The sequence below is a fragment of the Pinus tabuliformis genome, chromosome X, assembly GCF_031772625.1.
Source record: "Pinus tabuliformis cultivar Carrire ecotype Pingquan chromosome X, CPIR1, whole genome shotgun sequence".
NCBI lineage: Eukaryota > Viridiplantae > Streptophyta > Pinopsida > Pinales > Pinaceae > Pinus > Pinus tabuliformis.
Genome location: NC_142308.1, coordinates 1318915846 through 1319037877, shown reverse-complemented (window position 1 = coordinate 1319037877; position 122032 = coordinate 1318915846). Strand labels below are relative to the sequence as shown.

Sequence of the window (122032 nt, the reverse complement as noted above, 5' to 3'; positions counted from 1 at the left end):
TCAATATTTTACATTAATGAAATGAAGTATTATTTCTATTGCATCTCTGTATTTATGGTTATTTCTATACTTTATTGCATTCCCATTTAAATCTGGATTAGTGGTATCAGAGCAGTCTGTTTTTGTCTCTTCTTTTCTTTGCATGTCCCCAATGAGGTCGGGATATAAGGAGTTAGGGCTTGAACTAGTTGAACCTTTGCAAGAACAGCCTCGCAAATCCCAATGGCCTCCATGGCAGATGAAAAGAGAGACAAAGGGGTAGGATATCCTATCAAAATCTTGCTCAAAGAAGCCCTCGAGTGACAAAGGAACGTGATGATTGAAAACTTTGCTCAGATCATTTAGTGGCAACCTAGAGGCAATGCATCGGCTTCCAACAGCTACTCTGGAAACACCACACCCTTTAAGGAACAAGTTACTTTTGAAATCCCCATACTCGAGGGTCAGATAGATGTAGATGCTATAGATTAAATCTACTAGAAGGGTATTTTTTTGTTCATGATTTTTACAATCGGGAAAGGATTATTTTCGCTCTTCTCAAAGTAGCCCCCCATGTCAAGGACTAGTGGGAAAACTATTGTGAACAGAAGGATGAAAATACAGGCTCGCTATTTTCAGCTGCATCGAGTTAGAATTCATTATGGGATGCCATCAAGGATCAGTACTACCTTGTCGAAAGCTATGAGGACAAATACACAAAGTGGACCATGCTACGGTAGGGTAGGGACCAAGATGTGCTAGAGTTCAGAAACATATTTCATACCCTTCGTACATAGTTGGGTATCAAGGATTTTGAGCTGCATTTGGTACTCAAATACCATGGCTGCCTACGCATGTATATCTAGGAAGAGATGGAGTTCCTGGATATCTCCTTTCCCGAGAAGGCATACCGATACGCTGTCAAGATCGAGCAGAAGTTTAAACAGAAGAAGTGAGACTTTGGATCTGCAAATCCAAAGACCAGAGGACAAATCCAAGGCAGGGTGACCCAAGACAACCATCGGAGCCGCAATAAAATAACAACACTACGAAGTCAAAGAAGGACACTAGAAAGTGGTGTGAGCTCCAGAAGAGCCCGACTCACAACACAAGTGAGTGTTGGACCAAGCAGTCGCTGGTGGTCGAGTTGAAGGCTTTAGAATCAGATGCATGTTTCGACCCTAAGTCAAAATCCGACAAGGGGAATGGCAAGGGAAGTAGATCATTCATGTGGAGCCCAACGTCACTATTGCCACAACCAAGGTCCAGAAGAATGAGCCCAAAGATGCAGAGGAGTGGGAGCAACATTTCCACTCATAAATTTTGGTGAAGGGTTCGCAGCTACAAGTCATTATTGATAGTGGGAGCCAAAAAAAACTCATTTCAGAAGAGGTCGTGAAGCGGTTGGGCCTACCGATTACACCACACTTGCAGTTGTATAGGGTCAGATGGCTTCACCGAGGACACGATCTCCGAGTTCACCACCAATGCTGCCTTCCCTACAACATCGAACAATTCACAGATGAGGTACCATGTGATGTTTCACCTCTAGATGTTTGTGATGTATTATTAGGCTAGCCATACTTGTGGAGGTGACATGTTGTGTATGAGTCAAGGCCTTGTGCTATCATTATTTCTTTGTGTAATTCATTATAGACAATGTTCCACCAAGACTCCAAGACAGGGACACGCAGATGCAGGGAGACACACAAGGGGGACATGTGGGAGTACCCTAAAATTTTATTGAAATTTAGGGGGGACAAGGGGACGTCGAGGTATATAATTTTTTTCCTTTTTAATATATATATTTCAAATTCATATTCAATAATGAAAGCATAAATAGAACGATACATACATAATTGAATTAAATAATGAAATACATTGATCCATACTCATCGTTCTTTCTAATGACATATTGTGCGTGTCAAACAGTGATCATATGCCAAAGTTACGACCCCAGGAAATTGATGTACCAATTTACCCAAACGGGGCCCACAGTTTGGCGTTTCATCTACTAGGGTTAGGTTTTTGGATGTTTAGGGTTTTCCATTGTTTCTAAACAATAAATAGGCCTTCAAGCCTCATTGTAACACAGTTCAGAGGCATGTAGCCATCACATCTCTTCTCAGAGATAAGCTACCATCGCCCTAGCTAGTTTATTTCCATTTCTATTTGTAATCATATTTCAATATTTTACATTAATGAAATGAAGTATTATTTCTACTACATCTTTGTATTTATGGTTATTTCTATATTTTATTGTGTTCCTGTTTAAATCCGGATCACAAATGCCTCTAAACCTCCCCTTAGTTGATAAGCCTTCCAATCTAAATCCAACAGCATAAGTGTATCTTTTCTAAACCTCCTCATCCTTCTATCCTCTAGTCAATTTATAGGCCAAGACGAACAATTTTGAAATCCAAAAGAGAAGGATGAGATCCTCTAAATGGGGGATTAGGGTTTCTTGATGAAAGGGAATTAGCTCCATGATATGAGGGATATGGCTCGAATATATATGACCTAGAAGATTTCATTTGGGATATATTCGACCAAAAATTCTTTTGGAATTATATTTTTATTTTTACTTTTCTATGATTTACCTCCGCGGTCTATAGTAGAAGACAGAGCACAATTCTACACAATTATGAGCGATAAAACTTGCAACTGCGCAGAAACATACTAGGAAAGCGCGCAGGTGACAGTTAACAAGTCATAAACCCATTTTAACCAAAATTCACAACTTACTCAAAGGTTTTTTTATTGTTTGAATTCTAAAGGAGTGTAATGGAACATGTTTATGGATGGCGAGAGATCCATTTTAGCGGCCAAGTATTATGGTGACAAATGACTTGTAATATAAATAGTGATGCTTGTAACATATGTACTAGATCAACTCGAAAATACATTGCAAATGTACTGAGGCATTGTAATCCATTCAAGCCATAAATGAAGACATTCAAGAAACCAAAAAACCTAACCAAAGAAGCTGCAGGAACAAAATAAGGGCATGTAGGCCTGCCACAAAAAACCCCAAAATGGAGGATAATCATAAGTCCAAAAGGAGCCATGAAAAGCATAAGTGTTCGAAGAAAACACCAAGAAGGTAAAAACCCCACAACAAAATATAATACTTGTGCACTGGCCGCCCAGGTAGCCATCAATACCAAAAATAGGGTTGCATAGTATTTGGGGTAGAAAATCTTGAGGAACCCCAGATGCCCAGGTGAGGCCTAAGATAGGGCATAATATGTTGATTCGAATGGGCCACAACACTCCATGGAAATACTAGAGAAGGAAACCCCATGCACAATAGAATGCCCGAATCTACTGGAAACAAAGAAATGGTCAAAGTAAATCCCATATGAATACATCAATAACCAACACAACCCAATGACCCAAGACACCCTTGCAAGGAGAACCCCCTATTGTGTGTATCTCCCACTAGAGAAGCAGAGTTTGTATCACTTCTCCACAATGAAGGACAATAATTATTACCACCTCGGCCTTCAAATGCTCTATTATCAACCAATATTGACCCCCAATTTTTCCTGTCTTCGAGCTCCATGCCAGACCCCGCAACTAACCCCACAACTGACCCCACAATCTCTAGTATCTTTGACATATCCAAATCTACAACTAAATCCACATCCTTTAATGACTCTCCATTGAAAATTTCTCCCCAAGCCTCCATTCCAAATATTTGTCAAATGCTAGAAACACTCAATGCTCACAGAAAACCCTTGAAGTCTTCAGTAAGTCAAACCCTCGGTGCTTGTAGAAAAACCTCCCAGTTGTGACATGGAGTGTAAAATGTGTGCCTCTCTATTAGATGCACAACTAAAACCCATTACTTCATTACCTACATCAACTACACTTATCCTTAAATTTGTCATTTAGATGTTTATAAAATATATATATGTAGATGTACATGCAAGGCTCAGAAAGAGTAATGTTGGTTACATTTTCTTTTATGATAATTAAGAGTTGGAAAGATTCGTTGGTACTTTTTCTTCTAATTTAATTAGAGCTGTGTAAGAGTGTTGTTGAAGTTTTTTTTGGTTTTTATGTTTTCATTTTTTTGAATATGTTGTGTGATTTAATTTTTAATTTTGAGATATTTAGCTATTTTATTTTTTTAGTAAATTGTTATTTCGTAATTGAATTTAAAATATTTTTTAATTGATCCAAATCTTATAATGTTCCTTTCTATGTGGTGAGGTTAAACTAGAGAAAGGAACGGTTTTTCAGGGCTTGGGAACTTTCTTTTTCAGACCGAAGCTTAGGAAGGGCTTGTTTTAAGAGATCGATCAACCTTACCACCATTTTAGGAGCCAAGATTTGGAATCGATGGATGGAGGGAAACGAAGACTTATGGAAGCAAATCTACCTTGGAAAATATTGAAGACACGTTTCAATACAATCTCTCATTGGAACAATTTTTAAACGAGAAGTATCATATATTTGGAATTTAGCAAAACGGGGCCTGCACATAATCTAGTAACATTGCTTCTAGGAAATTCGAGACAGTAAAATTTCCCTATTCTAATATGACTTATGGAAAAAACTACCGAACCTCCAATATCAGAATGATTTAAACACTCTTTGACTTAATATGATCACTTAGGGCTTGCATAAAGATAGAGATTATTGGGATAATCCCAACTCGCTCTCTGAATGGAGGCAATGGTTGAATCTAGAGGACTAGCATCCGAAACGTAGTGAGAAAATCTAGACACAATTCTAGTATAAGCTCCCAGAAAGGCTCATCTTAAGATCCACTTAGGCTAACAAACATGGAGATGTGGGTTCAGTTGTACCTTCTCCATTAGAGAATCCTACAACCTGGAATGAAGGTTCAAAGAGATCCCAATTGCCTCCAATTTTGGCCAAAAATATCACAATTCCTATGGTTCCTAGTATAAAGAAAAAAACCAACGTGGGATAATATATAAAAGCATAATTATATGAGACCCTCTAGATGTTCCTTCTTCCTCGCATCTCAAAATGCGAAACAATTAATGCATGCTTCTATACTAGTTATCCATTGAAAGCAGTGGAGAGAAGTATGAGAAAAAAATGATCCGTGGAGCATCCCTCAAACCATCTACAATAGGAGGACACAAGTTTTTCATATCCCCATTCTATATATGATCTGGATTTTACCATTAGGCTTTCTTCTTTGGGCTACCTTGAAAGAAAGGAGCAACTACATATTTCACAATAACTCTCTTTCGCAAGATAATCTAAAATAACGACATATTTCACAATAACTCTCTTTTGCAAGATAATCTAACAAATTTTAGAGGGAACAAATTTTATAACATTTTATGCCAATAGATGCCGGATGCCTACAATGTTGGAATCCAGAGGCACAGCAATTAATTAAAAAACACACAGCAGAATATCAAGCACATAAGAGACAATCTTTTGCGTGGTTCACCCAACCAATCTGGGCTACGTCCACCAAACATAGGCATCAGGAATTTATTATTCAAATCAGGAGATTACATCATGAAAGCCTCACAAAACCCTCACACTCACAGCAAACCATCTGAATGGTTGCTTGTTATATAGCATAGAGAATCTAACAGCCTCATAACTCCCTCACATCAAATATAGGAGGCATTAACTCCCTCCCAACAACCTGGAGCTAATCTAGGAACTGAATCCCTATTGTTGTCATCAGCTGAGATTTTTTCCTATTTTGCTACAAACAGAAAATCTCAACAATCTCCACCTTGACAAAAATTCGTCTGATGCCCTGTTATTATTATTTTATCTTTTCTGCAAGCCAAGAGAAGCCAAACACCAGCGTAGCTTCTCCAACAAAACTGGTTTCGTGAACATGTCTGCACAGTTCTCCTTTGTATGCACCTTTTCAAGAGAAACTCCCCTTTCAGTGATAACCTGTCTTACAAAATGATATTTGATTGGAATATGCTTTGATTTACTATGATAGGCCGGATTCTTAGCCAAATGTATTGCACTTTGACTGTCACAAAGTAACCTGATGTTATCCTGTAGCCTACCAAACTCACCAAGCAAACCTTTCAACCAAACCGCCTCTTTGCAAGCATGAGAAGCAGCAATGTATTCTGCTTCAGTAGTAGACAAAGCAAAAATGTTCTGTAGCTTTGACATCCAGCTAATAGCTCCACCTGCAAGAGTAAAGATGTAGCCTGAAGTTGACCTTCTCTTATCCAAGTCACCTGCAAAATCGGAATCAACATATCCGCAAACAAATTCACTACTCCTATTGTAAGAAATACAATAACTACTTGTGCCTCTCAAGTACCGAAGCACCCATTTCACTGTTGACCAGTGTTCTTTACCTGGATTTGCCATGTACCTGCTGACAACCCCAACTGCATGAGAAATATCTGGTCGCATACACACCATCGCATACATCAAACATCCTACTACATTGGCATACGAAATTTGAGACATATAATCCTTTTCTTCATCTGTATTAGGACATAAACTCGAAGAAAGCTTAAAATGGGAAGCTAAAGGGACTGACACAGGCTTCACATTATTCATACCAAACCTCAAAAGTATTTTCTCAACATACTTCTGTTGTGATAGCCACAGCTTACCATTACTCCTGTCTCTGAAAATCTCCATGGCCAAAATCTGTCTTGCCGCTCCTAGATCTTTCATATCAAACATCCTTGCCATCTGAGTCTTCAACCTGTTGATTTCTTCAATGCTTTTACTTGCTAAAAGCATATCATCAACATATAACACTAAGATAATGAACATGCCATTATTTAACTGCTTAAAATAAACACAATGATCATATTCACTTCTTACATATTTCTAACTCAACATGAAAGAATCAAACTTCTTATACCGCTGCCGAGGCGACTGCTTCAGGCCATATAATGACTTCTTGAGCCTGCAGACAAATTTCGCATTGCGATGCTGAACAAACCCTTCCGGTTGTTCCATATATATTTCCTCATCTAAATCACCATGTAGAAATGCAGCCTTAACATCTAACTGCTGCAACTCCAAATCAATCAAAGCCACTAATGCTAACACAATTCTAATTGAAACAATTTTAACCACTGGTGAAAATATCTCATGAAAGTCTATGCCAGCTTTCTGAGAAAACCCTTTTGCAACCAGTCTCTCTTTGTACCTGTCTTCCGTATCATTCACACCCCATTTCAGCTTGAACACCCACTTGCATCCCACAGTTTTCCTGCCTTTGGGAAGTTCAACCAGATCCCACGTACCATTCTTACCTAAGGCCATCATTTCTTCCTTCATGGTTGCTTTCCATTTGTCACTATTTGAACCTTCTACAGCTTCCTGATAACACAAAGGTTCATCATCATTAGCGATCAAAGCAACTGAAGTAACACGATCATCATACCTTCTCGGAAGGCATTTGATCCTTGTAGACCTCCTTAAGAATGTTTTTGGTGCTTCCACAATTGGCTATCTATCAACTGCAGGAATTTCTTCATGATCGCCATCTGAGACCTGTTGATGTCCTCCATCTGAACCCTGTTCATAATCTGATTCTGAAACCTGTTCATGACTAGAATCTGAACTTTGGTCTTTATGACTATCATTAGAAATGCTGTCAAACTGAATATGCTGGAAATCAGATACATCATCCTGTTTCAATCTTCTATCTACATATAACTGTACAAGAGAGGATTCATTAAACTTTACATCTTTGTTGATGATGATTTTGCGGGTAGTAGGATCCCACAATCTAAATCCCTTTTTTCCATCACCATACCCAACAAAGATATACCTTTTCGATTTCGGATCTAATTTAGTTCGCTGATGTTTAGGCACTAGAGCATATTCATCACAGCCAAACACTCTGAGTTTAGAATAGTCACAAGGGTGTCCTGTCCATACCTCTTGCGGAACCTTGCAGCCTATTGCCGTTGATGGAGATCGGTTTATCACATAACAAGCTGTTGCCACTGCTTCCGTCCACAACTCCTTTTGCAACCCAACGTTACTCAGCATACACCTTGCTCTCTCTAGAAGAGTCATGTTCATGCGTTCAGCAACTCCATTCTGCTGAGGAGTATAAACCGTGGTCTTATGTCTTTCGATCCCTGCATCCTTACAATAGCTGTCAAACTCCTTTGAGGAAAACTCACCACCATTGTCAGTTCTTAAACATTTTATAGTTCTACCAGTGCTGTTTTCTACCAATGCTCTAAACTGCTTGAAAACTGTAAAAACATCAGACTTCTTTTTCAACATGTAGACCCACACTTTCCGAGAAAAGTCATCAATAAACGACACAAAATACGACGAGCCACCATACGACGCTGTAGGGGCTGGACCCCAAACATCTGAATGAATATAATCAAGTATCCCTTTACTAGTATGTTTGCCTGTTTTAAACTTTTGTTTACTTTGTTTACCAAACAGACAATGTTTACAGAAATCCAATTTTCCAGATCTTAGATTAGGAAGTAACTTTCGGTCAGCCAAAATTTTCATTCCTCTTTCACTCATATGCCCCAATATTTGATTCCATAAGTGAATGGAACTACTGTCATGTTCAGACACAGACACATGATCTGACCCAGTTCTACCTTCTAACTGAAATAGATTTCCTACTTTCTTAGCTTTCATAACTAGTAAGATGCCTTTGTAAATTTTCATAACTCCACCTTGAATTACAGTTTTATATCCATTCGTATCCAGTGCTCCTAATGAAATTAGATTTTTTCTTAGATCTGGTACATGTCTCACATCAGTTAATATTTTGGTTGTGCCATCAAACATTTGTAGTTGTACACTTCCTATTCCAACAATACTTCAAGTGACATCATTACCCATGTACACAACTCCATCATCAACTGATTTATATGTTTTAAACCAATCTTTATGAATACACATGTGGTTAGATGCCCCGAAATCTAACAACCAACGTTGATCATGTTTTGAAATATTAACTGACAATACCTCATCACTCATACCTGAACCAGATACTGAACCTGTATCTGTGGTGTTGGCTTCCTTCTTTTCTGTCGAAGAACCTTCTTTAGCAGCCTGCTTTCGCTTCCAGCAATCCTTTTTCAGATGTCCAGCCTTGCCACAATGCCAGCACTTCACCTTTGGCTTCTTTCCTTTGGATTTTGAACGAGAGTCGCTATGCTTTCCCCCGGAGTGTCTCTCTCGTGAGCGACCTCTGGCCATCATTACCTCTGATGTAGAGTTGTCTGCATTCGACCTCTTCCTTGTCTCCTCAGCCAACAAGGCTCCAACAACATCGTCAAACTCAAGGATATCTGATGTACTAAAGCTTATGGAAGTAACAAAGTGATCCCAGGATTCGGGCAATGAACATAATAAAGTTATCGCCTTATCCTCTGAATCAAATTTCACATCTAAACTGTCTAATTGCACCAATAAGGTATTAAAAACATTCAGGTGATCAGCAATTGAGGTACCTTCTTTCATCCGCAAACCGTAAAGCTGCCGCTTCAGGAGAATCCGATTTGTCAAAGACTTCGTCATATAGAGCTTCTCAAGCTTCGTCCACAGGCCTGCGGCGGTTTTCTCTGACACAATGTTGAACAGAACATCGTCCGCCAGACATAACCGAATTGCGCTCAGATCTCTATCGTCCATCTCATCCCAATCATCCTCCGTCATGGAAGGAGGCCTTTTGTTTTTCCCCAACAGTGCTTTCGCCACACCTTGTTGAACCAGCAGATCGTGCATCTTCACCTTCCAGATCTCAAAATTATTCTTGCCATTAAATTTCTCAATTTCAAACCGGGCACTTTGAGTTTTCGCCATTTGTATCAACAAAAAAACACAGTAATCTCCAAATATCCAACCAGCAATTTAAAAAATTGCCTATGCCTTTACAAAAAAAAACTGCCCTTTGCACTTTAAAAAAAAAACTTTCTTTGTACTTGTGCAAATTCCACCCTATAAAAAACAAAATACATACACTTCTTGTTTTTTATTTGCACCAATAAACCAATCTTTTATTTACGGTTTTGTTATTTACTGTTTCGCAGAGAATTGCAAGGGCCGCCCACTAAAGTACTCAGAGTTCGAATTTATGAATGCTGTCACTGCGTTTTTTAAAAAACCGACTCAACTTGTTTTACGCTGCCATTCCCTACGACAGAGACTATTCAATTAATTTCACTTTAAACTGCGCTTTAAACATTCCCACTGCGTTTTAAATATGAATCTACGCCGTGTTTGAATATATATCAACGCAGGTTATGGTTTTCAATACATATACTTACCTCCACGTTGTTTACATTAAGAATCCACGCAGCAAACACCAGATCTCCACGCAGGTGTTTATAAATCCACCTCCCATGCAGCAAACTCATAATTCACACACAGAAACTCATAATTCCTGCCGTTTTCTAGATTTACCAGTCATATACCTATGCCAAGGCAAAAGAAAAATACCACAAAATCGAAACATGTATTGATCTTCGTAGCCATTTCGTTGACATGCAGACCAACAATAAAGTTATTCCAATCACGTTAATCGACTTGGGTGCCACCCTTAATATTATTATGTCGAAAACCATGAAAGCCTAATGACTCTCTCGCCTTAATGAAACCCCATCGTATAAGTTCCTAAAAGGGTTCTCTTGGATCTTAACGTGTTCACCATTACTAGGTATCCACAATACAATCAAGTAAATGACTCAACGCATGCCAAACATCGTCCATGCTCAATCCATAATTTTTGTTTTCAACGCAGGTTTGTTAAACAAAAAACAAAGTAAAAAATACCTCCACTGTGCCGATCGACCGAGGCTGAAACCTTTACTCGTCTCAATTCCTCGATAACCTGCTGCAACTCTAACCAGGTATATCAGTGCGTTGCTCCTCACCACGCCAGGGCTGCCCAGCAAACGCACTAGCATTCACCTCAGCGGCTGCTCCTCACCACGTACAACAAACGTACCAGCATTCAATTATGCGCCCAATTCCAGCACGCAGGTCTGGGCTCTGATACCAATTGTTGGAATCCAGAGGCACAACAATTAATTAAAAAACACACAGCAGAATATCAAGCACATAAGAGACAATATTTTACGTGGTTCACCCAACCAATCTGGGCTATGTCCACCAAACATAGGCATTAGGAATTTATTATTCAAATCAGGAGATTACATCATGAAAGCCTCAGAAAACTCTCACACTCACAGCAAACCATCCGAATGGTTGCCTGTTATATATCATAGAGAATCTAATAGCCTCATAACTCCCTCACATCAAATATAGGAGGCATTAACTCCCTCCCAACAACCTGGAGCTAATCTAGGAAATGAATCCCTATTGTTGTCATCAGCTGAGATTTTTCCTATTTTGCTACAAACAGAAAATCTCAACATACAACTCTGTATAGGGGGAATGTATAGGTGTTAGATGTTAGATTTTATATAAATATTTTTTAAATTCTATTTTTCTATACTGTAATTTTGTTTTTATTAATAAAAATACGAACCAAAAAATTCATAATATACATATCACATCAAAATATATAACCTTTAAATTATACTTATAATTTAAAATCTATTTTACCATATAAATTAAAATAATGATTCCACAATCATATTTAAATTTAATTAATAAACACTTAAACATTTAATTTAATACTTACAATATAACAAGATTTTTAATCATAAATATTCCACCACATTTTACCATGATATTATGAATTTCTAGGTTTTGCTACAATACCATGGGCCAATTCCACGGCTTTATCAATATCACATGCCCAAAAACAACAACTCATTCCAAAAACAAAATATTTTATAAATATTTAAGTTTATAACATTTTTGAAATTAAAACTTAATACTTACAATATAACAAGATTCCTAACCATGTAGATTCACTCTCAATTTGCCATGCATAGTATTAACTTGTAAATAAGTTTTGTAACAATATCATGGACCAGTACATGGCTTATTTTATAATATTTTTGCAGCGCTCTATAGCCTAGTAAACATTTTGACTCAGTAAATAAAATAAAATAAAAATATCCCTATGTTAAAAGGAAAATTATAGGTTATTATTTTTGCATCAATTTTTTTGTTGGGTAGTTAAAGTAAATATGAAATAAAAATAAACTTATATTAAAATAATAGCATTTTTTGAGCTAGATCCCTCTTGGTGCTTGATCCCTCTTGGTGTTTAAAAGATCTGAGTTAAGATGGATCTACGCTAGTTTATATTAAATCTAAAAGGAAAAGTATATGGGGAAGATTTTATAGTGGTGTACATTTACATGTCGAATCAATTAAAAAATAATAAAATGTTAAAAGTGTTGAAAATTGCAACCATAATAAAGAAAATTCTAATTTAATTTGTCCTTAAATTATATTAGGAATAAAATTGTAATTCCATAACTCATGACAACTTCTATTATTTAAATAAGTTAATTTGACTTAGTTGGCTTAGTTAATTCAAGTCTTGGTTGAGTTTATTTTGAGTTGTAATTAATTAAATGAGTTCAACTGAGTTAAAGCCAGTTAAACTAGTTCCAAATGTTGAAGGAACTAGTGAGAGGTCTAGTAGTGTGGTGTTTCCCGCAATCAAGTGTGGTACAAGTACAATGTGGTGTTTCTTGAAGTGCAATGTGGCCTTGTTTGAAGTACATTTTGGTGTTGCCTATGCTGCCTAAAGTACAGTGGGGTTCTTCCTGAAGTGCAGTGTAGTGTTGCATGAAGTGCAGTGCGGTATTAGCTACAGTGGAATGTGGTGCTCCGTGGAGTGGTCAACCAGTTAAATGAAGATTCACTCATAATTAACTGATGCATGTTATATAAAAGAAAGACACACTTGAGATTGATTTAAGGGAAAATGTAGTATCAGTTGTATATATATCCAAATTTTAAAGATGGTGCATGCAATAAGAGGAATAGCCCAAAGGAACATGGAAGAATATTCCTATTAAATAGGGGCGTAATTCCTTATTGATTAGTGAAAGGTAATAAGAGCTTGGAAGGCTAGGTAATTGGTTAAGTATTGGTCAAGGCTTGCATGGGAAGCAACGAGACAAATAGAGATACTACAAAGGTTTCTCATGTTCGTGGATGAAGTGCAATGTAGTGTTGCCTAAAGTGTAGTGTGGTGTTACTTGCAGTGAAGTGTGGTTCTCCCTGCAGTGATCAACAAGTTAAATGATGATTCACTCATAATTAACTCACCTTATATCAAAGAAAGACCCAGTTGAGATTGGACTTCAGGGAAAATGTACTATTAGTTGTATAATTATCCAAACTCACTCATAATTAACTCAAGCATGTTAGATCAAAAAAGGACCCAGTTGAGATTGGAGTTAAGGGAAAATCTACTATGAGTTGTATAATTATCCAAATTGTAAAGATGGTGCATGCAGTGAGAGGAAGAGCCCATAGGAACATGGATGAAAATTCCTATTAAATAAGGGCCTAATTCCTCATTGATTAGTGAAAGGAAATAAGAGCTTGGATGGCTAGTAAATTGGCTAAGTATTAGCGAAGGCTTGCATAGGAAGCAACATGATAGATATAGATACTTAAGAGGTTGCTTAGGATTGAGAAAAGAATTATAAACTTCGCATATTTTCTGACTAATGCAATATATAAATAACAAAGGTTTTTATCATTTTGTAATGTGTTTCTCTTTTATTCTTTGTGATTTCCTGATCATTTAATTGTTACCACTGATGAGTAGAGTAGTTTCAACTATTTTCTTTAGCAACTCACATAAGCACTTTGAATCTACAAGGAATTTCTGCAAAAAAACCACTTAAAAAATCTAATAATAATAGTATCAGTAAAACATTTTGACATTGACAAATTACATACAACTAAAACTAAAAAAAAATAAAATATAATTTTAATTATAAGTAATAATAAATCCAACATAAATCTTCCATATATTTTTTTTCTTAGATTTATTTTTAAAAATATAATTAAAACAAATGCTAAGTAGTAGGTAGTACCTGTTGCTTAGCTTAATAATAGCTAAATTGAAGTGTGGACTGCTGACAAGTGTAAAACACATTTCACATATAAATTGCAAGCTGAATAAAGTAGTAGGAGTGAAACATAGAGGCTAATGGAGATGTCGAGTCCGTAGGGACGATTCACAATGTGTGCGGTGGGGAAGGAAAACTTTCTTGTTTTCCATAAAGTTTAAAAATTTGATTGAATATGTGGTTATTCGAGTAGTTCTCATGAATATTAAGTTACTGAAGGGTTAAATTATATGTAAACTATATGTAGAGCATTAATGCTCACAAGAATTTTTTTATATAAACAATCTTTTATAGATTTTTAAATGACTGATTTAAAATTTTATATAGTTAAATAAATTTTATAGAAATTTAATTTTATATAAACCATTATTTAAATAATAAAGCTAAAATTAGATTGAAAATTTGGTTATTGGAGTAGTTCTCATGAATATTAGATTACTTAAAGATTAAAATAGAGTTAGCTAGATTATTTTATATTCATGAAATTTTATGTAAATAATTAGCAAAATATTAAGGTTTACAAGAAAAAATTTATAATCTTTTATAATTTTTTAAATGACATTGAAAATTTTATATAGTTAAATATTTTTTTTAATAGAAACTTAATTTTATATAGTCCATTATTGAAATAATAAATCTAAAAATGAAGTAAATGGAATGAAACTTAACTTTATATAAACTTATATATGACTTTGATATAATAATTAAAAAAATTTAAGTTTTGAAATACAATCTTACTTAAAAGAAATACACTCAATTTACATAAATGTGGTTGTGTCATAAATTACTAAAAAATAGATTCTTTGTAAACCCTCCATGCATTTTAAATAAAAAAAATTCTATATTTCTCTATTCAAACTAATATTGGAAAGTAACAGTCATATACATTCCCCTTTGTAACTTTTACCTTTTTAAAGAGCTAGCTAGTGCAAAATGAGGAAGGGAAAAATGAAACTTTCCCTAAAATTAAAAAGGCAAAATCCAACTTCAACTATAAATATGTAATGATTACATAATAAAAATGTAACCAATCAAAGTTAAAATAAATAATATTAAAAAATAATAAAATCTAATTTGTAATGTTAAACTATAAATATCATGTAAATATTTTTAGTTTAAACATAAATAATGACTATTCTAACCAAAAAAATTAAATACTTAATTGTAAAAAGTTCGAAAGCAATAAACATAATTACATTTCGTTATAAAATCAAAAAGTAAAACATGAAATTATAATGAAAAAAAGAACTCAAACATTTAGCTTCATGACATAAAATTTAAGATATCCTACACATAAAACAACTATATCATTTAGCTTCATGGCATGACATCTCTCGTGCACCTAAAACAACTATTTCGAAAATAAAATTCATCTAGTCTCAATTTGGAGTCCACAACTCATTTAAGAGATAAGAGATTCTTGGAAGAATGAGCGAATTGGGAAGCATTGGAGCACGTCTCTAGTGAGCTAGGGTTGCACAATATAGTGGTCTCAATGACTGCAGTCCCACAACACGTTCTCTTAGCCTCTGTAGTAATGAACCCACTCATAAACATTAAAACTAAAACACAACTAATTCAGTTACATCACCAATACAATTACCAGAACTGCAATAGTGATTCTAGTCTCACAACAAGCTCTCCTAACCTCCGCAGAACTGCAATAGTGACTCCAGTCTCATAGCAAGCTCTCCTGGCCTATGCAAACCTTGTAGTAATGAACCCACTCATAAACATTAAAACTCAAGCACAACCAATACAACTACATCACCAATACAATTACAATTGTGCTCTTACTGAAGGATGCTGAACGAAGTTATATAATGATGTATAATGGTCAAATACTACAATTTTCATCCCTCGTAGGGTTTTTTCGATGTTGTTTAATGTAGCTTTCAAGAGATTGTTATAGTCTTGAGAATTGTGTTAATCTTGTGATTAAAATAAATTTTCATTGTGGCCAAATAGAGTGATCGCATCTGGAAGCCACGCTAATGAAGGAAGCTTAGTCACACTACCTTTGTGAGCCCTTAACTAATACAACCTCTAAGAAAGATAATCAACAATTCCAACTTTATTAATCAACAATTATGGTGTCACAAAACAACAGTGGAAAATAATAAAAAATTTAATCTATAAATCATTGTTAAGGGAGTAATGTAGTTTTAACATAATGGGCCATATTTATGTCCATTGCATTAAAATGTAATTTGATTGCATATTTCTAAATATTTTGAAAATCCAGACATGGACATGAATGAAATATTCTATGGAATTTTTAAATTAGTCTGAAATTTGCAAAAGATGTAAATATGTTTTTCTGTCCAAATTTGTTGACACCTAATCCTCATGATTGGGTAAATTTATGTAAATAATTAAATTAGGAATGTGAACAGTCATCAAGAGATGAACTGAAGAGTCACACCCTATTGTATATAACAAAGACATACCTTATGGAATAATAAGAATCAGTTTTTCTGCGTAATGGAGTTACTGCCTCGCCTGACATGGTATCAGAGCCAACTCCATTTTTAGCTCTCATGCTCCTTGTAACTCCTCTGTCTATCTTCCATATTCCTTTTACTTGCCTCTCTGTCAGCTAGAAGGTGTCTGTCCATGAATTTTTGTTGTTTTGTCAAATTCCATTTATAGAACCTGCGCCCTGCTCTTCTGAAGCATTGTCTTGTCCAGCGCTGTCCATACTGTCCTGTCCAGCGCTATCCATACTGTCCTTAAAGAAGCATTGTACGTTAAAATTTTTGTGAATGGTCTGAAAATTGAACACTGTTTATACCCTTCAATGTTGTTCATTCCATTGAACGTTGTCTATTGAATTCTAGCCGCCCTTACTCTGTTACACCCCTGGCCGTCTGTCAGTGTGCGTTATTTTCCAACCTACAATGGTTAGTCTTTTTGTTTGTGCGTTTCAGTTGTTTCCATCCGGACATGCATTTCATATTTTTCTAATATGTGTTTCTTCATATTTATTTATCAAGGCTCTCAATCTGCTATGATGGTTTTTCCTGTGCGCATTTCATTGCTAGCGCACCATTAAGTTGCAAATCACGCCATCATCACACCATTAGTCTCTAGTTTTCACAGTCATTTTCGGCGCTGGATTTCCATCTACGTTGATTTTTTTATGGATTGTCAATTGAAGGTTGTAAACTTGAGTGAGCGAATCTGGAGAAGGACCGCAGAGAGTTCTGTTCCAGTTAGAGGAGACTACCACCATAACTGGAGACCATCACTAGAGGAAGGTAGTTTGAGGAGCCTCGCCCTTCCCTTGCCGCATGCAGACATCCCTTGGCCGCTACCATACACATGGATGCATGGGTTACATGAACAGCAAGCGGACTTGTTTCTGACTGTTCAAATATTCTTTCATATAATTGAATGCTATTGTAATATTTGAATGTTGGTCATGGTATATCCTTTCAAATAATTAAACGCTAGCCTGACGTGGCCTAATATCCTTTCAAATAGTTGAAATCATACATTTGAACGATGACAACAAATTTGTAGCAAAATATTTGGTGGAGGCAGAATGTCCATGATGAGTTGAGCCCTTTTAAAAGAGGTCGTATACTGCGTATGCATTGAATTTTTTTATTGGTAGCCATGTACATTTTGAAAGACATTTTCTCTCTGTGTATTGAAGTTGTGATGGCAGTGATTCAATGGGTACATGAAAACCTTATGTTAGAAGTTTTAGTGGACAATAATACCATTTGAGAATGCCCTTTTGAGTACATTTTTACTGTATATTGGCAGAAGTATTCTATTCTATCAGCAAAAGTTTTTTTTGTATAGAATGCATTCAATCATATCCATGGTAGGAATAGTTCTCACTGGAAAGGAGAACTATCCTGAATGGTCCAGGATGATAAAACACATCCTCATCTTCAATGAGTTGTGGAAAGGAGTGTGTGTCAGAGAAGGAGACAATGACCCAGTACAGCCTACCTCAGACAAAGAGCTCGTCATTTGGGAAAACAAGAACATCAAAGCTTATGCATTAATCGCAGCATCTGTAAATGAAGAGGTGAATCACCATATTTCCTCATATTCAACTGCCTTTGAAGATTTACAAAAGCTAAAAGAACTCTATGACTCACATTCTGCACTTGAAGGCATTCAACTCATGATTAAACTCTTCACTCTTGAACTGCAAAATAATGATCCTCTTGCTCTTGCATCTGAAGTAAAGTCTATAATGCATAATATAAAATCCACTAAGGTTGAATTGGATATTCCTCTTATTTCTTTTCTCAAGGCACTTTATCCTACTTACTCCAATTATCTTGAGTCATTGCAAGCAAATGGAAATCTCAAAGATATAACCTTTGACTCTCTTGTGAAAATGTTTGTTGAAAGAGAGAAAGCTTTTGGAAAGAAGACAACCCATGAATCTTCTGAAGAGACTGTGTGCCTTGCTCATAAGGAAAAGCATCCTGCTCAAGATTCTACAAGAGGAAGAGGTGGACAAAGAGGAAGAGGAAGATATTTCAGAGGTAGGGGGGCAGAAACTCTCAAGGAGAAAAGGCAGATTTGCACTGCATTCGCTGTAAAAGAAATGGATCACATGATGCGTCTACATGCAAGCTACCATGGGACAAAATTGAGCAGAAAAGAAACCAACAGAAAGGTAAAAATGATGATACAGAAAAAGGTAAAGCACCTAAATCCGCTCACTATGTTGAGGCACAATGTAACATTGGAGTAAATGAAGATTTGTTTAATTCTTCACTTGCTTCATGGAAAAATGATTGTTTGCTTGATTCAGGAGCAACCTGCCACATGACCTATAGAAAAGATTTTTTTGAAGATTTCACTGACAATGTTGATGGAGCAGTATACTTTGCAGATCAATCAAAAATCAAGCCATTAGGGCTTGGCACAATCAGGCTTAAACTGCCTGGCCTTCCAAACTTTCTTCTAGATCATGTTCTATATCTCCCACAGCTCAAGAGAAACTTTTTGTCCTTGGTCCACATCCGCCAACAAGGTCACTCCATTCATATGTTTGATGGAAAGCTTGAGGTAAGAAAAACATTTGACCACTCACTTGTCATGAGGGGAATCAAAGAAGAAAGGCTTCTCAAACTGCAAGGAACATATGCTCATGCACAACATTTCTCATACAATTCTCATCATGAAGAAGGTACACTTCCATCAAGTTTATTATGGCATGCTAGATTTGGACATTTGAACTATGACAATCTCTGCTTATTAAAGAAAAATGGTGTTGTTGGTTTGCCTACAATTCCTAGAAAACTTAAGCAATGTGATGCTTGCATTCTAGGAAAGCATAGCAAACAGTCTTTTCATGATTCACATTCAAGAGCACATAGGAAACTTGAACTCATTCATTCAGATTTATGTGGTCCAATGCCTATTTCTTCTGCAAATGGAAATAAATATATCATGACGTTTATTGATGACTACACGAGAAGGTGCTGGGTTTATTTATTGAAGAACAAATATGATGCTTTTCAAACATTCAAGAATTTTCATAAATGGATTGAAAATGATACACAATATCATATTGGGTCTATTCACACTGATAATGGAAAAGAATACACATCAAATGAATTTGAAAACTATCTTCGCCAACATGGGATCAAACATCAAACAAATGTGCCTTATAATCCCCAACAAAATGGTGTAGCTGAAAGAATGAATAGAACAATCTTGAATATGGCACGATCCATGCTTTTCTTCAAAAATGTAAAGATAATGTTTTGGGTTGATGTTGTTCTATGTGCTACATATATAAAGAATAGATGTCCATCTAATGCTATAAGAAACAAGACTCCTTATGAATCGTGGTATGGATATGTTCCTTCGGTAAAACATCTCAGGGTCTTTGGTTCCACCTGTGATGCTTTGATACCAAAGGTACATAGAAACAAACTTGGTGCTAGAAGTCGTAAGTGTATCTTCCTAGGGTATTCAAACACCTCCAAAGCATACCACCTCTATGATGAAGGAAATAAAAATTTTGTTGTATCTAGAGATGTAATTTTTCTTGAATCATCCAAAAATAACAATGTTGTTGAGCGGCAACTTAATCGCTTGGATAGATTCGCAAAAAAAAAAATCATTTCAAGAATTTGATAATCAGATTCTTCATATTGAATGGGGGATTCCTATACTAGATCAACATGTGGAATCTTCTTCTGAAGAACACTCTCCCCTGCATGAAACTCCAACAACCGATGATTCTTTAAGTGATGTAATTGATAGAATTGGGAGACTCAATCTTGATTTAGTCTCAACTCAATCAACAGAGCAGCCTGGACCATCTCAGAAAGGTCCCCCAAAGTGGCTGACGAAGACACTTGAAAGTTTTCATCTTGATGAAATTGGAAAAACAGGAACCAAAAATTCAAACCGACAAAATGGAGGTGATGTAGATGACTCTAATTCACCTGTTGATATGGATGTTTCTTATGATTGTGAATTGAACTTGTCTACAAATTTTGAACCAACTTCCTTCAAAGAAGCTGCTTCTCATGATGAATGGAAAGAAGCAATGCAAAAGGAGTATGATGCCCTCATAAAGAACGACACTTGGAAGCTGGTTGATCCTCCATTTGGAACCAAACCAATTGGTTGCAAGTGGGTCTACAAGAACAAGTATAAAGCTGATGGCTCACTTGACAAGCACAAAACTAGGCTTGTGGCAAAAGGTTTTGCACAGGAGGAAGGGGTCAATTATGAGGAGTCTTTTTTCCCCACAGCAAAATGGGCCACCATCCGGACACTCTTTGCACTAGCAGCTCAGAACAGTTGGAAGGTCCATCAAATGGATGTAAAAACTGCTTTCTTGAATGGAGATCTAAAAGAGAATGTTTTTATGTCCCAGCCTGAAGGATTTGCTGTGAAAGGACATGAACATAAAGTATGCAAACTTGTGAAGTCCTTGTATGGCCTCAAACAAGCACCACGAGCCTGGTATGAAAAAATAACTGAGCATCTTCTGAAACTCAATTTCAATCATTTTGATGTTGATGATGCAACTTTATTTGTCAGGAAAGTTGGCAAAACAGTTGTATATCTTGTGATATATGTAGATGATCTTTTAATGACAGGGAACAATGAAAGTTACATTGCATCCATAAAGAAGGAATTGGGGAAAAGTTTTGAAATGACTGATTTGGGCTATGTTCATTACTATCTTGGCATTGAAGTAACCCAACATCCAAAGTCCATATTTCTTTCTCAAAAGAAATACATTGGAGATTTGTTGAATAGGTTTGGCATGACAGAGCGCAATCCTCTTACTACTCCAATGGAACAAAACTTAAAGCTCACATCTATTGAAGGAAAGGAATTTGAGGATGCAACAAATTATAGACAACTTGTAGTAAGTCTCAACTACCTAACTACTACCAGACCAGACATTTCATTTGCTGTTGGAATCCTCTCTAGGTTTACGCAAAAGCCTTGTGAGAGACATTGGTTTGCTGTGAAAAGAGTTCTAAAGTACTTGAAGGGAACTCAAGACTTTGGAATCAACTACACACAGGTGGATGACATCAGCTTGATCGGATACTCTGATTCAGATTTCGATGGAGACGAAGAAACTGGGGTATCCACTTCAGGATATGCTATGAGTCTTGGATCAGGAGTTGTCTCCTGGAGATCACGCAAACAATTAGTTCCAGCAGATTCCACAACAGAAGCAGAATACGTGGCAGCAGCTGAAGCAACAAAAGAAATTGTGTGGCTCAGGAAAATTCTTGAAGATTTGCAGGTAAAAAAAGTACAATCAACTCCACTCATGATTGACAACACCTCTGCAATAAAGTTGGCCAAGAACCCAAAGTTCCATGATCAAACAAAGCACATCAATACTAAATATCATCTGATCCGACATCATGTTGAGGCCAAAACAATCCATCTCTGTCATTGTTCCACAAATGAGCAAATTGCAGACATCTTCACCAAAGCACTTGGAAGAGAAAAGCTTGAAAGATTCAGAACGATGGTTGGACTCACCAACATCCCTTCAGATTAAGTGGGGGAATGTTGACACCTAATCCTCATGATTGGGTGAATTTATGTAAATAATTAAACTAGGAATGTGAACAGTCATCAGGAGATGAACTGAACAATCACACCCTATTGTATATAACAAAGACATAGCTTATGGAATAATAAGAATCAGTTTTTCTGCCTAATGGAGTTACTGCCTAATGGAGTTACTGCCAGGCCCGACAAAATTAAATTCCAAAATACTCTAGAATTTGTAATGGCTGTCATCATTTTGTTCACTGCAGTTTTGGAAATGAAGGAAATTAGCAATGACATTTGGAACTGTAATAGATATTTATAATTTAGATTTCTAAAATATTTTGACGTCTATAATAGCTAACACGCCACCCTTATGTCAATTTCATGATATGTTTAAAAAGTGTTGAATTCTAAGCTATCCTTTTGATGATTGTAGATTTCACTAAAATATACAATGCACTAGATGGTCATCTTTTGTTGACTAAAAATTATAAAATATATATATAAAACGTGTATGACATTAGCTAAATAAACCGTGGTTAAAGTGTGGAAATGTTATATTTTCCATCTCAATCAAATACTAGCAGATAATTTGCTTGCGAATCAATGGTCTTTACCTCAATTAATAGAGGTTGCGGAGACAAAATTTGAAAACACAAATCTTCTTGATAATATTCAAACGAGCAACCGAAAAAACATTTATAAATCACATATCTAAATGCACAAAAAAGGGGAGTTCATTTTCCTGCCTAAGTAAAAAACACTTTTTCAAAGCGAACTGCATCATAAGCTCAGGACTTATGTAGTAATTATGTACGAAATCGATGGCATCAACACTGACAACGTAAAGAGATTTCAACACAATGGAAGAAAAATTGGCTTTGTTCACAGATCTCTCCAATTTTGATTGGTACTATCGAAAATATTGTAACTGTTGCATCCTGGATATCGCGTACTGCAAAACACAAATATGAGCAGCAGACTTTTAAAAATAAAAGGTCAAAATTGAAATAACATGTTAATGGGTTTAGTTTGGAGTTTCTTGTTTTTGGTTTTTTTTTTTTGAAATAAAAGATAAAAAGAACTTATAAATGAGAACTTAGTTCATTGAAATTATCAAAACATTATTATTTTTTTGCTAACGTGGTTGTGATCTTGGATAAGCACATATTTTTTGTTCAATTTTCAAGCAGGAAACTTTTTTCTTTTTTTTGAAAGGGGGAGAACGAGGTCTCCTGAAGAAGTTGTATTAGGCCCAATATACAATATACATTATGTACAACCATCATATCACAATTAAATCCATATACAAGCTCAATTAATACATCATTGGCTGCTGCGCAGCGCATCAATATGGGGCTCGAACGCGGACCGGGTGCGAGAAAGTCGACATCCCCGGCCGCGAGACCATGCACTCGAGTGCAAACTTTTTTCTTTATTGAGAATTAGCCATTGCAAAATCTAAATGTAATGAAAACAAAAATAATAGGAAAAATTAAATAAAAATGTTTTAAAAAAAAATAATAACTAGAAAAATGGAAGTTATTAAATAGTCCATTTATACCTCAACTAATTACTTAAAAAATAAATAAATTTAAATAATAATAAAAAATAACAAAAAAATGTTTTTCCAATACTAAATTATGGATAAATCGTACAATTTTTTAGTCATAGAAGTTGCCTCTTAGTTTAAATATAATTTAATTAAACTGAGAAACAATAAACACATAAATAAAACAACTTATTGTTGAAAATCATCATGAAAAAATAGGAAATATGATTAACTAATATTGTTTATATTAACATATATACACTTTAATATATGTTTATTATATATATACTTTTTTGTAATTAAATTTATTAAAATATGTTTTTAATATAATAATAACTCATTGAGAAAAAATTATGGAGTTGTCTTTAGTGTGACTTTTTGGACTTTCAGGGGTGCAATGGAAAATTTTGAGGTGAAATCTTAATTTATGTTATTTAAACTGCTTTTTTGAGTGTATATATGGATTCACCACCGTGAAAAACACGCTTAGGGCACTTCAATTGTGCAAGTATTACCCATCAAGGTTGTGATTTCAATAAATTGTTGCCGGATTTAAGAGAAATTAGCCCTCACCGGAAAAGCTTCCAAAAGGTCGCACTAAAGACAACTCCAAAAATTAAAAGTCATGAAAATGGAGATAATAATGAAAATAAGAAAATTAAATAAAAAGGAAATAAAATTAAAATGAAAAAGTAGTAACTAACAAAAATGGAAATTACCAAACAATAATAAGGCCTCAACAAATCACCTTATAAATAAATAGTTTTAAACAATAAAATAAATAACAAAAATTGAAGCTCTAACAATACTGCTTTTTTGCCCTGAAAATCATGGAAATTCTGGTCATACTTTAATAAAATCCTGGAGGAATTTTTCTAAATCCAAGTTATAACTATCAAACTTCAATATTTTGGGTGTCCTATAAGTTTTTGGTAGTGCTGATTCCATTTCCACCATTTAAAACTTGATTCAAGTAGACCACTCCAAAATTTAAATTATAATAAAATTAAAATAACATATTTATAAATTATTTTGATATTGAAATTAATTATAGTTTTTAGGTATATGTTATTGATAGTCATAATATTGACCAATAAAAAATTTATTTACAACTTAATAATATACATAATAAAATAATATGAATATTATAATTAATTTTATTATATTAATATTTTATATATTTTTTAATTAAATTTAAATATAATTAAAAAATCATCATTTTAGAGTTTTATACATTTCACTTTTAAATTTAAATTAAAAAATATTATAAAATAAAATAAAAATAAAACATTTAAAAAATATTTTAAATTAAACCTATTTTACTTTTGCCGTAACAACTACACATATTCCTCGGCCTGGAGTATGCCGTAAAACTGCTTCTGCTTGGCTAAGAGCTCGTCTTCCTCGGACGTAAGGAAACAGGTTAACGGCCCAAGACCCAGAGGCATCTGGCAGGAGTGAAAGCCTGCTCCCTTACGGACCACCAGCGGGTTATTACAGGTGGCGTGGTTTTCCTTGATAACAGTGATGAGTCAAACCGACATTCGCGGATAGCAGCCAGAGATGGTTGTCCTCACTGTTGGTTTGACACCTGAGTTTGATAGGTTTTGCCACCTTCGGAAAAAAAAACAACTACACATATTCCCTATAGTGAACTGTAGAAATAGATTGTTCCACAAGTCACCTAGTCACCTTAACCAGTACCCCAACCCAACCCAACCCCGGACGACTACAACTAACGCTGAGTTAAAAACTCAATAAGTTAAGTTCGCAGTTAGACTTTGGGTATAACATTTTCTTAAACTGGAGTCAAGATATAAATAACCCCTCGTTAACAAACGAAGTAGGGCGACGGTCCGAGTCAAACCGCGGGTACTGTACTGAATACCAAAGAGCCAACTCTCTCCTCGTCATAAATAATTGCCATCCAGCGTCCTTTCAATTTTTCTTTAATTCTATCTCTCATGGCCCAGGTTGCCCGATCGAACACCCTCCCGAAATCCGCAAAAGCGTAGACACAGCCCTATGGGTTCTTTATATTTTCCGCTCCTCTCCTAATTCAACCACAACGCAAAAGATTTTCCGTAATTTCTGACCTCTATTAGTTCCAGTTGAGTTTTCCCATCATTTATAGAGCTTTTAGCCTCTTTGAGTTGGCTCCAACAACATCTGGTGTGCAGGAGTTCGGCTGCTTGAATTTCTTTTTAAGGTTTTCATAAAGAGGGTATAATAGGGATCACATAGTTTTGATCAATTGCGGGAAGATGACCTTTCACGGCTTCGAATCGGGCCGCCGCTTTGCCGTAAGGATAGACGCCATAAATGGGAAGCAAAACCCATCTCAGGCCATGGTTGTTGGCTCTTCCCCTGCTGTTTCGATGTTTCACAGGCTTGTCAATAACCTCGGAACGCCTAAGGATACTCCAGAACAGTTGGAAATTCAATATTGAAAAGAATGATTTAATCTGCCTGCATTAACGAACAAGGTGCATAAAGGGGTTGTTGGCATTGATTGCTGCCAAGTAGGTTGGTTTTTTTTGTTTGAAGTACATCTATCTGAAGGGATCATATCTGGTTGGTTTATTAGCCAATCTCTTCGCATATTGTTGGGTTTATTAGTAAATCTTAATTTTTAGGATAGGTGGGAAGGTATCCTATTTTGTTGGTTTATTAGCAAATCTTAATTTTTAGGATATGTAGGAAGCTATCATATTTTGTTGGTTTATTAGTAAATCTTAATTCTTAGGGCATGGAGAAAAGGATCATATTTTGTTGGTTTATTAGCAAATAGGTTCACATATTACTGGCTTATTAGCAAATCTAGGGTATCGATGAAAATTAACCTAATAATTTGGTAATCTCTAATGTGTGAAAAGCTTTAGTGATAAGAACATGACCAATATGCCAATTAGTTTTTATTCAGTGTATATCATTTTTTTTTTTGGTGTTTCCTGATTAACTTCCATTAATATATTAAATAAACTGGTTTGGTTGAGTGTTTTAATGTAAAGGCTTTCGCATGCATTGGCTTGCATGTTGCCCTAATGATGCCAAACTCCTAACAGATATGGAGATTAGATCGGATCGGCATTGCTAAGGTTAAATTAATGTATTCTTCCTCAAGCTTTTGCCTCGATTTTAATAGATTATGGTCCTGCCTCTATTCTCTGTTTCCAGTTCCCAAATCTATTTACTCAGCTATCCCATTCGTGTTTTAGGGCATCTGCATGTGTTGGTTGATGTAATAGCCTGTAGAGATATGAAAAGTGACAATTGTCTGAAAGGCGTTACTGCATTATCTCTAAATTGATGCAATATTTACCGCAATGTCATATTGATGCAATATATTGCATGGGTTGGGTCGGGTTACCTTCTGCCAAATATTTGACAATCATATTCGTTATTAATGAAGTTAGAAAATTTGTTCTGTTGTCTCTACTCACACGGCCCAAATCTATTTTTCCTTGTCTATACGAGGGATTTGCTTAACCAACATTTTGAAACATTTCCTCAAGTTATGTTTTGAAACATTTCCTTAAGTTATGTTTTTCATCCCTACCTGCCTTAATCTCACAGGTATGGTCACTATCAGTCCTTTCTCAATTACTTCCAAGTTTTCTTCTATCATCCTAATGTGCACAGCTCGTGGTTGTGAGGACAACTTGGTTTCTTTTAGCTTCACTAAAGTCCTGTTTTACCATTAGGAAGCCCACCTTTAAGCTCGATTCCACGGTTTACCTTTCACTTAAATGACAATAAAAGGTAATTATTATAACCATATTTCTATAATTCTACCATCAACAAACAAGTTTCTGAAACTGTTTCAGAGGTCCTTTCATCTATTCTAAAATCTACTGAGCACTTCCTGTGAGTAAACAAGCATGGAAGCCAGCTACTTAGGCATTTTTGTAATAAGTTATTTTCACAGACCAAACTATATGTTCACCTTCAATTAGTTATTCTCAGGTATAGTTTTCAAATTTGTTGTATAGTTGTTACAATTTTCATGTGTTCTAGAGCTACCATAATCGATTACTAGCTTCCTTTCAAGCAACCTTGTTATGAACTTATGTTTTGCAAGAATAAGACTAGGAAACACATTGGACAGCTAGTAAAGGACACATCACATCTGCTAAACTCAAAGCTGCCAGTGAAACTAATCAGCATACAGAAGTCAGTGTAAGCGTCATATGTTAGTCAAAAACTAATTTCATTATCAAATGCAGAGAATGACTCTTTAATTCCACTGGTTTGACAGTATATTTTCACTAATTCTATTAATTCTGGCTTTAAATGAAAACTTGTAATAATCATTTTATATAAAACCCTTATCCAAGTGCTGCACTTTCTATGACATTGTCCTTTTTATATTTTCTCTTTCTTCTGGCAAATACAATTGATAGTATGAAGTCTTATCAACAATTTTTTTTTTATTTGCATTTAAAATTTTCCGAATCTATGCATAATAGTGTTGGTTTGAAATTCTACCCATTATCCATAATAGTGTTGGTTTGAAATTCTACCCATTATCCATAATAGTGTTGGTTAGAAATTCTATCCATTTTTCATAATTTCTTTTTGATGTCATTTTCATTTCCCAGGGTTGCTTTCTCTCAGTTTCATTTTGTATTTATCATCTGATTTATATCTTGAAAAATAGCACTATATTGTTTTTGAACGGTACACAGAGACCTAAATATCAATCCTTATGTACTCGTTGATTATATCGATTTCTATTTGGACATTTTGGATTTTAACATAATTGTGCAAAATACATATATAATTTTCCTAGTGGTTTACTTCCCTCTTTCTCTGCCTTCCAAACATATCTATATTCCTTATAGATTATGTCTTGTTTGTTAAATCAGTTATAGAAATATATCACTTAAAGTTTATGATAAATTGTAGGATAGGCCTTCTAAACATATCGATATTCCTTATAGATTGTGTCTTGTTTGTTAAATAAGTTATAGAAATATATCACTTAAAGTTTATATTAAATTATAGGATAAGAAGAAGATAGAAAATGCAAAACTCACAAAAGATTTACAAGTTGTTCTAAAGGAGTTTCAGCAAGCCCAACGGCTTGCCGTTGAACTTGAGAATAACAACAGCTTATACATCTTTTGTTCCCCAAGCGGGTTTTCCTTCACGGCGATTATGAACTGTACTAGAGTTGGTTTCTCCATGTAGTCTAATGTTGTTTCTTAATTTCCTACATTGTATATGCTGTTAGCAACGTCATGACATGCTCCTTTTTGAAATCGATACATCGTTTCTTGGTTTAGCTTTTCCATAATTATGCTAATTTGAAATTTTCTGTCGACAAAGGAAATTTTATAGTGTGAATAATTTTCAAGCATCGGGTTTTTCTTATTGTATATGCTAAAGCATTTAATTGTTTCTTAACTTTTCTTTTGCGGGGACTTTTTTTGCAGCTGTGTTGCGAGTGAGCTAGATTTAATTACGAACAAAACTCAGTAGCGGCAGGTTCTTCTCATAGAATTTAGGAGGTAGTTAGAAGTCGTATTCTTTAACATCAATGCTTCTTTCTAGACTTCCTTTTTGAAATCGATACGTTGTTTCTTGGTTTACCTTTTCCATAATACTTTCAAGCATCGGGTTTTTCTTATTGTATATGCTTCTTCTTTTAATTGTTTCCTAATTTGTCTCGTACTTCTGGTTGGCTTGGAGAACATTACAATCTTTCTAGTTTGTAACAGTTGAAAACAATGTCCCATTTATCTCAAGTAGCTTGATTAAGATATAAGAGAATTATTTTTATCAATAAAATTTTTGACTTGGAAAACCAAAGAATGAACACACCATTTCATCGATGGCAGGATAAAACTAAACAATTCAAACTATTAAGAATTTAATTTAAATATGAAAAGGTGAATTATATTTTGAAATAAAATAAGGAAATATCAACTAATGTGAATTAATTGTAAATGTGATAATCGATTAATTATATTACCAACTTAAATAAATTTTGATTTCTAATCATTTATCTAAAATAAAGAGAGATGTGATAATAAGTTTATAGGTGCAAAAACAGTTTAAATGCCAAACATAGTCTTCAACTGTCTTCGAATATCCAATCCTCCTCTTCTTTAATTTGTCATTGGCATCTGAAAAATGTCATGTAGAGTGCACACAATCAACATTGAATAGGGTTTTATAGAACATTTTATTTCTATAATTGAGTTAACAAAAAGTTTGAATTACCTCACTCGGTTCAACTAATGGATCCAAGAATTGAACATTATCCATTTTGTATTTTTCTTTGCCTCCACAAATATACTATATAATGTATTTGTTATAATTATTTTGTTTCTTGAATGGTGTGTTGATGTTCAACTATCCAAAAGCTGATGTTTACAACATCTAAATCTATTTCATTTACAATCTCGAAAGGGTTTATTAGTGAATTAGACTCAATGATATCAAATGGAATTATAAGTGCATCATGCAGTGATGCTCGAAATATATATAAGAATAATTTGACTAATAATTTAACATTTGGATAATCTTGTGACCTCCATTTAAACACTTTAGGGGCTTCTATACATAATTGAACTTCCACTTTTCTACTAAAAAGTTTTGAAAATATTTAATAATGTTTGAATTTTTCATGAATTTCATCACATTGATCTGCCAACTTCATTGTCTCAAATTTAACTTTCATGAATTTTAGAAATTTTAGAGTAGGTTTGAAATCACTTTCTGAAATTATCTCTTTTAGATCATTTAAATATATTCTCTTCAATGCAAGTAATTAAACATTGAGTCTATCATATAATATTTTATTAGACTTTTGACATCTTTGTTGCAAATAAATAAGTATAAATGATGTTTTTTTACATCTCACACAACGGTATTATAAAACTTTGGTGATTGATTATAAAAGATTTGTGCAACTCTTTATATCAAATTTAGCTAAACTTTCATAATTAACAATCTTATCCATTGAATTATTTATTTGATTCTTCAATCAACTTTGTTCTAAATTTAGACCAGATTTTATTGAAACATCAAATAATGATTCACTAGATATAATAAAGAATACAATATTTAAGTTGCATAACTAAGAGAGCTTCACTAAATATGGTATAAATAGTTGCACAATTTTTTTAGAACGTATTACTAAACTTCTAAAATATCATTGTGTAAGATGTAAAAAACATCATCTATAATTATTTATTTGCAAAAAAGAAGTAAAAGTTTGGATAAAATTCCAGATTATCAACTCAATCACTAATTCCTTTTTTTGAGGAGAGTATATTTAATGAGCTGGAAGAGGGCATTGCAAAAGGTGATTTCCAACCTACTGTAATAATTCAAAAATCTAGGAAAATTGAGTTTGAGATGACAAAGCTTGGAGTTCAATGCGATAAAATTCATGAAAACTTAAGTGTTGTTATTTATTTTCAATTTTTTACAGTAGAAATGTTGATGTTCAAATATGTATAGAAGTTCCAAAAGTGGTTAAATAGAGTTCATACGATGATTTAAATGTTAATGTATTTGTCAAATTATTCCTAATGAAATTTCAACCATCATTACTAGGTGGACTTCTAATTCCATTTGATATCATTGAGTCTGATTCATTAATTAAATCTTTCAAGATTGTAAATTAAAGAAATTTAGTTGCTGAAAACATCAGCTTTTAGATAGTTAACGGTTAAAAAAACATTCAAGCAATGAATTAAGTTATAACAACTCTAATATATAGTGTATTTGTGGTGGAGAAGAAAAATTATGAAATACATAATGCTCGATTTTTGGATCTATTAGTTGAACCCAATGAGACGATTCAATTTTTTGTCAAATAATCTTTGAAAATAAAGTGTTTTATAAAACTCCACTTGTTGATTGTGTGCACTTTGAATGACATTTCTTAAGTGGCAATGAGAGATTAAGGAAAATGAGGATTGAATATTCCAAGATAGTTGAAGACAAGGTACAAAATTTTATTTTGACACCTATAAACTTATTGTCATGTCTATTTTAGATAAATGATTAAACATCATGATTTATTTAAGTTAATAATCTAAATAATATACTATCATGTTTACAATTAATTAGTGTATTTCCTTATATTATTTCGAGATATAATTCATATTTTCATATCTACATTCAATTCTTACTAGTTTGCATTTTTATTTTTCTCAGACCAATGATTAAATGTTGTGCTCCTTTTTCAACTATCCAAGTTCATATTTTGGTGATAATAAGATCCTCTTATATCTTGATCAAGCTACTTGGGATAAATGGGACATTACTTTCAATTGTTATAAACTAGCAAAATTGCAATTTTATCATAGCCAATCTAAATTAGAAAAGTACATGACAAATAGTATACATAGTTTGATAGTTTATTCTCTTTGCCCCCTTAGGGACTAACGACATAACCAATTTCCTCAGCAACAAATGAATTACTTGATAGAACTGTTTTTCTTTTTGTTCCACCTAAGCATCCAACAAATGTCATAAAATAAAAAATTACTGTAATAAATTGAAAACCAACTAAAAATATTATATTGAATGGTTACAAATTGTAAAATTAATGATGAGAAATTGAGTTGTATGACTCTTACGACATCCAATATTCTAGAGCATTGTGAAATTAGTGATATTTCATTTTCCAACATCTAATCAATGAATTGAATTGATTTACAATGAGAAATGAAGCTCAATAAATAATACAACTGTATTTACAGAAACAACAAGTTTCTACTAAGAAATAGAAATAACAAGTTTCTAATAAGAAACTACTAATAAGATCACAGAAATACATAAATGAGCATTAAACACTAAAATAGCATTATTCTAATACCCTCCCTTAATGCTCAATCTATTTACAACACCTATATACCCTCTGAATCTTACAAACTTATCAAGACCAAGGGGCTTGGTGACGATGTCTGTTGGCTGCTCCGTTGTGGCAACATACAGTAACTGAATGGATTTGTCTTCAACAAGCTATCAAATGTAGTGACAATGGGTTTCCACATGCTTTGTTAGTTCATGGAAGATTGGATTCTTGATGAGTTTAACCACTCCCTGATTATCACAGAATAGGGTAGTAGGACCTGCCTGGGAAACATGCATATCCACAAGCATACGTCGAAGCCACACTACCTCACAAGATGCCTTAACTACTCCCCGATACACTACTTCTGTTGAGGAGAGAGCCACTGCCTGTTGCTTCTTATTAGTCCATGTGACAGCACCAAATCCCAGGCTGAACACATACTAGCTGTAGATTTATGGTCATCAAACGAACTTGGCCAGTCAGAATCTGTGTAACCATTGAGTGTAGGATCTGAAATCCAAGTGTAAAGAAGTCCATGATCAGGAGTGCCACTCACATACCGCACAACACACTTCGCTGCTAGCCAATGATCAGCCTTAGGAGCTGTCATGAAGCATGAAATGTAGCTCACTGCAAAACTGATATTAGGTCTAGTGGCAGTAAGGTAGATGAGGTTGCCCACTAATTGCCTAAATAAAGATTCATCCACAAGTGGTGAGGATAACTGAGCTGAAAGTTTGATCCCTAGTTCCATAGGAGTCGTGGCAGGCTTGTAATCCTACATTCTGAACTTGTTGACAAGACTTCTGGCATACTTGGACTGAGAGAGAAGGATGTTGTTCTCAGTCTGCTAGACTTCAATCCCAAAACAGTAATCAAGAAGTACCAAATATGTCATATCAAAAGTGCTGCACAAATCTTGTTTGATACCATGGATCAAATGTGCTAAATTGCCAGTAATGATAAGGTCATCCACATAGACAACCAGAAACAGAATATCATCACCAGTATGCTTGATATACATGTTTGCATCAGATGGACTTCGCTCAAAGCCATGATCTATTAGGTACTTATCAATTTTCATGTACCAAGCCCGAGGGGTTTGTTTTAGACCATAGAGTGCTTTGACTAATCTACAGACTTTCTGTTCTTGACTGGCAACCTTGAATCTTGGATTCTGTTTCATGTAGCCTTCTTCCTGTGAGTCACCATTTAGAAAAGCACTCTTTACATCCATCGGATGGACTTTCCAACCTAACTAAGTAGCTAAGGCAAGGATGAGCCGTATGGTACTCATATTTCCTGTAGGAGCAAAGGTCTCCTCATAGTTTATGCCTTCCTTTTGTGAGAACCCTCAAGAAACGAGGCAAGCCTTATACTTGTCTAGGGTTATGTTAGCTTTGTATTTCACTTTATACACCCATTTGCAGCTAATGGGCTTCTTCCCTACAGGAAGATCATAAAGGGTCCAAGTGTGATTCTTTTAAAGACTCTAGAATTCAGCTTCCATAGCTTGTTCGCACTCAGATATACCCTTAACCTCTGAATAGGTTTGAGGCTCAAAAACACTGTGTAGGTTAGCCATTAGAGGAAAATTTACTATAGGTTGTTGTTTTCTCTTATTTTTGGAAGTTCTACCTTCAAGGAGCTCATTATCACGGAGATCACCAATAGTTTTAGCCCACCATTTAGGCCAGAGAGTAGAAGAAACAATATCTGGAGTAGGTGGAGGAGGCTCAGGAGCAACAGGAACAATGAGAGGTGGATTATTTTCTGGAGGGAACTCAGGTAGTGCATCATAAAATACTAATGTTGCATCATCCCGCCCATCAGGTGGACCTAACAGAAGAAGAACATTATGAGATTGATCCTTAGAACACTGCTCAAAAGGAGGAGATTAAAAGAACCTTCTGTCTGCATCAATTACTACGTCCTGACTGAAGATAAGATGATCAGTGTCTATAACAATCAACTTGTGGGCCTTTTGGTGATCACTATACCCTATCATCATGAGTTTCTAGCTTTTGGAATCCAACTCAGAGTGCTTAGCAGCTGGAATCCAAACATATGCAACCAAGCCAAACACTTTGAGGTGACTGATCTTAGGCTTACGGCCAAACCAAACCTCTTCTGGAGTCTTCCCCTTAACAGCCTGAGTAGTTGATTGGTTAAGAAGATAGACAACGGTAAACACTACTTCAACCCAAAATTTGTTCAGAACACTCTTGTGTTGTAACATGGAATGAGCCATTTCAACAATTGTACAGTTGCGACGTTCGACAACACTATTCTGCTGAGGAGTGTAGGGTGTAGTTAATTGGCGTTTGATGCCATGGGTATCACAGAAGTTGGAGAAAGTAGAAGAACAAGATTCCCCCCCCATTATCTGTCCTAAGAGTTATGCTATTACAGCCAGACTCTTTTTCAACTAAGGACTTAAACTTCTGAAAGATACTAAATACATCAGATTTATGTTTTAGAAAGTACACCCACATCTTTCTACTGAAATCATCTACAATAAGCAAAAAATATTTGCAACCAGTAACTGAAGATGTATTCATAGGACCTGAAATATCAACATGAATTAACTAGAGTACCTTAGACGCGTGCCAAGATTCTCCATCCTTGATGAAGACTGATGTTGCTTGCCAGCTTGACAGGTGCCGCACACTCCCAAATGCTGAGTTTGAATATTGGGTAACCTTGAAACAAGTCCCTCCTGAGATAGCTGAGAGAGATACTGAATGTTTAGATGCCCATATCTATGATGCCATAGAGTGCTGATGGGAGAAACATGAGCTGCTAGAGCCACTTCTGGAGAATCACCAGTGTCAAGAATCTTGTATAGGCCATGATCCTCTAGGCCAACAACAACCATAAGACAAGTTTCCCTGTTAATAATGGAGCACTTGTGTGCACTGAACACCACATCGATCTGAGGAGAGTTCCTCATAATCTGGCTGATAGACAGCAGATTAAGTTCCATACTAGGAACATAGTACAAATTCAGGAAGATGAGTGTGTGCCCATCAAACTGGATTGGAACTGTACCTCTGCCAACCAATGTGTACTCCTCACCTCCACCTAATACCATGAAATCACTGAAAGATGAGAAGCCAGTAAACCAGTCACACCTGTGAGAGAAATGACATGATGCACTAGAGTCAATGTACCAATTAGAAGAAGGGGCATGATTTGAGGACCTGTTAGCCATAAAGGCATAAAAGGAATATTCCTTCTGCTCGGAGTGTTCTGCAACATTCGCTTTCTAATGAGACCCTCCCTACTTCTTCTGTTCAGAAGCAATCCTCTGTCGACAATCTTTCTTCATGTCACCGAACTTGTGACAGTAATTACACTTGCACTTTTTTCTCAATATAGCAGACTAGCAATGTGTGGATTATAAGACCACATTTTGTCACAACAGGAGCCTTTGGAGGAAGAAGCACTAGGCCTATAATGCCCATGGCCTGCACAACACTTGCAATGATGAACTTGCAAACAGACCTGACTGCCATACCAATTAACCAAATATTGAGATCCTAGTAGTTGTGCATACAAAACCATACAATTGGCAAGCTTGCTGAAACAACAAATATGAAATAAGATGATAGGTTCTTCTTGATGAAAAACCGCAATATATAAAAACCATCAATAATTGGCGCGAGCAAGAACTTGAGTGGTATGCTGATGAAAATCGACCCGGTTGAAGCCACCAAAATTAACAAGCCAGTAAATGCAGCGAAGCCAAAAGAATCGTTAACTAGACCAATCCCATAACCTCCTGCTGGCAATGCTCCTCCTAGCATGATAATTGTCACCAGCACATAGTTCCAGGGAGGGCAACGTGCAAATATCGCCCGAAGGAGTAAAAGATAACCCTGATTTCCAGACACACAATCAAAACCAATAGTGCAATTGCACCATTAATGATCTAAATCTGCTGAAGCAAAGCAGGATCCTTTGAAATGTACCACAATGCGGCAAAAGCCGACGCATATAATTGAAACAACAGGGGCACAAAAAAAAGCAGGAAGAGGTCACAGACAGTGGCCATGGAAGAAAAAATGATGGAATGATGAGATCTGATGTAAAGCAACAGAGGCAAAAACAACAGAGTTAGGGTATGAAAGATAAAATGTGAACATCATTGAAAATGAAGGAGATGTAGCTCATAGGTGAGGCCTGCACCTGGAGACTACACTCAGAACAGAGAGATCACTCTCATACACTCTATTATTCATGAATGAAAGATTACATCATTTAAGTACAACACTAGGAATTAGGAAGTTGCAGCCAAACCCCTAAACTCTAGGAAATAATCCTAAACTAGGGAGATATGTTACAACTATGTAACCATTTTCTCCATTAATACAAAATAATATAATTATTTTCAACTTCCCCCCCTTAATGGAGAAAGGGTTGTCCTGGACTCCTAGCATCCTTCTAAACAATTCAAATTTCACATGTGCAAGAGGCTTTGTAAAAATATCATCCATGTTGTCACAAGTTTTACAATATTCAACAATAATTTCTTTTGACTGTATCTTCTCTCTGACAAAATGGAACTGAGTGTCTATATGTTTGGTGTTTTTGTGAAACACTGGATTATATGTCAATTTAATGGTACTCTGGTTGTCTCTTTTCCTGCATCATTGAGAAGCCTTCTCAACCAGATCGCTTCACACGTCGCTGCACACAATGCTTGATACTCAGCTTCACACGAAGACAAAGCTACAATACTCTGCTTCTTGCTGCTCCATGCTATGACCCCGGATCCTATGCTGAATGCGTAACCTTTGATAGACCTTCAATCATCCAAGTTACCTGCCCAGTCTGAATCTGAAAAACCTGCTAGAATAACATCAGATGCATCAGTGTATAAAATGCCATAGTTAACAGTACCACAAAGATACCTCAACACACGTTTTGCTACTACCCAGTGACTTTCAAGTGGTTTTGACATGAATTGGCTCAAGACACTAACAGAGTATGCTAAGTCAGGTCTGGTTGTTGTAAGATATATCAAGCTTCCAACCAGTTGTCTGTACATTGTAGCATCAGCCTCTTTAGTGCCATCGTCACTGCTCAACTTCAGATTCTGCTGCAAAGGTGTCGCTGCTGATCTACACTGATCCATACCAAACTTTTCCAATAGATTTCTGGCATACTTCCCTTGGGTAAGAAAAGTTTGCCCAGTATCTCTAGATACTTCTAATCCTAGACAGTAATGAAGTCTTTCAAGTTCTTTCATCTCAAAAACTTGTGACATAAGCCTTTTGATTCCTCTGATTAAATCATCTGCATCTCCTGTTATAATCATGTCATCTACATACAAAGAAATCAGAATAATCTACCCCTGCTTATTGTACTTGGTATACAAATTTGGGTCATTCAAACTTCTATGGAAGCCATACTCTAAAAAGAAATAATCAACCTTTTCGTACCAAGACCTGGGTGCTTGCTTTAAGCCATATAAAGCTTTTTTCAATCTACAAAAAAGATGTTCCTGCCCCTACTTTACAAACCCTTCTGGCTGTACTAAGTAAATTTCCTCCTTTAATTCACCATTTAAAAATGCAGATTTGACATCAAGCTCGTGTAGCTCCCAATTATATTTAGTAGCTAAAGCAATAAGCATTCTTATTGTATTTAACTTTGCTACAGGTGCAAAAGTATCATCAAAATCTATACCTTCCTGCTGTGAATATCCTTTTGCAGCCAACCTAGCTTTTAATTTCTCTATACTTCCATCTGCATTCATTTCTGGTTTAAACAGCCATTTACATCCTATGGGTGTTTTATTCTTAGGTAGTTCAACTAAATCCCAAGTGTCATTTCTAAGAATTCATTCCATGTCTTCATTCATTTCAGCTCTCCACTCCTTAAATTGACTAGCTTCTTCGTAATTAGTGGGCTCTACAATGTTCAAAACATTTGACATCAAAGCATAGTCTCTCAAATTTAATAGTTTTTGAGTCTTCCTACCAGATCTCCTTTGTAGGGGACTTACCTCAAATGTGTTTTCTTCAGCTCTAAATGGGCTTGCTTTATCACCTTCTTCCTGTTCTTCTTTTTGCTCTTCTTTTTGCTCCTGCTCTCTTTCATCCTCGCTATTTTCATCCATCAACAATGGAATGTGCCAATCATCACCAATGTCATCTTTCCATTCCTGTACCTATTCATGGAACACTACATCCCTGCTTGCAAATATCTTATGAGTCTCAGGATTGAACAATTTATATGCTTTAAATTCTGTGCCATAACCAACAAAGATGCATTTCACAGCTTTAGGATCTAATTTCTTCCTATCAGCTTTAGGTATATGGGTAAATTCTTTTGACCCAAATACTCTTAGATGATTTACTACTGGTTTGAATCCATATAGAGCTTCAAAAGGAGTTTTGAAGCTAAGATACCTCGTAGGACTTCTATTCAAGTATACAGCAGTATTAATAGCTTCTGCCCAAAAACTATTAGATAGATCCTTACCTTGTAACATGCTCCTTGCGCACTCCACTATTTCTGTTTTTGCGTTCTGCAACTCCATTTTGCTGTGGTGTGTGTGGCACTGTAAACTACTGAACAATCCCGTGAGATTTGCAAAATTTCATGAATTCCCCTAGCTTGTATTCTCCCCCTTGATCAGACCGGAGAATTTTTATACTCTTACCAAATTGTTTTTCCACCAAGGTTTTAAATTCTCTAAAGCACTGGAAAGTCTGACTTTTCTTACTCAGAAAATAAACCCATGAGTATCTAGTGCAGTCATCAGTGAATAGGAAAAAATAATACGCTCTACCTAGTGACCTTATCTGCATAGGTCTGCATATATCAGTGTGCACTAGTTCTAAAATATTTGTTTCCTTCCACCTATCATGCACAGGACACTGTTCTCTATGCATTTTACCTAAGGCACATCCATCACAATTTAACTAAATATTACGAAAGATAAGGAGCCCCTCAACCATACCTTTTCTCTGCAATAGCATGAGGTCCTGCAAATTCATGTGACCGAATCTCTGATGCCAGAGTTGTTCGGTTGTCGATCCTGCTGCAACCATGGCTCGCTTTGATATACTCTTCACATCTAGTCTATATAGGCTTCCAACACGCACGCTTGTTGCAACTATTTCTTCCCTGCAATCCTTTATCACACAATGAAAGAACTCAACTTGCTTATCTTGATCAGTTGTCATGGATACAGATATCAGATTTTTCTTAATTCCAGGTACATATAAAACATTTTGAAGATAACTAATTTTTCCATTTGGTAACTTGACTAGAGTAACCCCATAACCTTTAATCTCATATCCACTATCATATCCTAAATAGATTTTTGATCCGTATGTACTTTCTTGAAGACTATCAAAAGATTACTTTTTACCTGTCATGTGAGAGGATGCTCCAGAATCAACATACCATATATCTTCCTCATCAGATGCTGAAAAGGCATGGTCGACTATGAACAGTCGAAATTCATGACTAAAATCTTTATCTTCTTCAACATCTTCTTCAATAAAGTATCCTCTATGCTTTGCCCGCTTCCTCTTTGCATCATTAGCCTGCTTCTTAAAGCATACATTTTGCACATGGCCCTTCTTTCAAGAATAATAACATTTCTTTACAGAATTATTTGCAATCATACATTTATGTGGACTCTTCTGCAATGTTCCTTCTTTTTGCTACGATTGTTGCTATGGCTTCTTCCCTCTTAATGATCGTCGTTTTGCCATCAGCACAAGATCATCACTCTGGGGGTTCAAGTTCTGCCGCCCCTCCTCCTCTTACAGCAAGATCCCTGTCAGATCGTCAAATGTGGGCACTTTCTCCCTTGCCGCCAATCTAGTGATGAACATTTGAAATTCATCTCGCATCCCATTTAGTGTGATTGAGACAAGATCAGAGTCAGACACTGCCTCTCCGATGTTTCCCAATGCATCTTTCACATCTTTGATTTGCGCAAAAAATGTAGTAGTAGTCTCATTTTCGTTCATCCTCATCGAAAATAGCTTGCTTTTAAGTGCCATAACTTGGCTTGTGTTCTGGGTCTGATACAGATTTTTAAAGGTCGTCCAGATCTCTGCGGGTGTTTTACAATCTCTGATGTGCGGAATAACGTTGTCCTTCACAGACATTTTCAGTAAAAATTTCACCTTGTTCTCTCGCTTATCCCAGTCTTGCTCCTGCGTCCTCGCATTCACCCGCTGCTCATCACTTGTAACTATGGACCAAGCATTCACACCTTCAAGCAAGGTCTGGATCTTAAACTTCCAGTTCGTGAAGTTAGATCCATCGAGTTTGCCAGACTCGTGGAGTTAAGATTCCATCTTATTACTCATTCTGATGAGATTTAAAAATGAATCTACCCAATAGTAACAAAAATCGATACCTTTCAAATCAATCTGTCACCGATTTGCTGATCTCGTGATCTACTCACTGATTCAGATCCGGCAATATCTGACAACTCAGCAAAATCAATCCCGCTCCGATGAGGAAATCCGTCATTTTTCAATACAGCCGAAAAATCGATCTGATCAAAACTGATCCGATTTGCCTCTCCCGGATAGATCTGTAACTTCTCCGATCTACACCTTCGCAAATCACCAAACAAAGATGAGGCTTCCCGCAGATCTCCTTGAAGGTGGATTGGCGCGTTCCAGAGCGGATTGGCGTGTCCCCGAGCGAAAAAACAACGCCTGAATAAAATCGATTAGAGTAAAATTTCCTGGTGTGAGAGATCCAGGATATTCCACGCCAATCTAGTATTTTGGCGCTTTGGTGCGACTAATGGATGAACAGAAGTGCCAAAAACCCTTCCTAGCACTGCTGTCAGGGAGAAAATCGCACCAATCTCCTTCTATTCAGAAAAAATAAAAAACATCTGTATCTGAGCCAGGTGTTCTACAGTCCACCTGCTCAATTGAGCACCAAGCTCTCGTGTACACGCGGCCACAGAGGCACCTCAAACCATATAGGAAATTCTGCCACAAGGCAAGCTGGCCACAAAGGCACTTCAGTCACAAGAGGTGATACAAGATCAAGCTCACCCAATCTGAGCTCTGATACCAAGATAAAATGTGAACAAAATTGAAAATGGAGGAGATGTAGCTCACAGGTGAGGCCTGCACCTGGAGACTACGCTCAGAACAGAGAGATCACTCTCATACACTCTATTATTCATGAATGAAAGATTACATCATTTAAGTACAACACCGAGAATTAGGAAGTTGCAAGCAAACCCCTAAACTCTAGGAACTAATCCTAAACTAGGGAGATACGTTACAACTATGTAACCATTTTCTCCATTAATGCAAAATAATATAATTATTTTCAACTATGAAGTGTGCATTTGAGTGGACCAAGAATCAGGGCTTTGTCCGCAAGCTGACCGCCTTATCATTTTTTGGCCTTGGTCATGAAAGATGACTGGTGTGGTAGAGAATACAGCTAGTAGAAGAGGTATAGAATCGTCATAAAATAATAGGGCGCATGATCCATTCCCACGGCCACCACGGCCCCCCACATCTAGATTACTGACACTGTGAATGGAATACAGGTGAACAAGAGCCACTCTAGCGTTACGACTATGGATGGATTCTCGAGTTGGAGCCACTAGAATTGAAGCGAAGCCCACACACCTATCAGAAAATTCGCCTCACAACACACGAGCATGACAAGTATGTACATCATCCAGGAATCTATGGCATAGAGAACCCCTGAGCATGAACGCCAACTGTGAGACTAGTAGGGTCGACTAGATGCCGAAGAAGGCGCCTTGCTTGAGCTGCAAGGAGTCGAGGATGTAGGAGACCAAAAGCCCGACCGTCAAAGTCGCCATTACTAGAATATCGCCCATTTCTACCAGGAGGGTTGTGCAGGGACCTAGGGCAATGGTGATTCAGGCATTGTGGGCAAAGGAGGCCAATGGGGAGAAGTGTTGCTGACCAGTTGAGTAACCATAGAAAATTCCTTCATTGTTGTCTCATATTTCAGCCAGATGGGTCTGCAAGCTTGCAGCCCCAAATTCCTCGGAATATCTTCCAATTGGGCTGTAAATCCAATAAATCAAACTGTCTCCAACGAACCTGCAAACAGATTGCTTCAAATTTGCCTTAGGGAATGCCAAACTACCTCAGGAAATTCCCTCTGAAGTTGCCCAGATGGTTCTGGGAAAACTAGTATTCCTAAAGAATGCTAGCTCTCTAGGTGTGGCAGCTACCCTAGCAACAATAGTTTAAAGAAATTCAATGACTTCTTCTATGTGTAATAGGTAGGAGAAAGATAATGGAACCAACTTGGAACTTCTGCTTGATCCCTTGCTTGATCCCTTGCTTGATCTCTCTCCCCTTTGACAGATGCTGCAACTCCTCTCTGTACTTAACATGCTTGGAGAGTACCTGCACAAGTACAACAAGAACTATCAAAGCATCATGATCTATTATAACATAAACATTACAGAATCATATATATAAAGAACAAACGATAGCATTCACAAATGATAACATTCACAATTGCACAATCATATGGAAGAAAACTTGAAGAGCTTTATTGATAGAAGGGAGAATTACAACCCAGTTGTCTGATCCAACATCATCCTCCCAGCTTCAATCCTTCTTCACCTCATTAAATAGCAAGATCACTCCAACAAGAATACAATGCTCTCTCCTCACTTACAAAATATCAACACTTCCTTACAATTGAACACATTTCAGCCCCAAATCTCTTGGATGAGGGATCCATTTATAGATGTGTGCAAGGGTGTGAGTCATCCATGGGGTTTGATTAGTGTCATTCCACTTGTTAGAATTGGTTCCGTAAGAGAAGGGATAACAGATGGCTTTAGATCCCTTATTCATCCTTGGGCGAATTCAGAGAGGCAAGTGGCACAGGAGAAGCTTCTGGAAGATTCCATGAGCATCCACTTAGCAAACTATCCTAGAAATTTGTCCACCCTCACCCATCGCAACCTTAGAGATGTAATTCTAATAGTTTGTGGGCCCTGTTGGGGTTATCTGGGCAACTAACTTCTTGGGGTCATAACTTGGTCATATTATCTCTGTTTGGTGTGTACGATACCTTTCTAGAAAGGTCTCTCTGAGTACTACATGTTTTTCCATACTCCCCTCCCTATGGTTATGGGCATACAGAGGACATAAAAAAAATGTCCTTTATGGGGTCAAAACTGCTCCATAATTTTAGGACCTGAAAAAATGCTAAAAATAATAAATGTTGAAATAAAGAAGGAAACAAATGAAGTTGACTTGAGGTATAGGTGGGATAGGTGGATGGAAACCAATAACTACCAAGATGATTCCTCCCCCCATAGAAAGAAATGGTCACCATTGCATGTAGAGCCTCCATGAGGTGAGGAGATTTCTATTGAAATTGGTCCCTAGAGAGCCACTTGCCTTAGTGTAGGAGTTGGCCAACTTTGACAACCCGATATAGTTGGATATTTTGCTAGCAAGTGTTCTTGACCTGTATGTCCATAATCCAACTAGCTGTGGCTTGTTCCATGTAGTCTAGGTTTAACTCTGTTGGTGTAAGTTGTTCTACAATGTCTAATGTGTCCAACAATGGTGGGAAGTATGGTCGAAGGTGGTCCACATTGAACACTAGGTGTTGGCCAAGAAATGGGGGAATGTTGAGCTCAAAGGCATTGTCTCCCAAAACCTTGGTAATGGTGTAAGGACCATATCAGAGTGCTTGGAGCTTCCGATGGGCTCTGGTAAAGCATTTTATCTGTAAATGCAAGCAAACTTTTTCGCCCACTTGAAACTTGTGTGGCACCCGATGTTGATCATGTCAGTACTTGCACTTGGCATTTGACTTCTCTAGGATGTCATGAACCAACTGGAAGATGTGTTGGATGCACTCAATAAATATGGTCACTTTATCAGCCTCGAATAGTACATGTGTGGATTATGTCTGTATGGTCGCATGAGGCATGGCAACATCAATTAGACAAAATGGTTAAAATCCTAGACCCACTTGAAAGGGACTATGACCAGTTGAGCTATGGAGAGATCTATTATAACTATGTTGCACATTTGGAAGACTCTCATACCAAGTTCGAGGATTCTTGGAGTTGTATATGTGGAGTATGTGCACTATCATCCTATTGAAAAACTTCATCTGGAGATTAGTCTCGGGGTGGAAGTCAGTCAATTTGGTGAGCTTGATGCCTAACAGTGCCCAGAGGCTTGACCGAAATTTGCTCAGGAGCTTGCTATCCTGATATGATATAATGATCTGTGGGATCCCAAAATGTACTCATACACTTTCAATGAAGAGTTTGGCAATGTCCTCTACTGTGACACTCTTATTGAAAGCTGCCAATATAGCCATCTTAGAAGATATGTCCATGACCACAAGTACATAGTCATTACCATGCTTGGTATAAGGGAGGCCATACATATAGTCCATGGGCATGGATTCACATGGCTAGCTGGAAGTAGGCAAAGGAGTGTACAAGCCTTTCTTCTTGATGATTGGGTTGGTGATGGTGCAGGCAGTGCTGGATCTGATATATTTCCCAACATCTTGTGACCAACTATAGTGCGCCTCCCAAATCATCTTGTTACACTCACTTGAAGGAACATAATGTGTAGGAATTCCCATTGTAGATCAACAAATTATGCAATATACTAAAATACAATACAAGATCTACTTCTACAACACTCTGCGGAAGCTTAATCGAATTGAGAAAGATCAAGATAACAAATATAACGAAGAATGAGAAATCAAACACACATAACACAAAAGAAATAACCCAGGGAAAGCCTCAGCCTAAAACCCCAATCTCTGTATTATCACACAAGTGGAAATCTTGCTCAAGTTACAAAAAGAATTAGATCTCAAGCTATCTTTCTCTCTCTATATTCAAACAATATTGCTCATAGACAGTCAAAGGCTCTCACAACCTTCTCCTCTACCAAGCCTCCTATTTCCTTGCACAGTTTTTCTTGGGGTCCAGTGCTTCCACTTATGTGAATTCCCACCTCACACAGCTCACTTGGCTCAGACATAACTGCAAAAACCTGAAGGAGATAAATCCTTCTACATGGATGAGTTTCATTTATAGGAAAAATTCATCCAACTGATAGTAAATTTTCCCTCCTCTGATCTCAACTAGGTCTTTGACTGAATTGACATGCATGAGTTATTTATGAGAGAATATTTAGCTATATGGAGAGCAGCAGTTACATGCATACAAGCATTAACTAACTAAACTCACAATTAGTTCAACAAACTATTTCAACTAATCTAACTGGACTTGACTTAGTTAACTGAGCTAACTAATTACAACTCAATATTACAACTCATCCTTATCTCTCTAATTGATAGATAAATTCCTCAATTAGTGGAGAAACTATTGCATGTCCCCACATAGACTTCATGTTTGATTTTATACAACTAATTAACTCAAGATGAATTAATTAATTATTTTACAAATAGCTGCTAAGATCAAATTTGAATATTACTTCTCAGTTTTAGTTCAGGGACTAACTAAAATTGGAATCTAACCCGAAATTCTATTTTTAGGACTTCCATTTTTCATTCCTTGTTGCTATGTCCATCACTGGTACCTGAATTGCTATTTATAGCAATGCTATTTTTAGCACTTCTATTTTTAGCATTTCTTGTTGCTATTTTCAACACTCCCTCTCAACAAGAAAGGCATTCAACTCGAACCCAATCCTAAACTTTTGGAATTTTCTGCATGCAACACCTCTCCCAAGTGTTATTGCTCCAACAACTCTAGAAATAAAAAAAACTCCCAATTGACCTCCCTGTTGGGCTAGAAACATCCTCTGATGCTGAAACTTTCTCTGATGCTAACAAGTGCTCCCTCTATGACCTTTGAGTTGCTGCAACACTCCATGCATCTCGCATTATTGCACACCTCACTATGCCATCCTACACTGGTGCAACACTCTTGTGGCTCTCGCATTGTTGCAGCCTGTTGGCTTTGCACTGTCTTGGGATTCCTGCACTGTAGCTCTCTCTACCGCTTCATCTGCATCTGCCTCTACCCACTCAGCCAATCCTGCTACTCCTCGTTGGGGCTCCTGTAGCAAGGTCTAATCAAAGAGGTTGGGTACCTCAATGATCGTGCCCCTATTCCAACCTTCTTGGGACTATCAGCTGGGGGTATGGATGCTTGTGATCCCTCTTCCCACTTGGCTTGAAATTCACCCCTACTAGAGGTCTTTGCATGACTAGATACCTCCACTTGGTCTCCTCTTGGCTTCTCTATTTGTGGCTACTCCACAACCTCCTGAAGCTGCTTCACCAATTGTGGCTCCTTCACAATTGTTTGAGACTTCTTCTGGCGCTGCATGTTGAGAGGTAATTTACTCTCCCTCTCAACCACCAAGTCTCCAACATTTTCCTTGCTACTCAAGGCTTTGCATACATCTTGAACCTCAAGATCATACAAGTTTTTGGCTAGCACATTAGTGTGTTTCATCTTTCTCGCTGTCACAAATTTTCTAGAAAAAGAGTTGATTTTAAATCAACAATATCTCCCTCATCTGAAATCTGATTCAAATGATTTTTTTTTTAATTTGGGTATTTTTTTCCAAGGAATCTAGATCTGCTATTTTTTCTGAAAATTTTGCTCAAAATTTTCAGATTTTCTCTGCAAACTTCCGGCCCAAATTATTTTACTTCGAATTCTTTTCTTCGTATACCGTTCACAACTCTGATCACCTTTGGTCCGATACCATGTAGAATTTCCTATATAGATCAGCTAGCTCCAATACCATGTAGAAATCTCTACAAATCAACCTAGGTCTGATACCATGTATAAATTCCCATTGTAGATCAAGAGATTATGCAATATACTAAAACACAATACAAGATCTACTTCTACAACATTTTGCGGAAGCTTAATCGAATTGAGCAAGATCAAGAGAACACATATAACTAAGAATGAGAAATCAAACACACATAACATAGAAGAAATAACCCGGGAAAAGCCTCAACCTAAAGCCCTAATCTCTGTATTATCATACAAGTGAAAATCTTGTTCAAGTTGCAAAAAGAATGAGTTCTCAAGCTATCCTGCTCTCTCTGCAATCAAACAATACTACTCATAGATAGTCAAAGGCTCTCATAACCTTCTCCTCTGCCCTCTAAGCCTCCTATTTCCTTACACATTTGTTCTTGGGGTCCAGTGCTTCCACTTGTGTGAATTCCCACCTCACAATGCTCACTTGGCTCAAAAATAACTGCACAAACATGAAGGAGATAAATCCTTCTACATTGATGAGTTTCCTTTATAGGAAAAATTCATCAAACTGATAGTACACTGTCCCTCCTCCGATCTCAACTAGTTCTCTAACTGAACTAACATGCATGAGTTATTTATGAGAGAATATTCAATTATCTGGAGAGCAATAGTTACATGCATGCAAACATTAACTAATTGAACTCACAATTAGTTCAACAAACTATTTGAACTAATCTAACTGGACTTGACTTAGTTAACTGAGCCAACTAATTACAACTCAATATTACAACTCATCCTTATCTCTTTAACTGATGGATAAATTTCTCAATTAATGGAGAAACTATTGCATGTACCCGCATAGACTTCATGTTTGATTTTCTACAATTAATTAACGGAAGATGAATTAATTAATTATTTTACAAACAACTGCTAAGATCAAATTCGAATTTTACTTCTCAATTTTAGTTCAGGGACTAGCTAAAGTTGGAATCTAACCAGAAATGCTATTTATAGCAATGGTATTTTTAGCACTTCCATTTTTCATTCCTTGTTGCTATGTCCAACACTGGTAACTAAACTGCTACTTATAGCAGTGCTATTTTTACCACTTCTATTTTTAGCATTTCTTGTTGCTATTTTCAACATAAAGGTGGCATAAGTAGCATAATAATGCATCCTAGAAGTGGAAATCAAGAACTTTCTTGCTAGATACTAGCATTTTCTATGTCAAGGCCAACTCTAGATCATTTTTTTATAGTTATGGTCATCCATAGGTCTCGCGACCACAAGAGTTGAGAATAGTATTCAGTGTTGCAACTGGGGGCTGGGTAAGGTAGTTTGCAACATGATTGGTGCTGCCCTTTTTTTAGTAAATGTTCAAGTTGACTTCTTGCAGATATGTACACCACTTCTAATGGAAATTATTTTCCAACTTCCCCTATGTCTGTATAAATTCAAGAGGTTGGTGATCGGCATGGATGACCATTTCCTTCCCCAGAATGTAGTGCTTCCATTGTCAGCATGCTTGCATGATGGAATACATCTCTTTATCATAGGTGAGGTACCTCCAAATTTTATCGAAAAGTGTCTCACTATGATAGGCCATTGTATGGTTGTTTTGGGTGAGGACTGCACCAATAACATAGTTTAAGGCATCTGTCTCGACTTGAAATCACTATTGTAGGTCTAGTAATGTGAGTACCAGTGCAAAGTAGAGGCGACGCTTCAACTCAACGAATGTCTTCTATTGGGACTCACATCAAGAAAACTTTTATTATGCCCCACCCTTAGTAATCTGAATCAAACGCCAAGTGATATGGGATAATCCCAACACGAACCTCTGCTAGAAATTTGCAAGGCCCAAAAAGCTTTGTTAGAGTGGTCGCGGTTGACCAATCCAGAATAAATTGGATCTTGGTTGGGTCCACATGCATGCTACTATCATCTATGATGTAACCCCAGTATTGGACCTCGCTCATGCCAAAGGTGCATTTCTCCAAGTTGGTACACAGTTTGTGACGTCGAAGCGTTTGAAGGACCTATTCAATGTGTTTAAGTGTTCTTCCCAACTCTTACTGAATATGAGGATGTCATCCAGATAAACCACCATGAACGAGTTGGTGAAGGGCCGCAATATGTCATCCATTAGCCTCATAAAAGTACCAGGGGAATTTGTTAACCCGAAGGGCATAACCAACCATTCAAAAAGGCCTTCCTTCGATTTAAAGGAAGTCTTCCATACATCTGTGTCCTCTATTGGAACCTGGTGATAACTGTACCTCATGTCGATCTTTCTAAAATACTTGACCCCCTTGAGTTGCTCCAACAGGTCATCAATATATGGGATTGGATACCTATTCCTGATAGTGATATTGTTTAGTGCAAGTTAATCAATGTAGAGCCTCCAGGTCCCATCCTTCTTCTGTAAAAGTATAATCAGACTCCCACAAGGCGAGGTAGTTGGTCAGATGTTCCCTTTTTGTAACAACTCTTGATCTCTTCATTTTCCATAATGGAAAGGAGATATATTAGCCCTTTGGGTAGAGGTGCTCCAGGAGTCATACCGATTTAATGATTGACCTGACAATGCAATGGTACCCGTTTAGATGAGGAGAACATGTCCATGTATTCTTCCACGACTGTATCCACCTGCTTTTTCTCCTTGGAGGAACCCTTCCCAAGGGCCACGAATGTGGCTTCAACCTTCCCTTACTATGAGAGTTAATTAGAAAGAACAAAAATTTCCCAGTCTAGGAGATGACCTTACTACATTTCCTAGAAGAGATCAAAGAGATCACAGTAGGTGGGGTTACCCTCAGTATCCTGTATAACTTAGTACCCAAAGAAATAATAATAGAGTTAGGTCTAGAATCAAATATAGCATGTCACTTCCATTAGTATGGTTGTGCTAATAATACACCACAAACTTCAAGAGGATCAAAACCACACAGTACCTCATCCATGAAGGGCTTGATGTTGTAGGGAAGGAGACACTATTGGCTAACACAGAGATCTTGTCCTTGGTTAAGCCATCCAATGGTATACGGCTACAGATGTGTTGTAGTCGGTAGGCCCAAATGCTTCACAACCTTTGCTGAAATGAGTTTCTGTAGGTTCATGTTGTCGACAATGAACATCAGCGGAGAACCGTTCACCCACATCTATGAGTGGAATTGGCACTCCCCCTCTTCGGGATCTTGAGGTTCAATCATCTAGATCTTGGTGATGGCGACAATGGAACTAGGCTCTGCGTAAATGATATGCTTCCCTTTTTCATTCCACTTGTTAGGTTCTGACTCAGAGTACGAACATGTCTCAAAGTCAGAAGCCTTCAACTCAGCCACGAGTGACTACTTGTACTAACACTCACTTGTGTTGTGAATGGAGCTCTTATGGAACTCACATCACTTTGCCATGTACTTCATTATCTTCATGGCATTTTTATTTTCTTGCAGCTTCAATGAGTTATCCTAGGTATCCTCACCTTGGCTTTTCCCTTTGCTCTTTGGTCTAGGGGTGCTTTTCCCTTGATTCGGATTCGCAGATCCAAACTCTTACTTTTTCTTTTTAAGCTTCTGCTCAATCTTGATAGCATATTGGTATGTCATGTGGGATGAAGAGATGTCCAAAAACTCCATCTGATCCTGGATGTACCTATGTAAGTAGCTGTGGTACTTGAGTCCTAAATGTTTCTCAAAATCCTTGACACCCAACTTCATGCAAAGGGTATGAAAAACATTGGTAAAATTCGACACATCTTGGTCCCTTCCCTATCATAGCATGGTCCAATTTATGTATTTGTCTTCATAGCTCCTTATAGGGTAGTACTACTCCTTGATAATGTTACGAAATGAATCCCAAGTGAGTGATGCCAAAAATAGTGTGGGCATAATTTCATCCTTCTACTCACAATAGGTTTCCCACCTATCCTTGACATGCAAGGTGGCTTTGAGAAGAGAAAAATTAATCTTTTCCTGGCTGGAAAAATCATGAACAAAAGATTATCCTTCTAGCAGATTAAACCGTTTATCTACGACGTCGACATATATTTGACCCTAAAATATGGGAATGCCAAAGTTAACTTGTACCTTAAAGGGTGTGGCACTTTCAGGGTAGCCGCTGGAAGTAGATGTGTCAACCCTGGGTAGCCATTGAAGGATCTGGGAAAAGTTATCCGTCATCGCGTTCCTCTATTGCTCGAGGGCTTTTTTGACCAATATTTTGATATGATCTCCTAGCCCCTCATTTCTCTTTTCTTATGCCATGGGAGGCCGTCAGGATTTTTGAGGCCGGTCCTACAAAGGATCGACTAGTTCAAGCCATAACTCCTTATATCCTAACCTCGTTAGGGACATGCAAAGAGAAAGAGAGAAAGAGAAGACCTATCTAATACCACTAACCAAAATTTAAATAGGAACATAAAAAATTATAGATATAATCATAAATACAAAGATGAAATAGAAATAACACTTCATTTCATTAATATCAAATACAAAAACATGATTACAAAAAGAATGGAAATAAGACTACCTTGAGTGGTGGTAGCTTATCTCTGAGAAGAGATTTGGCAGCTACATGCCTATGAACTATGTTACAATGAGGTGCAAGGGCCTATTTGTTATTGGAAAACATGAGAAAATAGTAAAAACTAAAACCCTAACCCAGGAGATGTAACACCAAGAGTTTGTGGGCCCCGTTGGGGTTAGTTGGGCAACCAACTTCCCGAGGTCATAACTTGGTCACATTATTTCTATTTGTTATGCATAATACCTTGGTGGAAAGGTCTCTCCTATTACTATAGGTTTTGTCATAACACCTCACCTATGGCTATGGGCCTATAGTGGACCTTAAAACAATGTCGTTTATGGGGTCAAAGCTTCTCTAGAACTTTAGGATGTGAAAAACTGCTAAAAATAGTAAATTTTAAAATAAACAGGGAAACAAATGAACTTGGTTGGAGGTTTAGGTGGGATAGTTGGGTGGCCACCAATATCCACTTGGATCATATGGTGATGGGTTAGAAAAAGATTGAACTGACTCATAAGCCAATTCAAAAGGACTAAGAAGTATCTAATCCCCATGCAAGGTTAATTCTGACTCTGATGGCACCTTCCAACGATCTAAATATTCAAAAGTGCTTGACATAATCATATTGACCTAGGCAACGTTATGAGTAATATTTGGTGGAGGGAACACGAAATTTCCCATAAGAGATGAGTCTTTAAGAAGACCAACACCAACATCCTCATATGTTGTAACAGATTTTCCATCAAAAGGAATGTTACCAGTAGAGTTAGGGTTCAAGGTGTAATAGGATAGCTAGTCTACTTTCATAGTCTTGTTGCATGTATTGATAAACCTGAGGGATGAGTCCTGATCCTAGAGGAGGATACCCAGAATATCTTGGAATAACCTGAGCAGTTGGAATTTCCATAACTCCTCGGTATCCAGTATGAGCCATACTGAATTGTGGTTGCTGAATAGTTGTTGATGAATTACCCTAGATATGTTGTTGGACTTGTATAGGAATGCCTTAAATAGCTTGTCCAATAGGTTGTCCAACAGGTTGACCAGGTTGATAAATTGGCACTTGAGGGGAAAATGGTATTGCCTATTGATTATATGAAGGATTCCAGATTGTGTTCATCCCAAGATAGAGAGTACCAACAATGGGTTGAGATATGACATGTTGACCTAAGTTGGCTTGAGGTATTTGTCCATAACCTGGGTAATTTCTAGTAGGAGGTTGCCCTCCAACTGTAGGGTAACATCCGACTAAAGGTTGTCCCCCAAGAGGAGGATAAGATGGTTACACCCCAGGTGGGTAATAACTTCCTATTAGGCTAACTTGAATATTACCTACATTGTGGGAAATAATATTTATATATTGATCAGACGTCAAGCCCTGGACAGTAGAATTAGTTAAACCAATTGACATAGTTGAAGGTTGACTTGAAGGAGAATGTCCTGAATAAGTTCTCGTACAAGACTGATATCCAGGAGGAACTAATGGACCACCATATAAAAGTAATTATGGATAAGTAAAAAAAATAGAAGTATCTGATGACATTTCCCTAGAAGTTCTTCTAGACATATCAATGCCTAGTACAATATAATAAGTAGTGTATCGCGGAATTCCTTGAACTAAAAAGTTCAAGGGCATAAAATACCAAGGGTTAGGTAGAAAAGCAGGAAAAAGAAGTTCTAGAGAATCTAATTGATCACTCGTAGAAACTAGTCTATGTGGCGATTCTTCCTCTTCATCATAGGTAATTTCTTCGATACTAATAAGACCAGGAGGTAGACCATTGTTAATAAGAAGTTTTAGTTGCAGTGAACATGAAGGAGTAGGGGCTAAAGCATCTAAAGGTGACTCATGTTCTTCGATATCTGGTTTGGTTAATTGTGAATCCAAACACTCTCCAATATCCGATTATGTTTGAATAAGTTCAGTAATTTTTGGATCAGTTACTTCTGAGTGTAATTCTAGTGTTTGAGGTTGATCAAATTCAGGTTTTGTTACCTCAAGTTCTCGAATAGTATATGTTTCTAGTTAATTTACTTCAGTTTTTCTTACATCAGAAGTCTCGGGTTCATCTATGGTCCCGTATCCTTTTGACTTTGATCTTTTAGTTTTAATCTTTTCTAGCTGACTTGGCATATATTCAGGAGGTTGGCCTAGCATTCTACGTGCTTTTCTCGGTAATTCAGCCACAATGAAATATTTTTACTTTAAACATTAATTATTCACACAATATCAAAATAACACCTAAATCCTCTAAAAAGTAAAAAGCAAAGAAGGTAACACACACTAATAAATCTAAGATTTCAAACCACACAAATTGACTTGTCAGAAAGATTAATAATTACTAATTGGTGATGAAATCCAACATCGCAGAGATCAAGGTGATTCTTTTAAAAGATATGAATGTTTGGAACCAGTTACATTGACAACTTTCTTAATGAAATTATCTAGGGAAAGTAACTTTGTTTCTGTCATATTGAGAAATGATTACCCTCCAAATATTCGAAGTGAGTCAAGCAACATTTGTTCCAGGTACAACAGGACCTTCCCTGATCCAAGATCTTTTGCTCATAGATGTATTAAATAATTACATGCATAAATTGTAGCTTAAACATAGAAATTTAATGTGCACATGAGAGAAGAGGAGAAACACATAAAGCATGAAAGAAGACAAGAGACTTGATAACGAAGTTCGTATGATTTGGACTACATCTTTGGGCCCTGCTCGATCAATGGGGAGGCCTTAATTTATTAAGTGGCATGAGAAAGAATAGTACAATCATCATCTACAAAAAGGAGTCTTATACCTCCATTTTGGAAAATGGCCGAAAAATGCAGAACTTTGTTGGAGAAATGGACAACACCATTGTGTTCTTTGCATTGAGAAATGTTGAAACCATATAAAATTTGTCGAAATCTAACAAAATGAAAATCTTAACGCCTGGAGAAATTGCTAAGATCATGGATCCATCTCCCTGCCTGCACTGCTCATGGTTCCGCCACCTGCAAAATTAATGTGCCTCGAACTACGTGTGCACTCCTCCTCTGCCTGGGTGCACTAATGACTGAGTTTAAATATAAAAAAGGTGGGTGGAGTGGTTAGAGATCTCATTTTTGTGGAGGGGATCATGCAATCAAACCCCACACCCTCCCATTTTACATAACCAAATATTAATTTTAAAATGGAGGTCGGGCTGGACTTGGCTTGGGCAACCCACCCATCTCACCTGTTGCTGGCTCTAACTGGGTTTGTATCCATATCAACGTGGTGGTTGTTTGTGCTTGGGTCCATGTCCCAAGGGTTGGCCCACACATTCCTCTGCGTGCAACTGTAATGGCCCGCCCCTCTATGATCTATATGTGATAAGGATTGGGGTGCTGGGGTTGATGGCCCGCCACCCCTTTTTTTTAATTTAATTTTTTTATTATAACAATATGGCCCATTTTGAAAATTCAGAATTTGGACTGAAGGAGACATTTTAATGAGGCGACAATTTCACCCAGAATCTGGCTGCAGTTGGACTTTCATCTTCCTGAAAACATCCAAATTGTGTCTCCATTAAGTGTGCCTAGTGAGTAAAAGTCAACTGAAACTTTGACTCCCTCTATCTTCCTCATCCAGACTCGGATCAAAGTGTCATTTGCATCGTTGGAATGAGGGCAACGAGAACCTCAATCTAATTTCAAGTTAATTGACTTTCCTCCACTATGAATTTTGAGCCTTTTCCATGCCACCAGTGTCTAGAGATTGACCTGGATCAATCCTCCCCATTGAGGAGCTTTTGGACCGCCAAAATCTTTATCAGTCAATTGGCAAGTGAGGGAATTGTTCCCTCATTCTTTCTTTATCCAGCCATTTTTCCTTGCCATGGTGCATCCCCTTCAAACCAACTCGAAGGTATTCCACATCTCCCCATCGTGAAGTCTTGGTTCTTCTGTCAAGGATGATATTTTCAGGTAACTCATCGAGATACTCTAGTGCAAAGTCATCAACTGTAGGAACTGTGCCCACCTCTTCAGTGTCCATAATCAATGGTAGCTCATACAGTTTTAAGTTTTCCACATTCACTATGGAGTATGTTTGCATATATGTCGGCAAGTCAAGATGGAAGGCATTGTTTCCAATCTTCTCCAATATGGTGAATGGACCATACTGGATTGGTCGCAACTTCTTCACTTCTCCTTTCATCTTGTCCTTGCTGATATGGAACCTTTTCTCCAACATCCCCTATACTGCTTGGTGAATCAATTGGATCCGCTAAATCAACTACTATGATTTGTCCCTATCCTCACATCCACTGGAGTCATCTTCCCTTCCAAAGACCATATCTAAAAGATCTTTGGGTAGGTAGCCAGAACATGTCTCAAATGGTGAATGATGTGTAAATGAGTGCACTACTCGATTGTAGGAATGTTGTACATATGGAAGATGCTCATCCCACAACTTAGGATGTTTTCCACAATAGCGTTGCAACAAGTGTACCATGGTGCGGTTGACAACCTATGTATGTCTATCAGTTTGTGGATGAAATGTCGTGCTTCTTTTCAACTTGGTGTCCATCATCTTCCACAAGCTTGTCCAAAACTCTCTGAGAAAGCAAGTCCCGATCTGACATAATCGATTTGGGCAACCCAAAATGGACCCAAACATGCTGAAAGAAAAGATAAGCAGTCTGCTCTGTAGTGATCTTATTTTTACAAGGCATTAAAATACATATCCTACTAAAATGGTCAACGATGACATACAAATAGTCATGACTTTTTCTAGACAAAGGTAAACCTCCTACAAAATCCATCGACACACTTTCCCATGGACGACTCGGAAGAGGGAGTGGTGTCTAAAGCCCGATTTTTCTATTAGAGGGCTTTGAAACATAACACATCAGACATCACTTTACATATCAAGTCGCAATGTTCTTCATATGAGGCCAAAAACAAAATCTTTGTACATGACACAAAGTTTTTTCAACACCAAAATGACTAGACACAAGGGAGGTTTGGGCCTCCTTGATTACATGTGCCCTTTCCCCTGTGGGTATGCACAATTTACCAAGGTGATACAATAGTTTCCCCTGCAACTGATAGTTGTCCACCTGTGAACCATGGGTTAGTTTTGCATAAATCTCCTTAAAGTCATCATAGTTAGCATATTGTTTAGGATAACTTTCAATAGATAACGAATAATTATGCAAAAGAACATAAGCAGAAATAGGAGGGTGAGATAGCATATCGACCACTTTGTTGCTAGTGTCGTTCTTATACTTTATTACCAGATGAAACTTCTAAAGAAAACCCATCCACCTGAAATGACAATATTGTTGCAACCTGGTTTGTGACTGAGGATACTAGAAGAGCTGATGATTTGTATGGATGATGGTCTCCTTCCTGATCAGGTAGTGTTTCCACTTTTTCATGCTCTCGACCAATGAATATAATACCTTGTCACAAGTGGGATAGTTTATCACAACCTAAGAGAACTTCTTTGAATGGTAACATATCAACTTCTTTTGCTGCATCAGTACAGCTCCTATGGCATATCCACTAGCATCTGTCTCTATCTTGAATGGCTGTTGGAGATATGGTAAGGCCAAGACCGATGCAGTGCTAATATTTTCTTTCAAAGTTTCAAAGGACTTCTACTGCTTTCCTCCCCATTGAAAGACCTACTTTACACTTTTCAATGTGTGTAAGGGTGTTGCAATAATAGAGAAATTGGCAATAAACCTCCTCCAATATTGTATTTCACCCAAAAAGCTGCGAACCTCAGTTACACTAGTAGGCTTAGGCAAATTTACAATTGCTTCAACTTTAGAAGGATCAATTTTACGCTGACCATGACCAACAATATGACCTAGGTAAGCCAAAGAGGTTTTCCCAAACTCACACTCTGACACTTTTACATAGAGTTTTTTTTTCAATACATAAAGCACTTTCTTCACATGGCATACATGTTCATTCCAACTTTTACTAAAGACAAGAATATCATCCAGATATACAAGAACAAATTCATCAATGAAAGGCCTAAAGAGATCATTCATGACCCTCATGAAAGTGGTTGGAGCATTGAAAATTCTGAATAGCATCACCATCCATTCAAACAACCGGCCTTGAAGGCAGTGTTCCACACATCCTGCTCTACAATTCAGACTTGGTGATAACGACTATGCAAATCCAATTTGGTGAAATAGATTGCATTCCTTAACTCATCTAATAAATCATCTATGCATAGAAGAGGGTAATGATTTTTCACCGTGATTTTGTTTAGTGCTAGGTAATCCATGCTCATCCTCCATGTGCCATCTTTCTTTGCCACTAAGACAATCGATGAGTCACATGGAGAAGTGCTCGGTCTAATGACCCCTTGGTTCAATATTTCCTGCACTTGCTTTTTGATCTCCTCCATCTCAATGGTTGACATCTTGTACATGCCAATATTTGGTAAAGGAGCATCATGCTACAAATGGATCTCATGTTGGATTTCCCTCTTCGAAGGTAATCCCCTTGGTTCCTAAAACATCTCATTATAGTTAGAAATTAATTCACATAATTCATTTTTATGCACATGATCACAACCTTGGAAAGCATCGGATAATTCTGCATCTTTCCCCCTTAAACAACCAAAAGCATGCAACCCTTACTGGAATTCACCAAACTCTTCATTTGTCCTACACTTAAGAGGTTTCTATTGATTTTAGTTTGATGAGCCCTTACAATATATTCTACCCCATCTTTTGTGATTTAGTATTTGTTTTCATGACGGAAGAAGATTGACTTTCTATCATATAGATATGGACTCCCTAACACCATGCCACAGATATCCAATGGTATCACATCAAGTTTTACCTCATCCACTAACTTAGAAGCGATCACAAATTTAACCTTGCACTACTTAGGTACATTCAATTTTGCTTTATCATGTATCCATCCAAGTGGGTAAGTTTTTCGATGTGGTTTGGTTTCTAAGCCTAGCTTCTTTACCAAGGACTCTGAAATTAGATTTGCTTGGGATTCGATATCAAATAGAGTTTACACTTTTGTATGATTTATTATAACTCTAATATGAAATAGCTCAATTCTCTTTCATTCATTAGGAATAGAATCATTATTGAACTAGTGCCTTCCTGTGATTCAGAATTACCATGAGGTCTAAGAGTTCCTTTTTTTCCTACTGCTGTGACCAATGCTTCATCTCCGGAGTTGGATCCAAGGTCTTGCGGTACAGTTTCCACTGTCTTCTACTTGCCTTTTCCTCCATACTTATTTGCTCTCTTTTCCGGGTATAGTTTCCAACAGTGATCATCATCATGAACTTCCTTTTTGTAGTGAGTGTAATAAGGCCTTTCTCCTTCATCTCTCTTGGTTGATGTCATCCTCTTCTCCTTTCCTCTTCCTTTCACTTTGGTTTTTCCATTGGGAGGTTTGAAAGGTGGCTTCTTGAAATAATCATCTCTTTCATTATTGACCCTATTGTAAAGATGGATGGCCTTTACACTAGTCGAGTCAATAGTATTTGGTTCAAACAATAATAATGAATGTCTAAGGTAACTATGTAATGATCTAATATACTTAGTTACTACCTTAGGTGAGTCAAGTGCAATGCCCAAATTAAGTTCTTGTTTTCTAAACTCCTTTGTAAAGCTTTGAACATCTTGACCTCTACCTTGCCTTAAGTATTGCCAATCCATTAAGGCTTTTTGCTTCTAACCCAAGGGATAAAATTGTTCCTTTATTTCAGAAATGAAACTAGGCCACGAGGAAAGAAGATTACCCACACTCTTACTGCTTCACAATTTTCTCTGCCACTAGATGAGAGTAGTGCTACTCAGTCGAAGAGAGGCTAGCTGAATCTTTGGCTCATCCTCTTCAATCTGCTGAATCCTACAGTAAATTTTGATCTGCCAAATCCAATTATTAATCCTTTCTGCATTACTTTCACCATTAAGCATGGGAAGCTCAAATTTGACATCTAATTTAAAGAAAGGTTTCTTAGATGCATCCCTTGAATTTATATGATGATGGTGATGAGAGGAAGAAGAACTTTCACTCATGGAAGGAGAAGGAGGGGGTTATTCTTCACCATTTTCATGCATTGAACCTTGTTCTTCTACCCTTTTCCCTTCTGCTTTCTCCAGCGTTGAAAGAAACTAACTGACATTTTCTGCTATTGTATAGAAGGTTTTGCGGAAATTGAGCTTCTCTTCATCTGCCATGTTTCTCCTTCAATGTGCACTTCCCGCTTCAGGATCGAAAGACTTTAGTTTCCCTTCACCTCTTCAGAGCCTATTTCTTATTGGCATACAAACATGTAATTCATGCCTACAAAGACTTGCTATGATATCACTTGATCCAAGATCTTTTTCCTGTACATGTATCAAAGAATTATATGCAAAAATTGTAGCTTAAACATAGAAATTTAATGTGCACATGAGAGAAGAGGAGAAACACATAAAGCATGAAAGAAGACAAGAGAATTGATAACGAACTTCATTTTATTTGAACTATGTCTTCGGGCCCTGCTCGATCAATGTGGAGGCCTTCATTCATTAAGTGGCATGAGAAAGAAGAGTACAATCATCATTTACAAAAAGGAGTCCTATACCTCCATTATGGAAAATGGCCAAAAAATGCAGAACTCTATTGGAGAAATGAACAATACCATTGTGTTCGTGGCATCGAGAAATGTTAAAACCATATAAAATTTGTCAAAATATGACAAAGTGAAAATCTGCCCCACCGGAGAAATTGCTCAATGTGGTGGTTGTTTGTGGTTAGGTCCGTGCCTCAAGGGCCAGCCCACACATTCCTCTGCGTGCAACTATAATGGCCTACCCGTAATCACAGGTTCCACTAAGTGTGGGGGGAGGGGTCGAGGGTAGTGGCCTGCCCCTCCATAATTTATATGTGATAAGGATTGGGGTCGTGGGATTGATGGTCCACCACCCATTTTTTTAAATAATTTTTGTTTTTATTATATTAATATGGCCTATTTTTAAAAATCATAATTTGGACCGAAGGATACATTTTAATGAGGTGACAATTTCCCTCGAAATCTGGCTGGATTTGGCCAGATTTCGTCTGCATGAAAACTTCCAAATTGTGTCTCCTTTAAGCCTGTGTAGTGAGCAAAAGTCAAAAAAAAAATTGACTGCCTCTATCTTCCTCATTCGGACTTAGATTAGAGTGTCATTCACATTGTTAGAATCAGGGCGACAAGCAATTCGATCTGATGTCAAGTTAATCAACTTTCCACCACTTTGAATTTTGAGTGTTTTCCATTCCACTGGTGTCTAGATATCCACCTGAATCGTTCCCTCTGCCTTCACCTTAGGTAGAGCCCTACAATTATGGTCACTAAGTTTACCAACTATAAAAAATTTACCTAGGGGGGCAGTCGTAAATCGGACGTACACGCAAGGGCAGAGTAACAAAGTTGAATCACCTTGAAAGCTCCTAAACATAGTTAATTGGAGGTTTACTTTCAAGTGACCCCAAGTACCTTTCGACACCATTGTAATATGTGAAAATTTCTCTATCATTGATCACTTCACCAAATCTGAAATGATCTCATGCTTAACTCATGCATAAGAAGATCTCCCTAGAGAAAAACTGAAATAATTGGATTTCTCTCCCTGATGCATGATTCTATTGTTTGCCTATATATTTGGAAAGTTTACTCACTTTCCTATTCCAAAGCTCCACACTTAAGCTACTGTAGGTGGTAAGAGCTGTAAGAAATATAAAATTCTAATTGATTTTAATTAACATTGTGTTATTAAGTTCTTATTTACTCAATAGGTAATGGGAGTGAAGCCTATGATATTATGACTTGACTCGAAATTCTAATGCAATCGAACATGCAATTTGTAATCTATCGTTCAATGAAATCCTAATTAAGGGAAAGTAAAAGTTTCTTTGCTTTCTTTGAATAAAATGTAAAACTCACAATTTCAACAAAATTCTTTTCATAAGACAGTCAATTTCACTTTAATGTAATTTAGATGCAGAAATAAACTAATATTTCAAATTTTCCTAAGAGATCAAACAAACCTAAAATGTCTTTTATCATTTATCACCCAAAATTTTGAAACACACAAAAATCAAACAAGAGTTTTGAAAAAATGCAATTTCTGTAATGAATGCTTTCCCTTAATGATGCCAGAATGTAATTATGAAAGATTTCAAAATGGGAAAGGGATGATTTCCTTTTATCATGGAGTAGTGAAAGTAATTCTTCACAAAACATAACAATTTCCGTGAAATGCTAATTTGTGATTAAACAAGGAATTTCATCACAAATAAGCAAGATTGATAACGAACTTGGTATATCTGATAGAAAAAGAGAGGAATATAGTGGTGTTGAAGACAACCTGCTATCTTTATATCAATTAGTAAATAAGGCAGACAAAACCCTAATCAATTTTGCAAAAGGGATTAATTCCCAAAAAGACATCACCAAAGCACTCAAAAAATTTCAGAAAAGCTATTGGACAGTCAAAACAGATATGATGACGCCTTTAGAAACCAAAAATCAAACTTTAGTTGAAAGAAAACCTACTTTTTCAAAAATATATAGGAAGTGTGCAAGCAAATAGTTTAATTTAGTTTGGATTCACCTAGTTGCTGAGGTGACAACTACACAGATCTGCACTCTATGGGTGAACAAAAACTGTGCATGTCTAGGAAGTCCAAGAAAAACTAAAAAAGAAACAAATCAACCTAGAAGATCTGGAGGATCATAAATTTACCAAGGCTCGGGTCCAACTAAACACCGAAGATCAGAATGCAAAACCAAGGAGAGAGAAGAGAATTGTAACATTACCTAGTGTAGTCACCAATTTTTTACGACGGATAAATCCTTATTGCTAACAAGAATGATCTCCCTAGATTCTAAAGGAAACTAGAAACAAACAGACAATTAAATGACTCTTTCCCTAAGATTATTTTATTCTAATTGTAAATACAATATTAGAAGGATAAGCCTCTTACCTATTTGTGAAATGCCTGATGAAGATCTCTGCTCTAACTTGACAAAGCTTCCCGGTGCTGAAAAAGACCTATGATCATAGGCATAAAAGAGATCAAAGGCATATGCAATCATAACAATTCAAGCAAGCTTAATCTAATGATCAAGGATATTAGAAATTGATATTATCTTACTAAACATGAAAAGAATCATAAACCATTTATCATTTCAATAAGACAATACAATGGGAAAAAAGGATTAATTTTTATTAATTCAAGGATAAGGAAGAACATTACAATGTTTTTCATGAGGTTCCTCACAAACTGATGCATGTCGATATTCTTGGCCACCCACCAAGTCCACTTGGACCCCCACCACTATTTATTTCAACTTTTTAGTTTCCTTAATTGTAACACACATTACTATTTTTAGCAGTTTTTTGGGTCTTGATCTTCCGGAGCTATTTTGAGGCCCTAAATGAAGTTTTTTGGGAAAACTGGGAGCAACATGGGTTTATGGACCAACATTGCTCTTCCAAAAGTTGTAGTTCTTAGATAGATCTTTCTAACGAGATATTGTGCATGTCAAATGGGGATCGTTTGCCAAAGTTACGACCTTGGGAAGTTGATGTACCAATTTACCCAAATGGGTCCCACATTTTGGTGTTTCATCTTCTCGGGTTAGGTTTTTGGATGTTTAGGGTTTTCCATTATTTCTCAACAATAAATAGGCCTTCAAGCCTCATTGTAAAATGGTTCAGAGGCATGTAGCTGCCACATCTCTTTTTAGAGATAGGCTACCATCACCCTAACTGGTTTATTTCTATTTCTATTTGTATGCATATTTCAATATTTTACATTAATGAAATGAAGTATTATTTTTGTTGTATCTCTATATTTATGGTTATTTCTATACTTTATTACATTCCCATTTAAATCCAGACCAGTGGTATTAGAGCAGTCTTTTTTTTCTCTGCTTTTCTTTGCATGTCCTCAACGAGGTCGGGATATAAGGAGTTAGGGCTTGAACTAGTTAAACCTTTGCAAGAATAGCCTCACAAATCCCGACGGACTCCCATGGCAGATGAAAAGAAAGATGAAGGGGTAGAAGATCCTATCAAAATCTTGCTCAACGAAGCCCTCGAGTGACAAAGGAATGCGATGATGGAAGACATTGCTTAGATCCTTTAGCAGCAACCCAGAGGCGATGCATCAGTTTCCAACAGCTACTCTGGAAACACCACACCCTTTAAGGAACAAGTTAATTTTGAAATCCCCATATTCGAGGGTTAGATAAACACAGATGCTGTAGATTAAATCTGATAGAAGGGTATTTTTTCTGTTCATGATATTTCCAATCAGGAAAAGATTATTTTCACTCTTCTCAAAGAAGCCCCCCAGGTCAAGGACTGGTGGGAAACCTACTGCAAATAGAAGGATGATAGTACAGGCTCACTATTTTTAGCCACACCCAGTTAGAATTCATTATGGGATGCCATCAAGGAGCAGTACTACCCTGTCAAAAGCTATGAGGACAAATACATAAAGTGGACCATGATGCGGCAGGGTAGGGACCAAGATGTGCTAGAGTTTACAAACATATTTCATATCCTTCGCACACAGATGGGTATCAAGGATTTTGAGCTGCATTTCATACTCAAATATCGCGGCTGCCTACACAGGTACATCTATGACAAGATGGAGTTCCTGGACGTCTCCTTGTCTGACAAGGCATACTGATACACTTTCAAGATCAAGCAAAAGTTTAAATAGAAGAAGTGAGACTTTGGATCTGCGAATCCAAAGACCAAAGGACAAATCCAAGGTGGGGTGACCCAAGACAACTCATCAGAGCCACAATAAAAGAACAACACCACGAAGTCAAAGAAGGAGACTAGAAAGTGGTGTGAGTTCCATAAGAGCCCCACTCACAACACAATTAAGTGTTGAACCAAGCAGTCGCTGGTGGCCGAGTTGAAGGCTTTAGAATCAGATGCATGTTTCGACCCTAAGTCAGAACCCAACAAGGGGAATGGTAAAGGGAAGCAGATCATTGATGTGGAGTGCAGCGCCATTATTGCCACCACCAAGATCCAGAAGAATGAGCCCGAAGATACAGAGGAGGGGGAGCAACTTTTCCACTCACAAATGTGGGTGAATGGTTTGCCGCTGCAATTCATTATTGATAGTGGTAGCAAAAAACCCTTATTTCAGCAGAGTTCGTGAAGTGGTTGGGCATACCAACTACACCACACCTGCAATTGTACAGTATTGGATGGCTTCACCAAGGACATGATCTCCGAGTTTGCCAGCAATGTCGGCTTCCCTACAACATCAAACCCTTCACAAACGAGGTATCGTGTGATGTTTCACCTCTAGATGTTTGTGATGTATTATTAGGCCAGCCATGCTTGTGGAGGCAACATGTTGTGTATGAGTCAAGGCCTCGTGTTGTCATTATTTATTTGTGTAGCTTATTATAGAGGATACCATATGTAGCCACACCTACTGCTACTTCTTTGATCACCGCTAAGAAATGCAGCAAGCTCATCTCCTAGACTAGGAAATTCATTTTTGTTTGGAGTGCTCCGAAAGTAAGGGGAAGATCGTCACCACATCAATGACCCTCGCGAATGGTTCACCCACGCAGTAGCAAAAATAGATGGGTACAGTCATGAAAGAACAAAGGAACATCTTCTCCTCATCCACAGGGGTACTATTGCACTATCAGGTCAAGCATTCATTCGATTTGACTCCCAGAGCACCTCTACCCAACGGGCTGAGATATCACCTCTCCATTCTAAAAAATCACAAGTATAAGAAGAAACATGTTGCTTACACCAGTACCAAGGCTATCGGGAATAATGATTTGGAGCACAACATTCTGCCATTCCTTTGCTTGCACCGAGTGTTCAATGTGGACCACCCTCTACAATTCTTCCCACCATTACTGGACACATCAGAGATTGCAAAATAACTCACCAGGGGCCAAGTTCAACATATGGAGGAATTCAATGCAATGGGCACCATTTCTTCCTAGGAATGATCCAAGTGGATATTGGTGGCCACCCACCAAGTCCACTTGGACCCCCACCATTCTTTCTTTCAACTTTTCAGTTTCCTTAATTGTAGCATAGTTTACTATTTTTAGCAGTTTTTCGGGTCCTGAACTTCTACAGGCATTTTGACGTCCTAAACGATGTTGTTTTGGAAACTTTGGAGCAACATGGGTGCATGGACCATTGTTTCTCTTCCAAGAATTGTAGTTCTCGGATAGATATTTCTAACGACATATTGTGCGTGTCAAACGGGGATCGTATGCCAAAGTTACGACCTCCGGAAATTGATGTACCAATTTGCCCAAATGGGGCACACAGTTTGGCATTTCATCTGCTAGGGTTAGGTTTCTGGATGTTTAGGGTTTTCCATTGTTTACCAACAATGAATAGGCCTTCAAGCCTCATTGTAACATAGTTCAGAGGCATGTAGCCGCCACATGTCTTCTCAAAGATAAGCTACAATTGCCCTAGCTGGTTTATTTCCATTTCAGTTTGTAATCATATTTCAATATTTTAAATTAATGAATGAAGTATTATTTCTACTGCATCTCTGTATTTATGGTTATTTATGTACTTTATTGCATTCATGTTTAAATTTGGATCACAAATGCCTTTGAACCTCCCCTTAGTTAATAAGCCTTCCAATCTAAATCTAACAACATAAGTGTATCTTTTATGAACCTCCTCATCCTTCTATCCTCCAGTCAATTTATAGGCCAAGAGGAAGAATTTTCAAATCCAAAATAGAAGGATGAGATCCTCTAAATGGGGGATTAGGGTTTCTTAATGAAAGGGAATCAGCTCCATGATATGAGGGATATGGCTTGAATAGACAGGACCTAGAAGATTTCATTTGGGATATATTCGACCAAAAATTCGTTTGGAATTATCTTTTTATTTTTACTTTTCTTTGATTTACCTGTGCGGTCTATAGTAGAAGATAGAGCACAATTCTACGAAATAATGAGCGATAGAACTTGCAACTGCGTGGAAACATACTAGGAGAAGCTCACGGGTCATAGTTAACAAGTCATAAACCCATTTGAACCAAAATTCACAACATATTCAAATGTTTTTTTATTATTTGACTTCTAAGGGAGTGTAATGGAACATGTTTATGGATGGTGAGAGATCCATTTTAGCGGCCAAGTATTATGGTGAAAAAATGACGTGTAATATAAATAGTCATGCTTATAGCATATGTACTAGATCAACCCAGAAATACATTGCAAATGTACTAAGGCATTGTAATCCAATCAAGCCATAAATGAAGACATTCAAGGAACCAAAAACTCTGGCTAAAGAAGCTGCAAGAACAAAATAAGGGCATGTGGGTCTGCCACAAAAAACCCTGAAATGGAGGATAAACATAAGTCCAAAATGAGCCACGAAAAGCATAAGGGTTTGAAAAAAACACCAAGAAGGTAAAACCCCCATAACAAAATATAATACTTGTGCACTGGCCGCCCAAGTAGCCATCAATACCAGAAATAGGGTTGCATAGAATTTGGGGTAGAAAATCTTGAGGAACCCCAGATGCAGGGGCGAGGGTTGAGATAGGGCATAATATGTCTATTCGAATGGGCCACAACACTCCATGGAAAATCTAGAGAAGGAAACCACATGCACAGTAGAATGCCTGAGTCTACTGGAAAGAAATGGTCAAAATAAATCCCATATGAATACATCAATAACCAACACAACCCAATGACCCGAGACACCCTTGCAAGGACAACCCCCTATTGTGTGTATCTCCCACTACAGACGCAAATTCTGTGTCACTTTTCCACAGAAAAGGTCAATAATTATTGCCACCTTGACCTTCGAACGTCCTATTATGAGGCAACCAAGATTGACCCCCATTTTTTCCTATGTCCTCGAGCTCCATGCCAGACCCCACAACTGACCCCACAATCTCTGGTATCTTTGACATATCCAAAGCTGCAACCAAATCCACATCCTCTAACGACTCTCCATTGAAAAGTTCTCCCCGAGGCTCCACTCCTACATTTGTCAAACCCTAGAAACACTCAACGCTCACAGAAAACCCTTGAAGCCTCCAGTAAGTCAAACCCTCAGTGCTTGTAGAAAAACCTCCTAGTTGTGACGTGGAGTGTAAAATGTGTGCCTCTATATTAGATGAACAACTAAGACCCATTACTTCATGACCTACATCAACTACACTTATCCTTAAAGTTGTCATTTAGATGTTTATAAAATATATATGTAGATGTACATGCAAGGCTCAGAAAGAGTGATGTTGGTTACATTTTCTTTTATGATAATTAAGGGTTGGAAAGAGTTGTTGTTACTTTTTTCTTCTAATTTAATTAGAGGTGTGTAAGAGTTTCGTTGGAGTTTTTTTTGGGCTTTATGTTTTTATTTTTTTAAATATGTTATGTGTGATTTAATTCTTAATTTTGAGATATTTAGCTATTTTATTTTATAGTAAATTGTTATTTTGTAATTTAATTTAAAATATTTTTTAATTTATCCAAATCTTATAATGTTCCTTTTTATGTGGTGAGGTTAAACTAGAGAAAAAAACGATTTTTCATGGCTTGGGAACTTTCTTTTTCAGACCCAAGCTTAGGAAGGGCTTGTTTTAAGAGATCAATCAACCTTACCACCATTTTAGGAGCCAAGATTTGGAATCGATGGATGCAGGGAAACCAAGACTTATGGAAGCACATCTAGCTTAGAAAATATATAAGACACGTTCCAATACAATATCTCATTAGAACAATTTTTAAACGAGAAGTATCATATATTGGGAATTTAGCGAAATGGGGCATGCACATAGTCTAGTAACATTACTTCTAGGAAATTTGAGACAGTACAATCTCCCTATTCCAATATGACTTATGGAAAAACTAGCCAAGCTCCAATATCAGAATGATTTGAACACTCTTCGACTTAATATGATCACTTAGGGCTTGCATAAAGATAGAGATTATTGGGATAATCCCAACTTGCTCTCTACATGGAGACAATGGTTGAATCTAGAGGACTAGCATCCCGAGCGTAGTGAGAAAATCTAGACACAATTCTAGTATAAGCTCCCAGAAAGGCTCATCTTAACATCCACTTAGGCTAACAAACATGGAGATATGGGTTCAGTTGTACCTTCTCCATTAGAGAATCCTACAACCTGAAATGAAGGTTCAAAGAGATCCCAAAAGCCTCCAATTATGGCCAAAAATATCACAATTCCTATGGTTCCTACTATATAGGAAAAAACCAACGTGGGATAATATATAAAAGCATAATTATATGAGACCCTCTAGATGTTCCTTCTTCCTCGAATCTAAACATGTGAAAAACTTAATGCATGCTTCTATACTAGTTATCCATTGAAAGCATTGGAGAGAAGAATGAGAAACAAATTGATCTGTCAAGCATCCCTCAAACCATCTACAATAGGAGGACACAAGTTTTTCATATCCCCATTCTATATAGGATCTGGATTTTACATTAGGCTTTCTTCTTTGGGCTACCTTGAAAGAAACGAGCAACTACATATTTCATAATAACTCTTTTTCACAAGATAATCGAACAAATTTTAGAAGGAACAAATTTTAGAACCTAACAAATTTTAGAAGGAACAAATTTTAGAACGTTTTGTGCCGAGAGATGCTCTACAACCTCGTATAGGGGGAATGTATAGGCGTTAGATGTTAGATGTTAGATTTTATATAAATATTTTTTAAATTCTATTTTTCTATATTGTAATTTTGTTTCTATTAATAAAATTACCAACAAAAAAATTCATAATATACATATCACATCAAAATATATAACCCTTAAATTATACTTATAATTTAAAATATATTTACCATATAAATTAAAACAATGATTCCACAATCATATTTAAATTTAATTAATAAGCACTTAAAAATTTAATTTAATACTTACAATATAACAAGATTTTTTATCATAAATATTCCACCACATTTTACCATGATATTATTAATTTCTCTGTTTTGTTACAATACCATGGGTCAATTCCATGTCTTTATCAATATCACATGCCAAAAAACAATAACTCATTCCAAAATCAAAATATTTTATAAATTTAAGTCTATAACATTTTTGAAATTAAAACTTAATACTTACAATATAACAAGATTCTTAACCATGTGAATTCCATGGCTTATCCATATCATATGCCAAAAAACAATTACTCATTTCAAAATCAAAATATTTTATAAATATTTTATTTTAATTTAATTTTATAACATTTTTGAAATTAAAATTTAATACTTACAATATAACAAGATTCCTAACCGTGTAAATTCACTCTCAATTTACCATGCATAGTAATAACTTTTAAATGAGTTTTGTAACAATATCATGGACCAGTACGTGGCTCTCTCGCCTAGTAAACATTTTGACTCAGTAGAAAAAATAAAATAAAAATATCCCTATGTTAAAAGGAAAGTTATAAGTTATTATTTTTTGCATCAATTTTTTTTTTAAAGTAGTTAAAGTAAATTTGAAATAAACATAATCTTATATTAAATTAAAAATCCTAGGTTATTACTTTTTTACTATTTTTTGTTAAATAGTTAAGGTAAACTTGGCTTGAAGTTCCATTTTTTGAGCTAGATCCATCTTGGTGTTTAAAAGATCCGGAGTTAAGATGGATCTAGACTAGTTTATATTAAATCTAAAAGGAAAAGTATATGGGGAGGGTTTTATAGTGGTGTACATTTACATGTGGAATCAATTAAAAAATAATAAAATGTTAAAATTGTTAAAAATTGCAACCATAATAAAGAAAATTCTAATTTAATTTGTCGTTAAATTATATTAGGAATAAAATTGTAATTCCACATCTCATGACAACTTGTATTATTTAAATAAGTTAATTTGACTTAGTTGGCTTAGTTAATTCAAGCCTTTGTTGAGTTTATTTTGAGTTGTAATTAATTAATTCAGTTCACCTCAGTTAAAGTCAGTTAAACTAGTTCCAACTCTTGAAGGAACTAGTGAGAGGTCTAGTAGTGTGGTGTTGCCTGCAATCTAGTGTGGTACAAGTACAATGTGGTGTTTCTTGAAGTGAAATGTGGAATTGCTTGAAGTACATTCTGGTGGTGCCTGAAGTACAGTGTGGTCCTTCATGAAGTGCAGTGTAGTGTAGTGTAGTGTTGCCTGAAGTGTACTATGGTATTGGCTACAGCTGAGTGTGGTGCTCCCTGCAGTGATCAACTAGTTAAATGAAGATTCACTCATAATTAACTGATGCATGTTATATAAAAGAAAGACCCACTTAAGATTAGATTTAAGGGAAAATGTACTATCAGTTGTATATATATCCAAATTTTAAATATGGTGCATGTAGTAAGAGGAATAGCCCAAAGAAACATGGAAGAATATTCCTATTAAATAGGGGTGTAATTCCTCATTTATTAGTGGAAGGAAATAAGAGCTTGGAAGACTAGGAAATTGGCTAAGTATTGGTCAAGGCTTGCATAGGAAGCAACGAGACAATTAAATGATGATTCACTCATAATTAACTCAACCAGTTAAATGATGATTCGCTCATAATTAACTCAGGCACGTTATATCAAAGAAAGACCAAGTTGAGATTAGACTTCAGGGAAAATGTACTATCAATTGTATAATTATCCAAACTCACTCATAATTAGATCAAAGAAGGACCCAGTTGAGATTGGAGTTAAGGGAAAATGTACTATCAGTTGTATAATTATCCAAACTGTAAAGATGGTGCATGCAGTAAGAGGAAGAGCCCACAGGAACATGGATGAAAATTCCTATTAAATAGGGGCCTAATTCCTCATTGCTTAGTGAAGGGAAATAAGAGCTTGGATGGCTAGTAAATTGGCTAAGTATTCGTGAAGGCTTGCATAGGAAGCAACGAGATAGAGATACTTAAGAGGTTTCTTAGGATTGAGAAAAGCATTGTAATCTTCTCATATTTTCTGACTAATGCAATATATAGATAACAAAGGTTTTTATCATTGTGTAATGTGTTTCTCTTTTATTCTTTGTGATTTCCTGATTGTTTAATTGTTACCGTTGATGAGTAGAGTATATTCAAGTATTTTTTTTAGCAACTCACATAAGCACTTTGAATCTACAAGGAATTTCTACAAGAAAACCACTTCGTTGTATATGTAAAGTAGGCATTTTGATTGGCCCAAATAAAATTTAAAAATAAAAAATATAACAATAATAGTATCAGTAAAACATTTTGACATTGACAAATTACATACAACTAAAACTGAAAAAGAAAAAAAATTATAATTATAATTAATTTTAATTATAAGTAATAATAAATCCAACATAAATCTTCCATATATTTTTTCTTTTAGATTTATTTTTAAAAATGTAATAAAAAAAATGCTAAGTAGTAGCTAGTACCTTTTTCTTAGCTTAATAATAGGTAAATTGAAGTGTGCACTGCTGACAAGTGTAAAACCCATTTCACATGAAAATTGCGAGCTGAATAAAGTAATAGGAGTGAAACATAGAGGCTAAAGGAGATGTCGAGTCACAGGGACAATTCACAATGTGTGCGGTGGGGAAGGAAAACTTTCTTGTTTTCCATAAAGTTTAAAGGTCTGATTGAATATGTGGTTATTGGAGTAGTTCTCATGAATATTAAGTTACTGAAGGGTTAAAAAGAGTCAAATAAATTTATTTGTATGCATCCAAATTTATGTAAAGTATATACAGAGTATTAATGTTCACAAGAAATTTTTTATATACACAATCTTTTATAGATTTTTAAATGAGTGATTGAAGATTTTATATAGTGAAATAAATTTAATAGAAATTTAATTTTATGTAAACCATTATTTAAATACTAAGGCTAAAATTAGATTGAAAATGTGGTTATTGGAGTAGTTCTCATGAATATTAAGTTACTTAAAGGTTAAAATAGAGTTAGCTAGATTTTTTTATATTCATGAAATTTTATGTAAATTATTAACAAAATATTAAGGTTTACAAGCAAAATTTTATATACAGAATCTTCTACAATTTTTTAAGTGACATTGAAAATTTTATATAGTTAAATATTTTTTTTTACAGAAACTTAATTTTATATAATCCATTATTGAAATAACAAATCTAAAGATGAAGTAAATGGAATGAAACTTAACTTTATATAAACTTGTATATGACTTTGATATAAAAATTAAAAATATTTAAGTTTTGAAATTACATTTTAGAAATATTTAAACTAATAAATTAATATTAGATCAAACTAATAATATTTATGTTATATAGAAAAAAACAATGTAAACCCTCCATCCATTTTAAAGAAAAAAATTCTATATTTCTCTATTCAAACTAATATTGGAAAGTAATAGTCATATACATTCCCCTGTGTAACTTTCACCTTGGTAAAGGATTAGCTAGTGCAAAATGAGGAAGGGAAAAATGAAACTTTCCCCAAAATTGAAAAGGTAAAATCCAACTTCAACAATAAATATGTAATGATTACATAATAAAAATTTAACCAATCAAAGTTAAAATAAATAATATTAAAAAACAATAAAATTTAATTTGTAATGTTAAACTATAAACATCATATAAATATTTTTAGTTTAAACATAAATAATGACTATTCAAAAAAAATTAAATGCTTAATTGTAAAAAGTTCCAAAGCAATAAACATAATTACATTTTATTATAAAATCAAAGAGTAAAACATGAAATTCTAATGGAAAAAAAGCTCAAACATTTAGCTTCATGACATAAAATTTAAGATATCGTGCACATAAAACAACTATATCGTTTAGCTCCATGGCATGACATCTCTCGTGCACCTAAAACAACTATATCGAAAATAAAGTTCATCTAGTCTCAGTTTGGATTCCACAACTCATTTAAGAAATAAGATATGCTTGAAGAATGAGTGAATTGGGAAGCATTGAAGCACGTCTCTAGTGAGCTACGGTCACACAATATAGTGGTCTCCATGACTCCAGTCCCACAATAGGTTCTCCTAGCCTCTGTAGTAATGAACCCACTCATAAACATTAAAACTCAAACACAACTAATTCAGTTACATTACCAATACAATTACTAGAACTGCAATAGTGACTCCAGTCTCACAACATGCTCTCCTGGCCTCTGCAAACCTTGTAATAATGAACCCACTCATAAACATTAAAACTCAAACACAACCAATACAGTTACATCACCAATACAATTACAATGCTGGTCTTACTGGAGGATGCTGAACAAAGTTATATAATGATGTATAATTGTCAAATACTATAATTTGTTAGTTTGACAATGAATTAGTAACTCTGGGTAAAATGTAAGTAGACAGTTTTATACCGAAATATTAGTTATGTAACGACGGTCGATGATATAAAACAAACAAATGCCCATGAAATGTAATGAGCAGAGAATCATTTTTGAATAACAAATTCCAATCCAATTCAGTTTCTTGTCTTGGTTATTCTGTTGAGTTTCTTTGTTTTTCTTCATTATTTCCGTTACGGTGAGCCTGGGCGTGAAAGAAAGCGGCTGTACGTTGAAGAATAGGCGTGGTGGCTGTATCAGAGCGTGAGGTTGAAGTGTTCAGAACCTGCGTGAAGACCAGGGCCAGTTCCTTTTTTTTTCAAAAGCTAAGTTCAGAACCTGCGTGCTGCGTGAAGTGGCCTGTGGAAAATCTGCATTGGAATCTGCGTTGGAGCAAGCCTGTTCAGAACCTACGTAAAGACCAGGGCCAGTTCCTTTTTTTTTTAAATCAGAAGCTGCGTGAGAGGAGGCCAACATGGAGACCAGCTGCGTGAGAGCCTGCGTGAGGCCAGTTATCTCTGCCTGCGTGAGGGAAGCTGCTATTGTGCAGTGTATTTTCTCTCTCCATGGTGCTGTTGCGTACCAGAGATTGAGGAACCGCTGCCCAGAAGAAAACGCTGGTGAATCTGCCTGATTGCTGAGACGCTGTGTGTTGCGTATTGAAGAAGCCAGAGCCAACTCGAAGAGCAGGTGCTGGTCAAAGCTGCGTGAAAGACCGGGTATTATTTTTTTTCCCAGCAATGCTAAATAAATTTTGGGCTTGTTAAAGGTTTTTCCTTTGAATCGGAAAAAAACAAAAGGAAAAAAATATTCAGAAATTGTTTCAGAAATTTTTAAGTAAAGGAGTGAATGTGTGAAATTGGAGGAAAAGAAAGGGTTCAGGAAGGGTTTCTTTGTTTGTTTGAATAACCAGAGGCTGAGATTATTTTTTTTTCTTGAAAAGCAAAAACCCTAGAAAGACTGAAACCCTAGGAAGGAGGAAAAATGGCCAAGATGTCGAATGTGAAATTCGAGGTGGAGAAATTCACTGGAAAGAGCAATTTTGCTCTTTGGAAACTGAAGGTTAGGGATTTACTTGTGCGACAAGGGTTGCACAAGGCATTAGATGGGGCAACTAAGAAACCTGCAACCATGACTACTTCAGACTGGGAGGACTTGGATGCCTGAGCTCTCAGTACCATCCGGTTATGCCTAGCAGATGAAGTTCTCCTCAACATTGTTGAAGAGACTACGGCGTCAGGATTGTGGGAAAAACTTGAAAATATCTATATGACAAAATCATTAACCAACAGAATTTATCTGAAAAAACAGTTATACAGTCTTCGAATGAAAGAAGGTTCAAACGTTGGAGAACATTTGAATGTTTTTAATACACTAATATGTCAATTAACAAATATGGAAGTCAAAATGAAGGAAGAAGATAAAGCCATAACCTTGTTGTGTTCTCTGCTTGAATCATGGGATCACTTCGTAACTTCAATCAGCTTCAGCTCTACTGATTCTTTGAAGTTTGAATCAGTCATGGGAGCTCTCCTGTCTGAAGAAGTACGAAGGAAATCCAGCACTGAAATAGCAGCATCAGAAGCCATGGTCGCTAGAGGACGGTCAAAGGAAAGAGGAGAAAAACCAAGGGGGTCTTCCAGATCGAAATCGAAGGGAAAGAAGCATAAGGAAAAATGTTGGAACTGTGGTAAAGTTGGACACTTAAAGAAGGACTGTTGGAAACGAAAGGAATCCGAAAACCCGAAGAATGAAGCGAATCAGGTCGATTCAGGTATGATAGACAAAGTTTTATCTACTGAAGAATTATGTATGATAGATGAAACTTCACCTGAATGTAATGTCTCTCAGGGTTTCGATAGATGGTTGTTAAACTCTGGTGCTTCGCATCACATGTGCCCACATAGAAATTGGTTTACCTCGTATGAAAATGTAAATGGTAGTTCTGTGTTTATGGGTAACAATGTGTCATGTCAGATTGTTGGGATGGGAGATATCAGGATTAAGATGTATGATAACGCAGTTAGGACATTAACTAGTGTTAGAAATGTACCTGATTTGAAGAAAAAATTGATTTCTTCGGGAGTGTTGGATTCAGATGGTTATAAGTTTGCAGGTCAGGATGGCGTCTTGAAAGTCTTTAAAGGTGCCCTTGTGGTTATGAAGGCAGAAAAGGTCGAAAATCTTTACTGGTTAAAAGGAAGTACTCAGGTCAGTGAAGCAGCGGTTGCGTCAGAGAAGAAAGAAGAAGGTACTTGTCTGTGGCATCAGCGATTGGGTCATATGAGCGAAAAAGGCCTTTAGATACTGATGAAATGTAAATCTCTTCCCGATCTGAAATCCTTGAAGTTAGATTTCTGTAAACATTGTGTGTATGGAAAACAGTGTAAACAGAGATTTAAAGTTGGAAATCATAATAGTAAAGATGTTTTAGACTATATTCAGTCTGATCTGTGGGGTCCATCCCCTGTTGTGTCATATGGAGTGTTACACAGTAATTTGTCACCATTTTTCACCGTCCCTGTTACCCCTCTCCCGCACTTTGGAGGACTCATTCCGGGACCTGTGAGAAGTGACATAACTTGAAAACACTTGCATTATGTTCCCCTAAGTATGGAATTCATATGCCCTAAAGACATCTCCTGCAGAATATCCTTAAAAAGTTCCCTTTTTCCATTAGCGCGGATCCACAGTGTATTACTCGCGCTAATGGGGGAAATCCTCCAAAGATGACGCGCCAGTTGGTGCTCTGTCTCAGAGCTATACTCGGGCCAGCCGAGTTTGGGAAAGCTTTTTAACAAACGCACGCGCGAAGGTTTTTTCCTTTTGACTCATGAAGCTTTTTAAGAATAATGCCAATCCCATGGATGTCGTGATTAATCTTATCTCCCTTTCCTCTATCCATAATAGCTTTTGAGGATAAACCTAATCCCATAGATGGTGTGATTGATCTTATCTACTTCTCCTCCATCTATAAAAGCTTGTTCCATTGCCTTTGACAAGCTAGTTCAAGCATAGGGAGAATTATACTTTCAGAAGTCTAAGAGATTGCTGTAAGAGTTTTCTTTGCATTCATAATCAAAGAGAGAGAGGCTTGTTCCCAATCCCAAAAAGCTTTGCAAGACATATGTAGCTGATCACCCAGCCAAAGGAGGATTTGACGTCAGAAATATGGTTGTATTCTTCTTTGTTGTTTATCAATAATAGATGACTATCATTATGGTTCCACTCTTGTTGTTCATTGTAATGATGTTTGAGTTATATCTTTTCTGACCGATATATAATTGCATCTATAAGATTTTATGCTTGTATTTGTGTTGTTCTTTGCATGTGCAGGTGTCCATTCATGTAGATAGTGGGGATCGTGACCGGCCGGAGCAAAGGAACGAGAGTGACGACTCTTCTACGAATATTAGTGTTGGAATCCAAGTAGGCTCTCATCATCCACCTTTAATTTGCAATTAGAAACTTGCGTGATAGCATTGTTTGATTGTTGCTAGACCTGATCTGGGCTAGTAGGGATCACCTCTGTCCGTAGAGGGGATTTACCTGGCCAAAAATTTGGCGACTCCACTAGGGATCTTTATTTTTTGTTTGATTTGTAAACTTTGGACGGAGCCTGAAGTACGGACATATAGACTTCGAAACGCTATTGCTTTGCATTAGCAAAGTAGATCAACGCCACTTCAGTCAATCTCTGGTTTGGTTTATGAACCGAGCAACTTGGAGTTTGTCTTGCCCTTTGGTTTTCTCTTGTTTTGCTTGCTTAGATAAGCTTTCTGGGTTGAATTTTTAGTCGTCTCTTGCTGCCTAGTCTGTCTGGATACTGTTGATCGAGCCTTGGACTGCTTGTTTTTATTTTTAAGCTAGAAAAATTGATTAGCACGATTTTTTGCCTGACAGTCGCACTAGTGGGCGCATGTTGCACAAAAACAACTCGCGCTAATCCCTTAAAAGCGTGAGTTACAGCCTTACAGTCGTGCCATGCCTATCAACTTTTCCAGTTTGCTTGTTTGGAAGCCTTCTGAGCTTGGATTTCTGTCTTCTCACATCTTTTTCAACTACTGGAGTGTGTCAGGGCTTTGTTTGACTAGTTTTGACCTTCATCCTTCGGGTGTTTGCCTCTTTCCATCGATTTCACATTCCAGCCCTAGGGCATCTAGTGGCTTTGTGCATCGAGCCTTCAATAGGATTTTTTTGGTTTTTTGATTGTCCAGTCGACTTCTTGGCTACTTTTTGCACTTGTCTTGTGGTTGTCAAAACTTTTATTGTGTTCTTCGAGCAATTTACCTCTTTTTTGTTTGGATTTCGCTTGGCTTCGTTTGGGCTTAGATTACATAGTTCATTGAGGTCTTTGTGATTTTTCTTAGTTTGAAAGATTGTCTTGGTGTTTCAAGGACTTGATTGGGTTTTCATTGAGTGAAATTTGTCTTTTTTACTCTTTGTTATTATCTCTCAAAATTTGTTTATTGCATTTTGCCATCGAAAAGAAAACGAACAATCTCTTTTGCGTTGCAATAGTTAATAGAAATTAGAGCTTTTCATTGTTATTAGTGATTAGTGACTTTAAAGAAAAGTTTCGTTTATTGCCATTAGCTGCATTAGAGTCATTGTTGATTGTTTTATGATCATTTTGTTTGATTGAAAGATCTCAACTCTCTCGTAGCTAGCATTCATTGAATGAAATGATATATTTTGGCATATAGCTTGCATTTACGAAATTGTGAGAGATTACATAGGGTACGACCTGGAAACTGAAACCTTATCAAAGATCAACTGTAAAACGAACTGAATGAATCTAAAAACACATTGGAACTAAATGCATACATCTAGAGGTCTAGGCTAGAGACGTGTTCTGGCGTCGTTAAACCTAGTCACTGTTGTTTCACATTAAGGTTGGGTGATTACTCTTTTTGTGACTCAATAGTGTTCTAGCATGGATTTGTGCTCCCACGTACCGTCGAGTATATGGGGGGACCCCACCAGGTTACCATCCTTTATCCACAGGAAGCCGTGTTTGCCGCCTTACAAGCCGTAATGCACTGAACACAACATTCGAGAAGATTGACTGTCGTACGGAAAGTCCTTGGTTTTCATATGATTGCCAAGGTGTATATGCAATTTTACGGATTGTCTGATAAACCCTTTGCCTAGTTCTCCAGAGTAGTCACTTTTGATCCTTTTCAGACTCCCTAAAAGAAAAGGCTCGGCTGAGCATTTTGTCACTTCGGGCTCATTAAGCATTCGAAGGAGACTAGAGTCATCTTTTTGTCCTTTTCTCGACTCTGAAAAAGTGAAAAGGTCAAGTTCAGTTCCTTTGTATTAAAATTTATTCGGCCACAATTCACATTTACTCGGTTAGATCTTGTTTGTGTTAGCTTGAGTAGGTTTCTTTTTCGATGGCAACTTTTCCGGGGTTCACCAACCCAGGGATCCCCTCTGACGGGAACCCTGGTCATTTCGCTCCGTTTGGGAATCTTGGTGCTCCTTACATGGCAACGTTGTCCCTCTCAGGGTTAACTGTTGGGTTGCCTATTTGGTTGTTCTCAACCTCTTTGGTCCATGTCGTTTCAACTTTCGGTCAATCAGTCCCTCCACCTAAACAACATCATGTTGATTCTAAGGTGGACCTCTCCCCTTCTTCGCCTGCTTCTATGTCCTCATCTTCTACTTCGCCTGGTGAAAGTCTCGATTCGAGTAACTAGGTGGCTAAGAAGAAGAAGAAGAAGACAAAGAAGAAGAAGTCTCCTAAGGGAGAGGCTAAAACTGCAACTAGTCCCTCGATTACACCTCCCATCGGGCCACCTTCTGCTCCTCCACGAAAGGTCAAATTTCCTTGTAGATTATGCAAGGAGGACCACCTTCTTCGCGATTGTCCTGGCATTCCCAGGGTCTTAGAAGTATGGTCTCATGATCTGGCCTGCCCCTCATTGTCCTCTGGAGCTCACGGCGATGCTACCCTATCAGCTGGAAGTGGTAAGGGAAAAGGAAAGATTCGAATCCCCTGTAGACTCTGTGAAGGCAATCATCCCCTTCACCTTTGTCCACTCATGGATAAAGCCTCCATTGTCCTGGAAAGTCTCACAACTCCTTCACCCCAACTACCCGTTGGCTATCAAAGTCTCTTTGCAGCCGCAGATCGTTCCCCTGCTGAGAAAGAGATCGACCAAGATTCCTCTTGTCATATCCCTATTTGCAACTACCCTGAGTAAAAAGTAATTCTAAATTAAAAAAAAAAATCCTTACGAATCAGTTGTTGAACTGATTCTTGGATCAGTTATTGAACCGATTCTTGATTCCTGTAAAATGGAACGAGGGGATGCTGGTCTTGGGGGGATGGAAGAGCGTGAGACAGAATATAATTAAAGGTCACGTGTTCGATCTGCATCTTGGTTGGGAGAGGTCTGAATATATAATAGAGACAGACAGAGGAAGAGAGGGAAATCTTTTCCAAGAACGGAAAAAGGAAAGAAAATAAATAGAGGGTTAAGTCTGGTCAGGACCAGATAACCCTAGCACAACTGTGCAAGTGTCTTGTTGAGGGCTGCAGGCCTGCAAGACAGCTCGGGGGGAGAATCCAAGGTATCACTGGATCTCATGGTTGGGTGGATAAGAGCAAACCTACAAGTTGCAGGTGAAATTCTGGAGCATTGAAATTCATGTGTCTGACAGAACAGGTATGGGTTGTTACCAGATTAGCTTTCTATATTCTGTATACTGGTATATAAAAGAAAGTACAGTGAAGCTTCAGTTTTCTGAGTGATAGTTAACTACTTAGTTAATGGAAGTATTGCATACAGCTCTATGAGTCTATATTGCTGTCTGTTTAAACTCATCGATGGTGAACTAAATGTTATATCAATGCATGATAACTATGATACAAATGTATGTTAGCTGAATGAAAGCTGTAAACAGTACATAAGCTACAGACCGAGTTGATATCTGGAAGCTGTAAGATTACATACAATCTACAGATAGAGCCGATAAGAGAACGTTGTAGCAGTTAATGCATAAACCATAAGAATCGAAACACATTAGCTGTGAGAAAACCCAAGATATAACTGGCTGCATGAATCGCTTCATGACTATCTGTAGTCGTATGGGAAACCTTATAAAGTTCTTAACAGCATAACAGTAAAACACAGCGATAATGCATGAATGGTTCGATGGGGAAAAACAACCATGCGCACTATAACTGTAGGAACGGAAAACAGCATATATGTTAAATAACTGTGTAATCACGAAACCACAGAAGACATTGTGTGCCTCATGCTATACGAAAATCCGTTCTCAGAGGTAACTCATCGAAACCCAGTACTTAGGGTCTCATTCTACAATATATGCAACCTCGGATAGATGAAAATAAACATTTATGTCTGTAATGAAACATATTAATAACCTGAGAGGCGCTCTATAAGCCCAGAACACTGTGACAGCGGTCACTTAACCTCTGTCTCAGGTACGAGAGGTTGTGTGAACAGAGGGTTTCAATGCCACAAACCCTTGTGAGTATTATCAAACCCTCGAGGGGTTAAGCCAGTTTATTAAAAGACAAACGGCCGTAGCTTAATAAATAAAAACCCCATAACAAATCTGAAGAGTGGAATCACATAAAACACAGACAAACGAATGCTCGATATAACCAAGATAAATGCAAATACGCTTTGTGCGTTCAAAGAAGCAACTCATTCCTATATATGTATATCCAATGTCATGAAACAGAGAACCCCGCAGGGTATGGCACTAGACAATTCGTAAGATAACCAGAGAACCGAGGGTAAATCCTGGTCTCGGCAAATATGCATTACATCCGACAAAACTCATTGCGGGTATATAACAACAGAAGAGTTAAATAACAGTCTCGACTTAAACCAAGTTCCGGCAAGGGTTGTCGTGAGTTTCCAAAGTAAGATTTACAAACTGAATGAGAAACAAAATACATATATATCAATATTGCATAACCAGATTAGGCACGGCTCCGGCACAAGGAGGCCTACCACTTATCCTAACCCGGTTTGACCAAAGAGGGTAAACCTGAGACAACAGGGGAAAGTTGTCAGGAGGAAACCCCATGTCGAAGGATCGAATCCGCATATAAATCCTTAAGATTTCAAATACACTGTGAATCTACAAACCTACGTAAGGGAAATACCTGGTATGTTCCGGATTCCTGGAATACCTGTCGCGAAATGGAGACCAAGGAGCCGGTGCCTGCACAATTCAAAAACTTGAGGTTAGATTAATATAACCAGAACAATAACATGTGACAACGATACTATCAAAGATAATGAGCCATGTGTAATAGCTGAGACTCGGCGGATATTACCTGGGTTGACTGAAATGAGCCGGCACTAAGAGCAGAAAGGATCCGTGGAGCAGAAGTGAGCACCACCAACTGAACAGGTGCAAATGAACCCGAGTCTTGCGGCCCGAGATTTTAATAAACCCACTAAACCCTGAATTCATTGTGAGCCCTTAGATCAGCTCGGAAGGTCCTCACCGTTCGTTCGGATGGGAGTTGGCGCGCATCAACAGCGTTCCCTCCAAAGTTTCACATGGGTCGAGTACGATGCCAGCCACCTGGCCAGGGTAGATGAGCCATTAATGTTCCCTCACACCTGGCGCTTGGGTGGATGTATGGTTCCATTGAACATGACAGACAAGCCATACAACGATAACATAATGCCGTGTATATAAATATCAAGGGAGTTATGAATTGTCAAGAATTAACACACGTGTATAACCCAGTTACATGTCGGTAATCAAGAATTAAATAATTACTTGGTATTATTAAGGTTGATATGCATGTATATAAAGGGTTAGCATTATAAGTAAATTTTCTTTTTATGGTATATTCCCATGGGGACGTGACAATTTGGTATCAGAGCTAAAGGTTGCAGTACTGGCGCCTTTGGGAATTGGTAAGCGGAAAGGATATTGAAGTACGCCATTAACTCAGGTATGAGTTTAATCATTCGCATATTCATTTATGTCGTACACTACTTTTGGCGTGACAGGTGTGATTCATGTTTATAACTTCTTTGAGAAGTAGGTGATAAGTTGTTGCATAACTACGTTCATAACGTTAAATTCCTGATGAGGATAAAAGACAATGAAACTTTTGTCACACCGAAGAACAATATTGAGTACTCATTACACTTAAGAACAATATTGAACACTCAGTGAGGAAGTGACGATCAACTACCAACTTTTGATTTGCACATATGGCAATAACAACAATGCATATATTGAACTAGATTGAAATTACAATGAACGAAACTTAATAGGCCAATGCATGAATATAACCAGGGGGAACATCCTTGAATAGGATGAAAAATTGTTTTAAAAAGAACATTAGAAGAACCCCTTTAGATATTGAAAACATGCAATGAGTCAAGCAGCGAGACTTGATTTTCATAACTAACTTTTGATTCAGTCTTGTCATGGATGCATGAAGACGATTGGTAGTTGAGATTGGTTAGTGTTGTATGACTAACCCATAGAACTTATATGCATTAATTCAATTGGACTAAGATTGTTACAATTCGTAAACAAGTGAAGGTTGATTGATGTCACATGCATGGAATGTGTGTATGAAGATTTTTACTCTCTCTGTGCTATAGTCTAGTTGTTCATAAGAAGAGTTCTTAATTTTATTCACCATGAGAATGCATGATGAATAGTATATGCTTATGTCCTAATAGTTTTAATGATGATTACCCTCTAATTAAGTGAAATCCATTAGCATGGTATGTGTTTATCATTACTTGTTGAGAGATAAAAACCATTGGAACCTCGATGTAAGGATGGTTGAATTTATCTCTACTATGGGAATGATGGATTTCTTATGCATGTTGCATTCCAGTGTGAAGTAAATTGTAGAGGCATGTGCAGTGGGTAACATTTCTAGGACCTATTCATGGTATAATTACATGTGATAATTATACATAAATGGACTACCTGTGTTAATACAATTGTCAGTAAACTCTAACTACCTTCCCCAGCTATAGATGCTTCCAAAGGAAAAGGAAGCAAGGAGAAGGAAGAAGACCGTGCTGTAGGGACAGACGGAGATGGGAAAAGAAATCGCTAAGCCTGGTGATGACCAGATAGAGCAAGCTTGGGTATCAGAATCTTGCAGAAAACTCTAAGTCTGGAAATGACTAGATAGTGCTTGATGTGCATGTGAGTATTCCCTTGACCATGCTTAAGGAGTTGGAAAATGATAACTATAGTGTATTGATGTTAATGATTTTCGTAATGCTTCCTTGAAGTCATTGTTCTGAAATGGACACATAGTACTGTTATGATAGTTGTTGCGTCTAGCATCAAGTGGTAACTCTGGTGCGTGTGTGACACTTAGGAGATTATGCTTCTAATCGCATAAAGTAGAGCCATTGCTTTCGGTAAGGGTGGTTTAACTTGTTAGTTATGCATGTTGATCCAGGGATAAGATAAGTGTCTTGTCCACTTTCTTGAAGAACACATATGAATGTCTTATATGATTTCTTAGTAGAGAAAGTATTTGAATGCATGCAATAAAAGAATGGTTCTTTTATAGATTTTCTTGGTAAAGAAAATGGGATAAGGCATGCAGTTAAAGATTGACTGTTTATATGTTTTCTTATGATAACACCTGCAGTAAAAGAATTGGTTATTTTATATGCTTCTTAGTAAAAGAATTGGTAGTTCCTCCTAGTCGGACTACATGTGAGTCTTGTGAGAGAAATGTTTGTCTCTCGTTGTTTTTCTTGGAATAAAATCCTTGCTAAATATAGCCAAAGTATCTTCTTGAGAGAAGAGGATGAGGCATATAAATGTCCCGAGGACATAGCATGGAAGGTGGTCAAGTTTTCTTGAATTAAAATATGTATCTTTATTTGATAAAAGCTTCTTGGAAAATATATATATATATATATATATATATATATATATATATATATATGCTAATTGCATTATGATTCTAGTTAGTCTCTAAGTTCTAGTGAAATGATTATGCATTACATGCATGATAAAAGATAACTAAGGATGTGCTTCTAGGCACATAGATATTTATCCCTAATTTCTTGAGGAAAGAGTATATTACCTATATACATAAATATAGTCTCATCCTAAGAGTATGCATACTTCATGTATGAAGATAAAGGATTTTAAGAGAGTTCTTGAAAATGGAAATAAAGGTTCTGTCCTTTAAAGACACATTAGAATAGTGTTCATACAAGAACCAAAATCCTTACTTGTTTCATGAAAAGAACTACGTGCATTAAAGTAAAGTAATTGTGTTAGGAGAACACATGTTGCATATTGGTAGCTATTTTGACTTTGGAATTATGAGACTGTGCGTACTTAGAGAAAGTGGTCATGATAGTTTCCTTGAAAATAATACTCTCTTGGAGAGATTGTCTTGATGGAAGAGCTGTGTTGATTGCTTGATTTGATGCATAAAGGATAAGTAAACCTTGTTTTTGTATCTTGGTTTTTATGCCGAAAGATAGACATCTTTAATAATTTCTTGAAAGGGAATCTTGAGAAATCCTCACATCGAAAGATAGAGAAATGAGGATTAAAATGACTTCCTTAAGAAAGAGGTATGTGGTTTGTCGTATGAAATGATGGTGGTCTTCTAGTGAAGGGAGTAAGTGTTGCATACATTAAAGAAGGGCTTATATGATAAGCAATAGTATGCACAAAGATTAGTCATCGTGACATAAGAGTTATGTTCTCGTATGTTAGAGAAATTATGTTTAATTACACTAACGATGCATGACTAAAGCTAGCCATAGTAAACGTAAGATAATACTCCGTTAATGATGATTTGAATTGGAACAACAGGCTATGGCAAAATTGGAAATGTTTAGATTATTAACTCAACTGTTGTTGACATTTATACGTTAATGAGTGTTTGCATATGCTTTTATACATGACAGTATTGTGTGCATGCACATTCCTGGAAATGGAATACGTGTTAACTGATGCATATCCATAACTAACGTTGCTGATGGGATTAAGTAGCGGTAGCGTAATGGCAACAAGAAAACTCATCACGTAAATTGCTGCAATGTGAATTGCAATCACAAATGAGAAAGAATGAGGTTATATGATATGCATGAATTATGATATTTGGAAATTTGCATGCATACAACGTGTATGATAGATATGTTCCATCGAACTAGATGTTGTGGACCAGGATGAGGGATAAGTGTAAATGCATGGTGTACATGCATGTTTATTTTGTTAATGATAATGATTATATGGTTCATTGTGTAAATTACTTTGAGAAAGAGTAATAAAAGAGAAATTTAACATGCCAGACAATCGCGGATACTTGGGTTGATGACAGTTACCTGCCTGGAGGGGTTGATGGTACTTGTCTGCCCGGATTGTAAAAGGCTTGAATGCCTTGGGTTGATGACAGTTACCTGCCTGGAGGGGTTGATGGTACTTGTCTGCCCGGATTGTGAAAGGCTGGAATGCCTTGGGTTGATGGCAGCTACCTGCCCGGAGGGGTTGATGGTATTTGTCTGCCCAGATTTACTCTCCCTGGAATTCTTGAGCTGGTTGGCCAGTGGACTTCCATGTTAGACCTGGTAAGGTCTCTATCAAAGAAACTATCTGGATGTGAAAATGACTCGGTTTGGTTGTGGAAACCAGTTCCCATGGATTGGGGAATTCTTTAGCCTATTATGGTGCTCATAGCTAAAGAAATGAACGAATCAGCTATATGATAAGTTGATGATGAATTCTATATAAGGAGTTAATGGAAATGTTAATTCCTTGTGTATTACTAATCTTAGCGGGAGCTAAGACAATTCTTGCTTAATGCAGTGATTGACTGTTTTGATGATTAGAGGGCTAGGTGCTCTTTTGGTACTTCTCGAAGTACTTTACGAATGTCTTTAGTGAGAATTCGTTCAATGTGCACGTGAGCAGTGATTCATCATTTGATCATCATTTGATGATTAGTGTTAGTGCTCTTTAAGTACTTGTAAAGGTACTGTGATTTAGAAAGCATCTAACATTGCACAATTGATTGCTAGTCAAAAGTATCTCATTTGACTCAAAATATAGTGACTAATGTGGTTGAATTTGTTAGTCATATTGAATTTGTTAGTCATATATTACAGGAACTATTTACCATGGAAGGTTGAAGAATTGTCCAACCTCTATTAAAAGGCTTACATGAAAGTATTCATGATTTTCAAAGCATAAGATGGTAAGCTATGGTAAGTTGACACAGAATTGTTTATTATGAATGAATAAGGGCCAGGTGGTGGCAAGCATATTTTGCAATTACGAATGCTTATGATTATTGATGCTTATAACTAATGATATTTCTTATGATCATATCATTACTGTTTCGGGTATTGTCATTAATTGGAATGAAATCTTGGATTCCAAAGAGGAAGGATCATCATTGTGTATGGATTAGATGATTATACCTTGAATACAATCTAAAGTTCCAACCAGAAATGAACACCGAGGACGGTGTTCCTGTTAAGGGGGGGAGTATGTCATATCCCTATTTGCAACTACCCTGAGTAAAAAGTAATTCTAAATTAAAAAAAAAAACTTACGAATCAGTTGTTGAACTGATTCTTGGATCAGTTATTGAACCGATTCTTGATTCCTGTAAAATGGAACGAGGGGATGCTGGTCTTGGGGGGATGGAAGAGCGTGAGACAGAATATGATTAAAGGTCACGTGTTCGATCTGTATCTTGGTTGGGAGACGTCTGAATATATAATAGAGACAGACAGAGGAAGAGAGGGAAATCTTTTCCAAGAACGGAAAAAGGAAAGAAAATAAATAGAGGGTTAAGTCTGGTCAGGACCAGATAACCCTAGCACAACTGTGCAAGTGTCTTGTTGAGGGCTGCAGGCCTGCAAGACAGCTCGGGGGGAGAATATAAGGTATCACTGGATCTCATGGTTGGGTGGATAAGAACAAACGTACAAGTTGCAGGTGAAATTCTGGAGCATTGAAATTCATGTGTCTGACAGAACAGGTATGGGTTGTTACCAGATTAGCTTTCTATATTCTGTATACTGGTATATAAAAGAAAGTACAGTGAAGCTTCAGTTTTCTGAGTGATAGTTAACTACTTAGTTAATGGAAGTATTGCATACAGCTCTATGAGTCTATATTGCTGTCTGTTTAAACTCATCGATGGTGAACTAAATGTTATATCAATGCATGATAACTATGATACAAATGTATGTTAGCTGAATGAAAGTTGTAAACAGTACATAAGCTACAGACCGAGTTGATATCTGGAAGCTGTAAGATTACATACAATCTACAGATAGAGCCGATAAGAGAACGCTGTAGCAGTTAATGCATAAACCATAAGAATCGAAACACATTAGCTGTGAGAAAACCCAAGATATAACTGGCTGCATGAATCGCTTCATGACTATCTGTAGTCGTATGAGAAACCTTATAAAGTTCTTAACAGCATAACAGTAAAACACAGCGATAATGCATGAATGGTTCGATGGGGAAAAACAACCATGCGCACTATAACTGTAGGAACGGAAAACAGCATATATGTTAAATAACTGTGTAATCACGAAACCACAGAAGACATTGTGTGCCTCATGCTATACGGAAATCCGTTCTCAGAGGTAACTCATCGAAACCCAGTACTTAGGGTCTCATTCTACAATATATGCAACCTCGGATAGATGAATATAAACATTTATGTCTGTAATGAAACATATTAATAACCTGAGAGGCGCTCTATAAGCCCAAAACACTGTGACAACGGTCACTTAACCTCCGTCTCAGGTACGAGAGGTTGTGTGAACAGAGGGTTTCAATGCCACAAACCCTTGTGAGTATTATCAAACCCTCGAGGGGTTAAGCCAGTTTATTAAAAGACAAACGGCCGTAGCTTAATAAATAAAAACCCCATAACAAATCTGAAGAGTGGAATCACATAAAACACAGACAAACGAATGCTCGATATAACCAAGATAAATGCAAATACGCTTTGTGCGTTCAAAGAAGCAACTCATTCCTATATATGTATATCCAATGTCATGAAACAGAGAACCCCGCAGGGTATGGCACTAGACAATTCGTAAGATAACCAGAGAACCGAGGGTAAATCCTGGTCTCGGCAAATATGCATTACATCCGACAAAACTCATTGCGGGTATATAACAACAGAAGAGTTAAATAACAGTCTTGACTTAAACCAAGTTCCGGCAAGGGTTGCCGTGAGTTTCCAAAGTAAGATTTACAAACTGAATGAGAAACAAAATACATATATATCAATATTGCATAACCAGATTAGGCACGGCTCCGGCACGAGGAGGCCTACCACTTATCCTAACCCGGTTTGACCAAAGAGGGTAAACCTGAGACAACAGGTGAAAGTTGTCAGGAGGAAACCCCATGTCGAAGGATCGAATCCGCATATAAATCCTTAAGATTTCAAATACACTGTGAATCTACAAACCTACGTAAGGGAAATACCTGGTATGTTCCGGATTCCTGGAATACCTGTCGCGGAATGGAGACCAAGGAGCCGGTGCCTGCACAATTCAAAAACTTGAGGTTAGATTAATATAACCAGAACAATAACATGTGACAACGATACTATCAAAGATAATGAGCCATGTGTAATAGCTGAGACTCGGCGGTATTACCTGGGTTGACTGAAATGAGCCGGCACTAAGAGCAGAAAGGATCCGTGGAGCAGAAGTGAGCACCACCAACTGAACAGGTGCAAATGAACCCGAGTCTTGCGGCGCGAGATTTTAATAAACCCACTAAACCCTGAATTCATTGTGAGCCCTTAGATCAGCTCGGAAGGTCCTCACCGTTCGTTCGGATGGGAGTTGGCGCGCATCAACAGCGTTCCCTCCAAAGTTTCACATGGGTCGAGTACGATGCCAGCCACCTGGCCAGGGTAGATGAGCCATTAATGTTCCCTCACACCTAGCGCTTGGGTGGATCTATGGTTCCATTGAACATGACAGACAAGCCATACAACGATAACATAATGCCGTGTATATAAATATCAAGGGAGTTATGAATTGTCAAGAATTAACACACGTATATAACCCAGTTACATGTCGGTAATCAAGAATTAAATAATTACTTGGTATTATTAAGGTTGATATGCATGTATATAAAGGGTTAGCATTATAAGTAAATTTTCGTTTTATGGTATATTCCCATGGGGACGTGACACCTCTCTTGTCCAGCCTCCTCTTCCTGAACCTGGCTCTGCCAAGCCTGTTCCAGACCAACCATTGATCGGAAAGAGTGTCGACTCGAGTTCACAACCCGTCAACCACTCTGTTTCGGAAGAGCATCATTCCCATGTTCTTCTCGTCTCCTCATATTCTCCTGAGTCCGGAAATGACTCTCCTATCCCAGCTGCTCCCGAGAGTCCTGATTTGGTTCTTTTAGAGCAGGGGGGCAATCATACAATTCTCCCACCAAGTAGTTCAGTCATTTCCTTCGACTGGAGTCATTTGACCACCTCCCGCCTTCCATCCCATGTGCCTTTCTAGGTCACGGTACACGCCTATAATAAGGCGATACTTGGCACTGTTTTGGATGCGGGTGCATCTGTCAATCTTATGCCTGCCACTACTTGGCAAGCTTTGGGTTCCCCACAGCTTGTGCCAGTCACACCGAATCTGACGGCTTTTGACGGAGGAACTAGTCAACCATTAGGGATCCTTCCAAAGTTCCCTATTACTTTGGGAGGCAAAACCGTCTATATAGACGTATCGGTTACCCAAGGTGCTTTAGATTTTAGTCTTCTCCTTGGTCGTGACTATGTTTATGCCATGGGGGCCCTTGTCTCTTCACTTTTCCTTGTGGTTTTCTTTCCACACGATGGAAGAATCATGACTATAGATCAATTATCGTTCGTTCGTCCCCAGGTGCCTCCTGCGCAGTTGTCATCCCCTCCTGGCTTTCCTCCACCAGTTGCATCTACCCCACCATAGATTAACTACGTGGCCACTTATCCCGTGCCTATATCTAGTTATGCCGTCGTCATGCATAGTGTTCTGGGGGCATTGGGCCCTGACTTCCAAGATGTTGGACTTCTATCGGGAGTGGTACTCTTGGAAGCCCCGACTTCTTGTTCATTATGATGAAGTTTGGGCGGAGAATAGTTCATTTTCCTGTGTCAAGCTCCTTAAAAAATGAAATCAGGTGGCGGAGCATAGTTCATTTTCCTGTGTCAAGCTCCTTAAAAAATGAAATTAGGTGGAAGATCATAGTTCATTTTCTTGTGTGAAGCTCCATAAAAAATGAAATTAGGTGGCGGAGCATAGTTCTTTTTCTATGTCAAGCTCCTTAAAAAATGAAACTAGGTCTGGTCGGAGCATAGTTCGTTTTCCTGTGTCAAGCTCCATAAAAAATGAAACTAGGTCTGGTCGAAGCATAGTTCACTGTCCTATGTCAAGCTCCTAAAAAAAATGAAACTAGGTGCCGAGGATAGTTTTGATCTTGTGACGATCTCGTTAAAAAACGAAACAAGGTGTTCGAGGATAGTTTTGATCTTGTGGCGACCTCGTTAAAAAACGAAACAATGTTTCCTGAGGATAGTTCTTTTACTATGTCAACCTCATTAAACCATGAAACAACTCCTCCTTTTCCAAATCGAGTCTTTGATTAAGATATTGTAAAATACAATTCAAGTCTTTCATAGATCTCGAGAGTGAACCTTCATTCCATCCATTTTGTTGAATGCAATGAAGCTTGGGGGGCATGTTCCCCGTTTTGCATCATTATGCTGGGGGCATGCGAGCTCATAACAAGCATAGTTTTTCATTTCAAGTTTTCGTAAACATGAAACTGAATCCAAGCAAAGTTCTCCATGGTTCAAGCTTGTGTAAAAATGAACCCATACCCGATTTACATCTCGTGATTGCCATTTATCCGCTAAATTCTGCTAGATGAGCCTTGGTTGTTTCATTCCATCGCCACCATCTCTTTGGCCGATCATATGCTCTCACTTGGTCATTTTTCCTTTCCTCAGGAACCACAGCGATGAGTGGTTTTATTAGCCAGCCTCTTGACCATTACATGTTTTGAGTAGTTCCACCATTGCTGGAACCAGTTGCTACCCTTTATACCACTCGTTCCTCTAGGACGAGTCTCCTTTAAGCTCTTTTCTGACTCGTAAAATATGAAAAGATTGCTGAGTATTTTCCCTTTTTGACTCGTTAAAGAGAATGAAAATGGAGGTCCGCTTTCAGCTCTTTTCCGACCGTTTAAAGACGAAAACATTGCCGAGTTACCCATCTTGACTCATTAAATGTAAATAAGAGGCAGTCGTCTTTAAAATCTTTTCCGACCGTGTAAAAACGAAAAGATCATCAGACCCTTGTCGTTTCAGGTTCGTTAACGGTTACGAAGCGACGTGGCTTCGATCGCTTTTTTACTTTTTCAGGTCGAAATCACTACTTATAAAAAGTACTTCTTGATTGTAATGGTCGGGCGGTTCTTTCGAGCATTTTTTTATACTTTTTCGGGCTCGAGAGACACAACTTTACGAAAAAGGACACCCTTGGAGTTTTCTTTTCTATTGTCTTTTCAAACTCTCTAAACATGAAAAGATGCCGAGTTTTTCCTCTATCAGACTCGTTAAAACTTGATGACATTGGAGTCCGTCGAGATGATGCTTTACAAGCAAATGCTATCCCCGTCAAGCTTGTTAATAAAAATAACTAGGGTACTCGCCAGAAATGGTGGGGGAAAATGGAACCATAATCATTGTCGCGTCAGAAGTATGTCACTCTTGAACATGGCACTTGTCTGCTTTCGTGTCTGGGTGGGGACATCTCATCTCATTTTTCACTTGCCTTCGTGGATTTGGGTGATCATGTTTGACCTCTCATTTTCTCATTGCCTCATCACCATGACCTTTGATCCATTGACGTCAAATAGTGCCAAGTCCACTGTCGTGCCGCCGATATGTTCAAGAGAAGTTGACCTCTACAGAATCACAACCTCCCTTTGATAGCTTGCATAATTCTGATTCACCACAACATTCTTCCTCTGTCTCGTGTCGATGATGTGGGAAACACTATGGCCCACCTTCGATCAAGGTCACTTCCTGTCGACTTCAGCTCATTATCCAGGAAGCTGATCTAGAGACTCCCTTCGGGTGCCTTGGAGCCTGCATGCCTCAATGGCAGGTTCTTCATGTTCAACATGAGGTTTTCATCATTGGCCTCCGATCGAATGATTCTACGGGTGTTCGACGCCAGCTCATTGATTCACACGCCGTAGATTGTACCTATAGTACCTTGAGGGCCATTGTCATTATTGGTGGTACCTCTCGCGTCTATTAACAATTTTCATTATTGACTGGTAATCAAACGATGTTCATGCATGTTCGACTTCAACTCATGTATTCGCATGCTTGAACTTGTACTTTTGTTTGGGTCGAGATGGAGCGCAAGACCCTAGATTTTGTCTATTGGAATCCAAGCTGCGATTTTGTGGATTATTGTGATTATTACATGACTCATTCACTGGATGGCTGCGACCATGCCTGAGTCTATTCATCGATCCTCACCGGATGGCTGCGCCCATACCTTGGATCTAGATTATTATGTACTCTGTTATGGATGGTTGCGCCCATATCACATATATCATATACTTGAGATATCAGTTGTACCTCTCTATGCAGATTCTCTGGCGGTAGCATTTTCAGTTGCATGTGTTCTTGTAAAGCATTTCACCCCTTTCTCTCTCGGGCCTCATGCTTTACGGGGCATCTGTTACACAGTAATTTGTCACCGTCCCTGTTACCCCTCTCCCGCACTTTGGAGGACTCATTCTGGGACCTGTGAGAAGTGACATAACTTGAAAACACTTGCATTATGTTCCCCTAAGTATGGAATTCATATGCCCTGAAGACATCTCTTGCAGAATATCCTTAAAAAGTTCCCTTTTTCCGTTAGCGCAGATCCACAGTATATTACTCGCGCCAATGGGGGAAATCCTCCAAAGAGGGCGCGCCAGTTGGCGCTCTGTCCCAGAGCTATACCCGCGCCAACCGAGTTTGGGAAATCTTTTTAACAAACGCACGCGTGAAGGTTTTTTCCTTTCAACTCATGAAGCTTTTTAAGGATAATGCCAATCCCATGGATGTCGTGATTAATCTTATCTCCCTTTCCTCTATCCATAATAGATTTTGAGGATAAACCCAATCCCATAGATGGTGTGATCGATCTTATCTACTTCTCCTCCATTTATAAAAGCTTATTCCATTTCCTTTGACAAGCTAGTTCGAGCATAGGGAGAATTATACTTTCAAAAGTCTAAGAGATTGTTGTAAGAGTTTTCTTTGCATTCATAATCAAAGAGAGAGAGGCTTGTTCCCAATCCCAACAAGCTTTGCAAGACATATGTAGCTGATCACCCAGCCAAAGGAGGATATGACGTCAGAACTATGGTTTTATTCTTCTTTGTTGTTTATCAATAATAGATGACTATCATTATGGTTCCACTCTTGTTGTTCATTGTAATGATGTTTGAGTTATATCTTTTCTGACCGATATATAATTGCATCTATTGGATTTTATGCTTGTATTTGTGTTGTTCTTTGCATGTGCAGGTGTCCATTCACGGAGATCATGGGGATCGTGACCGGCCAGAGCAAAGGAACGAGAGCGACGACTCTTCTACAAATATTAGCGTTGGAATCCAAGTAGGCTCTCATCATCCACCTTTAATTTGCAATTAGGAACTTGCGTGATAGCATTGTTTGATTGTTGCTAGACCCGATCTGGGCTAGTAGGGATCGCCTCTGTCCGAAGAGGGGATTTACCTGGCCAACATGGAGGTGCATTGTATTTTTTAACGTTTATTGATGATTACTCTCGTAAAGTTTGTGTCTATATGCTAAAAAGGAAAGCTGATGTATTAAATGTCTTTAAACAATTTAAAGTAATGGTAGAGAAAAGAGCAGCCAAATATATTAAATGTCTAAGAACTGACAATGGTGGTGAGTTCACTTCAGTTGAATTTCAACAATACTGTACGAATGAGGGAATTGTTAGACACAAAACTGTTGTTTATACTTCTCAGCAAAATAGTGTTGTTGAGCGTATGAATCAGACTCTTATGGAAAGAGCGAGAAGCATGATCAACAATGCTAACTTGCAAAAGGAGTTGTGGGCAGAAGTAGTATCCACTGCTTGTTATTTAGTTAACAGATCACCTTCAGTAGCAATTGATTGTAAAATTCCTGAAGAAGTTTGGACAGGTCAGTGTTGTGACTATTCACATTTGAGGATATTTGGATGTGATGCTTATTCTCTTATTCCGAAAAATCAGCGTTCAAAATTAGATCCGAAGTCGAAATGTTATGTCTTTTTTGGGTATGACTATGCAGTGAAAGGATATAGGTTGTGAGATCCTACATTGCGGAAGATAGTCATTAGTAGAGATGTAACATTTGATAAATCCTCTCTGTTAAAATCAAATGTTGAAAGAATTGAACAGGAACAGGTATCGCCGAATCAACAAGTTCAGTTGGAGGTTAGACCTTTCGGTGATAGTCAAAAGGAAGGAGAGAATTCTGGAGAAAAAGGTGTTGAAGACACAAAGGAAGCCGTTGAAGCTTTTGAACCAGTGCAAGTTTCTGAACCAGTTCAGCAACCAGTAGCTTTGAGAAGGTCTACAAGGGAAAGGAAAACTCCCAAAAGGTATGAAGATTATGCTTCATCTTTTGCTTTGATTACTGAAGATGGGGAACCCTCTTGTTATCAGGAAGCAGTAGATGATACAGATAGCGAGAAATGGAAAATGGCTATGGAAAAAGAAATGGACTCCTTAGCCAAGAACAATACCTGGGATCTTGTAGAGCTTCCTGAAGGAAGAAGTGTTGTTGGATGTAAATGGGTCTTCAAGCTGAAACGGAAAGTTTATGGAAGTATCGAAAGGTATAAGGCGCGACTGGTAGAAAAAGGGTATTCTCATGTTGAAGGTATAGACTTTCATGAGATTTTTTCTCCAGTTGTAAAACTTGTTTCTATACGTACAGTGTTGGCACTAATTGCATTGCTTAATCTTGAGTTAGAATAGTTAGATGTTAAAACAACTTTTCTACATGGTGATTTGAACAAAGAGATATATATGGAACAACCAGACAATGGTACAAGAAGTTTGATTCCTTCATGGTGAGCCAAAACTTTATAAGAAGTGAGTATGATCATTGTGTGTACTTCAAAAGTTTCAATGGTAAGCTTTGGTTATCACAGCAGAAGTATGTGGAGAAGGTACTTGAAAAGTTCTCTATGAATAATGTGAAACCTGTTAATGTTCCACTAGCTTCCCATTTCAAGCTTTCTTTGGTTTTCAGTCCTAGAGCTGATGAAGAAAAGCAGTATATGTCTCATGTACCATATGCAAATGCTGTAGGCAACTTAATGTATGCGATGGTATCTACAAGACCTGACATTTCACATGCAGTTGGAGTTGTCAGCAGGTTCATGGCAAATCCAGGTAAAGAACATTGGCAAGCAGCGAAATGGGTGCTTCGATATCTAAGAGGCACAAGTGACCATTGCATCGTCTTTAATGGTAGTGAAGGATCAGTCTACGGATATGTAGATGCTGACTATGCAGGTGATTTGGACAAAAGAAGATCTACTACAGGTTATGTCTTTACTCTTGTAGGTGGAGCAATTAGTTGGATGTCAAAGCTTCAAGAAACAGTTGCGTTTTCCACTACCGAAGCTGAATATATCGCTGCTTCAGATGCCAGTAAAGAGGCAATCTGGTTAAAGGGTCTGCTCGATGAGATTGGAAGGACACAAGAGAAAGTGAATGTACTTTGTGACAGTCAAAGCGTTATTCACTTGGCTACAAATCCTGCTTATCACAGTAGAACCAAGCACATTGATGTAAGGTATCATTTTCTGAGACATGTGATCGATGGCGGAAAAGTAGCTCTTCAAAAGGTCCATACGTGAGAGAATTGTGCAGACATGTTCACAAAGCCAGTTACAATAGAGAAGCTGCGGTGGTGTTTAGCTTCTCTTGGCTTGCAGAAAAGATGATGAATGGGCATAGGCAAGAGATTAGGAAAGTTGTTGTCAAGGTGGAGTTTGTTAGTTTGACAACGAATTAGTAACTTTGGGTAAAATGTAACTAGACAGTTTTATACTGAAATATTAGTTATGTAACGATGGTCGATGGTATAAAACTAACAAATGCCGATGAAATGTAATGAGCGGAGAACCATTGTTGAATAACAAATTGCAATCCAATTCAGTTTCTTGTCTTGGTTATTCTGTTGAGTTTCTTTGTTTTTCTTCATTATTTCCGTTATTCGTACAACACAATTTTCATTCCTCGTAGGGTTTTTTTGAAGTTGCTTAATGTAGTTTTCAGGAGATTGTTATAGTCTTGAGAATTGTGTTAATCTTGTGACTAAAATAAATTTTCATTGCGGCCAAATAGAGTGATCGCATCTGGAAGCCACCCTAATGAAGGAAGCTTAGTCACACTAACTATGTGAGCCCTTAACCAATACAACCTCTGAGAAATATAATCAACAATTCCAACTTTATGAATCAGCAATTATGGTGTCAGAAAACAACAGTGGAAAATAATAAAAATTTTAATCTATAAATCATTGTTAAGGGAGTAATGTAGTTTTAACCTAATGGTCCATATTTATATCCATTGCATTAAAATGTAATTTAATTGCATATTTCTAAATATTTTGAAAATCCAGACATGGACATGAATGAAAGTTTTGGAAATGAAGGAAATTAACAACGACCCTTGGAACTGTAATAGATATTATAATTTAGATTTCTAAAATATTCTGAAATCTATAATAGCTAACTCGCCACCCTTATGTCAATTTCATTATATTTTTAAAAGTGTTGAATTGTAAGCTATCATTTTGATGATTGTAGATTTCACTAAAATATACAATGCACTAGATGGTCTTCTTGTTGATTAAAAATTCTAAAATATATAAAAAACATGTATGACATTAGCTAAATAAACCGTGATTAAAGTAGGGATATGCTATATTTTCCATCTCAATCAAATACTAGCAGATAACTTGCTTGTGAATCACTAGTCTTTACCTCAATTAATAGAGGTTGCTGAGACAAAATTTGAAAACACAAATCTTCTTGATAATATTCAAACGAACAACCGAAAAAACATTTATAAATCACATATCTAAATGCACAAAAAAGGGGAGTTCATTTTCCTGCCTAAGTAAACAACACGTGTCCACAGCCAACTGCATCATAAGCTCAGGACTTATGTAGTAATTATGTACGAAATCGATGGCATCAACACTGACAACGTAAATAGATTTCAACACAATGGAAGAAACATTGGCTTTGTCCACAGATCTCTCCAATTTTGATTGGTACTATCGAAAATATTGTAACTGTTGCATCATGGATATCGCGTACCGCAAACAGAAGTATGAGCAGCAGACTTTTAAAAATAAAAGGCCAAAATTGAAATAACATGTTAATGGGTTTAGTTTGGAGTTTTTTGTTTTTGTTTTTTTGAAATAAAAGATAAAAATAGCTTATAAATGAGAACTTAGTTCATTGAAATTATCAAGACATTGTTAATTTTTTGCTAACGTGGTTGTGATTTTGGATAAGGCACATATTTTTTTTTCCAATTCCCAAGGAGGAAACTTTCTTCTCTATTGAGAATTAGCCATTGCAAAATCTAAATGTAATGAAAATGAAAATATTGGAAATATTAAATAAAAAGGTTAAATAAAAAAAAAATAAAAAATTAGTAGGTAGAAAAATGGAAGTTATTAAATAGTCCATAATAATATCTCAATTAATTACTTGAAAAATAAATAAATTTAAATAATAATAAAAACTAATAAAAAAATGTTTTGCCAATATTACATTATGGATAGATTGTACAAATTTTTAGTCATAGAACTTGCCTCTTAGCTTAAATATAGTTTAATTAAACTGAGAAACAATAAACACAAAAATAAAACAACTTATTGTTGAAAATCATAATGAAAAAGTAGGAAATATGATTAACTAATATTGTTTATATTAGCATATATACACTTTAATATATGTTTATTATATATGTGTGCGTTTTATTTTTATTAATATATAGACCTTTTTATAATTAAATTTATTAAAATATGTTTTTAATATAATAATAACTCATTGAGAAAAAAATATGGAGTTGTCTTTAGTGTGACCTTTTGGACTTTCAGATGCTGGGCCCGACCAAAAATTTTGAGGTGAAATCTTATCTTATTTAAACTGCTTTTTTGAGTGTATATATGGACTCACCACCATGAAAAATGCTTAGGGCACTTCAATTGTGGAAGTATTACCCATCAAGCATGTGATTTCAATAAATTCCTGTCGGATTTAAGAGAAATTAGACAAGATAAACTTACCAGAAAAGCTTCCAAAAAGTGGCACTAAAGACAACTCCAAAAATTAAAAGTCATGAAAATGAAGATAATATAAAAAGAAAATAATAAAAATAAGAGAGCTAAATGAGAAGGAAATAAAATTAAAATAAAAAAGTAGTAACTAACAAAAATGCAAATTACCAAACAACCTACAATAAGGCCTCAACAAATCACCTTATAAATAAACAATTTTAAACAATAAAATAAATAACAAAACTGAAGCTCTAAAGAGACTGCATTTTTGCCCTGAAAATCATGGAAATTCTGGCCATATTTTAATAAAATCTTGCAGGGATTTTTCTAAATCCAAGTTATAATTATCAAATTTCAATATTTTGGGTGTCCTATAGGTTTTTGATAGTGTTGAATCCATTTCCACCATCAGAAACATGATTCAAACATTGTTGAGTAGACAACTCCAAAATTGAAATTATAATAAAATTAAAATGACGTGTTTATAAATGATTTTGATATGAAAATTAATTATAGTTTTTGGGTATATGGTATTGATAAGTCATAATATTGACCAATGAAAAGTTTTTTACAACTTAATAATATGCATAGATCAATAAAAACTCATTTACAACTTAATAATATACATAGTAAAATAATAGCAATATTATAATTAATTTTTTTATATTAATATTTTATATGTTTATTAATTAAATTTAAATATAATTAAAAAATCATCATTTTACAGTTTTATATTTTGCTTTTAAATTTAAATTAAAAAATATTATAAAATAAAATAAAAATAAAATATTTAAAAAATATTTTAAATTAAACCTTTTTTACTTTTGCCGCAACAACTACACATATTCCCTATAGTGAATTGTAGAAATAGATTGTTCCACAAGTCACCTAGTCACCTTAACCAGTACCCCAACCCAACCCCGGACGACTATAACTAACTTTAAGTTAAAAGCTCAATAAGTTAAGTTCGCAGTTAGACTTTGGGTATAACATTTTCTTAAACTGGGGTCAAGATATAAATAACCCCTCGTTAACAAACGAAGTAGGGCAAGGGTCCGAGTCAAACCGCGGGTATTGTACTGAATACCAAAGAGCCAACTCTCTCTTCGGTCGTCATAAATAACTGCCATCCGTAATTCTATCTCTGATGGCCCAGGTTGCCCGATCGAATACACTCCAGAAATCCGCAAAAGCATCGATACAGCCCTATGGGTTCTTTATATTTTCCGCTCCTCTCTTAATTCAACCACAACGCAAAAGATTTTCGGTAATTTCCGGTTCAGTTTTCCCATCATTTATAGAGCTTTTAGCGTCTTTGAGCTGGCTCCAAAACCATCTGGTGTGCAGGAGTTCGGCTGCCTGATTTTTTTTTAGGTTTATAAAAGGGATCACATAGTTTTGAACAATTGCGGGAAGATGACCTTTCACGGCTTTGAATCGGGCCGCCGCTTTGCCGTAAGAATAGACGCCATAAATGGGAAGCAAAACCCATCTCAGGCCATGGTTGTTGGCTCTTCCCAAATCAATACTGCTGTTTCGATGTTTCAGAGGCTTGTCAATAACCTCGGAACGCCTAAGGATACTCCAGAACAGTTGGAAATTCAATATTGAAAAGAATGATTTAATCTGCCTGCATTAACGAACAACCTGCATAATGGGGTTGTTGGCATTGATTGCTGCCAAGTAGGTTGGTGGTTTTTTATTTATTTATTTTATTTTATTTTATTTAATTTAAGTAAAGGGATCATATCTGGTTGGTTTATTAGCAAATCTCTTATCATATTATTGATTTATTAGCAAATGTTAATTTTTAGGATATCTAGGATATTGTTGTTTTATTAGCAAATCTTAATTTTGTTGGTTTATTAGCAAATCTTAATTCTTAGTGTATGGAGAAAAAGATCCTATTTTGTTGGTTTATTCGCAAATCCCTTCCCATATTACTGGCTTATTGGCAAATCTAGGGTATCGAAGAAAATTAACCTAATAATTTGGTAATCTCTAATGTGTAAAAAGCTTGAAAACCTTTAGTGATAAGAACATGACCAATTGAAAGCTTTGGACTTATGCCAATTAGTTTTTAATTAGTGTATATCATCATTTTTAGGCGTTTCCTGATTAACTTTCATTAATATATTAAATAAACTGGTTTGGTCGAGTGTTTTAATGTAAAGGCTTTCGCATGCATTGGCTTGCATGTTGCTCTAATGATGCCAAACTCCTAATAGATATGGAGATTAGATCGGATCGGCATTGCTAAGGTTAAATTGATGTATTCTTCCTCAAGCTTTTGCCTCGATTTTAAGAGATTATGGTCCTGCCTCTATTCCCTGTTTCCAGTTCCCAAAGCTATTTACTCAGCTATCGCTTTCGTGTTTTAGGGCATCTGCATGTGTTGGTTGATGTAATAGCCTATAGAGATATGAAACGTGAGAATTGTCCGAAAGGCGTTACTGTACTATCTCAAAATTGATGCAATATTTAACCGCATTGTCATGTTGATGCAATATATTGCATGGGTTGGGTCGGGTTACTTTCTGCCAAATATATGACAATGATATGCGTTATTAATGAAGTTCGAATATTTCTTCTGATCTCTCTACTCACACGGCCCAAATCTATTTTTCCTTGTCTATACGAGGGATTTGCTTAACCAACATTTTGAAACATTTCCTTAAGTTATGTTTTTCATCCCTACTGCCTTAATCTCACAGGTATGGTCACTATCAGTCCTTTCTCAATTACTTCCAAGTTTTCTTCTATCATCCTCATGTGCACAGCTGGTGGTTGTGATGACAACTTGGTTTCTTTTAGCTTGTCTAAAGTCCTGTTTTACCATTAGGAAGCCCACCTTTAAGGTCGATTCCACGGTTTACCTTTCACTTAATTCTACCATCAAGAAACAATTTTCTAAAACTGTTTCAGAGGTCCTTTCATCTATTCTAAAATCTACTGAACTCTTCCTGTGACTAAACAAGCAGGGAAGCCAGCTACTTAGGCATTTTTGTAATAAGTTATTTTCACAAACCAAACTGAATATGCTTTATTACGCTATTTAGATAGGTTACGGTGAGAACTTGTGGGTGTGTTTCTCGTTATTTTGGATATTACTGGAGTAGGTAAATAAAATGGAGAACTCTTGGTCTTGGGTTAAACTCAAATTTGGAATACTATAGGTTCACTTTCAATTAGTTATTCTCAGGTATATTTTTCAAATTTGTTGTATAGTTCTTACAATTTTCGTGTACTCTAGAGCTACGATAATGGGTTACTAGCTTCCTTTCAAACAACCTTGTTATGAACTTCTGTTTTGCAAGAATAAGACTAGGAAGCACATTGGACAACTAGTAAAGAACACATCACATCTGCTAAACTGAAAGCTGCCAGTGAAACTAATCAGCATACAAAAGTCAGCGCGTGATATATGTTAGTCAAAAGTTAATTTCATTATGAAATGCAGAGAATGACTCTTTACTTTCACTGGTTTGACAATATATTTTCACTAATTTTATTAATTCTGGCTTTAAATGAAAACTTGTAATAACCATTTTATATAAAACCCTTATCGAAGTGCTGCACTTTCTATGACGTTGTCTCTTTTATATTTTCTCTTTCTTCTGGCAAATACAATTGTTAGTATGAAGTCTTATCAACTTTTTTTTTTATTTGCATTTAAAATTTTCCCAATCTATGCATAATAGTGTTGGATTGAAATTCTAGGATAAATTATAGGATAAGAAGAAGATAGAAAATGCAAAACTCACAAAAGATTTACAAGTTGTTCTAAAGGAGTTTCAGGAAGGCCAACGGCTTGCCGTTGAACTTGAGAGTTGGGACAGCTTATACATCTTTTGTTCCCCAAGCGGGTTTTCCTTTACGGTGATTATGAACTGTACTAGAGTTGGTTTCTCCATGTAGTCTAATGTTGTTTCTTAATTTCCTACATTGTATATGTTGTTAGCAACGTCATACCATGCTCCTTTTTGAAATCGATACATTGTTTCTTGGTTTAGCTTTTCCATAATTATGCTAATTTGAAATTTGCTGCCGACAAAGGAAATTTTATAGTGTGAATAATTTTCAAGCATCGGGTTTTTCTTATTGTATATGCTAAAGCTTTTAATTGTTTCTTAATTTTTCTTTTGTGGGGACCTTTTTTTTGCAGCTGTGTTGCAAGTGAGCTAGATTTAATTACGAACAAAACTCAGTAGCGGTAGGTTCTCCTCATAGAATTTAGGAGGTAAGCTACTGTTCGAAGTCATATTTGTGGAGGTTTGTTGTTACTATTTTTCCAACACTTTCTCTCAAACTTAACTCGGGGGATCGAACCTGGGTCTATACCATGTGGAGGTTTGCCATTACACCAAAACATCCAGGTGTTAGTAGACGTTACAAATCAGTAACTAAGATCCCCAAGGTGGAAATTACGTATTCCATAGAAATGCAGTGATTCTTCCAACAATATTCTTTAACATCCATGCTTCTTTCTAGACTTCCTTTTTGAAATCGATACGTTGTTTCTTGGTTTAGTTTTCCCATAATTATGGGAATTTGAAATTTGCTCCCCACGAAGGAAATTTTATAGTGTGAATACTTTTCAAGCATCGGGTTTTTCTATATTCCTTATAGATTGTGTCTTGTTTGTTAAATCAGTTATAGAAATATATCACTTAAAGTTTATGATAAATTATAGGATAAGCCTTCTAAACATATCTATATTCCTTATAGATTGTGTCTTGTTTGTTAAATCAGTTATAGAAATATATCACTTAAAGTTTACGATAAATTATAGGATAAGAAGAAGATAGAAAATGCAAAACTCACAAAAGATTTACAAGTTGTTCTAAAGGAGTTTCAGGAAGCCCAACGGCTTGCCGTTGAACTTGAGAGTTGGGACAGCTTATACATCTTTTCTTCCCCAAGCGGGTTTTCCTTTACGGTGATTATGAACTGTACTAGAGTTGGTTTCTCCATGTAGTCTAATGTTGTTTCTTAATTTCCTACATTGTATATGTTGTTAGCAACGTCATACCATGCTCTTTTTGAAATCGATACATTGTTTCTTGGTTTAGCTTTTCCATAATTATGCTAATTTGAAATTTGCTGCCGACAAAGGAAATTTTATAGTGTGAATAATTTTCAAGCATCGGGTTTTTCTTATTGTATATGCTAAAGCTTTTAATTGTTTCTTAATTGTTTCTTAATTTTTCTTTTGTGGGGACCTTTTTTTGCAGCTGTGTTTGCTGCCGACAAAGGAAATTTTATAGTGTGAATAATTTTCAAGCATCGGGTTTTTCTTATTGTATATGCTAAAGCTTTTAATTGTTTCTTAATTGTTTCTTAATTGTTTCTTAATTTTTCTTTTGTGGGGACCTTTTTTTGCAGCTGTGTTGCAAGTGAGCTAGATTTAATTACAAACAAAACTCAGTAGCGGTAGGTTCTCCTCATAGAATTTAGGAGGTAAGCTACTGTTCAAAGTCATATTTGTGGAGGTTTGCTGTTACTATTCTTCCAACACCTCCCCTCAAACTTAACTCGGGGGATCGAACCTGGGTCCAGGCTCTGATACCATGTGGAGGTTTGCCATTACATCAAAACATCCAGGTGTTAGTAGACGTTACAAATCAGTAACTAGGATCCCCAAGGTGGAAATTACGGATTCCATAAAGGTGCAGTGATTCTTCCAACAATATTCTTTAACATCAATGCTTCTTTCTAGACTTCCTTTTTGAAATCGATACGTTGTTTCTTGGTTTAGTTTTCCCTTAATTATGGGAATTTGAAATTTGCTCCCCACGAAGGAAATTTTATAGTGTGAATACTTTTCAAGCATCGGGTTTTTCTTATTGTATATGCTTCTTCTTTTAATTGTTTCCTAATTTTTCTTCTATGGTGACTTTTTTTCGCAGCTGTGTTGCAAGTGAGCTAGATTTAATTACAAGCAAAACTCAGTAGCAGCATGTTCTCCTCATAGAATTTAAGAAGTAAGCTAGTGTTAGAAGTCGTATTCTTTAACACCGATGCTTCTTTCTAGACTTTGAAAATTTTATAGGTTTAAATATTATTTTTCTCGTCATATCGTTTCTTTTGTTATGACCTCATTTCCTGATATCTACTCAGGCTTACGAATCAAATACCCTTTTGTGTATCCCTAAAATTCACGTCGACTGGACCTGAAAAATGATTTAAACCACATATCATATTATGTGAATTTAATGTTTAAGCTTTAAATATCATATGCATTTAAATTTAAACATGAACTGATTAATTATAATTTGAAAGATACAAATTGATTGCACCTAAAATGCTCACCATATTTCACTAGCAACAATTATTTTAACGCACATTTATTTTATCAACGCTACTTTATTTCAATATGATCATAGTGATTACCTGCATATGCAACAAATAAAACTGGTTATGTGTCTGGATTTATAGACGGGAATGTGTCGCGCATCGAATACCGGATTTATAAACGGGAATGTGTCGTGCATTTAAGATTATGAGATGAGATGAGTATTATACCATTAGAGAAATCACGCAACACAGTCAACCTATTGAAGTAATGAATTAGGGATCTTAAATGTTTGTATACCATCATTTTTAAACTAAGGATATGCGTGTTTTTTTGGGAAGTGATTCCTTTAACCTCAATAGTGGTTGTAGCCTTACAACTGGTACTATTCTATCAATCTACTGTGACATGGGGTATCGTTCTGTCAAAGAAACTTATGACTGGCACCTAATCCTAATTGCTTGTTTATACTTTGACAGGAATTCAACCTTGGTGGATGGCACTACTTCCCACCCTCGATTCTATTAATGTTGTGCCAAGAACTAGACAAGAATTTATGGTTTTTTTTGTAATAAAAAAAATGCTTGCACGATATATACCTAAACGTCGATGCTTATCTACTCTTTGGGAAAATGGGCATTTGAAATTTACTTTATGTTAGAGCCTTCGAGCCATATCCCATGCAAAAGGGAAGAATTAGATTCATGTTCCTATATGTGAAAGTTAACATGTGAGGTCACATACTCAAAGGAATTCCTTGCCCATTTGATTTCTTTCTAGCACAAACACAACTATAGCAAAAACAAATATAGAATTCCTTGCCCATTTGATTTCTTTCTAGCACAAACACAACTATAGCAAAAACAAATATAGAATTCATTAGATTTTCTTCTAGCACAATAAAAAGATATTGGAAGGAAAAATAAATCTACTATGTTAGATTTGTTTCCAGCACAAAAATAATCATTGTGAGAAAATAAATCTAACGTTTTAGATTTGTTTCCAACACAAAAATAAGCATTCCTAGGTAAAACAAATCTAATGCACAATACATTTCTTTCTAGCATTGTAGGGTAAAATAAATCTAGCACCCTAGATTTGTTTCTAGCACAAACAAAAGCATTGTAGGGTGGAAAAAATCTAGTGCATGCTAGATTTGTTTCTAGCACAAACACATCCATTATAAGGTAAAACAAATTTAATGAAAGGAAAAACATAAACAAATGCATTACAACCTAAAAGAAATCTGGCATGCTAGATTTCTTTCTAGCAAAAACACCAACATTGCAATGTAAAATAAATCTAAGACATGCTGGATTTCTTTCTAGCATAAATAAAATCGTTACAACGTAAAATAAATCTATATTTGTTTATAGATTTCTTTCTAGCGCATGCTGTATTTGTTTATAAAACAGACACAAGCTTTGTGAGGTAAAACAAATCTAGTGTTAGGAAAAATACAAAAGTATTTCACGGTAAAGCAAAAGTACAAACAAAAGAATTGCAGAGTAAAACAAATCTACAATGTGTTAGATTTATTTATAGCACAAATAAAAGAATTTTAGGGTAAAACAAATCTACCCATGGTAGATTTGTTTCTATCACAAATGCAAGTATTGCAAAGTAAAATAAATCAAGAGCCTGCTAGATTTGTTTATAAGCACAAACATAAGTATTGTAAGGTAATAAAAATATAGTGTAAGGAAATATACAAAAGCATTTCAAGCTAAAACAAAAGCACAAACGCAAACATTGGAGAGTAAAACAAATCTAACATATGCTAAATCTGTTTCTGGCACAAACCAAAGCATTGGTGTGTAAAACAAAACTAGCACATGCAAGATTTGTAGATTTGTTTCCACCACAAACACAAACATCGCAAGGTAAAAATATCTAACATGTGCTAGATTTCTTTCCAGCAAAAACACAAGCATTGTAAGATAAAATAAATATCACATGCGTTAGATTTGTTTCTAGCATAACAATGAAAGCATTGCATGGTAAAACAATTCTAGCACGTACTAGATTTATTTCTAACACAAATAGAAATAGTGCAGTGCAAAAAAAAATCTTGTATGCAATAGATTTGATCATGCAGGAACATAGACAATGGGGGGTAAGACAAATCTAATTTCCACTAGATTTGTTTCTAGCAAAATCTCAAGCACTGTAGTGTAAAACAAATCGAGCACCTGCTAAATTTGTTTCTAACACAAAAATTCTTTGGTAAATTCACTCGCAAAGAGCTAATGCGTCATTTAATTGGTAGGGTGATTTGATATATTATTTATATTCCCTTAGAAACGGTTAGATTAAATGGTCCCATCATAAGTACAAGTAAAAGGTGTTGTTGGCATTGCAATTTGAGCTGAAAGACTTGTTTTGTTCCTTAGATGGTGGTTGTAATATTTTTCTTGCTTTGGGCGAAGTGATTCAAAAAACAATAATCATAAACTATTAGCATACATCAAAACGAAATTCTAGTTTCACAAATGATCATATAGTGATTTATTAAAATATTATAGAATTAATTAATCTAGCCATTTCTAAGGGAGTATAAATAACATCTAAAACTATCATACCAATTGAAGGAGACATAAATATTTTTTGAGTGCATTTTTTCCGTAGATGAGCAGAGTAGCCGAGATATATTGGGAAAGGGAACACAAAGGGGATTTATGTGCTATAATAGTCCATGGGTTAGAAGTGCTACATCTATGTACTCAACCATTTTCTATTTACAGAAAGAGAGAAAAACATCTTCACCTTTACGCTGGGTTTTCTCTAGAAATGGGTTCTCAAGTTATATTTTGTGTCAAATCATGGTTTGTGATTTTTTATTTCATTGTTCTCCATTTTTTGGATAATAATATTTTGAATGCATATGAAATAAACAATAATTTACATATCAAAACATCTAAAGAGAAAAAAATTAGTATAATGTAGATTTTGGATTTTTAAGTATAATATCTCATTTCTTGCGATGAACTATCCAGTGGAATATCCACAATACGGATCATTGTTGGTGTTTCTTGAAAGAATCCACCCAGAAATCATAATCTCTCTTATTTTTATCAATTGTCTTCAAAAGTGTGAGTGTTTGAAGTCTCCAAATTTTTCAATTGTGAAATATAGAAATGTAGAGTTAAAACTATATCATAACTATGCCTATTTTGGGACTTATATTTGTAAATGTCATTAGTCATTCTATATTTGAACTTGAAGTTCTTTATGATATTTCCAAAGTCTCATGTTTTTCATGACAAGACCAAAGGTCTACTTAGAGAATTATAGTAAAATCACCCAATTCATTTTTTTTTTATAAAAAATCAAATAAATTTAATATAATATCCCTTATGGAATGGCTTTTCTTTCAAATCAAATGTACTCAAGGCAACAAGGAAAATGAATAACATTGATTCCAACTAACAAGGAAAAGACTGCAAAAGTGTTCATCAAAGGCTAAGCCGTTCAAAATGACAACCAAATTGTAAATCGTTGTTAAACTGTTGAATGATGGTTGATTCATGTACTATTTTTTCAAGGATTCCACATATTTTTTCAGAAAAGGACTCTATTTTTGTATTTCATGTTCTTTTTACATAAGTAGGCCCTACCACTACACTACAATATCTAGAAAATTCAATATCATTAATTTGATCATGTTCAAGAATATTGGATGTAGTAAAAGCCATAACACTCAATTTTTCATCATGAATTTTACAATATGCAATCATTTCATCTAATATTATTTTTTTGTTTTTAATTTATTACAAAATATCTTAATTGATGGAATTATTTAGATGATTAGGTGGAATAGAAAACCAAAGAGTTTCATCCAATAGTTCATATTTTACTAAATAAATTGGTTTTGTAGTTAGCCCTTGATGAGGGCAAAGAGAAGTAACTGTCAAACTATGTAGACTATTTTTCTTGTACTTCTGTAATTCAGGTTTTTTTTGTTTTTAATTTATTACAAAATATCTTAATTGATGGAATTATTTAGATGATTAGGTGGAATAGAAAACCAAAGAGTTTCATCCAATAGTTCATATTTTACTAAATAAATTGGTTTTGTAGTTAGCCCTTGATGAGGGCAAAGAGAAGTAACTGTCAAACTATGTAGACTATTTTTCTTGTACTTCTGTAATTCAGGTTGGCTTGGAGAACATTACAATATTTCTAATTTGTAACAGTTAAAAATAGTGTCCCATTTATCTCAAGTAGCTTGATTAAGATATAAGATAATTATTTTTATCAACAAAATTTTAACTTGGAAAACCGAAGAATGAACACACCATTTCATCGATGATCTGATAAAACTAAACATTTCAAACTATTAAGAATTTAATTTAAATATGAAAACATGAATTCTATTTTGAATTAAAATTAGGAAATATCAAGTAATGTGAATTAATTGTAAATGTGATAATAGATTAATTATATTACCAACTTAAATAAATCATGATTTTTAATCATTTATCTAAAATAAAGAGAGATGTGATAATAAGTTTATGGGTGCAAAAACAATTTAAATGCCATACCTAGTCTTCAACTGTCTTAGAAGATCCAATCCTCTTCTTTAATTTGTCATTGGCATCTGAGAAATGTCTTGCATTTTATTTGTAGAATTGAGTTGAAAAAAAATTTGAATTACCTTACTGGGTTCAACTAATGGATCCAATAATTGAACATTATACCTTTTGTATTTTTTCTTTGCCTCCGCAAATATACTATATAATGTATTTGTTATAATTATTTTGTTTCTTGAATGGTGTGTTGATGTTCAACTATCCAAAAGTTGATGTTTACAACATCTAAATCTATTTCATTTACAATCTCGAAAGGGTTTATTAGTGAATTAGACTCAATGATATCAAATGGAATTATAAGTGCATCATGCATTGATGCTTGAAATATATATAAGAGTAATTTGACTAATAATTTAACGTTTGGATAATCTTGTGACCTCAATTTAAACACTTTGGGAGCTTTTATACATCTTTGAACTTCTACTTTTCTACTAAATTTTTTTGAAAATAATTAACAATGTTTGAATTTTTCATGAATTTCATCACATTGATCTGCGAGCTTCATTGTCTCAAATTTAACTTTCATGAATTTTAGAAATTTTAGAGTAGGTTTGAAATCACTTTCTACAATTCTCTCTTTTAGATCATTTAAATATATTCTCTTCAATGCAAGTAATTAAACATCGATTCTATCATATAATATTTTATTAAACTTTTGACCTCTTTGTTGCGAATAAGTAAGTATAGATAATGTTTTTTTGCATCTCACACAACAATATTATAAAACTTTGGTGATAGATTATAAAAGATTTGTTCAACTCTTTATAACAAATTTAGCGAAACTTTCATAGTTAACCATCTTAACCATTGAATTATTTATTGTATTTGATGAGTCATTATTTGATTCTTCAATCAACTTTGTTCTAAATTTAGACCAGATTTGATTGAAACATCAAATAATGATTCACTAGATATAATAAAGAATACAATATTTAAGTTGCATAACTGAGAGAGCTTCACTAAATATGGTACAAAGAGTTGCACAATTTTTTTAGAATGTATCACTAAAGTTCTAAAATATCATTTTGTAAGATGTAAAAAAACATCATCTATAATTTTTTATTTGCAAAAAAGAAGTAAAAATTTGGATAAAATTCCAGATTATCAACTCAATGCTTAATTCCTTTCTTTGAGGAGAGTATATTTAAGTGAGCTAGAAGAGGGAATTGCAGAAGGTGATTTCAAACCTACCATAAGAATTCAAAAATCTAGGAAAGTTGAATTTGAGATGAGAAAGCTTGCTGTTCAATGTGATAAAATTCATGAAAACTTAAGTGTTGTTATTTATTTTCAATTTTTGACAGTAGAAATGTGGATGTTCAAATATGTATAGAAGTTCCAGAAGTGTTTAAATAGAGTTCATACGATGATTTAAATTTTAATGTACTGGTCAAACTATTCCTACTGAAATTTCAACCATCATTACTCGGTGGACTTCTAATTCGATTTGATATCATTGAGTCTGATCCATTAACTAAATCTTTCAAGATTGTAAATTAAACAAATTTAGTTGCTGAAAACATCAACTTTTAGATAGTTAATGGTTAAAAACACATTCAAGCAATAAATTAAGTTATAAAAACTCTAATATATAGTATATTTGTGGCGGAGAAGAAAAGTTATGAGATACATAATGCTCGATTTTTGGATCTATTAGTTGAACCCAATGAGATAATTCATTTTTTTGTCAAATCTTTTTTGAAAATAAAGTGTTTTATAAAACTCCACCTGTTGATTGTGTGCACTTTGAATGACATTTCTTAAGTGGCAATGAGAAATTAAGGAAAATGAGGATTGAATATTCCAAGATAGTTGAAGACAAGGTACAAAATTTTATTTTGGCACCTATAAACTTATTGTCATGTCTATTTTAGATAAATGATTAAAACTTCATCATTTATTTAAGTTGACAATATAAATAATCTACTATCATGTTTACAATTAATTCGAATTATTTTGTATTTCCTTATATTATTTCGAGATATAATTCATATTTTCATATCTACATTCAATTCTTACTAGTTTGAATTTTTATTTCTCTCGGACCAATGATTAAATGCTGTGCTCGTTTTTTGACTATCCAAGTTCATATTTTGGTGATAATAAGATCCTCTTATATCTTGATCAAGTTACTTGGGATAAGTGGGAAATTACTTTTAGTTGTTATAAACTAGGAAAATTGCAGTGTTCTCCTAGCCAACCTAAATTAGAAAAGTACAAGACAAATAGTATACATAGTTTGATAGTTTCTTCCCTTTGCCCCCTTTAGGGACTAACGACATAACCAATTTCTTCAGTAACAAATAAATTATTTGACAAAAATGTTTTGCTTTTTGTTCCACCTAAGCATCAAACAAATGTCATAAAATAAAAAAGTGTTGTAATAAATTGAAAACCAACTAAAAATATTATATTGAATGGTTACATATTGTAAAATTAATGATGAGAAATTGAGTTGTATGACTCTTACGAAATCCAATATTCTCGAGCATTCTTAAATTAGTGATATTGCATTTTCCAACTTCTAATCAATAAATTGAATTGATTTACAATGAGCAATGAAGTTGAATAAATAATACAACTATATTTACAAAAACAACAAGTTTCTACTAAGAAATGGAAACAATAAATTTCTAATAAGAAACTGCTAATAAGATCACAGAAATACATAAATGAGCATTAAACACTAAAATATCATTATTCTAATACCCTCCCTTAATGCTCAATCTATTTACAACACCTATAGACCCTATGAATTTTACAAACTTATCAAGACCAAGGGGCTTGGTGAAGATGTCTGATGGTTACTCCATTGTGGGAACATACAACAACTTAAGGGATTTGTCTTCAACAAGATGTTGGATGTAGTGACAATGGGTTTCCACATGCTTTGTTCATTCATGAAAGATTAGATTCTTGGCGAGTTTGAGCAATCCCTGATTTTCACAAGATAGGGGAGTAGGACCTGCCTAGGAAACATGCATATCTGCAAGCATACGTCGAAGCTAAACTGCATCACAAGATGCCTTAACTACTCCCTGATACTCTGCTTCTGTCAAGGAGAGAGCCACTGCCTGCGGCTTCTTACTAGTCCATGTGATAGCACCAGATCCCAGGCTAAACACATACCCAGCTAGAGATTTACGGTCATCAACCGAACTTGCTCAGTAAGAATCTATGTAACCACTATGTTTAGGATCTGAACTCTGAGTGTACAGAAGTCCATAATTAGGAGTACCACTCATATACCGCAACACACACTTCGCTATTGTCCAATGATCAACCTTAGGAGCTATCATGAAGCATGAAATGTAGCTCACTGCAAAACTAATATCAGGTCTAGTGGCAGTAAGGTAGATGAGGTTGCCCACTAATTGCCTGAATAAAGATTCATCCACAAGTGGTGAGGATGACTAAGCTGAAAGTTTGAGCCCTGGTTCATTAGGAGTCATGGCAGGTTTGCAATCCTACATTCTGAACCTATCCACAAGACTTCTGGCATACTTGGACTGAGAGAGAAAGATGTTGTTCTTAGTCTACCAGACTTCAACCCCCAAACAATAATCAAGAAGTCCCAAATCTGTCATATCAAAAGTGCTGCACAAATCCTATTTGATCGCATGGATCAAATGTGCTAAACTGCCAGTAATGATAAGTCCATCCACATAGACAACCACAAATAAAATATCATCACCAATATGCTTGATATATAGGTTTGCATCAGATGGACTCCAATGAAAGCCATGATGTGTTAGGTATTTATCAATTTTCATGTGCCAAGCCTGAGGGGCTTGTTTCAGACCATAGAGCGCTTTTGACTAATCTACAAACTTTTTGTTCTTGACCGACAACCTTGAATCCTGGAGGCTGCGTCATGTAGACTTCTTCCTATAATTCACCATTTAGAAAAGCACTCTTTACATCCATCTGATGGACTTTCCAACTGAATTGAGCTGCTAAGGCAAGGACAAGCCATATGGTACTCATCTTGCATGTAGGAGCAAAGGTCTCCTCATAGTCTATGCCTTCCTTCTGTGAGAACCATCGAGCAACAAAGCGAGCATTATACTTGTCTAGGGTTCTGTCATCTTTGTATTTCACTTTATACACCCATTTGCAGCTAATGGGCTTCTTCCCTACAGGAAGATCAGAAAGGGTCCAAGTGTGATTCTTTTGAAGACTCTAGAATTCAGCTTCCATAACCTATTCCCACTCAGATATACCCTTAGCCTATGAAGAGGTTTGAGGCTTAAAAGCACAATGTAGGTTAGCTATTAGAGAAAAATTTACTATAGGCTATTGTTTGCTCTTATTTCTGGAATTTCTACCTTCAAGGAGCTCAGTATCCCAGAGATCACCAATAGTTTTAGCCCACAATTTAGGCCGGAGAGTAGAAGAACCAATATCTGGAGTATGTGGAGGAGGCTCAGGAACAACAGGAGTAGTGAGAGGTGGATTATTTTCTAGAGGGAACTTAGGTAGTGCATCATCAAATACTAATGTTGCATCATCCATCCCATCAGGTGGACCTAATTGAAGAAAAGCACTATGAGACTGATCCTTAGAACACTGCTCAAAAGGAGGAGACTGAAAGAACCCTTTGTCTTCATCAAATACTATGTCCCGACTAAAGATAAGATGATCAGTGTCTATATCTATCAGCCTGTCAGCCTTGTGGTGATCACTGTACCCTATCATCATGAGTTTATGGCTTTTGGAATCCAACTTAGAGTGCTTAGCAGCTGGAATCCAAACATATGCAACCGATCCAAACACTTTGAGATGATTGATCTTAGGCATACGGCCAGACCAAACCTCTTCTGGAGTCTTCTCCCTAACAGCCTGAGTAGGTGATTGGTTAAGAATATAAACAACAGTAAACACTGCATCAGCCCAAAATTTGTTCGGAACACTCCTGTGTTGTAACATGGAACAAGCCATTTCAAGAACCATACAGTTGCGACGTTCGACAACACCGTTCTGCTGAGGAGTGTAGGGTGTAGTTAACTGGCGTTTAATGCCATGGGTATCACAAAATTTGGAGAAAGAAGAAGAACAAGTTCCCCCCCGTTATCTGTCCTAAGAGTTATGATATTACAGCCAGACTCTTTTTCGACTAAGGACTTAAACTTATGAAAGATACTAAATACATCAGTTTTATGTTTTAGAAAGTACACCCACATCTTTTTACTGAAATCATCCATAGTAAGCAAAACATATTCGCAACCAGTAATTGAAGATGTATTCATAGGACCACAAATATCAACATGAATTAATTGGAGTACCTTAGATGCGTGCCAAGATTTCCCATCCTTGATGAAGACCAATGTTTCTTGCCAGCTTGACAGGTGCCGCACACTCCCAAATGCTGAGTTTGAATATCAGGTAACCTTGACACAAGTCCCTCCCAAGAAAGCTGAGAGAGATACTGAATGTTTAGATGCCCATATCTCTGATGCCACAGAGTGCTGATGGGACAAACACGAGCTACTATAGCCATTTCTGGAGAATCACCATTTTCAAGAAGCCTGTATAGGCCATGATCCTCTAGGCCAACAACAACCATAAGACGAGTTTTCTTGTCAATAAGGGAGCACTTGTGCGCACTGAACACCACATCAAGCTAAGGAGAGTTCCTCATAATCTGGCTGACAGAGAGCAGATTAAATTCCATACCAGGAACATAGTACACATTCAGGAAGATGAGTGTGTACCCATCAGAATGGATCTGAACTGTACCTTTGCCAACCAATGCGTACTCCTCACCTTCGCCCAATACCACAGAATCACTAAAAGATGATAAGTCAGTAAACTAGTCACGCCTGTGAGAGAAATGATGTGATGCACCAGAGTTAATGTACCAGTTAGAAGAAGGGGCATGATCTGAGGACCTCTTATCCATAAAGGCGTAAAAGGTAGATTCCTTCTGCTTAGAATGTTCTGCAATATTCGATTTCCAATGAGACCCTCCCTACTTCTTTTGTTCAGAAGCAATCCTTTGTCAGCAATCTTTCTTCATGTTGCCGAACTTGTGACAGTAATTACACTTGCACATTTTTCTCAATATAGCAGACTAGCAATGTGTGGATTATAAGACCACATTCTGTCACAACAAGAGCCTTTGGAGGAAGAAGCGCTAGGCTTGTAATCACCATGGCCAGCACAACACTTGCAACGATGAACTTGCAAACAGACCTAAGTGCCATATTAGCTAACCAAATATTGAGATCCTAGTAGTTGTGCACAACAAACCATACAATTGGCAAGCTTGCTGAGACAACAAATATGAAATAAGATGATAGGTTCTTCTTGATGAAAAACTGTGATATATAAAAACCAACAATAATTGTTGCGGGCAAGAACTTGAGTGGTATGCTGATGACAATCAACCCGATTGAAGCCACCAAAATTGACAAGCTAGGAAATGCAACTAAGCCAAAAGCATCGTTAACCAGACCAATCCCATAACCTCCTGCTGCCAATGCTCCTCTTAGCATGATAATTGTCACCAGCACATAATTTCGGGGAGGGCAACGTGCAAATATCGCCTGAAGGAGTAAAAGACAACCCTGATTTCCAGACACACAATCACAACCAACAGTGCAATTGTGTCATTGACAATTTGAATCTGCTGAAGCAAAGGAGGATCCTTTGAAATGTACCACAATGCGCCAAAAGATGATGCATATAATTGAAACAATAGGGGCACCAAAAAAAGTAGGAAGAGGTCGCAGACAGTGGACATGGAAGAAAAAATGATGGAAATGATGAGATCTGATGTAAAGCAACATAGGCAAAAACAACAAAGTTAGGGTATGAAGTGTGCATTCGAGTGGACCAAGAATCAGGGTTTCATCTGCAAGCTAACCGCCATATCATTTTTCGGCCTTGGTCCTCAAAGACGACTGTCATGGCAGAGAATACATCTAGTAGAAGACGCAGAGAATCATCATAAAATAATAGAGCACGTGATACATTCCCACGGCCGCCATGGCCCCCTCCATCTAGATTACCGAAGTTGTGAATGCAATACAGGCGAACAGGATCCGCTCTAGGGTTATGAGTATGGATGGATTCTCGAGCTGGAGCCATTGGAATTGAAGCGAAGCCCAAACACCTATCAAAAAATTCGCCTCGCAGCACACGAGCATGATAAGTATGTACATTGTCCAAGAATCTATGGCAAAGAGAGTCGAACCCCCAAGCATGAACGCCAATTGTGAGACTAGCAGGGTTGACCAGATGCCGAAGAAGGCGCCTTGCTTGAGTTGCAAGGAATCAAGGATGTAGGAGACCATAAGCCTGACCGTCAAAGTCACCATTATAGGAATACCCCCATTTCTACCAGGAAGGCTGTGCAGGGACCTAGGGCACTGACGATTTAGGCGTTGTACGCAAAGGAGGCCAAGGGGAAGAAGTGATGCTGACCAGTCGAGTAACCACAAAAAATTTCCTTCGCTATTGTCTCAGATTTTAGCCAGATGGGTCTACAGCCTTGCAGCCCCAAATTCCTCAAAATATCTTCCAATTGGGTCATAGATCTAATAAATCAAACTGTCTCCAATGAACCTGCAAAGAAATTGCTTCAAATCTACCTTACGGAATGCCAAACTGCCTCAGGAAATTCCCTCTAAATTTGCCCAGATGTTTCTGGGTAAACTAGTATTCCTAAAGAATGCTAGCCCTCTAGGTTTGGAAGCTACCCTAGAAACAACAGTTTAAAGCGATTCAATGATTTCTTCTATGTGTAATATGTAAGAGAAAGATAATGGAACCAACCTGGAACTTCCACTTGATCCCTTGCTTGATCTCTCTCCCCTTTCACAGATACTACAACTCCTCCCTGTACTTAACATGCTTGGAGAGTACCTGCAGAAGTACAACAACAAAGAACCATCAAAGCATCATGATCTATTACAACATAAAAATTACCGAATTAGATATATAATGAAGAAATGATAGCATTCACAAATGATAACATTCACAATTGCATAATCCTATGGAAGAAAACATGAAGATCTTTATTGATAGAAGGGAGAATTATAACCCAGTTGTCTGATTGAGAATCATCCTCACAGCTTCAATCCTTCTTCACCTCATGAAATAGCAAGATCACTCCAACAAGAATACAATGCTCTCTGCTCACTTACAAACTATCAGCACTTCCTTGCAATTCACAACATTTCAGCCCCTAGATCTCTTGGATGAGGGATCCTTTTATAGATGTGTGCAATGGTGTGAGTCATCCATGGGGTTTGATTAGTGTCATTCCACTTGTTAGAATTGGTTCCATAAGAGAAGGGATAATAGATGGTTTTAGATCCCTTATTCATCCTTGGGCGAATTCAAAGAAGCAAGTGGCACAAGAGAAGTTTCTAGAACATTCCATGAGCATCCACTTAGCAAACTATCCTCGACATTTGTCCATCCTCACCCATCGCACCCTTGGAGATGTAATTCCAATAGTTTGTGGGCCCTCTTGGGGTTAGTTGGAAAATTAACTTCCTGGGGTCCTCTTGGGGTTAGTTGGGCAATTAACTTCCTGGGGTCATAACTTGGTCATATTATCTTTGTTTGGTGTGTACGATACCTTGCTATAAAGGTCTCTCTCAGTACTACATGATTTTCCATAGGCCCTTGCCTATGGTTATGGGCCTACAAAGGACTTAAAAAAATGTCCTTTAGGGGGTCAAAACTACTGCAAAATTTCAGGACCCAAAAAACTGCTAAAAATAATAAATGCTGAAATAAGGAAGGAAATAAATGAAGCTGACTTGAGGTCTAGGTGGGATAGGTGGATGGCAACCAATAACTACCTGGATGATTCCTCCCCCCTTAGGAAGCAATGGTCACCATTACGTGCAGAGCCTCCTTGAGGTGAGGAGATTTCTGTTGAACCTAGTCCCTAGTGAGCCACTTGGCTTGGTGTAAGAGTTGGCGAACTTTGACAACCCAATATAGTTGGATATTTTGCTAGCAAGTGTCCTTGACTTGTGTGTCCATAATCCAACTAGTTGAGGCATTTTCCATGTATTCTAGGTTTAACTCTGTTGGTGTGAGTTTTTCTGCTATGTCTGATGTGTCCAACAATGGTGGGATGTATGGTCGAAGGTGGTCCACATTGAACACTAGGTGCAGGCCAAGAAATGGGGGAATGTTGAGCTCAAAGGCATTATCTCCTACAACCTTGGTAATGGTGTAAGGACCATAACAAAGTGGATAGAGCTTCCAATGGGCACTGGTAAAGCATTTTCTCTATAAATGCATGCAAACTTTGTCGCCCACATGAAACTTGTGTGACACCCGATGTTGATCATGTCGCTACTTATACTTGGCATTTGACTTCTCTAGGATGTCATAACCTACTGGAAGATGTGTTGGATGCGTTCAATAAATATGGTCACTTTATCAGCCTCGAATAGTACATGTGTGGATTATGTCTGCATAGTCGCATGAGGCATGGCAACATCAATCAGACACAATGGTTAAAATCCTAGACCCACATAAGGAGTATGTGCACTATCATCCTAACGACAACCTTCCTCTGGACATTAGTCTCAGGGTGGAAGGTAGTCAATTTGGTGAGCTTGGTGTCTAATAGTGTCCATAGGCTTGACAGGGATGTGCTCAAGAGCCTGCTATCCTGATATGATATAATGATCTTTGGGATCCCAAAATGTACCCATACTCATTCAATGAAGAGTTTGGCAGTGTCCTCTACTATGACACTCTTATTGAAAGCTGCCAATATATTAATCTTAAAAGATATGTCCATGACCACAAATAGACAGTCATTACCATGCTTGGTATAAGGGAGGCCATACATATAGTCCATGGAGATGGATTCCTATGGCTAGCTAGGAGTAGGAAGAGGAGAGCACAAGCCTTTCTTCTTGATGATTGACTTGGTGATGGTGTAGGCAGTGTTGGATCTAATATATTTCCCAACATCGTGTGACCAACTATAGTGCACCTCCCAAATCATCTTGGCACACTCACTTGAAGGAACATAAAGTGTAGAAATTCCCACTGTAGATCAAAAAATTATGCAATATACTAAAACACAATACAATATCTACTTCTACAACATTTTGCGGAAGCTTAATAGAATTGAGAAAGATCGAGAGAAAAAATATATCTGAGAATGAGAAATCAAACACACATAACATAGAAGAAATAACTCGGGGAAAGCCTCAGCCTAAAACCGCAATCTCTGTATTATCATACAAGTGGAAATCTTGTTCAAGTTACAAAAAGAATCAGCTCTCAAGCTATCTTTCTCTCTCTGCAATCAAACAATACTACTCATAGACAGGCAAAGGCTCTCAGAACCCTCTCCTCTGCCCTCCAAACCTCCTATTTCCTTGCACATTTTTTCTAGGAGTCCAGTGCTTCCAGTTGTGTGAATTTCCACCTCACACAACTCACTTGGCTTACAAATAATTGCACAAACCTGAAGGACATAAATCCTTCTGTATGGATGAGTTTCATTTATAGGAAAAATTCATCCAACTGATAGTACATTATCCCTCCTCTGATGTCAACTGGGTCTCTGACTGAACTAACATGCATGAGTTATTTATGAGAGAATATTCAGTTATCTGGAGAGCAACAATTACATGCATACAAGCATTAACTAACTGAACTCACAATTAGTTCAACAAACTATTTGAACTAATCTAACTATACTTGACTCAATTAACTAAGCCAAATAATTACAACTCAATATTACAACTCATCCTTATCTCTTTGATTGATGGACAAATTCCTCAATTAGTGGAGAAACTATTTCATGTCCCCACATAGACTTCATGTTTGATTTTCTACAACTAATTAACTCAAGATGAATTAATTAATTATTTTACAAATGGTTGCTAAGATCAAATTCTAATATTACTTCTCAAATTTAGTTCAGGGCCTAACTAAAATTGGAATCTAACCTAAATGCTATTTATAGAAATGTTACTTTTAGGACTTCTATTTTTCATTCCTTGTTGCTATGTCCAACACTGGTACCCGAATTGCTATTTGTAGCAATGCTATTTTTAGCACTTCTATTTTTAGTATTTCTTGTTGCTATTTTCAACATTCCCTCTCAACAAGAAAGGAATTCAACTCGAACCCGATCTTGAACCTTTGGAATGTTCTACATGCAACACTTCTCCCAAGTGTTATTGCTCCAAAAACTCTAGAAACAAAAAAAACTCCCAACTGACCTCCCTGTTGGGTTAGAAACATCCGTTGATGTTGAATCTTTCTCTATCGCTGAAAAGTGCTCCCTCTGTGACCTCTGAGCTACTGCAACACTCCATGCATCTTGCACCATTGCACACCTCACTGTGCCATCCTACACTAGTGCAACACTCTTGTGCCTCTCACATTGTTGCAGCCTACTAGCTCTGCACTGTCTTGGGATTCCTGCACTGTAGCTCTCTCTGCCGCTCCATCCGCATCTACCTCTACCCACTCAGCGAATCCTGCTACTCCTTTTTGGGGCTCCCGTAGCAAGGTATAATCAAAGAGTTTGGGTACCTCAATGATCGTGCCCCTATTCCAACATTCTTGGGACTGTAAGTCCACATCGCCCCACCTCCGTCCTGGAGGTATGGATGCATGTGATCCCTCTTCCCACTTGGCTTGAAATTCCCCCCTACTAGAGGTATTTGCATGAGTGGATGCCTCCACTCGGTCTCCTCTTGACTTCTCCAGTTGTGGCTGGTCCACAACCTCCTGAAGCTACTTCATCAATTGTGGCTCCCTCACAATTGTCTGAGACATATTTTGGTGCTGCATGTTGAAAGGTAAT

At 36.6% G+C, this 122032-nt stretch overlaps 1 protein-coding gene and 3 pseudogenes across 1 annotated transcript; 1 reads left to right on the top strand and 3 right to left on the bottom strand.

Moving 5' to 3' along the window:
- Positions 1 to 25763: 25763 nt before the first annotated feature.
- LOC149144951 (uncharacterized) lies at positions 25764 to 82403 on the bottom strand (annotated as a pseudogene).
- Positions 82404 to 89244: 6841 nt separating this feature from the next.
- On the bottom strand, positions 89245 to 100535 carry LOC149144950 (uncharacterized). The gene is made up of 4 exons (XM_089452318.1): positions 100406 to 100535; positions 89591 to 89685; positions 89418 to 89476; positions 89245 to 89299 (listed from the first exon to the last, which is right to left on the bottom strand). Exons 1-4 carry the CDS (start codon positions 100533 to 100535, stop codon positions 89266 to 89268), a joined length of 318 nt encoding a protein of 105 aa, XP_089308444.1. The 3' UTR covers positions 89245 to 89265.
- A 220-nt stretch (positions 100536 to 100755) lies between these two features.
- On the top strand, positions 100756 to 104282 carry LOC149144949 (syntaxin-22-like; annotated as a pseudogene).
- Positions 104283 to 116267: 11985 nt separating this feature from the next.
- LOC149144948 (uncharacterized) lies at positions 116268 to 117763 on the bottom strand (annotated as a pseudogene).
- Between the last annotated feature and the right edge of the window lie 4269 nt (positions 117764 to 122032).

Coding starts and splice junctions, on each gene's coding strand:
- LOC149144950 (XM_089452318.1), bottom strand. CDS start 100,535: ATGCTTTTGCGGATTTCTGGAGTGTATTCGATCGGGCAACCTGGGCCA. Junction 89,686..100,405: donor TATTCAGTACAATACCCGCG/GTTTGACTCGGA, acceptor TCGCGCCGCAAG/ACTCGGGTTCATTTGCACCT. Junction 89,477..89,590: donor GCTCATTTCAGTCAACCCAG/GTAATACCGCCG, acceptor TGAATTGTGCAG/GCACCGGCTCCTTGGTCTCC.